This window comes from Synchiropus splendidus, chromosome 6 (assembly GCF_027744825.2).
Source record: "Synchiropus splendidus isolate RoL2022-P1 chromosome 6, RoL_Sspl_1.0, whole genome shotgun sequence".
Lineage (NCBI taxonomy): Eukaryota > Metazoa > Chordata > Actinopteri > Syngnathiformes > Callionymidae > Synchiropus > Synchiropus splendidus.
This window is the reverse complement of record NC_071339.1, coordinates 4,437,211-4,581,389: the sequence shown is the minus strand read 5'-3', so window position 1 is coordinate 4,581,389 and position 144,179 is coordinate 4,437,211. Positions and strand designations below refer to the sequence as shown.

The 144,179-nt window shown below is 42.7% G+C and overlaps 2 protein-coding genes and 1 long non-coding RNA gene across 7 annotated transcripts; 2 read left to right on the top strand and 1 right to left on the bottom strand.

Annotated features, from left to right (window-relative positions):
* The first annotated feature begins 26,256 nt into the window (after positions 1-26,256).
* Positions 26,257-79,945, top strand: sema3fb (sema domain, immunoglobulin domain (Ig), short basic domain, secreted, (semaphorin) 3Fb). 5 transcript variants are annotated; one of them, XM_053867301.1, is made up of 19 exons: positions 26,257-26,587; positions 28,479-28,632; positions 58,599-58,759; positions 58,871-58,933; positions 59,280-59,399; positions 60,656-60,745; positions 62,115-62,208; positions 63,674-63,793; positions 64,108-64,247; positions 65,700-65,814; positions 69,671-69,740; positions 70,205-70,349; positions 70,508-70,730; positions 71,888-71,976; positions 72,161-72,202; positions 73,357-73,514; positions 73,756-73,823; positions 74,777-74,910; positions 77,156-79,945. In XM_053867301.1, exons 2-19 carry the CDS (start codon positions 28,515-28,517, stop codon positions 77,606-77,608), a joined length of 2,403 nt encoding a protein of 800 aa, XP_053723276.1. In that variant the 5' UTR covers positions 26,257-26,587; positions 28,479-28,514; the 3' UTR covers positions 77,609-79,945. The 5 variants fall into 5 exon arrangements, with proteins under 5 accessions (XP_053723276.1, XP_053723278.1, XP_053723274.1 ...); XM_053867299.1 differs by having other exon boundaries at positions 26,264-26,587; positions 73,357-73,516; positions 73,743-73,823; XM_053867300.1 differs by having other exon boundaries at positions 26,264-26,598; positions 73,357-73,516; positions 73,743-73,823.
* Positions 79,946-84,502: 4,557 nt separating this feature from the next.
* On the bottom strand, positions 84,503-128,266 carry LOC128761153 (caM kinase-like vesicle-associated protein). Its single transcript, XM_053869126.1, has 11 exons — positions 127,968-128,266; positions 95,815-95,922; positions 94,782-94,913; positions 92,400-92,474; positions 90,415-90,553; positions 89,859-89,979; positions 89,692-89,767; positions 88,168-88,304; positions 87,946-88,024; positions 87,689-87,776; positions 84,503-87,625 (listed from the first exon to the last, which is right to left on the bottom strand). The coding sequence occupies exons 2-11, from the start codon at positions 95,907-95,909 to the stop codon at positions 87,320-87,322; spliced, it is 1,248 nt and encodes a 415-aa protein (XP_053725101.1). The 5' UTR covers positions 95,910-95,922; positions 127,968-128,266; the 3' UTR covers positions 84,503-87,319.
* Positions 109,771-114,603, top strand: LOC128761154 (uncharacterized). The gene is made up of 3 exons (XR_008414915.1): positions 109,771-109,901; positions 110,504-110,673; positions 113,768-114,603. It is a non-coding gene; the product is annotated as an uncharacterized LOC128761154 (long non-coding RNA).
* Positions 128,267-144,179: the final 15,913 nt, after the last annotated feature.

Here is a 144,179-nt window from a genome sequence, read left to right as displayed (position 1 = left end):
TGCCTTCCTCTGCCAAGTCTTTGCCTCTCGTGTTACAGAGGACAAATGCAGAGTTTGGTGTGAAGTTGTAAGATGGGGACTGTGAAGACTAAACAGGGCCCTAGTGTCCATTTTTTTTCAGATCTCACACATTAAGGGAGTAGCTCAAAGCAGAATTTTATATTCGTATAAGTTATAACTAGTTGAAGTTTGCAAAATAGCTCAAATCGCTCAAAATGCTCTGTTGAACTACAAAGAACTACAAACATGGGAACTGTGACCGTGAGTCACTTCTGGCTTTAAATGCAACACATCATCTAAAGCAGCTTGAACAGACCTGTTTGTTAATAAAACTGACTCGTGTGTCATCTTGGTGAGACATTATTGCTGCTTTTCAACACAAAAGTTACACACACTGAAGTTAGTGTAACAGCAAAACCATGCGATGCCACACAAACTCTGGGTAGGCAGTTGCGATTGAAACTTTGAAATTCACCTTTTCATATATTAAATCTTTTTCAGTTCATTTCCAGGAAGACCAGGGAGGCTTATGCACATGGAAACATTTTGAATTTGAAGCTAGCCGATTGTTGAATTTTTTCGTCTGTTCGGAAAACAGGATTGAGTTGTTTGTTGTTGAGTGTTTGTGCGGGCGTCTTTACTTTACTTTCAGTAATACTGTTACTTCCTGACTTGTCAAGTGGCTTGAGGTCACGATCCAAACGCAACATGTAAGGGCAAAGTTTCGTGCAGACATATTTTAAGGACTAAATTACTCAGAAGTGCATAAACATGATTCGAAAACACTGACACCATCAGTTAAGGTGACCTTTGACTGTTGTGACTGCACACTTATTGGTTTCCTACATTCCACTGACACAAGAGCGCATGATTTCAAAGACTTTTATTCTGTCAAATGTAACGCAACACAATGGCGTCGGGAGGAACGTAGGGTTGGGTTTCTGGGGTGGTCTCTTAATCAGACACCACACGGGACCAGGACAGGACTGACCTTTCCATTTACGTATACCTCATTACCATGCTGACATTGATAGGAAATTATCTGTGGCGTGTTTCTGAGCTGCTGTTGTTTGGCGAGGCGTGTCAGACGCTCCTGCTCTGCCTGATTAATGATGAGAAAGGTCAGTGGAGATCCCAGACTCTCCATTTCCAGACATCAACCAGAGGTGTGGGGTTCACTGTTTTCAATCAGGTTTATCAGCGTGGCTTTATCACCACTGCACGTAGTGCGCTGCGGAACATTGAAGCGCGGTGGACGAAGTTGATGTAATTGTACGATGAAATCTAATGGATAAATAAGGTGAGGTGTCCAGTTGCAGGATGAAAAAAAACAGTATTATACGGTATATTTTTTATGCTGTATTTATAGTGTATTATTTGCTTTATATTTTGAGCCAATATATTTTGAAATACAATGCTTGCCATAAAAGCTCTTTTGACTGAAAACAAAGCCAGAAAATATCATGTATTTATATTTACATAATATACATTTTAATATAAATTATATATTTAAATATTTAAATTAAATAAAATAAGTATTTATATTTACCACATACAATGATTCATGAAATATGTAGGATTTAACTGAAACGGGTGATAATAAAGTAGTCATAATAACAATGAAACGTGAGGCTAGTACCATTTACTCATGTTATGTGAATCAGACTAGGAAATAAAACACTTGTGCAATGACACACTGGGTTTAAATATTTGCTCTATTACCGATGCGCTTGGTTGCTAGCGGTGCTAGTAGCAAGAATGAGTCATTAAAATTAGTCAGAAGAGAAAAAAAGAGTGAGTAAATTCCGTTTAAGTTTCCCATCCCTTTGGTTTATGACCATGAAACAGTAAACTAATGACATTCCCCTCGACCTCTGTGGGGCTCTGTATTTAGTACTCGTGGCTGGAAGCCATTTTGGTCATATTCATCACTGTAAAACAAAAACAGAGGCTCTGCAGTGGTGTTAAATACACAGAGTGGGAAATTAAAGGGAGGAAAAAGAGAACGTGACGCAATGAAATAGTTAACTAGTCGTAGCTTCGTCAGTGATTTAGCAGGTCGGTGGATGGTGGATATCTGGTTTCTTACTTGAGGTGTAGCTGCCATGCAAAAGAATGGAGCTCATAATACCTTCAGCTAGCAAGAGACGTTCATCATCCCAACGTTTCTCCTCCTCAGTTACCTTATACCTGGCCTTCATATGAGGCCTACTGTTGGCAGATGATCAGTCGTGTGGACCTGAATGCCCTGGAATAAACATACCTCTAGCTGTAATGATGATGTACAACGTGGCCCAGACCCTGAGGCAGACTTCCGAGTCACATCATCTAACATGGAGAAGCAGGAGGCCTCACAGCTGTCAGGAAGACTGTTGATCAGACGACTGCATGCGTGGCTGACGGGAGTGTCGCACCATCCAAACAATGGCGGTATCTCAGCCAGACCCCAGCATTCCCCGCCGTGATAAGCACTGGCTTTCTCATGTCCTCCAACAGAAGTCGGGAGCAAAGTGAGCCTGGGGTCCCTGAACCCGTATCCATCAGTCTGTCATGAGGTCGGTGTGAAACTTTGGAGCTGACCAAGTAGGACATCTAGCTTTTATTGCTCAATAAACAAGTGTAGCTGACATGTTTGTATGAAGATGTTTAAAGGGCAAAATGGTTCTTTCTTGTCCTGTTGCTCTGTATTTGTTCAAGTTGAAGAATTCCAAATGCTGGTGCTGAAAGCAACGGTGGGTGAAGTATTCCTCTGCTGACTCGCCATAGAATAGCATACAGCCTTGAAGCAATCGCCACGATCTAAGGCAAATACCCCTATTCCATCTCATGGCATAACAAAAGTTTTCCCAGCAGCCACTTGATATTTCGTGCGGAGAGGTCGCGTGATGACGCCTCGACCCACAGCCAGGAAAACCCTGATATCAGCCATTGTCTTACACATGTCTGCCTTTTGTTTGTGAGTCCAGAGATTACAGCGCCGTCAGAGCGAGCGGCTTAGCCTCAAAGCAGCGCTGGCAATTTAAGCGAATAAAAGATAAATATGAAAGAGGGAATGTGGTTGTTTAATGTCAGTCCTCACCAGGGACGACGGAGGGCTCAGATGTGCAGGTAATTAACAGCGTGGTGGGTGTAAACACTTCCCGATCACTTGGGAGATTAGTCTGGCGGGAGTCTTCTTCTTTTACTTGAACCTGCTGACAGCAAGTGACAGACGTGCGGCGAGATAATATTAACAGTTATTTGTTCTGCTCTAGGAGGTGACATTTGATTGACATATTTATTCATATTTCATGTGCTATTTGATCATTCAGCCTATTGTCTCAGCACCTGCCAGGCTTTTCTAACCAACAAAAACCATCACATTCTCCCACTTGAACAAACAATTCAGAAAAGGTGCTTCGATGACTTTGGAGTCTTTTAGTCTCAAACTTTTTTTTTTTTCCGGAAAGGTGGCAACTTTGTTGGTAATGACTTTGTTCACGTGGCGACAGCGATTGCATTAGTTCGACTGAGACTTTGAAATGCATGTAAACGCCTGAGGAGGGAAACACAAATTTCTCTCCACTGGATTTAGATAGCGAAATAAAATTTGTGGGATTAAGCCTCCTGGAAACCATTGGCGGGTCTGCTTCTGCACCAACATCTGTTGTGCTGACTGACGTGTGGCCATTTAAAGTAGCAATTGACACATTTTATATGTGGAACCAAAGGAGCGCCATCCCATGGCTAACCCCTACCTCCACAACGTGCTGCCCTTGGCGTCAGGATACGTTACATGTGCTTCAATTTAGAGCCTAAGGTGTCAATAATGGACACTGAAGTCGACTTTCCCTATGATCAATATATTATGCCATGAGAATGAGAATGTACTGCAACATCTAGAGATAGGCAGTTTGGTGTATTCACCACCAGTCACCACAGAAAGACCTGTAGACCAATGGATCCTCTAGTAACACACGTAACGTCTCTGCTGTTAATAGAACGCCTTCACTTCTTCCTGAGGAGTCAACACTTCAATACGTGGAACTTTAAGAGCAGTGGCTCATGCACATGTTCTGACCATAAGCTTCAGTGACTTATTGCCTTATTTTGACTGTTCCTTGCATGTATCCACAGCCTAAAGTGCCGCACATCTGGCTGCTAATGATGAGTCCGCAGTTTTGTAGCGTGCGCACTGAATAGTTACTGGGGAATACTTTGTTCTTCACTTCATCCAGTTGGACAGTTGAAGTTTCTTCAACTCAAATGAGAGCCAATGGTGACAGACTGGAATGTCAGGTCTTACATAACCCATCAAGGGGTGTTTTCACAAAGGTTTTCCTGCCTCCACAAGTGATGGTGGACAAGAGATAACTGAACGTTTGACCCCAGCCTCTCAAAGGAACCAGGTTGTTGATCAACTTGGGTGTAATTCACCTCAGCTTGTCAGCCTCTCCAGCAGTGACCAGGCATCATCTCATTGGCTAATTTGAGGACGGGTAACTTGAAGTGAGCGCAGGGGAGCAGCTGTTTTGATGACAAATGTGATGGCTAATGGCGGTAAACCTCCTCTCGCGGCTATTTTGATTTCTGATCTTTTACATAGTTAGAAGAAGGACAGAACATTCCCAGAGCGAGTCACAGCCCCAGAGCCATAAGCCTTCTAAACAAAAACAGTGGTTTAAATAAAGATCAGAACAGAGCTGGACTTTCTTTAAACATGTGTTTAAAGAAACTCCTTAATTCGATGAGCCAGGGCTGTTTACTGTTAACATCTGCGGAGGAGAGTTTCAGGGTGAATCTCAGGCTTATTCTTTATGCATAAACACATGTTTTCTGATGGCGACACACCGACTCAATGGTTGACAATGCAACACAGCTGCATCTTTGCACAACAACTGCATTTGAGGGGCTGTGGGCATTTAACGTTCTTGGTTCTGGAACGCTGATCTGGCATGATTGAACTGTCTCTGTGAAAGAGGGTCGTGGGTTTGATTCAGCTGGAAGCCAATCTGGGTTCTCAGTGGAGTTAGGATGTTTGGGCATGGTCCCCCCGTCCCCCAGTCCAACAACATAAAGAGGGTGCACCTTGTGCAGTAGGTGTGAGTGGTTGTTTGTTGTCTGTGCCCTGAGAAAACCTTTGGCAGGACCTCTTGCCCCCTTCTCAAAGTTATCTTCAGAATGTCCTGGGACAGGTCCCCTCATCAGAGACCATGGTTCTCAAACAGAAAATGGTGGAACATATTTAGGTGTTTTTCAAGTGAGGTTTAAACACAAATCAGCCTGCAGAGGCTCAAGGAAGAACATCTCGAAAACTTGACATGGATGTCATCAGAATCTCTCCTGAATGCCCCACCTGTTCTGGGCATTTCTTGCCGGGAGGATATCCAGGGTCAGACCCAGGGGACGCCAGAGATAATGTCTAGATTGCTCAGCTCGGTGCTCCGCTGGAAAATCTGATGGTTTCTAGCAGGTGGTAAAGTCGGGCCTCTTTACTTCAGTGGCTGCCCCTGCTATCCAGTCTAAGCGGAAGAAAATGAATTCTTGAATGAGCAAACAGTATTCAGTACATTTTAGCATCATCCAGAAACATGTGATACGAGTACATAATGAATAATCTATTACTGAAAGCAGAATGTTTATTTTCTTATTTGTGGTTGTTCCATTGTGTCACCTCTGGTCAAACACTGAGGAAACTAAAGTGTACTTTAGGTGAGATTTCATACCTCCTGCGGTGTGCAGTCTTGCCTTTGCCTGTACTGTACATAAACAGTCCTTACAGTTGTGGTAGAAAATTTGATTATTGCTGCTCATACTGTAGATGTCATGCAAAAGAGAAACAAGTGGTTCCGAGACACTTTTCTGTCATTCATGATCACAACTGCATTTCAACACAAGTCCTGACAGACGAACAATATTAAGCGGTACCTGTCAGAGCTGCTGGTTCAGCCGGAGAATATTATTAAGGGTTGATATTTTAGAAGGAATCTCTTGAATTTTCGTCTGCCCACCGTGTTGAACTGCACAAAGAAAAGATGTCCTCGATGGTCAAGCTGTGTTCAAATTCAGCGATTACTCTGTGTGCCGTGGAACGGAGGCTCCACATAATCCAGACCTCTGAGCTTGACAAAGCTCCAGAGTGCGAGTGACCCAAGCCTGTCACGGTCCATTCCGCTGCCTTCTGTCCCCTCAAATGAACAACCTTCTGCTTCTCATCCACTCCACTTAAGTATTCACGGCACAGACAAGAGTTTTTTCCACACACATACATGAGCAGGGCAACATCATTTGACTTTACAGCAGTGGAATAGATCTGCTGGTTGGATGTTCTGTGAATGAGGCGGCTGATCTGAATGCTGGGTCAGGCCTCTCTCCAACCGTTACCATGACCTGGCACTTCCCCGGGGTTCACCTCATTAAAAGGCACCATTGATCCCCTGCTGGCTGAGAGCGGCTCCGGATCACACAGTGTGGCCTGTCTTCCATCTTTTTATTTCATTCATCTGCGACTCTGAATGTGCATTTGTGGGTTATGTGGTGGGGCCCCTCATCTTGTCATTCATGTCTCTTGCCCAAATGAGGCCGCGTCGTTGAGCCAGCGATGGTGTTTTTCTACATCTGTTTCTGATTCCTCTGCGTGGAAATGAAAGCATTGCTATCAGTAAAGATTTAGACAGGAAGGATAACTGAGATTTGGGGATTTAAGGATCTGGTTACGACAGTAAATAGAGAAACAGACGCTGTACGCGCAGCACAATGTGGCTTCTGTAGTTAATTTGGGGCCCCTTGATTGTAATTCAAATGTAGTTTGTTTTCAAAAGTGAGGGAAAACTAGTGTTTGTTAGAGATTTTACCTCAGAGACAGTGTGTTCATTACAACATGATAACATGATACAACATGATATTTTTAAGCTGCAGACATCCATGCAGCTCGTGTTGTGCAGTCAAAAGCAAAAGAAAACCCCCATTTCATTTGCTACTTTTTCATTGAAAGTTTCTGAGGGTCAGCAGTTGCAACAGCAAGTCATTTTCATTTTAACACCTTTGCTGCGATCATAAATTTTACTTTCCTGTTGGACCTAAATCTTTTAGTCGCCCTTTTCATGACAGTACTCTGTAGTAGTATTACACACTGAAGGGGTGTGTGAAGCATGCACGCGGGATGCAACCACAGGGGATAAACAATACGTACATGAGATGTAAGAAGAAAACACTACATGTGGACGATTTTTGTATTAATATTACAACAGTAAGAGATGTGTCCGAATGAGCTCTGTCCTCTATAGTACCCTATTATTATTGTAAAGCGACGACCTTTGAGGCAAAAGATTCGAGAGATGGTTTGTTTGCGACCCACTCTGGAACATGTTTTTGACAGGTTTGGTGCTCAGTGACTAAACATGCCGGTTGTGCATGGGCCAAAGGTCTAACACCTTATCCAGACACTATTTTATCAACACTGCAATACTGTTTCATGGTACCTCATCTGCCCATCACTACCATTGTGCAGTGATTTCACACCACTGTGCTGGTTTCTCTGACTCAAATCAGTGACTGAGTTTCTCCGGAAAAAAGGTTGGTATAGATTCTCATTTCTCACTTTGTGGAATGTGATATCACGGGGTGGGATGAGGAGGTTAATACAATGGAGGAGTATGTGCCTTGTTGGGTGCATGAGAAGGACACTCCGGAGCCAGGGTTCCTTTGTCTTGGTGAAGAAATGAATGAAATATAAATGGTTTGACTATTTACTTAGTGATGGGCAGATGAGGTTTCATGAAACAATATTGCAGAGCTGATGAAACAGTGTCCTAAATTCCAGAGACCACTAGATGGCGCTCTTGGTTTAGAAATGATGTGAAGTTTCTTTGAATTAGTCGGTCTGGTCCAAACATTTTACAGCAAACAGTGACATCTGGTGGAGTCTGAAAATCAGGATGCAGTTTCATGAAACCTCATCAACCCTTCAATACTGTTTCGTGATACCTCATCTACCACAGCAAGTCTGACTCTTGCACCTTTACTTATCTTGTGCATCTCCCCAAGTCACAACCCTCTACAACCCTACACAAAAAGTGCCTCAGTTTGGAGGCCGCAGAGCAACAAGCAAGTATTCTTCACTTTATATGTCGACTAAATGGGCAACTAACTGGAGTCGTGATATCATGTTAGAAGAACATAATTATGTTATATTTCATGTTTGCCCACTGAGCTATTGAGCTGGATGGTGCACACAGAAAATGGCGGATAATCTCCAACCTTTGAAAACCAATAAAGAAAACTCATGCCCAATTTATACAGAGCTTAAAGTTGTAAGATGAATAAAATGCGCACATGATGAAGTGACCTATCCAGCGGGACAAATTAAATAGACCATCTAATTCTAAATGGCAGCGGTGACGGTTGCGAATGCCTCTGTGTTGTATCGCCAAGTTAAAAAAACGGAGCTGGGAATAAAAAGTTCTTTCTCTTCCCGAACCTGCAGTCCATCAGCTAAAGTGACGGTGAAATGTTGTTACACACCAGAAACATGTCAGGCGAATGGCAGAATGCAACTTCCCTTTCCCCCGTTGTTTGATTTGACTCAGCTGACCTTTAAGTTGACACATAAAAGGCGTACAACCGTGACGGTATTTTTATTTATGTGTCACAGTGACAGAATTCTTTGGCTGTTGTAGACAGCCGGGGATTACAAACTAGGGTGGCATTTACTTTCACAGGCAAGCTCACTGCTAGTATTCGAGGCTTTGCTGGAAGTGAAGGTCACTTCATTTGTATTACAGATTCAGCTTTTTCCTGCTGTTTTTCGATGGCCTATTTGTCCAAACTCATACAACAAGTGCTAGCAAGTTTTATTGGGAGAATAAATTACCCTCTTTTAATTGGAGAATGCATTTTCCCAAAAATACTTCTTACTGCCCTTTGAGAAGGATAGTTTATAACTAACTAATATTCAATTAATATTTCATATTTTAAATCAGCGGTTTGTGTGGGCATCCACCACAGTTTTCTGTTGGCACAATAAGAATTTATGTTGTGGACATGGAGAGTTCCCTTGTATTGAATTAGGAGTTTGACCCCTAGTTGCAGGTATTGCAACATCTGCAATCTTCATCCCAGTACCTGTTCGGAATGTCAGCTTTTGAAGTGAGATGTTTTGAGCTGGTTGGTGTTTGTGAGTCAGTAATTACAGAGCAGCTTGAAGAGAGAAGTCAGCGGAGTCAAAGAAAATTGTCTGCTCTGACCTCAGCCAGCGACCTGTCACCGTTTGACCACCAGTAAAAGGTTACTGTTAATATTTGTGCGTTAGTAAAAGTGTTTTTCACGTCCGAAGGGATAAGCCTGACGCCGAAAAGAAGCTCGGAACGTTTTCATTTGTACATAAAGAGTTAAATGTCTTATGCTGCTGCACTGACTTCAACTGTTTCTTTGAGGTCTGCTTATTATAGAGTGAAAGAGTTTTGTACTTTAATATATAAATTATTCAGCTGAAGTTGGTAGAAACAATTCACTCCCAACAGGTATTTCAACAACTGTGATTCAGTGACTTGAGATATCAAACCTTCTGAGTTACACACTTGAAACTGCAGCCGAGGTCTGCAGCAACTGCTGAAGGCAAGTTCTGTCTTTGAATCTAAATTCCAGGTTCCCTCCTGTCTTACTGTGTCATGTTAAATAGCGGCTGCCGGCGTCCCGATGTTTCTGACCGCGAAGGGATCATCGTGTTGTGTGGCTTGGGAAAGTATGCGAGTCTTTGTGAGAATGGTCCGTCTCTAAAATAACATGAAAACATCAAATTAACCCCTGACAAGGTCTCATTTTAGCACCATCATCTATCATTGCTATATCAACACTATTACTCCTATTTAGCTGAGCTGTTGACAGGAAATTTTCTGCTCGACCTCCAACATGTTTGATATCGAAACGGCTCGCGTTTTCTTCGCTGTTATCGCATGACTTTGTGATAGAGATCTTCCTGCAGGATGGCCAGATGACACGCGATATGATGTAGCCTGCGTCTCCTTTTCTTCATCTCTCACCAGGAAGACTGCAACACATAAAAGAAGGCACAGGTCTGGGCCTGAGATGAAAGGAGACGTCCGTCAGCATCCGCAACATGGCGGCCCAGCTGCTCCGACTGCCATGCAGCCAGGTAGCTAATGAGATACCTGCATGGATTATCTGAGGGATGCAGGAATACAGTGTTTCATTAAGGTTGAATGTGGGCCATGATGTGCAGGTCTTGGCTTGGCAGGACCAGGACTTGGTGCAGGGCAATGAGATGATTATCAGTCACTTAATTAAGCTGCCAAATACCAGTGATGCCATGTTGACTGAGCCGCTATCAAAGGCCACCATCAGTAGTTATGAGGATGAGGTTTCTTGTTTGGACCCTCTGGGAACCTTCACTATTTGCCATGCACTCACTCATCTTCCATTTAAATAACCATGAAGTAACAGAGCAGCAAGGCTTTAAATGCTCCTCAGCATTTTGCATAAAGGAAGATGGCCTCCTTTCGCTGCAACTATCCATATGTCACTTGGTATGTACAGCACCGTAGGAGTAAGAATCTCTTGTTCATTCAGGCAAGCCCTCACATCGCAGTGTGGAGTAGTTGGGACGAGAAAACGAGTTTGTGCAAATCTGAGTCCATTGTTCTCATTTGTGAAAGGGTGCAGGTTGAAGAATCTCTGAGTCCATGTTGCAGCATCAGACTGTGGCTATCAGGAATGCTTTCATGTCTTAAGCCATGTTGATAATCAACTATTTTTCATGGTGAAAAAAGAGCTGAGCCAATTGTGGATAAACTAGTACAGCGGTACCTCGGATTTCAAACGTCCCAGAATTCGAACAAATCGGAGTTCGAACCAAAATTTTGAGATTTTTTTTGCTTCTGATTTCGAACGAAAATCCAGAACTCGAACGCCCCGAAAAAAGCCAAAAAACCATAACGTGCGCGGACCGATCAGCTGACCCACGATGCGCTTTGTTATTGTGTATAACGCAGCCTCTGTATGTAAAACCTTTCCTGTCTCTGCACTGGACCATGGTAGAGTGTCACAGGGGAGGTGCTCACTCTCCACACCTCCACTCCAGGGTTTGATGTCCTGTTGTGGGCTGGAGCTGGGACAGGGATGAGGCGAGTCTGGGACAGAGCGTGACTTGGTTTATGACTTTGTCACAGCCAAACTGCACAGAAGCGCACATTCAGAGCTGGACACGCACCGGGCACCTCTTCACTTCTGGAGAGACGTCACTCACTCGGCAACCCCTCCCACATGCAGCGGCCACACACATAGAGGAACAGCCACCTGCAGCAGACACTCGACATTCACTCCTACAAAAGCCTAGTTTAAGGCTTGGAACACATTATTTCTTTTTCCATTAATTGTAATGGGAAAAATCAATTCAGATTTCGAAGAACGACAACATCGACGCTTCTCGAATGGCCGTCTGGAACGGATTGTGGTCGACAACCGAGGTTCCAATGTACATGTATATTTTTATTCTTGCCAGTGGTCATCAAGTTTTGGGAGGACAACATTTGGTTTGCCAATCGTTGCTCACACCCAACAGCAATAGTGCTAAACATCTAGGTACGGTGGTTGAAAATATTTGAGAAAATCACATGAAAAATATGTGCAGCTAAGACTGGCAATCTTTTTCCTTGTGTTTTGTTTACGTTTTAGAGTTGCACATGGCTAACTTTAACACTGCCTTGCCTGACACATCTGAAACATTTGCATAAAAATGCTTGAGTCCACCGCCTTTGAAGATTCATTGGGTGATTAGAATGTCAAGCGCTGTGTCTTCACTGTCTTCAGGGAAAACAGTTGAATCATCAGAATGTCATGAATCATCAAGTTTCACCACAAACCTTTCGGCGACAGTCAGTGAAACTTTGATTATTGTGTTCTCTTATACTTAACTCACGGTTTTAAGTTGAATTGAAGCTGTTCCTTGCATTGTGCCAATCTGAGTCACAGTTAATCACCTGATCTTGCCAGTCAACTCAGCAACTCTCTGTCTTACAGACAGACTGGATGTTTGGCAGGTTACTCTGAGGACAGGCTGAGGAATAATAACAGTTTATGAGAGTGACAAATCAGCTCCCGAAGACTTAATGATTACTTTTAGCGCTTCTATGAATTGTTCATGTTGGAACAGAATACTGTAGATCGACAAACACATGCCCTTCAGGAGGAATGGGATGACGTTGAACCACTTACTCATTTTCTGTGGCTAATTCAAGGTCAGGTATTGGGGACAGGAGTCAAAACAACCTGGCTCTGTTGTCCCACTCTCAATGCAGGGCTGGTCCAAGGACAACAGAGAGACATGCCCTCTCCAGTGGATCCTAGGTGTGCTTCAGGACAGTGATTCCTAACCATAGTTGGGCCCTGAGCGCCTATATGTATGGTTTTATTATATGTATTTTTTTCAGAATTTTATTCTGTCTGCATCAAGTGTATTTTTTTCTTTTCTTTTCTTCTTTTTTCTATAATAAATTTGTAAATTACTTAATTTGATGAATATGAGTTGAACCTGGTTCTGCTGCTGGTTGGACTATTCAATGACAAATAAATATCTTTGCAACCATCACAGGGTTTCATGTCATTTCACAAGGTTTTGGTTTGTTTACGTGTAAGTAGATTAAGCATGGCTATTGATCACAAATGGGAAAGGTGGGGCCCCAAGATCAAAAAGGTTAAGAACCCCTGCTCTACGGGAAAGTCTCAAGTTGGTATGCCAATAACATCTCACCAGAAAAGCTCCCTAAATCAGACGTTGTGCCCTGTATTGAGAGAAAGGGTGCGTATACTGAGGTTCTCAGCAAGACTAGCCGCGGGTCTCTTTGGTATCATACAAGCAAATCTGTGGCGAACCTGGGCCTTTACCAAGGTTCTTGATACTTTTTTGTCCACTTCAGGCCGCAGTAAATCTGACTGCTACCTGCGTGAGTTGATCAAGGAATCTGTTCGTTTTTCACGCGACAGTCCGCGTGATCGCGTTCCTGCTTTCGCTGCTTCTCGTCTTCAAATTGACCCCTATTGCTGTTACCATTAACATTAAAAAATAATCACGGATTAAAACCGTATATTTGAATACAGTACAATTTCAATAGCACAAGGCTCAATAGACGATGTGAGGAAGATAGAGACTTATATACCAAGGTTTCTGGAACATGCAGATTTAAGATACTACACTTCATACACTATAATCTACAAAATAGAATTTGATGTATTATACTAGACAAATAGAATATTATCATTCGCAGCCGTGGTTGTTATGGAAACCTGACAACTAAAAGGATGGGGGAAGAGGGACCAGCACTCGGTGCTGGCAGACATTAGCATCGCTCTGATGTGTCACATGAAAGGGAGCTGTGCCACATTTCCTCCAGCTTCACCCAACTTGAGACGCCTTCGAAGGTCTAGACACAGCAGAGATTCCCTCCGTTAAACATTGCGCTGGTTGCCATGGAAACCCAATACTCAATACCAGTTTCTTTTGCTGCAGCATGTGAAGGCCGCCCTACCTTAGAAATCAAAGAATGAGAACTGAAGCGCTGTGGCTTTCTGCCTTCAGAAGCCTCGAGGCTGAGACTACTGTTGGCTCATCTTGAACGTGGCAATATTAATTCCTGTAAATCCTAGTGTTCATCCAGCAGATACAAATCGTGATATAATGCATGCAATAATCTTGGTGTTTTAGTTTAGTCTCAGTACTGCAACTATTATTCTCTTTGATTCCTCATTCCTTTTGTTAGCGCTGTTGTTGCTTTTGCAAGCTCACAAGGCTGCAGCAGATTTATTCTAACTAACTCAAGAGTCAAAAATCTGTGGCCATCGCCCTCAGACAAATCTGGTAGTCATTTCATGATTGATCTTCTTTCCAACAAAGTTGGTGTCTATTTTATGAAATCAATTTCATGTGCAACTCCAGAGGAAAACAAAAGACATCCACCCCCATTAGTCATGAGTCATCCATGATTTATTCTTTATCTATCTATCTATCTATCTATCTATCTATCTATCTATCTATCTATCTATCTATCTATCTATCTATCTATCTATCTATCTATCTATCTATCTATCTATCTATCTATCCATCCATCCATCTATCTATCTCAGACGCGAAAAATAAATCTTTGTTGTTTAATTTACTGATCAAGAGTGATGGATAGATGATTTAAAGGGCCCTTCACGCTTCTGCCCCAGAGTTCCACAAATCAGAGCAGGCATGGAGATAAGAGTACGCTTGGCACTGTCGTCTCCTCAAGCTAAAGACATAAATAATACCTAAAAAAGGAGTTAAACTAACATTCAATTTGCTTTATTGTTCCCTCATTTGTGCCTTGTAGCCCCGATGAAAGATTAAAATTGAGAAATGAGAGATGTAATCTGTATTTGTCTTTCCTGGAAATTTGTGGAACTCTTCTACGGAGTCGTAAATAAAGAAGTTATTCAGACATGTCAGGCACATTTCCGTCTCAATGGACCACCAGTGTCCTCCAGCTGCTGCTGACAGCAGGAAGCCTCTGGGGCAGGTAGTGGTTACATTAATGTGTATTAGCGGGGGATGTTTGTTTTATTAATGTAGGTACAAAAAGGAGGCATGGAGACAAAGAGGAGAAGTAGGTCAGAACAAGGCATTCGTCAAACGTCTTGTGGGAGGCCGTGACAGAGTTCAGGTCGAGGTTAAGTTCATGTGGACCTTTTTTGTTTGCTTGCTTGCTTATTACTCTTTAAATGCCTGGGTCTTCGTGAACAATTTTTCAACTTAATACAATCTGTATCTTGCAGTGGACCTGTACTGTAGGTGGACCACCTCACACCACCCTCAGGCTGAGCGATGGGTCATTTCTTTCATTAAAAGTACTTTTAACAACTGCCTGTCTTCTTAGACTCAGTGTTAAACATTGCATTTTTGAGCAGAAATGAATCTGCAACTTTTTAATGCCGTGATCTCTTTGTGGACGAACAGTTCTCCTCACTGAGCTGTATCCAGACCCCCGCCATCGAGGAGCTTGCTAATACTTGAGTCTGCTGCCAGGCTTCCCGCTGGGATAGGGGGATTATCTGATCACCTGTTCTACGCTACGTTTCCCTCTGTCAGGAGCAGCCGCAGGTTGCAGGTGCTGTTGTTTCACTCCTTCCTCTCACTCTTCCACCCTTCCTCTAAAGAGCCTATTTCCATAAGACATTTGCATCATTATTGTGAAGACAAAAAAGGTGGATGCAAAGGTAGGACCTTCCAGCTCAGTGTCTGCTCAAAGGCAACAAAGACTCTTTCATCCTTCCTCATTCCATGGGCGTGTGCCCCCGAGACATTTACTGACACGTTCCTGTGGAGGGCTATTTCCTTCTCCAGTACCTGCAATAAAGACGACTAGATCTTGATGGCAAAGGCTCGACACTTACATCAGAACAAACACAAGACACACATCTAAACTCGTGTTAAAGATGAAAGTTTCTTCCGGTAGATGTACTGCACTGTGAACTGAATCGCATTAAACGGCAAGTTCTGAAATCTTGATGTCCAGTGCCTGGACACCAGTGAGCCTGGGCTGACTGAGACCTGATGACCATATTTATTGTGACACTGAACAAACACCTTTCACCATTGGAGTTAGCGTTATGCTAGTGTTGAGAGTGCGTCAGTCCTCCAATCCAATCTATCTTTAGGCCAGTAGGTCCCGAACAGTTTTCCCACCCCAATGTTACCAGTACATTTGGTGCACAGACGCACAGTATATAACACAGTTTTTACTGTAATAATCATGTCATACAGTGGTAAACCAGAGACTGGAGCATGCTATGTACAGGACTCCACCGACCATAGTCTATAGTAGTTAACCTCTTTTGAATGAATTACTCAACTTTGATATCACTATTTCAAAAGCTTGCTGCTTGAAAATAGTTAGAGATAAAGTTGCCGTAAAATAGAAGAATGTTCATTGTGATGCAGCGTTTGGAATGGAAGTAAATTCACTCATCTACTTATATTATGACATCATAACATTTAGAGATGTTTATGTGATTCACGGGAGACAGTCTTCCTCATCTCTGAAGCCATATTGATGATGATGATGGATGGGCATTGTCATTGTCGTGTGCAGCCTCCACTTCCATGGACTGTGTGTTGTCTCTCCTATTTGTTCTTTCCCCACAAAGCATCCGCTCCAGTATGTGCTGCCCGTGGACTCATGGTGAATGGACGTGCTGTCACTATGCACAGAAGCAACGTCGCTCTCTGTCCGACTATGTGAGTGAAAATCTTCATCTGAGGATAAATGTTCTTCTTCAGAATCAAAGCCTCGTCTTCATGACACTTTGGCGCCCAAGTGGTTAATGACTGGACGCTTCATTTCTACATCTTTTCCCTCATAACAGTGCAACATGATTGCTCAGCACCCCCCTTAGGGGCAACACATGGCAATTCTAAAACCACAGCAATCCTGAGCTGGGTCCCTTTTGGGTGGTGGGTCTGCACTGGCTTGACATTCCTGTGGTCCCTCTGCTTCCCTCCCACAGTCAGTCACGTCAACCATGATCAGATTAAGTCGATAATTTCCCAGTTGAGGTTCCAAATCCCACAAACTCAAAGAAGTTGAATGAAAACCTACATGTAGTCCGCCTTACCTCCGGGTCCAGAGCGAGCTCACATCCCCCAAACCTATTGGAAGCTGAAGACTGGATTTAGTTTTCCCTTTTAGCACAGCATTTTTTATGAGCCACCATTGATATGGTTGTCATCTGCATTCAAACATGACTGTGTCCGCCCTGTGTAAATATGTGCTTTTTAATTCACTGCATGAGTGGTCAGAGTTAATGACCACAACAACAGATTTGTTGGTGATATAAACACGCTGTCCTCACATGTCCCCAACACCAAGCGTCATTAATAATGCACAAACCTTTTCACATCAAACCAAAGACAAGCCGGCAAGGAAACTATTTTCTCACTGTGGGTGAAGGGGTATTTTTCAAGAGTGACTCACGCTAACAAGCCTCGACTCCAAGTCACTTTCGTGCATGGGGCGAGTGTTTGATGCCAGGGAGCAGCTTTGCACTGGAAAACCCTGCTGGTGTGACACTGCCAATACGTCGTATTAAAAGAAAGCAGAGGAGTTCAAGGCAGGGCAGGAAACCACCAGAGTAATGAAACCATAACAGTTAGTGGTTCATGCAGAGTTCTGAGATGTTGTCAGTGTGGACTCAAAGGTTGTTTTACATTGTGCTTGCTAATTTGACGAAGAACGTGTTTGATATTTTTCAGTCAAATCTCTGAATAATGGTGCTCTATTGACACAGACGCAAGTATGAAATACTGGATTTGTTCCCAGAGGATGTACAAAGTCGAATAGCAGGTTTTATAGCAGAATCCAAACTTTGAAATGGAGATATGGAGCACTGTGAGGATGCTGTCAGTCTGTCCTGGTGGAGCTTCAGCTGAAAGGGAAAGATCACGCTACGGATCAAATGTCAGCTGTGGATTGTTGCTCCTTCTTATTGCCCAGTGAGGTGACAAGCATGCATTTTAAACTGACACAACAAAAACATTTAATCAAAAGTTGCTTGAAGGCATCCACAGCTTGATAGATGTAAATCAGATAAGACGAACTTTCGCTTCTTCTTGGAAGAGCCTGAATGTTCACGTGGTTTCGTTGTGCCTGCTGCATGATTTATGAATTTGGAACTGTTATGGCCTCACAGACATATTTATTACTTGTCGACTTTGGTGCTTTATAACCTGTTATATACGATATTTTTAACCAGCATTCTTTTTCACGTCAGATTGGCATCTCTCTTTTGCATGCTCTTCTTTCTTACAAAATACATTGGAATATTGTGTGTTCTGAGATATGCTTGTTATTATAGGTTCAGTTTCATCATGCGTTCTCAGTTTCTATTCTTAATCACTTTGCTCGTTCCGCGGCCCTTTAAACGTGACAGTGAGCGTAAAAGATGAGTGATGGCCTGTTGGATAAGGTTGGGGACCTGCTTTGACAGAGACCCTCATTTAACCGATCATATATCACTGAGTTGGAAGTCGGCCTTCTCAGACATTTAACACTGTGTGTAATTACAACTGCATAAAACCGAATGAGTGTCACTTGAAGCTCTGGCTAAAACATCTGGAGCAGGGCAGAGCGGAAACACATATGGAAGACACGACGGATGATCTCTTTTCCTTCTGTCCATCCCACCTCAACACATCTGAGCAAACTCACGTCTTGTTGTTGCTGACAGCTGAAATGAGGAGCGAGGAGAAGCTAGGAGAAACGTGCGTGAAAGAAACCTGCGGCAATAATGTGCTCTCCAGCAGTTTGAGAGCTCAGAAACGGGCCGACGCCTTGCGAGGCAGGGAAGGGGGGATGTGCAGCTACACGTGCCGCCCCTCTCTCGCCACACCCATTCACTCAACGCATCACCAAAATATTCTGGAAGATACTTTAGTGACGTGTTTGAAAGAACTTCCAAAATCCCTTTTGGTTCACCCAAACTTCCCACTATGACTCACGCTCTCCGACAAAACCTCTCTGTTATTATGTAAACTCTGGAACAATCAGCTTGTATTTTAGTTCTTTTTATGACAATTTAATGACTTCAAGCTATACCCCAATGAGATCTTCTAAAAAGGGGATGATTCATTGACACCACTCATCTTCTTGGTCTGTTTAGCATTACATTAAAGTCATTTTATGTTACATCCATCCATTTTCTGTTTGCTTCCTGTTAGCACACGTCCAATAACTTCAGCAGTATAATGAACAGCCCTTCTGTCCGGGGTCCTGGCTCTGACCCTGGACCTCCTCTTCATGAACACACTTCACTTATGGAGAGCTTCACCAAGCTTCACACCCAACCTAGAATCCTTCCTATTCTGTTGGTCAATACCCAAAGCTAGTGACCCTTGGTGAAAGTAGGGCCGTAGTTTACCCAGCCAATGATGACCTTTGTCTTTTAGCTGAGCTCTTTCTTCAGTATGGCTGGCCAATGAAGAGTCCTGTCTGTTGAACTCATGCACCATCAATCCCTCACTCCCGAGCAAGACCCTACAATCCTCCACCTAAAAAAACAGGAGTTGCCCTCCATGCCGAAAACTCAATGTATACAATGTTACACCAGAGGTGGTTCATCCATCAGCAAAAACGGCTCCTCCTTCTCCAATGATGCAGAGAATCACCAGTGTATCTTAAGTCATCTAGTGAGGCTTTTTTGGAAACAAAAATCCCATGCCCAACTGGAAGATATAAAGTACCATCAAAGCCAAGTTCAGGTCGTGTTGGACCTATTTGTTCTGAGAAGCCGTACGTACAGGACTTCCCCCAGCATCTGGCATTTTCTCCCCCGCTTCTGCTCATAGATGACGCTTGTGTTCCAGAGAACTGTCAAGAAAATGATGTTCTAAAAATCACCCTGTCCGTCTGCATTTGTCTACAAGTGGGTGTTTTTGTGATTTCCTCTTTCACACCTTCTTTTCCACAACTCCAGCAACATGAGTCAGCATATATTGCCTCCACACATGAGAACAATTGTGTTCAGAATACATTGTATTCACATGAAGTTTCCATTGGTTTTGGGCGGCGTACATGCAATAGACTGTCACTCTCCAGTGAGCCAGGCCACACCCTTGAGTTTGGAGCGGTTACTGGAGTGCAGGTCTCCTACGCGCCTGTAAAGGGGAAGACGTCAGCATGAAAGAGTTACTTTTTTGTCTCTGCTGAGACATTAAAACATCAGTTTTTAATCCTCAAACACCCACAGATGAAGATCTGATGTGCCATAAATATTGGGCTGCTCTCATGATGTAAGTGAACATGGTGTGGTAAAATTGGGAGGATGCAAATCCAGATTATTATTCTCTGCTTAAATGTCATGCTGTTATGTGTTTCTGCTCATATAAAACTTCTTCATTCATCATCTTAGGAGGTAAAATTCAACACACAAACAGACCCTTAAGCCACCTTAAATTTATGGTGACTTTTGAATAGAAATAAATAAAAGAAATCAAATCATGAGTAGTTAAAAGCGTGACCATCCTGACACCTAACATTTCTGTCTAAGAGAGCGCTGATCTTCAATTCTGCATGCCAATGTAGGTCATTTAAGAACTCCATGTCACGACTTGATTCGGCTTAACCTGCTTTTTCATTTCTTCTTCTGGGTCTGTTTGACACAACCGCTAGTTAGACACCCTGAATTACAGCAGTGAATGGAAAGATAATGCTGAGTCAGCTGGAATTGAGGGCCACAGCTTGGGGCAATAACCACTTACATTGTTGGGCGAAGACTCTGCCGCCTTATTTCCATGTTTATATGCCCTCATCGTCTGGAATCTTGTTGTTGTTTTAGTCTTTTGTCTTTTAATCATTTAAATTGATGGGAACATACACACTTGTAGACAGAACTACACACTTCTGTTCCACTGATCTGGTTGCTCCTGATAGTATAAACAAGTATTAAACCTACTCTGAATTGGTCAACCAGCACTTCACAACCTTATAAATCACCACATGCAAAGTGCATGTAAAAAACTGAATGAGCAAGCGATGATACAGAATCCTTGGTGTGTCGGGGTTATTCACTGGCGGACGGGGAGCCACTCAGGAGAGATAGGAAACATCCTGTCCCAGAAAAAACAATGGCAAACGAGTCCCACTGAATCAGTTCCCACAGAAAGTTCAAGATGACCACAACAGTGACAACCTTTCTGCCCCCTTAAAAATGGTGCTTACATTGTTGCTGAGGAGATACAAAGTATACCACTGTGGGAGTAGAAAAGTGAAAAAAGACTTTGCTTTCAACACTTTCATCGGGTGTTCTCAAATCGGTTCAGCCTCTGGATCTGGAAGGGTCTACGCACACTCTTGTCCTTCGGGTTGAACCGAGAAGCCGCTGTTACAAAGATCTCATATTCCATTTGTTTGGGCATTCCCCTCCTTTCAGATGATGAGAACCACAGTCTTCGATTTTGAAGAGCCTACAGTATTCTCATCCTGACCTTGGCTCCCATCTGTTCAAGTCACGTAACTCGCTCTGCAATATGTTTTCCTACTAATGATCACTGTGGTTAGAGTCATTACTTTTACACCCGTAACACGCGGATCACATTGTTCAATAGACAAGAAAATACCTTGAAAAAAGGGCCTTACTATCATATTGTTTCCCTGATCATTTCCAAGATACTCATCGCTTGAAAAGCTGTCCAGTATTTATGATTTATAGCAAGAATCTTTAAATAAAATATCTGTAATCAAATAACAGGATGCAACGTCATGGCGGGATTACACTTACCTATTTTGTAATACTCAAGTTGCACAGTTTAAGTTATGTTTAATATGCTTTTTTTCTTTCATATTAGATGCGAATTATGATTATTATGTGACATAAGCTCTCCAGCGCGTCCAGGGCCCCCTCCCTGTTTGACATTGCCAGAACACTTCACTAGAGGGAAGACATCCTGACAATACACCAGAGCCACTGGAGTCCTTCCTAAGTTATTTGGGCCAAAATTCTTTGACTTAAACAATCAATCCCAATTCAAAAACAACACTGACTGTGCAACATGAATTTTCCTCCACTGCTTTGCAATGACCAGGTTATGTTGCCGTCCGGTATGTGACCGTGGGGTGACATACAAGATCAAGGATTCAGGCGTCTTCCCTCAGAAAACAATAAAAACGTTTGACTTGATGAGCCAATAAGAAGGCTTTACTGCATGATAGAGGGACAAAATAAAACCGCAGGTTTTGTAAGAGGGCGGAATGTGAGTAAGAAGGGGAAATGATGGACTTGTATTATCAGGCTTTGATTGACATCATCCGGAGTCAAAGCCAAATCATCAGGCCAAACACACAGAGAGGAGATTGTGGAAAGATTTTCGCAAGACGGGTTGTTTGCCTGAACTCTTTTGCTGTGAGTCCTCACTTCATGAGATAAAGTTTATTTCAAGTTATGTGACACTGCAGTGTATTCTGAGCTGGACACAGCGACAATCATATACAAAATTATTGTCAAAATGACAAAAAAAAACAGTGTTTTTTTCCAGTCCTATTAGCTTATAAACGCAAACTCAACTTGCCGGACCTCCCAAAGTACAAACATAATTACAGATTCCAATGTGAAATCACTATAAATGGTCTCTGCTGCAAGCACTCAGTCTTTCACTGATGTAATCCCCTTTACAAGTCTCCCAAGAGTTTGAAGCAAAGTTACAACATCATCTCTGTCCTGCCCCAGTACCTCCCAGAAAGCTGGTGTGAAGAGGAAGTATGACGACAGCAATGTATGATTCATATTTGACCCAGCTCGTCCGGCTTTAAAAAAAAAAAATCCAACCATTCCAACTCCCCCTGGTTTATTTGTTCAGATTTTACCACTCAACTTCACACTGACAGCCAAAAGAATGAGCCAGGCTGCCAGCGATGGAGAACAGAGGTGTATTTAGAACGTGAAAGTGGGTCGGCTGTTCCTTCCAGAGCCGATGCCTTTGCCTGTGATTTTATTCAATTACCCAATATTTACCTTGCGCCTAAAGTCAACACTGATGCGGAGTAGAAATGAACTCACCTGTGTCTCAACATGAAGACTATACTGTGTGTTATAAGCTTGTAAAGCAACAGTTAAATTATGGTCTCACACACACCGTGGACCAGGAGAATGTTTATCCAGCTTGGTCAGCACTAGTGTACGTTTCCCTCAACCTTTCCCATTTGATGTGGGAAAAGTGGAAGGAAATCAAAGCCATTTCCTTCATTCAGGGCACTGTGGCTTGTGGTTCCCCAGAGCAGAAAGGGTTGGAGGGGGGCAGACGGGTAGTAAAGTGCCACGTTCCACAGCCAGGCTCTGGGAAGTGTAGAGCCGTCCCATGTCGCCAAAGTCAACATGGCTTGAGGGCACCAACCGCAGGTAGAGGCAAAGGTGGTCCAAGCATTGGAGTGTATTCCCACTGCACACATAGACGTTGTCCCAACTATAGTCATTGTCACTCTGAAAAGGGTGGTTTCAAGCACTCTTAACTCATAGACTCTCAAGGGAGGTTACTACATGACGCTTCTTCTTGCTTCTCATACTCTGAAATGTTTTCTAGAGAACAAACAGCCCTTCTGGTGAAGGATTTATTGCACCATCATAGTCCAAAGTGTTCACTCCTTGATCGTGGGAGTCATGACCCCTGGCTGAAGTTTCATCCGCCACAGGTCAATGGAACAGTCCACAATGCTCCATTTTCCACTGCATTGTTCTTCACCTCTGTGACAGCACTTTCCTGGCATGCCACTCTGATGAACAGTGTGATGCACAGTGCCAGGAGGTCTGTGGACGGATGTTACATTTGCTGTGTTGAAGAGTTGTGAGAATCACCAAGACTGTTGATGGTGCAAATGGCTTTGTACGACCTTGAGCTCAGGTGTCAAATTCAGTCATAGCAGGGACAAAAACGAAAACATTGCAAAAACATGAAAACAGTGTTATGGTTCCCAGAGCAAGGTTATGTTTCATAAAGAGTAGAATGTGAGTCGTACAATATGCAGCCCATTGACTTTGAGTTTGATGCGCATGTGGAGTGACTAATAGATGGTATGTGATGTGCATTACACAGATATGTGTAGTGAGTTTGTCCTCTTGATCATAAACACATTAGCGGCAGCTTCTTGTGCCTCCCTTCTGAGCATAAACTCTGACATGAGATTACCCCCCCTGCAAAGTGTTCAAGGGTCTCAGCTTAAACAGAACTATATAAACGTGTTTCTAAGTTGTTTTTTTCTGAGATTTAGACTTGATGTTTTCCCTTTCCTCATTTACATGCTAATAACTTTTTGAAGACCCAGAAATGCTGTGAGCGAAGCTTCAGTCCTATCTGTCCGGAACACAAGCATCAGCCCTTCTGTTCATTTGCTAAAGTCGTTGGCGCTTGTTGGTGGGGTTTAAGCTTTAAAAATATGCGGGTGAAGTCGTGCCAGAGTTGAAGTTCACTCATCTCAGGGGTCTTCAATGTAGCAGACCCTGACCCTGAACATCTTTTTTCCCCACTCGCGAATGGTGTTGTCTTTGACCAACGTGTGTACATATACAGTATGTCATATGGAAATATGTGTTTGATGGTAGCCATATCAGACTCACTGTCGAGGATGGACAGGGTGGTGGGGTTCAGGTGGAGGAGGCTGCCTTGCTGTGAAATTCCAGATGGTAAATAGTGAAACAAGTAGCAGACAAAGGGAGCCAAACGGACTGGTATTTAGTTCTGGATCATTCTATCCAACTGTCACAAATACTGATTTATCACCTGGCACCTTTTCATGCCCAAAAGGTTTGTTGAGATCAGGCCGCCACTGGAATGCCGCACAGCATGAAGGCAACTTCACCCAGCACTTAAGAAGATGTCGTGAGAGACATGTACTGGCACAATTTCCTCCCAAAATACACTGCAAAAGCCTACTCAGGGGAGGAAAGTTCCTCTGTGTAATGTACACAACTCACCTTGGATTGGTTTCAAGTGTAAAGTGCAGTCATTACATTGACTGTGCAGTCGTAGCTGGCTGCTGATCCGCTCTAAAATTCTTCTATACTTTTAGTGAAAAGATAACTTGGTCCGGTCCGATTGATCGCTTTTGTGAACTCAGCCAAGGCGCGTTTAAAAAGAACCCTTGTGTGTCATAGTGAGGAGTAAAAACTAGCCTTCCAGAATATAATGGGCTCCTCTTGTGAAAAGTTAGAGCCCAGTTCTTCTTGAATTCCAATTTACCACCAAGTTTTTCCTCCAACTCACGGAGGGACTAAATTGTAAATTGAGTGCAGGCAATTTAAAGATCCAGGTTGAATGGGGGCAGATAGCACAGGTGCGAAGGGAAGCGGAATGTAATGTGATTAAAAACAGGACGATGATTAATATTCTCAACGAGCTTTAGAAAATCTCCGCAACTCTGTGACTTTGAAAAGTCCAATCACGGTTTGAATAGAAGAGAAAATGAGGCATTTAAATGGCCACTTCCTCGGTACCATGACACTGGCAACTTTTCAAAGCAGCCGGTACAAGATAAGGCGCTTCATTTCTGATAGGCCAGAGCCAACAGTCATGACATTATGTCACTCAAATTGGCCCAGCAGCTCAAACACAGATTAGACCAAGGTGACGGTTTGATAAACAGACTGAGGTTTGAATAATAATACACTTTTAGAATGAACTAAACAAGGGTCAAGCACCTGTCAGATCATTTTTTAATTATTAAATATAAAGTAAAGAAAGCAGAACTTTGTGTTTGGTGGTAAGAGACAGAATGGCCTCGAGAGCTTTCAGTATGTTACCTCAGCAGTTCATTTCCATGTTGGCCCAGTGTGAACCATGAGACTGGTTTCTTCTACATCGCAATTACAGTTTTATGGTGCTGTATTTAAAAAAAAATGCTATCCTGACTTTGATATTAGACCTCTAATGACATGTCAACCTTGTAAGCCATGAGCCATGTGACCCAGAAAAATACATTTCATTGGTGTTTGTATGGAACCAGATGCAATATTTTCTCTGTCAAACCTCTGGCAGACTGGTTACATATGCCACAATTTTTTTTAATAAATAAATATCGACAGAAATGTTTGCAACAATATCTTGACCTTAATAAATCAATGTAAAAGTTCAAAAATAAATTATGTTAAAAAAATCAATGCAGAATATTTATTCTGCATTTTATTTTTGATTTTGAACTTTTGTTCTGTGAGAAGAGAAACGAAAAAAAAAAAAATCAAGAGCTTTTTCAAGGCAAAAATCTTAACTCTTCCCTCCCACCCCCAAAAAAATATGATGAAAAAAACAACAAACCACTGTAATAGGAAAATTTGAAAATATTAATAATATTTTTATATAATAAAAATTAGAAATGTTATCTTTAAAATCTTAAAACAAGTACAGTTCAAAAGAGAACGAACAGAAAACTTCATAGTCGGGAAAAAATCAGAAAGATGAAACACTAATAAAAGAATAAACAAATACAGGGGGAAAAAATCATAAAAAAGCATCCACCATGGGGCACAGAAATAATATATTAACCAAAGACAAAATACACTATCTGTTCTTTTTAAATGAAACAATGACTTTAACGTAAATGGAAAAAAAAAATCTTAGTGCAAAGCTTGATCCGTCTCCACTCCTTCGATAAGTCGATCAAGAGAAGGAGCGTGATTCCTCGGCGCAGCCAGCTCGGATCCTCTCGCGCGGGGAGGGCGGCTCGGCTCGCGCTGCCCGCCCCGTGGGTGTGTTCAAGACATCCACCTGCTCGAGTCCAGCCTCCTCCAGTCAGCCAGCCACAACTTTCCCGCTGAGCCGCGCGGCGCTGGACCTCCGAGCCACGCTGAATTTTCATTTCCCACTCGCGCGATGCGGACAGTGGCGGCGAGTCGACACCTCCTGCCCCCGCGCGCTCCCACGGGAGCCAACTGAAGACGGCGTTTTCTCTCTTTGTTTTATTCTCTGAGTGTTTGTGCAACAACTCAGCGCGCGCGCTGGTCAGCCTGTCCACGCAAGCGTCCACGGATTATTGACCTGGATATTTTTGGATGGTTTTATTCAATGTTGGGATCACTTCCACTTGGGTCGCGTTAAAAGGTGAGACCTGTGTAAGTCACCCTTTTATATCCATGTTTGTTGACTTATTTACAGTTAAAATCATTTTAAATTATTTTCTATATTAATATAATTTATGAATCAGCAAACGTGAATTGCCCTCCCAGTGGTTGTATTTAATTTGAGACAGCTCACTGTGGCTCCCAGCCATGTGGAGCCGAGACTGTCCGCCTGTCACTCCTCCCTCCCTGGAAGATACCAGCCACATTATAACACATTGATCGTTTTGTTTTGGTAAATCCACTCGCAAGTAAAACGATGCCTTTTAGTGTGGAGGAATGAAGCCGGAGGAATCGATGTTGAGTGGCTACTTTACTGACCCCTGAGGGTCCAGGAGGAAGTTGACATTGACTGACACGTTGTTTGTGCGTGAAAAGTGATTCGCGCACGTTAAGGATGGCGTGCGCGAGGTTCGATCCTCTCCGAGCAGACATCCGTCCTCTGGCTGAGCACTGTCTTCTCCGGAGAAGATCCTTGTTTGTTTTCATCTGCCTGTGCGAAGGACTTGACCTGTGTCTCCGAATAAACACGTCCATGATTAACAAATTGTCAGTCAACAGCTGAGGTTTAAACAGCTGGCTCGGGCCATTAAGTGACCGCTCCGGCTCCTGCTTGGGCCACATCTCTCCAACGTGGACATCTGGTCCACATCGAGATGTTGCCATCAGTTCTTTACAAAGAGAATGTTTTTTTACTGTTGGATGACAACACACCCGGCATTGTTTCAACACTGGCACAAGCACGTGTCGCAGAAAAGTGTCCTAAAATGCTGTGAAGATTCGGATAAAACAGTGTGAGGCTTGAATAATGTGGCTTTTATTAGAGCGCTGCACTTATTACAACGCGGGGTGTGTGTTCACAAGTCACAGAAAGAACTGTCGCTGAATATTTTTTGTTCAAAGGCTAAAAAAGAGGAGTGAGAAGTTCAGTGGTTTATCATCCACCAGCACACAGCAGACTTCGCAACCTTGACAGATGCGCCAATTAAAAACGCGACAATCACATTCCTCTGCTGTTGGTAAGCGTGAAGCTGATGTGGAACCTGGAATTATGTGGCTGAGTGCCTTGTCATGAAGTTAGAATGCGCTTCAGGTGAGCGAAGGAGAGGCTTTTAATTTTCGATCAGGGAGCTGTAGTCTGGAAATGTCTCTCTTCCAAACTACTTGGCTTATTGTATTGAATTTACGAGTTCATTTCAACGTGTTAGAGACATCTTCCTGAGCTACAAGCTAATATGGGTGGTTCAGGTGTGTTTAAGAAAGAAGATCCTACTGCAGGAAAGAAGTTCATCTACAGGAGCGTTTACCCACAAAAGAGGCTTTGTCACAACGGTGCGATCGAGAAGGGAATGCACCATGTGTGTTTTTAAGTCAGAGACAAGTGTAGGAATGACAGGGAGAAAGCAAAACCCCCGACTGGATGATGCATGAGGTTGCAAATGGATACATCATCCCCTGAAAAATGACCTCAGCCAAGGTTCTGCTTTTGTCTTTCTAAAGTTATGAACAAGCTAATGGGACGGGATAGAGTTTTGGTGGCCGTTCTGGTTATTCGTCTGCACTCACAACTCTGTTCTGAACACAAAACTTGGCGTTATAAAACACACCATACCAAGGTTCAAGTCCTGGAACACTTGAGTCATTGAAGCTGTCTTATTGGTTCTATCGTATGTTGCTTCGTAAGGTCATGTGAAAGCTGCTTGGCAGAGGTCTGCCCTGTCTCAGCGTTTAAAATTCAGAATGATATTTCTACCTCCATATCAGCTGATAAAAGGTCCAACAGTTGAGGAACGCCATATACCCAACACTAGCCTCGAGGTGTTTCAGCGTTTCAGTTTGAACCCGGAGCTTTAAACCCCTGTGTTTTCCCGCAGCTTTGTGTGTCATCAGCGTGACATTGGAGCTCCACCATGCATCTCAACTCTCTCTGGACACTGCTGGTCCTCCTGGCGCTGACCGGCTCGGCTCTGGGGAACCCGATGATCAACGACTCCATGTCTGCACCCCGAGTTTTCATCTCCTTCAAAGGTAATCCCGTCGCTCCGGATAAATATTAGCCTGGCTGTCAATCATCCTCCGCGATCTTGTTCCCACCTGCCCTCATTCCTGTGTTGTCCCCGTGTTGCTTGTTTCCTCCCCTTCTTCGTCTTAACACGCTGGATCCTTTGCTCGCCTGATGATGCTCACGCACTTTTGTAATTGGAGTCATTCCGGCTTCCATAAAGTGCTGATGTTTAATGCTGATGAAAAGCGGTGAGGTACGAGTGGCTCCCCCTGCTTATCGTAACAACCACCAGATGCGTCCACTCACCAGCTTTATTAAACACACAACATGGAGTGTCCCGTGCGTCTATAAGCTGAGATTACGTTCATGCAGTCCTTTTCTTTAATCATCTTCCTTCTGGAGTTGGAGCCTCAAAGGCAGAGAGAATAACATGAGTCCTCTGCCATTATCCCATTACTCCCACGGTGATGCAGACTTGCACTTCAGGGGCCTTGGTTCTGGGTTTTGCTGGTTGTTCAGATTAGTTGCGATGGCTTCCACTGGGGGGCTGGAAGAAAGTGGGTATTATCGAGAGCAAATTGCCACGATCAGCCAAGCAGAGCGACGTCCCCCAAGCCTGTCCTGCCCGGAGATCGAGCCTTTGATTAGCATCCAGAGAAAGCCCAGGCGGCGAGCGGCAGCGCCCCTGTTTGCTTTGCTTTCCATTTCCCAGCGCTCCCCCAGAACAAGTTGACTTAATTAAGTGGACTGGCACAGTTCATTGTTGAAGGCGTTTTCCTGCTTTAATCAAGTAGGATTTAACACATCAGTGAGCGCGCAGCCGCAGCTCAGCACTTTTTTTTTTTTCCATTTTTCCGAATATCGTTTGTGTTGGCTTCACAATGGCAGCGTTGTGTACGTTCCTGTGTGATTCTTCTCCTCGGTCTGAATGGGTGCATCTTTGGGGGCTGAACTCTGCAGTTTATTGGAAGGCAGCACACACTACCTGCACTATTCTGCTGCTTGACAGGCAGAGTGGAAAAGCTGCTGCTTACCTGTGTGTGTTTGGCTCTCCAGTCAATATGAATTTCACAGTCTGCTGCTGCTGCTTCTCTCGGAGGAACACCCCCCCACCCCCTTCCATTCGATATTATGACCCTCTCTCCCTTAATTGCTTTTTGAGAGGCCCTGTAGTTTTTACCTTGGCAAGCGGACTGCGCTTCCCCTGGTGTATCCCGATGTGTTAAGTTTGTTTTTTTGCCAGAATTGTTGGGAAGACAGTTTTGTCTGAACTTTTGAAGCAACCGCAGTGGATTTGTGCTTTCCTCAAAAGTGAGGGGAACGGCACATGTATGAGTAACATCTTCGTGTGATGGAGTGTGAAACATGGCGCTTACTAATGTAAAAAAAACCAAAAAAATAGTGATGTTTAGTAGTGTCATCATGGGGGCAGAAGAGGAAGCAACGGGACCCAGAATTCCCTGCCAACTACAGGGGAATACGGAGGTTTTTTTCTGATTTCCTGGGTCTGCCTAAGGAATTCGTGGCACGTACCTGGAACGCTTCTGCTAGGCGGCCTCCAGGACGCATCGGTTCTGATCTCTACTATCTTGTTGTGGGATGGAAGGACATCACAGTATCTTTAAGGGGGTGTTAACAATACAAACCCTGTTTCGGGTCAAAGTCTGTTTGACTCAAAAATACGAGATGTGACCACCAATGAACTTCAGTCCGCCTGAAGAGGTGGAGTTCAACCCAGATTTCTTTTGCATCCGCACAGCAGGAGTGTGATGTTTCACCTGAGGTGACGAGTGAAGTCTAGTACCAAAGGCGGGATCATTTGCTTGTTGAGCCAAACAGACTGTAAAGGCCTCCTCCAGGGAAACCCTGGTACCCTGCAGAGGTCTTTCGTCGGTCACTACTGCCTGCCTGATACACCAGTGAATTGGGTGATGGCCCATTTCGCCCATTCAAGATTGAGAGGCCAATGTCAGAAATTGGTTTCCTATCTGTGCCTTAGCAACGGGACTGGTACTTCTGCCTCCTAGCCTGTTAGGAGCTGGTCTCTTTCCATCTTAGGGATTTCCACTCACGTACACCTTCAGTCCAGCCTGTATATTGATTTACCAAAGGGCCATTTCTGCGTGTATGGTCACGGTTTTCGTTCTGGGGGTGATGTTCACAAGTGATTGCTCAATAGTACTATGGCAGAACACTCTCTTCAATGCTTTGCTGTGGTTCCGTATTTTGGCCAAGGAGATCACTAACAGAAGCCATGAACTTAGTATCACTCAAGTCTGAAACACTGCAAGCAGTTTATAATAAGTAATTTTGCGCAGAAATATGCGATTAAACTGATGCATTTATCTCAAATATGGATTGTTTTGTGGCATCTCCAAACACCAGGGATTCGCTGAATTGTCTTCATGTACTCGCGAATGAAAAACTGTCCTTAAAAGGAGCAGACGTTCAGATGATCTTCTCCTTCAGTTCTGCATGCTTGTCAGTATTATTGTAACCACATGCTGCCTGATACGATCTCGTCCCCAGTGGGGTGGAAATGGCAAAGAGGAAATCAACTTAAACGACAACTATAAAACTCTACTACTCCCTCTGAGCTCAATGAAATGTGCGCTTGAAGCTGATTAACTCTGTAGCAGCGTAGTGAGGTTAAGAACCCTGACCTCCATCTGAGAGGCCCTTGCTCTCCTGTTAAGTGAAGTGGAGTCATTTATTGGATCAAATTGGTGTGCTCATGAGCTGGCAAACAGCAATTTAAAAGTATATATACTTGGAGACACATTCTGGAAATATTTGTGGGACTTAAGGTTTAGTCTGAAATAGTGTCCAGTTAAAGGCTTTTTAGGAAGATTAGTGTTATGAAGTCCGAGGGATAAACCTTGGGTGTAGACTTTGTCCAGGCTTATCTCGTCTCCTGTACTAGTAAGCTGAGGAGAAAGGGCAGAGTTAGCGCTGCACATGGCCCTAATCGATGTCAGGTGAATGTTTTTAGAGGTTGTGGAAGATGGAGCGGAACAAATCTACCTTCTTCCCCTCACACGCTGCATGTGCTCGGCTGACAATGTCGCCGGGCGGCAGGTTTTCAGTTTGCTGCCGCACTGGAACATGGAAAAATTTACAATCCAGAAATTGCACTGATGAAATTATGATTTTATCCACCAAGAAGTAAATCCAGCTGATATTGGATCAGCTGGATTGGATGTATATATATATATATATATATATATATATATATATATATATATATATATATATATATATATATATATATATATATATATATATATATATATATATACACACACACACACACACACACACAATATTGCAAGCAATACATTTTTCTTTGTATTGAGTTTCACCCATCTAACTTAGATATTGGCTATAAGGTTATGGTCCATTCCTAGGGGTGTCAGTGGACTTACAGTATTGCAGTATCTTGCGATATATTGTATCGTATCACCAGCCGATACACTGCCCTATAAACCATTCCAGTCTGACTGGCCCTCCTGAGTAATGTTATTTATTAATACAGTTTTGGTCGTCTTATTTGCAGTGGTCTTTGTTGGTCTGTTTGAATAAAATGCTTTTATAGTAATGATGTATTATGAAAAAGGTTGTGTATGGCATATTTATTGTCTTGTTATTGTCATGCCAAACCCTTAACCTTATCTACACTGGTATGTAAAGCAAGTATTTTACTTTTAAGGCTGAAGAAAATAAAACAAATATACTGTTACATGTGGATGTTTTACTAGTGAGATTGAGTACATCTGACTGAGATCAAAGGTCAATAGATGTCCTGAAGCACAATCTCATTGTTTTAAGTAATAAAAAAAAAAGAATCTAAAATTTTCTGCAGGTGTTTGAAATGCTGAAACAGTGAAACACCGACTTAGCGTGTGAAGAAATCGAGTGTGAACGCTGCCACGGCGCGAGAGTCACCCTATTGTTCGTACCGTAAATCCATTCTGAGGTCAACCTATACAACTGTTTTGGGTCTCCTGTGTCATGCTGTGAGGCGGAGAATACAGCCAGTTTTCTGAATGGAAGTACCCCAGGAAGCTTCACTCTGTCATGTGTGGAGACGAAGAATGCAACATTGCGGCTGCATGTGCCCACATCTCCTTTGTGACATATTTCTCATGCAGATAAACATCTAAATCCAGGCAAGCCACTTCTTTTCAACTTTGAAAGTGCTTCAGCTCCTTGTCCTCACTTTTCAAGACACTAAGCAGGATTTTATGTATGAGATATGTAATTTCCAGCATAGTTATACGCTTTACTCTCCTTTCAAGGCTGGCATCCTCAATACATTTAGTCTTGTGGAGTAGTGAGGTCTTCCATAAACGGTCTGTAGGTCTGTGTACATGAATGGTTGTCTGTGTCCTTTGATGTTCAGGGTGAACTCCATTTATTTCACACAGGTGGCTCACAAAGGTGGATATCACAAAGTTTACATCCTTGAGTACAAGTTGGTTGTTGATGAAATGAGCTGGTAATAAAAGGTTTTAAGGAGTGGTACAAACAAAAAAGAGAAAAACACTATTCAGGTCAACGAATTAAACAACTTCCATGAAAATTGTTTTGGCTAATCGTCGAATGCATCAAGAGTAAATGTCGTACCAAGACCATGTCGAGAAGTAGTGTTGGATAAACATCAACTACGCATTTTGTCACCAGAGTCACATGTAACTTGGTATATTTCGGTCCATTGGTGGCATGTTGTTTTAAAAATATACATTTTTTTACTGTTCTTTTTCTGGATCTGGTCACGTGACCAGCAGTGCCGATGGGCCATTGTAATAAAGTGAATGAAACTTAAACGTGAATCCAAACACACAGGATTCCACCAAGATCAAATCGTGTCTAAGGTAGCTTAAGGTAGTCTAATGTAGTAAATCTTTTGACAAATGCAAATGCATGACTGCCACCAATCACAGTGTAGCAAGTCCTATCTTGAACTTGAACAGTTGATAGTCCTACTCTGTCCTTAGGTTAGTACAAAAAGGCTTGAACGTTGTTTTACCTTTATATTTTTATCCTGTTGCTGGAAAGAAAACTCACGTTAATACCCACGCATCACTAGGAATGTAGCACCCTGCTCAGCCCCTCCGGTGACGCACAATCAAAATCCTCCGTCATCAGAATGTGGGTCAGCATCACCACACCTCTGGCAGGGCAGGTGGCTCAAGCTCGCCATCATTTCAAATATTCCTCATCTGCGCGCCTCCCTCTGACGGCCAAAGAGCTAGCTTCTATTTTCACCCCTCAGCCAAGTCTATATCGGGTGTATGGGTGTGAGTGTGAAGGGTTAGAAACTCCCCTTAGAGCTTAAATACCCAACATTCTGATAGCTGGCATTCGAGTTGTCCGGACAGTGCATCAAAGATTCGTATAACGCACCAAAAAGGATTGGGAATGTCACACCTCCCTGTCAATGTTTAAGCGTTTTTTATTGTTTCACTCTATAGGTTACTGTGCTCACTTTCTTCTACAGGCTCCAGATGTGTTCAGTGGTGGCCACAAGGCGACGTTATCTCGGCCTCTTATCTCTGTTGGCCTCATTCTTTGGCCACTTTACAAATCAATTGTGTGCATGATACTTCGCATTTCTTTTCGACACTGTGATGAAAGTGCTCATTTTTCAATAAACCCAAGCTTTTCCGCTTTATCCCCTGGTGGTGTATCAGGCCTTTAATTACGCTAACCGCCTTAGCAAACCACCGTGTTTTTAACTTGCCACATGTAAACACCACAAAACCACACTTTGAGTGGACTGATGTTTGGCTGTGAACTTTAATTATGGTCTGCAGGAGCAAAGTGCGACTGTGTAATGACTGACAGGCATTTAAAACCACTATTGCACTGGCCGTGTCCCAGACCTCAGCTTCTCCACACAGGGGCTAAATCCAGGTTATATTTGGTGTAAAGCTGTCGCACACCACCATGGTCAACTGTAAAATGGTCAGGAGGCAGATCCATCTTTCTCACTGCTGTCAGATCCCAGTTGTTGAATGTCTAGGTCAGTCTGGATGCCTCATTATATGATGTAGTTGACATGAAGGGGGTGAGCTGGGTGGGTAGGTTATGGTGGCAAGCTTGCTGTGGTGACTCATAATGGAAAATGCTCACAGAAAGTTTGAATTAAAAATAATATTCATATGCATTTTGAATGGTCCTCTTTATTATTACTGTTTGTTCGGTAATACAATCTAAAGTTTATGTCTCGTATGAAAACTGAATCCACATCTTGACGCAGCTCTTCTCTCTTCGGGGCTTGTTGAAGCTGAATTTATTGTCTATAAATCCTCCGCTGTCAAGCGATCATGCAACTAATAAAGGCTTATCACTGTCCAGCCGGAGTAATCGTTGAAGCAGCGGTCAAGGATAACCTGTCAAACTCAACCGTTAAATGCTCTGTCGTTCCAACGGCTGGAGGGCGACAGGCCGGGAATCAAAACATCGATTGTCTGTCTGCGTCTGAGCTGCTGTTGCTCAAACCATGACCCAGTTGGCCCAGTGAATGATGGGACCTTGATTGCATTTTATTTCCTCAGCAGTTGTTGTCAAGTTACTGTGGTTGAAAAGCTTCAATGATGGATGTGGCGTTGCAGAATCTGCTGGGTTTTTATCACGAAGGAGGGTAATCGGGACCAAATGAATAAATGTCTCTGCCTGTTTCTGCCTAGTCATGTACAACTAGATCGCCTCCTGGTGCAGGTAAAAAAACAAACACTTGGAGTTAAGCTTTCTTTCTACACTAGACATGTCAAACTGAACACTTTATCCGCAATGAGTACTGAACAAAAGTGAGAGACTCATCGGTGCATACTCTTTGGATGAATACAGTGGGAACTGCATTCGATGTTAAAGACAGAATCATACAAAACCAAATCAGAATGTGTCTCTGTAAACATGTGTTATTCCATTCATCTCTCTGAAATGTTCAAGAAAACCAAAGTCCAGTGGCTGGCTTGGGCAAAGTGACTTATAAAGTCAATGGATTCAGGGATCCAACAGTCTGGTTCATCACAATAGTGCTCGCTGGCAACAGCTAGTAATTTTATTGTTATTATAAAAAAAAAAAAAAAAGATTTTATTTTCGTGTCAACCAACCCGTCCTCCACTCATCTCAAAGGTCCTTGACAAAGGGAAAACATTGTACACTTCTTATTTGATGACTGTCCCAATCCAATTCTGATACCGTTTCTGTCAACAGAAAACCAAAACAGGCGACTCAACATGGTCTTAAACCATGGACTTCCATGTAAAGTACTTCCACAGATGAGGCCAAAGTGCTAGTGCTTATAACAAAGAGTAACTGGTCTAATGCAATGAAAGTCAAAGCGGAGGAATGACAGACAGTAAATAAATGCCTGGTTAGGCGAATGTGTGAAACAGTCGTGAGATACTTCTTTAACAGACGTCGGTGCCTTTCATCACTTTGTCCTGTTACACAGCAATAATCTCATGTCCGTCTGTGACGGTGCCAGTTCCTGCTGCAAATAAATATGTGGTCACGGGGTCACTGGAAGGCATTATTAGAAAACCATTAGCTCCTGTCTGCACCTCCCACCCACAGCTGATGCCACAGCCCCTGCAATATCTGTTGTCGTCCTTTTTTCTGTCGTCGTTCAGTGCACACAGGCCTTGCTTTATACGTGCCGTGAATCCAGTCTTTGTTTGGAGGTGTTACAGAAAGTATAGATGCTTGTATCTTGCTGTGCCATATGGCTGTTTGGGTGGTCTCAAGGTTCGATGTGAGGCGTTTATCGGCCGATATCTAAAGATAGTTTTCTTAAACATCTGGCAGGTGGTTATTTGATATCATATGTCAGCAGGTGACGACAGATAAGCAGGCACGGCTGTGCTGTGTTCCTCCCCAGTTCAATTTGGTGTGCCCTCTCCGTCATTCCCATCCCCTTCTCTTGGCTCTGGATCTGACGTTAAAATAGCATGTGTGCTTGGGATTCCCTTCACAGCTCTCCTCTCCTTCACTGTCTGCTGCAACATGGATATGGTGTGTTCAGTGATCTTTGGTCAGGGGGTTTCACCTGTGTAATTGCCCTCTGTGAGTCAGGTTACAGGTCCTGTCGGGTCTGGAGAAAGCAAGACGGTCTCTCAAAAAGACAGAGTGGGCTGTTGTCTGACTGCTCTCCTGAACTTTTTCTCCTTCTTGGTTGTCTGGGAAAAAAAAACCACGAAGTCGTCCAAGCTATTCTTTACGCTAAGAAGCTTTGTATTTGTCGAATTTATTGAAGTGGTTTTTTTTTTTCAAACCTCTATATGTCAGAAGTGTCTCAGTATGGGGGCAGGAGACCGTGTCAGTCAAGCATGCAAGCTTGTCAGGTCCAATTAAACACAACATTTGTATTTGAGAAGAGAAACCGGATCAGATATTTAATGCTGGAGCCCCATTGAACAGGATTTGACCTACTACTCAAACACATGCGGCCCAGCCTTCAAGGAAGGTTGTCTTTCTAGGTGGCATAATTAAGACTTCCTCAGGGCTTTGGTGACTTTCCTCACCTGTTAAAACAGGGTATTAGTGGTGACTGGATAAACAGGTTAAGGACCCAGACGGGCTTTGTCCCGGGACTACCGCTGGGACTGAAGAGTATATTCTTAGCGCTTGTGTTTCTCCTGCAGAAGATTAAAGTGTCAGGTAGAATAACGGTCCAGACAGACTGGACCGGCTGTGATAGTCATTCAAAACTTCATCGTGCAGTTTTTTGAAAACCGTTCTAGTGAAATTCACAAACTGCCTGATGTGACTCTGGGTTTGAATTGGTTTGGATCGTCTACTTAATCTCAGATTTCACCCCCACCCGTACTCCCTCCAGCTTCCGAAGCAGCTCATATCAAATTCAAACCCCAGCGCGGGCATACCTGCCTTTGAAGGGATCTGCAGCACTCTCGCGTCCAGGCTGTGGGTTCAGCGCTGGGAGCGCATGCCAAGACGGCACATTCCATATCGATTCCTCTTCTACGACCTATCCACAGTTACCTCATTCTAATATCAGGCCTGTGTTGCGCTATATTCAATAACATTAGTGTGTCAAGAAATAATGTTATGACTGACAGCATCTCATGTAATAAGTGCATGAATCCTTTGTTTTGTATGAGTCAAGTTATGGGTGAGAAATGAACAGTGGAGACCAGTATCTTGCTGTAAGAAAAGCCCATCCTTTTTTACGTAAATATATTGTTGATAAATGTTGTTTCTCAATAATTCTGCCATATTTCATTCATTGACTGTACAGTTTAAATACAGCCAAATTACTACTTTATTTTTAAGACAGACTTTCTCTCAGAAGACTAAAATCAGTGTCGTCTAAAGGTCATGAGGGCTGGCCTCTTGGAGGTCAAGGCCACCACCTTTCCCTGATCTACAACCACAACATAATTTCTCACCTCCTGTCAGTGGCAGATTGTGTTACAGCTGTGTCTAGCTCCTGACTCTCCTTGGAGATAGATCCTCTAGCAACAAGATGGCTTCGGTTCCATCTATGTAAACAGTAACTGTCTTTAATCCCACAAAGGATTTTGTAAAAATAAATGTGATGATCAACGTTTGCAGAAACTTTGGGTGTACTTTTAGCTATTTTTTCTCTGGTTACCATTTTAAACAAGTTCAGTTGCAGGACTCAAAAATGGTGCTGATACGGCAGATTTCGGAGGTGTTACGGTGGCAAAAACTGACGCGTGACGTCCGTGGCGCCACTGCATGCGGGGCGCCTCATGTTGCGCCTCAGAATACAATCTGCACCTCACGCTGTGGTGCCATGGCACATGAGAAACCTCCAGATTTGGCTGCTGCTACAGTAGAGCAAAGGAGAAAAGGCCTTAAAAGAGTAACAACATGCGAGGGGTGAAAGTCACTGCTCAAATAGAGGAAAAGCATTTCCTTTCAAAAGAAGAATCCTGTTTCAACACCCAACATTCTGGACTTAAATGATCAGGATCTGAATTTTCTCGCACAGCAGCATCAGATTGTGATTGTTCTGTTACTTCTTGATCAAGGATGCAGGGTGTTGCAGTCATTGACGATTGGTCAAGGGAAGTTAGGCTGTTTGGAAGCATCTTTTAGGGGCGGGGCTCATAAAAGCCCTCCAGCTTCGTTTACTTTGAAGCCTTTGTGCTTTCGTGTTTTGAAATGCTGATTTGATGAATCCCTTACGACGGGCACAGCGTAGGTGTTAATTGCAATGTGTGGGGACGTTGCTTTAGATCCACTGGGCCCTAACTGGGGCCAGTCTTTTTTGTCAGTGACCCATCCTTTTTGACCACCTCCTGTTGTAGTTCCGTCTCTTGATCGGTAAAGGGGCGACTGAGGGGGTAAGCATTGGCATGCAGTCCCCCTCCTTGTTATTGATTGTTGTCTCCCACATATTCCAGCCCACGCAAAGTCCCCATAGCTTCGAGGGCGTTTGTGTAGGTTTGCCTGGTATTCACAGAAGTTCATTCACATTCTGGGAGACCTGGGGGTGCGCGTCAAACTGGCATCAAGCTTTATTTTTCATTGAATGTGCTGCACAGCATCCCGCTGCCTTTTCTCTGGCCTTCCTATAGATGTCCAGGTCCAAAGAGCACTACTGTGGTGCTGTAATAGGACGACAGAAGCAAAGAATTGAAGTGAAAAATGGGCTCTTAAACTACCAGAGTTGACAGAGGAAGTGGACGCTGTTATGGCTGCAAAAAGATCAAACCCAGCTGATCTTAAAAGTAGATGAGTGTTCACTTTCGCCTCATCTTTGTCCGCCTAAAATGCCCCACACTTTCCAAGTTAACCTGATTTGTTCCTCCAAAGACGAACGCTGTTGTGTGTGCTTTCTGAGTGTCCCTGTTTAACATCCCAACCCAATCTTTCGTTTCTCTTCTTGGTCCTTCAACTGTAGGTCAATGAATACTTCAATGCCATCATTACCGTGTGGCTCTCTGTGGTCGTATTTATTTCCCCCCCAGGGACGTCCCGTGGTGTTTCCCAGAGATTCAGAAGAACCTACTTTGCATTTCCTTTCTGTGAATAGACAAACAGGCTTCGAGTCCAAGATGCACTTTTCTGTCTGAGAGCGAGACAGAGGAAAGAGGACATAGTGTGATCTTAGATTTCAAGTCAGTCTCAAGGGTCTGGTTTGAATGTGGCCCTTGCTCTTCGCTTCTCACCTTTCTATTGCAGTAAGACAGTTTGGGTAGGAATACAGTCGGAAAGGATTTGTTTCAGGGGTTTGACTCGACTACCAAAGTTATCCACCAATTCAGAAACCTGTTGAGTTCCCCGCTCTTCCACAACCAGACCGAATCCACCTCAGGCATACACTGCTGACCATGGCTCACCTCCATCGTGCTTTCTCCTTCAATGCTCATAACTCTGTCAGGTGTGCTCTGCCGAGCTGCACAACGGTGACGAGTGTTTGCTTTTTTAAAGGGCATCATTAAGTCTGTACACCCTCCATTTTTCTCCTTCTCTGTGCACGAGTGGGTCCCGGTGCCCACCTCTGTCAGGAGCTGGACCCCTCGGTGAACGATGGCTTTTTAATAGAGGCCCCGCTTCAGGAAAAGAGACCCTCACCCGAGGGGAGGCTGAAGAGGCCGGCCAAATGAGAGCGCTAATGAATACGCAGCCCTCCTTGTTTTCCTACATGTGGGAGCCGCATTGAGGGAAGGTAATTGCTTGGAACTAATGAGGCAATGGAGGGAGAAATGATGCTTAGATGATCTGTGGTGCATCTAATGACATGCTGCGAGGATGCAATGCATGGAAGACTGAACTTTTCAGTGAAGCGTTGATGCATCCCACTTACAATACTGAGCCAAAACTTAGGTGTGACAGAGTCATCACCTGCTACTGAAATGTCTTCTTTCACTGAGGAACAGTGAGAGATCGAGCTCCTCTGCTCGATTATACTTAATACTTATGTACTTACATACACCAAAACTTGACTCTACCTGCACTGTCAGGAGTCCGCCTTGGTCAGTGGGATTCATTCTAGACAGTCATAGTTGCTCGGTAGCAAATGAAGATGCCAACGCCTGTTGGGAATGGTTTAAACTCGGATTAGTCGATATCTAAATCTGTGCGTCAATGTGTCGTGTCATTGTTTGTGGAAACGCGTATAGGCCGCAGGATGGGAATCGAGAACTAGCTGCTGGAAGTGCTAAGAAATTGCTCAATTCTCTAGAATGGTTAAGATGTTCATTTCTGTTCTTCTAATTGGCTCCTGAATGAGGTCCGACTCTCCCTTGCTGCCATCGCTACGAGGTCCTGGCACCAGCTGACAGCAACTTCTGTCAGCGAGGAGTTAAAATGGTGACGGATTGTAAAGTGTTCAAAAGTCTAGCTTTGTTTTGTTGGCTAAGATGATGCACCTTTAGGAAGACCAAACCCTTAAGACATCATTGTATCATCATGAAAGAGTGTTCTGCGTTTGTTTCCTTAATATATATCCTTAATATATCGTATCAATAAAGGAATCAGATTCCCATTCCCAACTCCCATTCCTCATAGAAGTACTGTATTGTGTTATTATTGTAATATATTTGGTGAAAAATGTGGGTATTTACATTTTTTCACAAGATTAGTGAAATTGCGCAGAAAGGAAATGCCACCTTCTTCGTTTCGTTTCGTTATTATTTTGCGCTCTTTGAGAGGAGAGTGCATGAGATGACGTTGTCAGAGAATGTCTTACTTCCACAAAACAAACGACACACTCGACTGATGTTCGTTGCTGTTTCCCATCCAGAATAGTGTTAGGCTATATCCACACACAGTCACACATTGTCATATCCAATCGGTTTCACAAAAGTGCTCCGTGAAAACGAAGCGTTTCTGCCATCCACACTTACAGATGATGCGGTACAGCTTTTATTGTGAGTCAGAGACATGGGAGTCATGAGACAGTGTCCAGCAACGCTTGTTTTTAGGTGGTCACCTGCTTCGTTCTGGCCTTAGCAAAAGTGAAATCACTTTCCAACAAATCTTCTAAGTTAATAAACACTTTGTCTTTGTCGTCGTCCCTTTCAGTGACGCTGCAGCTGTGTGCATGCATCTCATCTGTTTTTGTGTCACTGCTTATTATCTGAGTTGCATCTCATTCATGTTGATTGACAGCTGTCGCCGAGGCCTAGTGTTCAACCTGGCCTGGCATCATGTGCTGTTGCGGTTTGAAAATAGCTGTAGATCATTTTGATTTAACCACAGTAATTATATAAAAGTGTTTTGATAAAGATGCGGCGCAGGAACGTGCAAAGTGGCTTTGAATCTGAATTAAACGCTTCATTGCGTAACACTGGGCATCTGTTTCCACCATGTCAAAACATGGTAGGAGGGAAAAATGACGGATCAAGTTCTGTCCTGTTCCAAAATAATAACATACAGGATCGCTGATGGATGCCGCAATGAGCCTTTTCACAGTCCGGGCCAACCTCTGCCTCTTCATCATTCCCACTTCAACATGTCGCCAATTGTCTCTCACTTAGCAACAAGCGCCGGCTGCTTGGCAATGGCTGCCTCTTGAGACGTCAAGAAAATTCACTTCTGTTTGTTCACCAGAGTCGACTGTGAAAAGAGCTGTCATGGCGGCGGACCATCACCTGATAGGTCGCACCTCTCTTTAAAAAAAAAAAAAGCTCCTCTTTGCTTTGCGTTTATCTGTATTTTAGAGATTGTCTCTGACTGCTTCTTAAATACGCCGCTGAAGTCAAAACACACAAACTAAACCCTGTTTAATTGCCTCTCTTCAGGAGGAGCAATGGCACAAGATTACGCGAGTTTTTCATTGGTGCGAGGTGAGCATGAGTCTTTTCCAGTGGAATGTGAAACGGTTGCCGCGGTTGCTGCTTCATCCGTCACACACTTGTTAGCAAAAATAAAAAAGAAAAGCCTCGAGGCAGATTGTGATAAATATCATCTGAAAAGTGAGCTGCGCCAGCAATACATCACTGCTAACCTTCGTGGTCTCTGAGGAGGGAGGGATGTGACTTATCTCTGTCACGTCAAGGGACCTGTGAGAATCTACACTTACATTTTATCATCTTAAAAATGAGCAATACATCTTAATATAGGTGCGAATTTGTGTTTTGCCGTGTCGTCTTTTATGATCCAAATGAAGTGAAAGCTCTTGTTCTTCATCAGTATGCCTTCCATTTCTCTTGCTGTAGACCTGACCAAGGACTTCAGCATCACTGCCAATGTAACTGCAGGAATATTACTGCAGCAGTTGTCTCTTTAGAGTCTTTCAATACAGGAACAAAATACCAGAATGTTTTCATACTGAGGACTAGACATGGATGATATTGCACTAGCAAATATACCGGGTCATAAGCCTTGTGTATCCCACTGCACAATGTAGGACTTTGAAATGATGAGCACTGTTGTTAGGGAGCTTTGTGATGGGCGTCAAGTCTGGTAACATGAGTGGGACACACCCCCTATGCAGGAAATAATCCTGGTCAGAACCCAGGAGCCATAGGTTTATTTCATCAAATGAATTCGTAGTTATTTTATTATTCTTACTGTCTTTCAATTGATCTATGAATTGAAATATTTTTGAAAATTCAGATGAAAATACCAATGATGTGTACAAGCGCTTTTAAAATCAAAATGATTTCACTTACATATTAAAAAATAATATTGCATTAGTGTGACTGATGTATTTTGCTTGGCAAAGTTCACTTTATTTAATGTCTGTATCGCCTCTTCGACTGCTCTTCCACGACCGTCTCCTCACACACAGACACAGGCAATTTACTGAAGTCTCAAAAGCAATTTGTTTTTATTTATTTAGTGTTTTGCTCCTTAAATGCATTTCATTTGTGCAATTTCCTGCATTCCACAGCGCAATACGCAGCAATTACAGGTCATTATTCTCCAACTTTGTCTGTTAAACTCCCTGGCTGTTAAGCAAGACATACATTGATGATGGATGCTGAACATTCCCAAGATAAACTCGCCTGGGGAAGCGGAGTACTCCCTCTTCACATGGAGGAGATGTGCTTCGACTTGTCTCACTTAATTGCTGCATCAATTAAAATGTTTTCGGGGAAATCAAACGGGCGGGGTGACGCAGGGGGAGAGGCGGAGGAGTTTGAATCTGTGCTTTTTATAACTGAGAAAATGTTGTGATAGAAGTTGACTCAGAGTTTATATGCAGCTGTTGGGATCAGATTAATACTTCAGCTCCTAACAGGCGTTGGGGGGGGGGGAGCGGGAGGTGAGATGAAATGGAGCAGGTGGAAGTGAATAAATGAATAAATACAGAGAGATGAAGATGAATTGGTGACTCAGGTGTGTGTGAGTGGTTCTCAGTGAATATGTCTCTCTCCTGAGCCCCAAGTTGCTTAGACAATATTGATCCTCCTGGTCACCACTTTTGGGAGGTGACTGAAGGAGCGGGGTTGTGGTTGCAGTTGGTCCAAGATAATGTACTCCTCAGGCAGGGGTCCTTCTCTTCAAGACATAGAGTGAGAAGCTCAGCCACTCAAGAGAGGCTCAGTCAAAGTTTTGCTCCATTAGAAGCCAGTTGAGGTGGCAGAATGTTATCTGGGCACCTGTCGAATCAGGAGTTCTGGGTGTGTACAAAAGGGAAGGGGACCCAGGACTGACCCAGGACAGTCACTTTTGGAATACCTAAGCGTTCTTCTTAAAATCTGGAGACCATTTCCAGGACAAGGGAATACTGGGCTTCTGTTCCTCGGCTGCTGCCCATGCGATGCGAATGTACAAACATTTCAAACTTTCCAAAATAGGTCAAGCTTCTAATGTATATGACAACATAAGTCATGAACTATGGGTGTTTTGAGCTGAGGACTTCCAGCCTCTCAGATGCATTTGGACGCCGAACCTCCCATTTACCGGTACCACGTAATATCGAACAAGACTGATGTGCTGAGGAAAAGAAAAAGACTGCCTTTTGTGGCCAAACACGTCACTCGCTTGTTGACAGTCTGTTGAACTGATTGTTTCCCACAAGATTTCTGCATGGACTCCTATAACTCTGAACTGTTCTGCATTTCTTCCAACAGCACGTCACTACCAAGACTTGTTTTCTTTCCAAGCTACTTAGTCTGAACACCTCAATAGGCAGAAGCCCCCGAGGCCCCTCAGAGATCAGTGCCTAGAACTGGGATGAAGCGCAGATAACTGCAATTATCTCCGTCACTGGGGCCCCTGGAACTGCTTTCCCCTTCCTATACATGGTTTTGATTTTCCTCTTCCGACCATTTGTGTCTTAACGGATGAATAGATTTGAGATCTGTGACATTCCCAGGCTGGTTTAATCACCTGGACCAACCAGTCTGCCTGTAGCTGATGGTCCGTATTTCAGAGCTTGTTATACGGTGGCTCTCCAGAAAGTAAAAAAAAAAAAAAAAAGTATCCTGTCTGTCAGTCAACATAGGGGCTGTCAGGTTAAATGTTGCAATTTCACATTTGAAGTGAGCTCGGAAACACTGACTGGTCATTAAAATCTCTCAGGGAATCCATGTTCTGAGTTTTACAGTTCCTCAGTGTCTGAGCTGTCAAGACACTTGTGCATCTGCTGCGACGAGGACTTGTCACCTCGGGCAGAAACACATGGTTAATAACCAAGATTTGGCCATGTGATTAACATTGTGACCAGAGCGGAACAGACTCTCAACATTCCCTGAATGTTGAGCGTCTAGGAGCAAGTGCATCTCGACGGCATGGGCTTTGTATAAATAAATCATTATGTGATCTGTGCTGCATGTTTTAACTTTTGTCAGTTATTATCAACTGTTTGAACCTACTGTTGTGGTGCAGTGAGAAGAGTGAAGTCATTTGTGGAGTCGTTCTAAACACCCTGAAAAGTGGAAAAAAAAAACTTTGTTTGCTAAGGAGGGAAAGTACTCATGAGGAAAACAAAACTTTATTTTCCTGCCACCCGTGCTGGACTGGTACTGACCTCTGAGTGCACTCAGGGAGATCGCAGCTTGCGACAGACCATGATGCCGACCCATTATGAGAGATAAAGCAGGCGGGGATTGAGAGGCTCAGATCAATGAGTCATTACACAGAGTGCCCGGCACGAGCCGCGTTCGCTGCCATAGCTGTGACCGGCGATCCCTCAGCTGTTGTCCTGCAACAAGTCCGTCCTTGTAGCGGAAGGCTGCAGGATTATTTCTGGATTAATGTTTGATTTTGCAGTCAAATATGATGTCCAGGAATAGTTGAACTTTCAACCCGTCTCTTTGTTCTTGACTAAAACACGTCTAGGCTTTTCACTCAACCTGTGTGACACTCGAAACTCTGCTGTCCGTGACCTACATTTTAGCCAGTTGACACTCAGGACATCTGCCACTTTGTAATTGTCAAAACAAAGATGCTTGCTTAAATATTTGGGATTGTTTAATTCTGACCTAAGATAAGCCAATTTAAGAAGGAAATCATGAGTTGAGAATTTTTCTTCGGTTCAAGAAGACAACCGTCAACTGACATCATGTATTGTTAACATAGGCAGTATTGCAGGCAGTATTTTATGAACTCGGTGACACAACTCCTGTAATAAAGCCGTGAATTATGTTAGTTGAGATGGTTGGAAAAATAATATATAATGTTATTAAAATGCTATGTGTTGACTTAGCTTAGGTGCTTGGTCTGTCGTGATGCAGCTTTTGCTTTCATTCACACTGAACACGTGTCCGTTCGATGTGGGAATTTTTCTACAGCCAACACACTGTGAGTATGTGGAGAAACTAAATTTGCCCAAAAGAATATCAGCAATTTGGGGTTCAGGGGAAAATATAGCCATTCGATCGAATTAGTTTGGTGATGTTTTGTCTTTGCTTAATCACATAGACGTCTTCAGTTTAAAAATTCCACTTCACCCCTGAGGTTCCTGCCGTGGCCTCGCTCTCAGTGCTCTCCCATCGCTAGGTTTTGGATGATGTTCATCAAACCTGAAAGGCAAGTCTGTGAGTGAACATGTTTAATGTCCTGCGAATCAATGACCGACAGCTGGGTTTCCACTCCTCAGGGTCACTTTGCTATATTTAGTGGGCTTCCGAGCTGCAAGGCTCATTTTGGTCAGAAAGTGCTTTTGTTTTGACTCTGTGGATGTGGAGCTACCTCTGGGAGGTCAGGACTTAGCAGCCACTTTCCATCCCAGTGGCACGAGCTGGACAGAACTGAGCGGTCAGGGAAACTGGATGTCAGTCGGGACCATGTAGATGGACATTTTTGTCTGACAATTCAGGTCAGCCGGAGTTATTTGAGCTGATTATCGTTGTGTTGGAAAGTGATGAAACGTTCTGCCATATTTTACACGTGCAATCTAGAACTTGTGATCCAGCTTACACGATAATTGTCCATTTATGGCTGTTTTCCTTCAGCGTGCTGGAACACAAGCAGCCAGATGAGTCTGTGCCGTCAGTAAAACTTCAGTAAAAGTCCAAATTACTCAGGTGCAGTCCTTGCGGACCTCCAGAAAGCAGGCAAGTGTGTTTTGTTTAGAGAGATCCGGACTGGACTGTGAGAAAAATTGAAGAGCCTTTCATGATCCATTTTTTCTCAGGGTTAGAAAAGGTATTTATGGCGGGGCATTCTGGGACTGGGTCTCTAGGATGAGCTTTTGGGGTCCAGTGCCAACTCATTCTTGGTTCTATCTTGTAGTACCAGCAAGAGAACTTCACACCTGGATTTCCTGGATCTGGTGTGACTGCAGTCCGATTGTTCAATTTGAAAATTAAAATCTTTTGTGACACGGTTGAAGGAAGCACGAGCTGTAGCCGCTGCAGTTGCCACATGTCTAAACCGTCATGTGTGACAATCATTGTGTGCAAGCTACTTATCCTGGTCGAGCGTGTCGGAATTTGCATGCGATGCATGTCATCTGTACATGTGTGACAAGCAGAGGGATGAGGCCGACATGTCAATCTCTCCCTCTCACCCACTCTGTCTGACTGTCGCTCAGTTAGCAGACTGATATTATCAACGTTTGCTGCAGGAGATTACCAGTGTCACACTGGGATGGCTAAGTCGACTTGGTAAACTCAGTGACCTGCCAATCCCCCCACCCCCTCCTTCTATCCATCGCTTTCACAGCTCCTTTCATGGACATTGTGTTCTCTTCCAAAGTAACATTTTAAAGACTGATGAGTCTACAGATGTCAGAAAATGTGAGACGAAAGTGCCTCTGTACAGACTGAAAAACATATCTTCCATGTCTTGTGTTATGATTGGTCGTAAAAGTACATCTTTTGTGGAACAATGAGGAGTAGAATGGACTTGATAATCATAAAAAATGTAATAATTATAATAATACGGTCAACTGCATCAGGTACTATGGTGTTTCTATTTTCCTTTAACATTTGTGTTCCAGATGGAAAAGATTTTGATATTTCAAAACAAATGCAACCAAAAAAAAATCATACAAAGTACATGACACCTAATTGAATTTTACATAGAACATACTGGCATGAACATGAACAGGCATGAAAGACTGAATATTTTTGCTGTCACATTAATCACTACCTCCGTGAAGGAGGCCATGTGTTCCGCTGCGTCTGTTGGCAAATTGACTTGATAAGTCATGACTAGATTCCAATGACGACGGGAATTTTCAGGAATTATGATTCAGTTTGGACGGGTTTCTATGTTCTGGTTCCCAGGGGGCTTGGTAGGATCTATTGCGAGGGGATTGAAGGAAGTGCATTCGTGGTCTGGTGGTCTTTTTTGTCCTCTTGGGGTGCACACTCTGATTTTGCTTTTCTAGCTTGATCGAACCCAGTTTAAGAGTGTGGTTGCATTATGAAAAGTGAAAATTCTGTACTGAAAAGTGTAATTCAGAAGCAAGTCGAAACAAAAAATGCTGTTGTAGTTTGTTGAGAACCACTTTAGAGATGAAACTGCAGCGCTACCAGAAAACCCCTATACAACCCTGGCCAGTTGCGGATAAGATTACGGGTGTCTTTAAGTAACCCATTATCTCTCTCCGTCTCGGAAAGAGGATAAGGGCAAATACTCCGAGAGCCCTTAAAAAGAGTCGTTGGCTACAGGAACAGGCTTATGCTATCAGAGCTCAGGACGGAATCATTGGCTCTTGTTTGTCGTGTGACCTCAGCATAGGTGAGGTCTGTGGCACCATGCAGGCTGATTCCGTGGCCCCTCACGCATGGGAGCATGTGTCGCCGATACAGGGGAGGAAGCCGCAGCCCCCAAACACAAAGCTGTTTGTAAAAGGCTAATCGTGTTAAATTCAGATGAGTGCCCTTTGAACAGGCAAAGTAAGTGAAGAGGCAAAAAGCAATGACCGTGCTGACACACACGGAGAAAAATGGGATTTGTCCGCTAATCCTTCTTCCTGCCCTCAAAGCCTGGGAAACAGAGGCTCATCCGAACCTAACGGAGCGGCTGTCACGGTCAAAAGAAGGGATGAACAGGGGAGCTGACGTCAGTGCTTTCACCAGCATCTTCTGCCTTCAGGGAAATATGCCAGCCCTCCTACACAAACATCCTTCCAAATAAAACTTGGGCCAAACAAAACTTCTACTTAACCCCTCTTTAAATCAGGAAGTGCTGAGGTGGCAAATACCCACGGTGGTGGAGGAAGCAGCAGGAGTCTGGTGGGAAGAAGGAACCTGTTGGAGCGTCACAATAGATGCTGTCACATCTGTCCCGCTCCGAGGTCCGCCCCAAGGAGGTCAGGAGCAGCTGGACTCCCACAAAGTAGCCCCAAACAAATAAGCCATTCATAAGTGTGGAGGTGATGGTGGCCCACGGTGTGGCATACATCAGCTTGCCATATCCTGTGTCACTTCTTCTGGCTGGTCAGGATGCACCGGAGACATTGATGGGTTGCTCTCTTATAGGCTTTTTCCTGCCCTGCCTGCCATGGTTTCCCAGCAGTGGACGCACTCTGCCAAGGGAACTCTTTTCCTGAAGTCCTCGAGTATTTCATTCAATTACAGCTGTAGAACTCTTAAGCAAAGTCCCCACAGTGACTAGCGTGCCTCAAATTTGATTCATGCAATTGATTCGATTTTCATTTTGACTTATAGACGTCAGTCTTCAGTTGAATCTGCCAACAAAAGAAAAATAAATTTCCTTTGGACCATTTACCGTCTGCATTCCCTCCATCTTGTAGGTTCTCCACCTTGATGTACTTACGAAGTCCAAGATAATAGTCATGAATTGCCCTCTTCATTTGAGTTGAGACACGGAGCTCCGTCTTCATTTCTTCAAGGATGCGAACCATTTATAATATAGACAGCAGAACCAGCATGTCTTCTTTTAACTGAGTCCAGTAGGAGGGGATTATTCTATGACATGAGACATACCAGGTGAAGATAAAGGAGGGTTTCTGTGCACCAGGGATTTATAGCCAGCTCTTTATCTTTACTTATTGTCTTCGGTGCATCTGCTGCCTCTCCTGGAACAGAGTCAGCTTGAAAATGAATTTTGCATGCTAAGTTTTCTCCGGAAACCAGACGGCATGCACACAAGTGTGGCCAGACAGACTCCATATACCAGTGATTCATTGGCTCTTGCGGTGCTTTTATTTATCGTCTTCATGCATGAGACTTGCAGCAGAGTTGGGCAAGAGCCAGACACGTAATGAAACCAGTTTGGCATGTAACACTGGCCACTTTTGAAGAGCTGTCGAACGCAGACCTATCTGAACAGGCTTTACTGTAATGCCACTTTACCTCTGGCAATCCCTGTTTCCTGATTCCACTGAGACTGAGAAGAGATAAGGCTCACCCTGAACTAATCCCAGATTAAACCAGAGCGTAAAGCGGTGCCACTACTGCCTGCTGACTTCTGACCTCGTCGTGTGTCCTGCTGCCGAAGACATGCTGTCCAGTCCTGGCGAGAGGCCTGTTCAGGGTAGATAATTCATAATCAATCACCCAGCCAAGATTATTGCAGAAAGTTCCCAACTGAAGAGACAGGAATTGATTAACAACAGTTGCAGCGCAGAGATAGGAGGACGTCAGGAATTGACGTGTGTGTCACTGTTGACCTGGGGATGGGTAATAAAAAACATGTCAGTTAAAGCAGTCCAGTGTTTGTCCAGATGTATTCAATCATGAGTCTACAGGGAGGATCTGCTGCCTTACCGCTTCTTCTCAGTTTCTCCCTGCGAAGAACAACATATGTGTGACATCAGTTCAGAAATAATCCACTGGCAATAAAAAGTTCTCATGACGATGTGTCCCATTGAAGAAATGCTATACTTTAATAAGAGCTTGTGTTATACTGCAGATCTTTGCATGACGTGCTCCGTCAAAAACTTCCTAGATTCTCATCAGCGTATGTGTCACGGGGGATGTTGTGTTCAGTAAATCATAAAAACAGTGTTTCTCTTTTTCATTGCAGCGGTTTCAATGCAGGAGCTTTCATTTTTAATAGTTAGAAATATTTTTTCTTTTCATTTGAAAAGTAAAATGACACCAAGAATTGAATTGATCTAGCTAATTACTTTTTTTTCTATATTTGATGAATAATGCTGATTCTATATCAGGGCTTTTGGATTTGTGTAAATATTCATTCTAACAATGCACCAGTTTAGCATTGTTTTCTGCCGGCAGAAATCTTTTTAAAGCTACCTAATTCTTACAATGTAATAATACATAGTTTCAAATAGTGATTGGCCGACACACAAGAGACCACTAAACTGACTTTTGGTGTCAAGTTAGTTTAAGTGACACTGCTATCTGCTATCATTTTGGTGCAGATGTAATAATGCGCTGCCGGATGTGCCAACACATCCTCACTCTTATGGTGTAATACTGCATATAGGGGACTATGCTGACGGCATAGGCAGCCGTCAGAGTTGCGTTGATGCATTCCACGGCACATCCTGATGCTGTAGGCAGCGTCTTGTAAATGAATGACAGAGGTCGAGGTGAGGTAAGACCTTAAAAGACCCTCAAAACGGACATGTGTTTCGGTCATGTCAGTTAAGGAGGACAGCCACATGAGGGGTTTTATATATAGTGACACGCCAACCACTCCCTTTGCCTTCACTACATTAAAACACAGATGCGTCAACATGCAACGTGGAAGGCTGCCTGTGGCGTCAGTAGATGACGCAAAAGTCCACCTCCCAACACTTACACATCACGTCAGATCAGTGCAGTATAATCGGTGATAGTTCATGTTATTCTGCAGGTCATAGTTTGTTAATTCTTTCCCATTTCTCGTGTATCAGGTTTTGGGTAGGTGTATGCTCTTAAAGATAACACAAGGAGCCTTGTCTGTGTCCTCTCCCCTCCTGTCTATCAGCATGCCGGCGTCGGGAGAAGGTTTAGGTGATGGGAGCCAGAGGCCCAGCGATAAGACGGTCTCCACATGAAAGCACATCAGAGCTGACAGAGAATACAAATTGATGCCATTAGCAAAATAGGGGGTGGAAGAGTGCGGCGAGGGTGGGGCGCAATACTGACAACTAATTATAGAGCGGGTGAGCCCTCCAGGTCAGCGGGGTGCGGCGGGGCTCAGGGGGTGTGCTGGTAATGAGGTGGTGACGGTGGCCAGCCGTCAGGTGTCGCATCTCTAATGGACAAAGATCATCAGAGTACGAGCTCTGGATACTGTGAGGTTGCACGCGGGGCGGGGTGCAGGGGGGTAATGATGTGTGATGAGCAGCACTTACGCTAAATGCATCGTGAAGGATCACATAGAACATGGAGACAGACAAGTGAGGGTCACGTCTCTCTGGCCACAGTTTGCTCGGCAACGGAACAGCAACAGCTCAAAACACAGATATTCATTGAGCTAACTGTATTGCTATTTACTTGCTCCTCGATCAAGGTTCACCAGTTTGTTCTTCCTCCTGACAAAGTTGATGTGAATAAAATGTGTCCGCATGCTTCAATAAGTGAGTAGACAAAAATCAGAACGCTTTTTATTAAGCGATACCACATACGCGCAGTTCGACCAATGGCTCTCCTTCACCTAGCATTGAAATGTGTTTTAAGTTAAACTGTGAAACTCATCCGCTGTGAACTCACGGAAACCGTTCTTTGGCAGAGTTACGGAGCTCTTGAGCAGCTCCAGCTACTCAAGTGACCAAAGACGTAGAAGTAGCTTTAGAAAAAACAGACAGAGGCACACGGCCACTTTCAAGAGAAGACTGGAAACTGAGCACATCTAACGTTGTTAGAGGCCGCTGGATATGATGTTATGGCCTGTTAAGTGTAGTGTTTGGAGAAGTATACAATAGGTGCTCGAGCTGAGCTTGTTATCTGATGATGTATTTTCAGAGGACCCACCTCAGTAGTATTTTTAGTAGGTACTACAATGTTACCACGGAGCCACCTCCATTATTTTTTAGTTGCTGTACAACAAGCCAAGAAGGCATTTTCTGAAAATGAAGCAAGTTTGGTGTTAGTATTCAGTTAGCATTTATTTTTCAGAATAAGGGCTTTTTAGTCGTAACACTATATTGTTTGACAACACCAGTGTTCCATTAAATCATGGCAAAACATGACTGTGAATGATGTTTATCATGACTAGATAATCTGCTGCTCTCTCACAGTGTGTATTTTCTGCTGAATGATGCCTCACATCTGATGTGACACAGTGGCCCACGATCTTTATCCCCTGTCCCGCAGAGTCACTAAGCTCGAGCCACCAGCTGCTGTGCTCTCATGCTGCATGGCTTTCATTTTCAGAAACCTCTCTAGCATCATGAAGCCTGAGACGGAAATCACAGGCGCAGTTTGAAGCTTTTCACTTTTTCTTTTTTTTTCATTCTTGTTCAATGTCAGCAGACAATGTTTCCAAAGGTGATCACACACATCTGCAACGGAGCAAGGGAATCATTTGTCTTCATGTAGACACCAGAGTGAGCTCTTTTTCTACCTTCATCTTCTCAGATTCCCTGCCAAAAATCTGCAGCCGTTTTGTCTAGAAGACCACTTCTGTTCTTCTCGCTTTGATTTCATTGGTCCTGGACCCCTGACCAGGATTCCCTTTGATGTGTGAGAACATCCTAGCGCCACCACTCCCTTTAAACACCATAATTATCACTTTTCTCCTGTGAATTTAGTGCAGCCTCAGGACTTTTAAAGGGGTTAAAGCAGCTTCTTGTAATAGGGTTGGGATGAAGGCTATTTGTGCCACTTCATTACACACAAGCTACATTTGTGGCGATTTCAATCCTTTTATCGCCGCCTTGCTATTGTACAAGTCTTTGGAGACAAAAGTTTCGGATTGAAAATCGGCTTTTTAGAAGCATCTCTGAAAGAGTCTCAGTTGGCTGCTTTTGCGTTTAAATGTCAGTGTGGCTGAAAAATGGCTGCTAGGTGCAGTGCAATATAACAATAGCAAGCCTTTGTGCTTCGCTCTCACTGGACACTTCAGCCTCTGTAACTTGAACATTTGAGGTACATTATACAGGCTCTTCCTCAGGTGAGCCCTTAGTTAGAATGAGGGTGCTTTCACACTGCGGGTTCTGTCTCATGTACAGCAAGACTCCACACAAACATGATAAATAAGAGGCATTAGACTCCTATTAAAGTCACTGAAAACCACTGCAATCTTTAAAGGAGAATTCCTGTGACCCTTCAACTCTCTGACCTGCCAGAGTTCCCAGTGAAGGAAAGGGAGCAATTTATTATGGTTGGTTAAACTGGGATTCGCCCTCCGGTTTGTTGAGAAGAACTGGACTTGGTATAGAAATGACTCTATTGGATTGAATGAGATTTATACAAGCCGGAGCAGGTTCATCAGTAGCCGGGAGTTTCTCCAAGGTCTTTTAAAAATGACATTTGTAGTTGTAGTTGGGGATCTCTGAGATTTTATGGCCTGTTGGGGAAGTCAAAAGAGAGCCTCACCTAATGAGAGTTTCTTTTTCATTCGGAGCGTGGAGCTCAAAACCGATCGATTCTTGTCCCGACACATTTCCCCCGTAAACTTGCCCTGTCAGCTATTAATTTAAAATGGAAAGATATGCTATAACTTGCCAGCCTGCAGCTGGAGCGATGGTCGTCAGCAGCCAAATATTCTCTCTGGAGAAGAGGGTTTGGCTCAACGTGGTGCTTCGTTGAACTCATTTTATATATATATATATATATATATATATATATATATATATATATATATATATGCGTAATGTGAGTGGCAACAAGATATATCTTATAAATAATAAAATAATAAACTTCTACGTCTACAACTACATCAGGCTTGTATTGTGCAGATTTCAAATAAATGTACCACATGCCCTATGTATCTGTTGAAGCAACAGAAAATGAATCACATTTGATTGTCACCTGCTTTGAGTTGTTCACAGAGAAAACTGGAGAGGATTGCTTGCATGCAGCAGACTGACAGTCCCGGTGGACTGAGTAGCTGCTTTTGCCTTTTGGTCTACATGTCTAGTGCACATGCATCACACTCCACTTGGGCAAGAATGGACAAGAAACGTACAAATGAGGAGAAAAGCGCTGGCATGTCCGAGGAAGAAAGTATGAGAGGAGGAGGACATTAGTGAGGCTGTGGTTCCCTTCTCGGGTTTAAGTTCTCACTAATAGAGCAGTAACTATTCCGCAGAGAGGATGTACTGTGTTCCCGATACAAAGCCCCTGCTGTGTGAGCACAGACCCCCCGGAGTGACCTTAAACCGTACACACTGTAATAGCTGCTTTAAGAGTTTATCTGGCTCTAATAGGCACACTTGTCCGCAGCTTCCAGACTCTAAATCTCTTAAGAGTGTGGAGAAGCATGCCATGCCTTAATGTGACCAGAATGAACTGTGCAAGGGGCAAGGTTTGACTGAGTAAATGCTGGTTTCATGGATTGTTCAAAATAGTGATCCATTTCAAAAACGTTTTTCCCCAGTATTGTACAGAGCAGATCAGATTCCAGCATCTATTATTTATAGATCAACCACACTTTTCAACACTTCTAATGCTGTTGTGGCACAAGTCACATTGGCGAGTGCTTCTGAAGCTTATTGCGACTTGCTTGGCCCGTGGTCTCAGTCCTGCTGGGTCTCTCACAGCAAGCAGTGTGACCTTCGAACCGTTGTCATACAGTCTGTGATTTGGAACACAGTCCTTCGTGTCAAAGCCTGAGGCGAAGTTTGGTTTGGGGATTCAGCTGAATGAATCGTTTCTCTCAAGGAGCAGCACACTTTCCTCCTGATACTTCAACGTGCAGTGAGATACTTTCACTTTAGTTTTGTGAATAATTTAAGAGCATCATCACCTTCATACATGTAGTCAGAGCACAAGAAGACCCTAAGAATTCTCTTTCAGTGAAATCAAACAAACTCTACCGGAACCTCCAGAAATAGGGAAACTATACTCCGGTGACTCCAGAAGGGACCAGAATCTTAAACCAACAGATTCTTAGTGTAACTGCATCATATATTGACTGTTGTCAAGTGGACTGTTTCATCCAATGTTGACTTTGAAGTGCGCCTTCTTCATTGTATGCTGATTTATTTATCCTATCAACTGGTTCCACTGGATTTCCTGATGTTCAAAATGTCTGCCAATGTTGGAGGAAAAAGCCACCTTTGTTTTGAGAGTGGGCTGTTTAAACACAGTGCAAGTTCCTGTCAGTGTTACCCCCAGCCTGCTGCCGTCAGTGTATGATGTGCGTGTGAATGCGTGACTTGGTGTCAAGAGCTTTGGTTGATGGATCGGCAGGCTAAGCGCTGTTCGAGTCAGAGCCATTAACCGTGTTAAAACCAACCAAAATCTTCTTTCTCTCTTGGGTTTTATTTATTTATATATACTTTCAGCAAATTCCTCCCGATTGATTTCAATTTCGAGCCAACTATTGGTGTTTAAAACTCTGAAGTGACTTTGCAGGATTTGGAGTCTGAACCATGAGTTTCGGCTCTGTATTTGCATCCTCTTGTGACGTCTGTGGGGTATATCATTGCTACTGCAGCATCACACACCAGAGAACGTCACAAACATTCAAAAGTGTTTCGTAACATGTGGGTCTCCGCAGGGTCGGTTGTTGCTATGTAGCGCCCCCCTGTTCAGCTGACAGATGGTCCCATCCAGCCACTCTCCGACAACAAACACGCAGCGAGGAGTTGCTGACAACCTGCTTTAGACATGGGTCTGACGTCCACGGAATGTGTGTACGTGTACAATATGTGTGCGTGCACCAAGTTCTAATCCGCATACACAAACACGGCGGAGTGTAGTGGGACTCATCATTCAACTTAAGACTCCAACACAAATAATCAGAGGGTCCCGCCACATGTTGTTACTCCTGACCACAGGATTTCGACAGCTGTCAATCACTACGATGACCTGTAAATATCCTTCTCGTGGACACCGTTATTAAATACTTCTGTGTAAATATAGCAAAGCCAATGCTACTAATATCTGCTTATTGACTCAAGCGCCGATTAAAATGACATCTGGCTGGATAGACGGCGGGTGTCGTGTTACCTTGTGTGTCCATTTGAAAAGGTCTTTAGATGGTGTTTATTTTAAGACCCATTGGTGGACATGTTGATGGCTGTGCATGCTTTAGTGTCCAGACTGTTTCCTCAGAAGCGACTCAGCAACCTCCCAGGAATGTTTCCCGGTATATTGGGAGTGGGTGAGCATGACTGCACATACCCAGCCTACAAAATTAATCAACCTTCCATGTTAGGTCCATGTGTGAAGACGCTTTAGGTTCACCCCCATGCAAACTTAAGTCAACTCAGTTGTGATGGAGCATATGTAAGTACAACAGTTTTCCACTGGTCTCGCTCATGGAAATGTAAAGACCAATGTATTTTTCTTTTTTAACCACAAGGAGGGTTTCAGCTTGCTGTTGCTTTGTCAACAGTGAGACTGGACTTTCCTGCTGCTGAAGTGGAACCTCTGTGTTTGTCCAGCAGTATATGAATGCCACCCTCCCGAGATAATGAAGGAGTGTGTTTGCTTACGGTGTGGCATGTGGCCTCTGCTGTCTTAGCTGTGGCCCCGCCGCCCTGCTCGTTCAAAGTTGATGAACCTAGGAGAACGAATCAAGCAAACACTCCAAGACGGTGCGGGCGGGAAGATCGGGTCACTCAAGACATGAGTGGACTTGTTCAAGAAACAATGTCACTGAGTTTAACGCTCGGCCCCTGAAAGTCAAAAGGAAGAGGTGTAATACACTCACACTTTATCAAGGATTTGCTGCTGGGTGTTTCAATCTAGACCTGCCTAAACTAGTTTGTATTGCTGTGACTAAAGAAATCGCCAGATAAGAGTCCTAAGTTACTTGTGTCGCCTTTTCGCAAGTACTCAACAGACACAAGAGACCTGAGTCTCACGGAGGTAAACAACACAAGTAAATGTGTCGCAAAGTACAGTTGCCACCTTTCATACTGTAAAGTAAGCGGCCTACTTAAGGAACATGCATTTTCAAGATGAGATTCAGAGTCTGTTAAAAATGATTCCACACTGTCATTTACTGACTTCTTACCTGAACAGATCTACTTAAGGAGACCATGTTGTTTTGCACCATGATTGCACAAACACAGCCTGCCTGGTGAGAGTCATCTCCACAATGCTTCCTTCATGGTTTGTTCAGTAGCTTCACATGGTTTATGAACCCTGGATTACGTCTATTACACAGATGTACTTCAGGGTATCATTATTTGCTGATGTAGCATCATCAAACAGCCCATCGCTGGTCGAGTAGCAGCAGGTCGGCTTTTGAGTTCTGTCTTGTTCATGACAAAAACAAGCTTCCAGGTGCTTCCTGTTACTGAGAAATTACTGGCACAGTTGTCAGAAAAGCTGCCAAAAGTCCCAAAACACCCCTCGGCCATCGTGTCATTCAGAGCATTGATCTCCTATCAACTTCACATCACGTCATGATGAAAGACTTGCTTGATCTTCAGGTCCGCTTGGGTGGTTAGAAGCCATCAGCTCGCTCTCCATTGCACTTGTCACTAATGCGCGACGTCGAATTCCAACAGTGTTGGTTGGAAACCACTTGATATGACCTGAACGCAGGAGTGGCTGATGGAATGGGGTGCAGCAGCCAATGACTGATATGTCTGTCTCTTTACAGAACTGAGATCTACTGGTACCGCTCATCACTTCGCCTACCTTCTCAACACATCTGATTTCCGGATCCTGCGCATGGATGAGGACCATGACCGCATGTACATTGGCAGCAAAGACCACATCCTGTCTCTGGACCTTCATGACATTAACAAAGACCCACATATTGTAAGAAAACGTCACCTGCGGCCTCATCGAATGCATTTAGTTAGGCCTTTCAAAACTTTTGTGGACAACAAAACACATTAGGCTTTTATCGACTAATATTTCTGCCTGCAGATCCACTGGCCGGTCTCTGAACGAAGGAGGATGGAGTGCCTAGTTAGTGGGAAGGACGCCAATGTAAGTAAGCCTGCTGACAGCACACACCGGGTCTGCCTTCACAGGGTCATTCGGTCCACCTGATGACCTTCGTTTGACCGTATGAAACTAAATAAAAGTCCTGCCAGGTTCTTGTTTTTTTTAGTGTGAAATATAAAACTTTTTGTGAAAGTGCTACTTTCAATTTGTCTTTTACTTGATGTAATTTCTTCTGCTTGGAACGGCGGCGGCGCGTGTCATGTCATCTGTATATTTTGCTAATCTGCAGCGGCACAGCATGACGGCCGTTGTGCTTCTGACACCACTCAGCCCCTGAGTGGCTTCTCTTGGCCTCGTCGCCTCCTCTGAATCTGCACTCTGTCTCCAGGAGGAGTGTGCAAACTTCATCCGCTTGATTGAACCGTGGAACAGGACTCAGCTGTACGTCTGCGGGACCGGCGCTTACAACCCAGTCTGCACCTTCGTCAACCGGGGACGCAAGCCTCAGGTCGGACAATAATTCTTTATACGTTTGCTGAGGCCAGGTTTTCTTTATTTTCCTCAATGTCGGTGAAGTGGGACCTTTCCGTTTCTGCCTCTCGAGCAAGCCTCCCTCTGTCTCCACCTTGTGCTATGACTTGCCTCCATTATGAGCGAGACGTGGTACCTCGAACCAGAGAAGCCAACACGGCCTTACAAGCACACAGCTGCTGTCCCCCGTGAGCTGTTAAAGCGCCCCTGTTTAGTCTCAACCTTTAATGGGACCTGTTGGATTTCCTCAACCAAGCCAGGCATCATAACCTCACCACGCTCCCATTTAACACCTTAGTCTTCTCTAAATATCACACTTGTTCCCTAATTATGACCAGGGGGCTTTTCAAGAGCGTAAATAAGAACCAAATGACCTCCTCAGTGCTCCCTCTGGATTGAAAAAGATCTCTTGAATTCAGAAGACTGTGAATGAAGGTTCCACTCACCCATGCTGCTGCTCATCGGCCCATTACGGCCACACATTCTATACAGGAAGCTGTGTGGCATTTTCTGTCCAGATCCATTGATGCAGATTTATTTTCTCATTGGCTTTGCTGAAGATGGAAATGGTTTTATTTTCAGTGGCGCTGTAAACATTCTGCCGTCAGACTTGTGTCACAGCTTCACGTCCTGATGTTGGAACCGTTGGAACCTCCAGTACTGATATGGAGACACAAAGAAAAATAAATCTTGTGAAAACTGCTATAACCAAAGTGAAAATTAACAGTTTCAAAACTGAGTTCTTTTATTAGATTAGGTTTCAGTATTGATCACAAAACAATGACGTATTTACAAACACAAGATGATGAATGACGCTGGCATAATTCTGTTACATATCTGTTACATATAATATAATGTAGACATTCAGTCTAGCAATTCGGTGAAAAAAACAATTAAGCTATGCAAAAAAAAATGATTTATTTCTAGATAATGAAGGTATATTCAGTGCAATACTCCTTTGTAAACCAACAGCTAGCTCAACCAGCAACATATTTTTAGAAGTTGCTAAATAAAAATACACAAATGTTTGCCTAATATCTGATTATATGCCGTAGATATGTCGTACGTGAGAGTGCGATAAGTGGTGGTGGACAAAAGGTTTTTCCATGAGCAGGGAATACATTAGCATAGGCATCACAACTAAAGAGCCCTCACATTCTGTGGGGCCGTGGATCCCGCTCCTTCCTGCGCGGTGGCGTAACATCCAGACTGTGTTGCTGTCTCCTGTTTTAGACGTCCATGTATCTGCAGATGGCCCAGGCCAGAGGAAGGGCCAGCCGCGCCGCTGAACCCAGCGCGGTGCACGAGACGCTGGGACTTAAGGTGCGATGTGGGCACGGTCTGCATCACGGCCCCTGCGTTAATACCTTCATGAGCTTGTTTGTGCTGCACACATCTTCATCATTGTCTTCGTCAGTTGTCCAATCCTCATCATTTGTCCAGCGTGAATGTCATTTTTGTTTAAACTGTCTTTGTGTTACCGCCGTTGTCCGAGCATGCTGACTCATCAATCATTGTCTTTTTGCCTCCATTTGTTGCAAATTCACAATTTACCCGGATGCATTGTGATGAAACCCATCCTCAATCACTGACACAAAATACATGTTTGTTTCTGGAATTTTGGTGCAATCGTGAAGACTTGAAGAGAGCAATGCTCAAACAATTGAACCCAGAGCTACTTATACATGAAATAAAAGCCTTTAGGCTCACACTTCACTGTCAGAAAATGCTGAAGTGCCTTGCTGTCCATGAGTGACTCGGGTTATAGCCTTACTGTCCCAGTTCCAGACACGCCCTGGTTCCCTCCGATGGAAGCTTGAGAAACTGAGCTCGGTGAAACCACAGTGAAACTTAGAAAAGGAAGTGGAGGGAGAATCACTGGAGCTTTTTGAAAACCCTTGAGCTCAAGATCATCATCAACTTCTACTCTTATTATATCCCTAAGTATTTATTGAAAAAAAAAGACAGTTAAAAAAATTAGACAAAACATGTCAACATCCTGGTTACAATATATTACAGACAACACTCCTGTTTCATTAATAGTGCGAGTGCAAGAGCGCTCTCAGGGCTTATTTCCCTCTGGCACATTTAACTTGTTTTGACCTTTTTGCGTGCTGTACCATCTGCTATGTTGGCAGTGAACTGCCAGCACCTTCTTATTTGCACGGACGGTGATTTTAATCAAAGATGAGTGGGCCAGGACAGAGGGGAGGTGAATGGTCCTGCGACATGAATTTGGCTCAGCACCAGTGACCTCAACTTGTTTCAGCACTCACGGTCATCGACTTTAAATCTTGTGTACACAGCGAAATTGATATTAAATGAATTCTGACTCACGAATCGTGCGTGGAAGGGTTTGCTCACGCGTGCAGGTTGTGGTGTGGAGAATTTCCACCGCAGGTTCGACAGTTACCCACCATCTGCAAAGAGCTGCTGTCGTGAGAGAGGCAGCGCGCTCAGCTTTCCGCCGCTTTGAGAAGGACTCCAAATTCCAGCCTTTCCCTGCATGTATTTTTCTGTATGAACGCACGCTCATTATTCAAATACTTCATCCCCCGTCAGGCCGCGCTGGTCCCAGCGGAGCCAGTGGGAGTGCACATGCTTCCTAATTTTCCCGCTCTCCTGGGAATCACCATGACAAGATGAAGAGCAGTGAATTTATTGCCATCTCTGTGTGATTTTTCCATTTCAGGAAGAAATATTCCATTTGGAGCCTGGAAAAGTGGAGTCTGGCAAAGGGAAGTGCTCCTACGACCCGAAGCTCAACAGCGTGTCGGCTTTGATCAGTGAGTATCCGCCTTCTTTCCACACCAGGGTTGTGGCCAGGTCCACATAATACTGGGGGAAGATGCATGACCACTTACAGGTCCGGCAACTGCTGTGTACAAAAATTTGTTATAAGCAAGTACTATTCAAAAACAGTCACCATAACCAGTCAGTAATGACATATTTGGTGAGATGCTTACTGTTTGTGGTGAGGAGGCGGAGACAAGTGCCATCCAATAGTCTCACAGTGAAGCAAAGCAAAGCAAACCTCTATAGTTTGACTTAGAGCGTTTCCTCCTGTTGTGTTGTTTCTAATTTCATATTGATTTGTTTTGGAGCGAGTCAGCCTCGGGGTGTGATCCGACATGTCATCCTCAGCGCTGTCGATGAAGTGTCCTTTGGGCCAATGTCATCCCCGGGCCACACAGTTGCCACCAGTGAAAGTCGATCTCCCTGTGGAGTTAGACACTGGGTGTAAATCACCGTCACTGTTTTCCCACATTAGCACCAGCTGACCAGTGAGGAACAGGCCTTCGTCATCCGAGATGGATTTAGCTCCCAGCGCTCTGTTTACATCCTATAAGAGCGGCCGTCGGCGCTGATGGAGATTAACGTCTTGGCGCGGCGGCGATAGATTTGAGCTCCGATTGCTCCGCTCTTCACCACATTACACATCAAATAAGCTGTGCGTGTTTAATGATACGTCGTCAAATTCCTTGGAGCCTCAGTGACACTGAATAATGGGAGTTTGATCGCGTCGCTTAACTTACAGTGCAAACTTTATCCCCCTCCCCTCAAACAATGGTGGCTTTACACCGTCTCAACAGTTCATTTAGAAACTGCATCAGGCCAAACTAGAATGGGGATTCAGGAACTGCTGTTAGTTTTGGTCCTGTCCACGAGAAACAGTTCAAGAGTGTCACTGGGTGCAATCTTTGCATTCATACCTGCACATCTCAGCCAGTCAGCGTCTGTCTTCTTCAGTTAGTCTGTGACAGTTGCAGCAGAATGCCACACTGTGATGGAGGAGTTGGTGATTTCCCAGAACTTGGGCTTTGTTCTCCTGCAAAGTTCAATTGTGCTGATAAGAGGACTCTGTCCTTCTGCATTTATCTTTCTCCACTTTCTATTGAAATCATCACTGGAGTTCCAAAGGATTTGTCTCAGACTTAACCTCTTTTTTAGAAGCAATATTCAATATTTTGGTGAGAGGCGGACGTCACCCTGAATGGTCTGCAGTTGGACGCTAAAACACAACAAAATATGAAGCCACGCTGTGGGAGTCAAACACCGGTTCTTTGTAAGAATGTGTGAAATTCAAGTGAAAGTTTCAGGGCTTCAGAACAGCTCAGTGTCACCTTCATTCTGGAGAGGTCAACAGTTTAGTTAGCAAGTAGGGGTCATAATTTCAGGACAGGTGTGCAGGTTGGTTTCCTTGGTAGCAGAAGTCTGCCCAACATATTGAGTATTTATTCTCTTTCTCAGACGGTGAGCTGTATGCTGGAGTCTACGTGGACTTCATGGGAACTGACTCGGCTATTTTCCGTACTCTGGGTACAAAGACTGCCATGAGGACGGATCAGTACAACTCCAGGTGGCTGAACGGTACGTTCCTTTTGTTTTGTAGTTATGAAATGATCATGAAGAGAATAGAACTACCGCTTGAAGTCAGGAAAATAATTCATGCAATGACCTGCACATGGCTGAAAACCTACGAAAAAGTCTGACAGAATAACGCGATTTCTCTGGTGTCTCTCTTCAACTGTGAAAGCGCAAGATTAAGTCACACAAGATTTGTGAAATCATCACTTGTCTATGATTTTTTTCTTCATCTGTAGGTTTTAATATTGTATATCAACAGTACTTACAAGTACTTACAATTTCCTGTCCTTCATCTAAACATCTGCCTCTCCCCACAGACCCCACTTTCGTCCATGTGAAACTCATCCCCGACAGCGCGGAAAGAAACGACGACAAGCTCTACTTCTTCTTCCGGGAGAAATCCTCAGAGATGGGCCAGACTCCTGTGACCCAGTCCCGCATCGGACGCATCTGCCTGGTGTGTACACAGCGTGGCGTGTGTTTGTTTTGGGATGTAAACACAATGAAAAGAAGACCTGCATCTGGATGAAAACATGCTGCGGCGTCCTCAGGGAACCCACCCGTGGTGCTCCGATGTTTATGGGTGCTGGACTTGTATTTGGTCAACGTTGATGTGCTGGAATCCACATGTGTCTTTAACCTCCCCGTCTACAATGCTTCGCTCTGTCTATGAGGTTGACCTCCGACCTCCAGATCCATGATCTTCTGACCTCTAGTCCCTGGTAGTCTTAAAACTTTAAAAGGATTTCAGGAGCGGATAAACCGAGAACTGTCTTTCTTAGTTACAGTGTTTGCCTCTTAAAGCTGACTCTTCAGCATACAAGGCCGTCTCAGGTTTCCGTGGAGCCAGAGTGGAGCTTTGCGTGCGGAGCACGTATGAGATGGAGTGAGAATATGTCACATACGTGTGCTCGTCCTCTCAGCTGTTCCAGGTTGTATTTATTTGAAGAGGTCAGACGCTGACCCGGCACACAAACAGTGTTTCCCCTCTCGGTATTGGCCCGGCCACGGGGGATCCGGTCCTGCCATTCTTACTCCGTCACACATCTGTATGCTCTTACTGTTTCCTCCCGAAGAAATAATTAAGGATCCCACTTCAATGGAACAACGTGAATCACACTGCACCTTAAAAAAAAAGTAACATTTAGAGAATTTCCAAGCAGCTTGAATAGCGCCCTGCTGACCCTGGAGTGGGAAATGAATACATTTGATACTTCACTAACTCAGGGGAGGGCAATTATATTTTCCAAGGGTCCACACTAGTGATAGGCAGATGAGGTTTCATGAAACAGTGTCCTAATTCTCAGAGGCCACTAGATGGTGCTCTTGGTTTAGAAATGATGTACAGTTTCATTGAATTATTTGTTCAAGTCCACTTTTACAGCAGACAGCGCCATCTTGTGGCCTCTGAATATCAGGACACTGTTTCATGATACCTCAACAACCCTGCAATACTGTTTCATGATGCCTCATCTGCCTATTACTAGTCCACACATTATATCCTGTGACATATGTGAGGGTCAGTGAAGTGAAACAATCTCATACTTATGGCTGAAATTCCATTTCTTAAATATTCTGAAAAAGAAACAGTCCGTGTAACATATAATTTTCAATATACACTACACAAGGTTCTGATAAAATGAGCATAGCTATTTTAAAGAATTTGAATTTTAAAAGCATAAATACATGGGAAGAAGAAAATCAAGGCATATAAACAAAGTTATATTTAGTATTTAATGAATAATGAAAAAGGAGCAATTCCTGTCATTGTTTTGACCTCATTAGGGCCATGTGGCCCCGGGGCCGCACTTCGATTTCACTTTCATGTGGCACGTCCTCACACAATTTAATCATATTACCTTCATAAATCAATGCATCTGACTCTTTACAACTGTATCTCTTCACTCAGAATGACGACGGGGGTCACTGCTGTCTGGTGAACAAGTGGAGCACCTTTCTAAAGGCCCGGCTCATCTGCTCGGTGCCGGGGGCCGACGGCATGGAAACACACTTCGACGAGCTCCGTGAGTACAAAACCTAAAGCGCGATGGAATGGAATGACTCTTTTGTTGTTTTAGGAAAGTGTTAAGTAGGTTATCTCTGTAGCTGCGGGGCGTGTCACTCACCTGCGTGAATCCAACCTGCTCACAGTAGGTGTTTTACCGAGTCTTTAAGACCTAAGAATGCTCATCAGGAGAAGAATTTCACAATGCCAAACAGTTTAACAGGTTTCCAAGTCATGCATCATAGTACATTACTTCATTTTTGGCCCGCATAAAACTGCTGAAATCTAAAGTTAAAGTGAGCATCGATGGTACTGGGATGTTTCTTCTGTCCGTCAAAGACTTTTCAGGGATGGTTTCACGTGTTCTCATACTTAAAACTAGCAGTGCATGATCTGTCACAATACTGGTAAGAGATCCTCTCCCAGAGCATTTCAGCAGCCGTGAAATTCTTTTACTGTCTATTACTTAAATCCATTTCATTTAGCACTACATCATTGTGACAGTAACGTATTGAATAGCTGACAGGAAAAAAGAAAAGAAAATGACAGGATTGGATTTATTGCTGACATATTCACTTTCAGGTTCCTGTCATGTATGATCTAATTTGATATATTAAGAAAAGAATTTCATGGTCTGTCTCTGCGGCAGCACCTGCCAAAAGTCTCCTATACGCGGTGAGAAAGCAAGACTCTTGGCTCCAGCTTTCTTTGTTCGACTCTGTTTCTGGCCAAAGGAGGAAAATGTAATTGGAGCGGGTCGGCGGATTTCTTTCGCTGTCATTTCCCTCAAAGACCTGTTTCTCAAAAGAGCTGATGGTGAGAGGATCAAATCGCTGAGTGTGACTGTGAGACTTTTCACCTTCCACACAAGAGGCCGCGACAGCCGCCGGCTAAGGTGTGAGGATATGCAGGCTTACGAGGCCCGTCTTGTTTTATAAAAACCGCTTCACAAAAGGAGCTGTCGGCTGTTTTATTTGAATGCAGAGTGGAGCGCACAAAGGTTTGGAGGACTTGCAGAGGATCCGTTTCAGATCAGATGTGGGGAACACATATTGCCTATGGATGAACTAATGACATGCTTATTTACGGTCGGTTATCAGTTATTATAATGGTGTTGTGAGTGAATTTTTGGTCACCATTCCTGGACAAAATGTAGTCATTAACAAAAGTAATTAAAAATAATTCATTACGGCCTACTATGCTGCTAATACACATACAAACAAGTAGTGTATTTGTGGTAATACATGTTCCATAATGTTATATGTAATGTTCCATTAATGTGATTAATTGAGATTAGTAATCTATTAACAGCCCTCAAAATAAATTAATTCTATTGAAAGAATACCTCAAACTAAAGTGCCAATATTTCTATCTCTCTTTTTCTCATTTTATTATACTTGTCTCAGTACAACCCCATCAGTATCTGAAATCCCAACACCTGCCACAGTATGGACTGAATGTAACATAAAATCATTTCACTTTGTGGATAACTTACTCAAATGTGTAAATATGTTGTACAACAACATGCGTCAACATTTGACTTTGGCTCGTGTTGGCGCAGCAGAACCTGTGACTAGTGGAAAAAGGAGACACTTGAAAACTTTGCCTGTTATTTTGTGTCACAAGAAAGTTTGTACAGGCTCATGGGTTTGTTTTGCTGACTCGGGGCTTCGGTGAAAAGTGTCTCTGTGGAAGAGCTGGAGAGGGGTCGGTCTGGCTGAAGTTTGGGATGTTGTTTTGAAGCAGATTGTGTCATGGAAAAGGTGAGGAAGTTGAGTGAGGACACTGAGGGCGGCGAGTTGTTTTGTTGGATAACAAGTGAAATGAGAAAGTTTCCCTTGTTATTTATGGAGCTCATTATTGTTATCACATCTTGTTGAGGTGTCACAATATTAGCATTTATTCTCAGCAGATTATTTAGCTTCGATGATAGATGGTCTTCCCTCCAGCCTTGCAGTCTAAGTATAATGAATGAAATACATTTCCATAGAAAACAATTCATTCACTTGTCCATAGAAGCACTCAGTGAGCTCAGACCTCCACCCAGCTCCTCCTCCATGTACCCAGTGTTATTGCCCTTTTAACTTCCTTTATTTACATACGGGGCAAGATTTAGGTGGGAATTCAAAACACCACCACTACCACATTTCACCTGATGAAAAGACAGTTACAGCACAAGTATTTAATAGTGAAAATGTTGATGTAAGTTCAGTGGTCTGAGCCTGCTTAACAGCAAAGCTGAATACAAATCCACTTTGAATATTTTGACTGGAAAATCCATCTAACCGAAGACTGACATTGAAATTTATGGCAGATTTGAAATGGATACTCGTCTTTTCCTGGCCATTAACCTTTTGAACACAATGACTCCACATTCATTCGTTGAGGTTTGCACAAAGGTCCAGACCAGCTGTATTTTCGGAGGGACCTTGTAGGTGCGTCTGGACTCTCTGGAGTCTCTGCATTTGCAGGGTTTTAATTTGTTTTGCTGTGCTTGGCAATTTGGTGTGTAATGACTAATGGTCGGTTTAAAAGTTCAAGGTTTTTTTCACCACACTAAAGTGACTGAGACAGATTCTCCTTTAGATTAGAATGAAATTATTATCGATGAAAGCACAATCGATTCACAGTGAGGAAGAGAAATCGTCAGGAAGGAGGCGGGGCTGGAGAGAAACGGTGTCCGCACATGCTCGGGGAAGGTTGTGCAAGTCCAGTTGTTACCCCGCTGTTATTAATACACCAGTTTCCCTGGAGCACGGAAGCCGAGCCATCACTGGGCTGTCAAGCCAACTACAAAGCAACGGGACCTTTTTTTTTCCCTCGACTGAATCTTAAACCTCCCTCTGTTCAAACATCTGATCTTCATCCTCCATAAATCCACCTCACTGGAGTGGTGGATGCAGATGCATGTTCTTGCGTGCAAGTCATTCATTTCCTTTCAGAGCAACATATGTCCTGACAGGGATCAGCTGTTGGGGGACATTGCCCTGGCTGCGTGCTAACTCCAGACCGGAGCATCGGACTTGCTGTGGCAGCTGGACAGACTGCTTTGTAGTGCATGTGTTTTTACTTGAAGGGTTTTATGAGCACAAGTACCAGGACCCTACTTTTGATTCAAAACTGTTAGAGTCGCATTCAATCCGTTCGATTCCACAGAGGGGTCATTACTTCAGCAACGATAATAGCACTTTTCCTGGACTATATTTACCCTGCCATCTTTTCTGGGTTGAGAACAAGTTCTCTCTCACTGCTAGAAAGACTTTCTGTCTCTCACTGGCATCTGATGTCCCTCTTGGGACTCCAATCCAGGTCAGGTTCTGAAAAGCTCACGCGCACCTATTATTTTTTTTTTTCTGTCGTTGCTTTCCAGAGAATTCAAGACAGCATAATCTCAGTCAGTTATTCAGCGTGAGACAATACGAGCATGATTTAGTTGCCTTGAAATGGGAAGATGATGCAGCTGTCGTATGGGAGAACAGATATATTGCCTTTAAGGTTGGTCAGCCTTTGACTGCTCTGGAGAACCCATCAGTCTTGACAGTGCATCTGATCACGGTAGTGCCATGAATGACAAATTTATTTGTACCTTGACACCCCATTTAATTCCCAATCACCAAACAGCAAGATAAATTGAACCTGTGCATCTCAAAGTGGGGCAATAGGGGTGGGAGCATCACCCAGATTCTACCAATAATCTAGTGGTCGTGTAAGATGGATAAAAGTGAAGCATTCTCCAAAGTAGGCACAGCCAAAGTAGTGTCTGGTGAGGAGAAAGCTGTGCAAATATTAGTTAAGAGCGGCGCTTGTGCTGCGGAGCGTGTTTCCTTCATCTGCTTTTCTTTGCGCTGACGTGATTTCTCTCTCCTCTCTTACAGGCGATGTTTACATACAGCCAACACAGGACACCAAAAATCCTGTTATTTATGGCGTCTTCTCTGTCTCTGGGTAAGTGTTCCGGGAGGGAAAGTCTGTGCAAATAACTTGGCCTGAATTATGTCTGAAGAATATCAGGAACGCTTGCTTGATGCGCCAGCCCTCCAGATGAGTCAGTGATCAACTATTGCTTTACTTGTGGTATTTACTGAGGAGGAGAGAAGCCTTTAGTCACATTATAGTGAGATCATCTTACAGTACACAAGTAGTATAATCCAGTAATCGTTGCGCAAGCTGTGAACTGTGGGTGGTGACTGAGTTATGAACAAAATACATAGCGATGACCGCAAAATGAAGAGTTTATTTACATTATTTTATTTCAACTTTACTCATAAACAATGTCCTCATAGGGTGGGAGCTGGAGACTGATCTGCTTTAGTTATTATCAATAACATCATCTTGAAACTGATAATAGGCGGATACCTAATTTATTTTTTAATATTCAGTTCAAGATGAGTACTCTTCCCTCCCTACAGCTCTGTCTTCAAGGGCTCAGCAGTCTGTGTCTACTCCATGGCTGACATCCGCATGGTCTTCAATGGACCGTTTGCCCACAAAGAGGGTCCGAACTACCAGTGGGTGGCCTACACTGGGAAGATCCCCTACCCACGACCAGGCACGGTAAGTCCCGCGCCTCAAGAATGATTACTCTCCAAACAGCCTCCCGTGAGAATCCTGTCATTGCTCTTTCAACTCAAATGAAAACCATCTGACCAAGATACAGGTGTCAGCAACTTGAAATCTCAAATGTGTTTTTGTGAAAATCTGTTTCCCTTCAGTGTCCGGGTGGGACCTTCACGCCGAACATGAAGTCCACCAAAGACTACCCGGATGAGGTGATAAACTTCATGAGGAACCATCCTGCCATGTATAATGCTGTGTACCCAGTGCACAAGCGCCCCCTGGTGGTCAGGACCAACGTGGACTATGAGTTCACCACCATCACAGTGGACCAGGTGACAGCGGCGGACGGCAACTATGAAGTCCTCTTCTTGGGAACTGGTGAGAGTTTATCAGTTGTTTTTAGTGTTGGCTAACATGGAAGATGAGCCACAGATAAATGAGATGTTGATGGCCGGCTAAACGTGTTTCAACCATCGTGGCAATTAAGTTGGCAAAAGCTCAAACGCTTTCATGTCACGTCCCACTACGATTATCTCGCGGTCCCATTGTGATTCATCCATTTCAGTAAGGATGTTGTGAACATGGGGGGGCGACTTTGTTGTGTTAATATTGGATCAACAGCGTGTTTGCAAACAGCCGGCGTGAACCCGTGAACCCTCCGAGCCGTCAGAATTGTGAGCGCCAGTGTCACACAAAGCGGAGAGAAAGAACCCCTGTGGCAGTAAATCCTGCAAAAGTGGAGGGGCTGTCTCGCCTGTAATCATTTATCATTAGGAGAAAGGCATTCTTGCTTTTGTGCTCGGGTGGAAATGGAACAAATCAAAAGGTTTGTACCTTGCTCTCTCCACATGATGTACACAACAGGAGATTTGTACCTGGAGGGCTCGGGGGGGCGGGTGCGGATTAACAGCAGGAGGGGGAAAGAGGGGGGAAAAAAAAGAATGGGAGGGTTGTTTGGTCTCTGGATATCTATCACCTTAATCCTGCCCACTGGCGCAGGGAACATTATCTGTTTCATTTGCCTTGAAGCCTGAATGATGACGCGCGATTGGAGCCCTCACGTGTCGCTCCTGATGCCCCTCCCTTTCAATTTGGGATGTACGGCGAGTGTTTGTGCACGGAGGCAGCCGCTGTGGAGGAATGTACGTCCTTTCTGCTGTTGGCAGATGCAGCCATTCAGCCTCGCACTGAGGCGCGAGTCATAATAAATCTCAGGTATCCCGCTGACAGGAATTCACAGGACGTCCAGGGAATGTCTGAGGGCCAGCAAATGAATAGGGCTGCAGAAAGAAGGAAGCTGAGGATGACAGGGGAGGTTTGTCATTTTAAGCTCTGAATAAGTGCAGCGCAAGCTGGCGTCATTGTAAAAGTCAAGAGAACCACGTGGGAGAGGTGAAGAGGACAGTGGAGTTTGTTGGTGTGAGGATTAACTGTGGCTGCAGAATAAACTGGAAACTCAAGGGGGTGATGACAGGAATGAGTTTGAGTGAGGCTGTTTGTGCGGAACTGACAGGCGTGTGTGTTGTGATCCACAGACAAGGGAACAGTTCAGAAAGTAATTGTTCTGCCCAGCGACAACCTGCAGACAGAGGAGCTGGTCCTGGAGGAGGTGGAGGTGTTCAAGGTGAGTGTAGCACTTGAGCTTGTGTTATCTCACTGCTCTCTTCAAGTGGCGGTTAAACGGTTAGGATGAAAATTTAGACACATAAAGAACAATGATTAAAAAATGTTTCCTTAGTCAATTTAATTAATAGTAATTCTGTTTTAAAAAAAAGATTTTTGCAATACATTTTTCCTCTGATGTTCAGGTTCCAACTCCCATCACAACAATGAAGATCTCATCAAAACGGGTAAGTCTGCATTCAGTCTTGTCAACTGAGAAGAATTAAATGCAAACAGTATTGCCACAGTAAATGTGCTGCTAAGAGTTTCAAAGTGAGAGATCAGTATCAGTACAGAGTCAGTGACCTTTGTATTTATGGAACACCAGGAGTGCCAAAAGGAAAAAAAGTGGAAACACAGGACAAATACCTGGAACAAAAATTGGAAATACTAACAGAGATACTTTTCAATTGAAATGTTTCCACACATATTTACAAAGTTTGGCGCGATATGTCATGTACAAATCACGTCATAGTCCACAGTGAAAAAAAGACATTGGCAGGGATGACAATTTATCACATAAAAATGAATACTTTCTTGTAGCATTTGTTTTTACTGCGGCGAAAGCTTCATCCTTTGTTCATTTTATGTCAATAGGAGCCTTATCTTGGCTCTTCCACCATTTCTGTCAAATGACTGTGTCAGATTAAGTGATGGTTCACTCCCACGCTTGTGCTCTTGCTCATTCTTCCCTGTGTCTTACAGTCTACACTCAAGTTTACGTACATTAACAAAATATAAATCATCAAAATGGGGCAAAAGTTTTAATAGCTGTTCTTCACGCTGCTCATTTTCGAGATGAAAGAATTGTTGTGTTTGATGTGGGGTTGAAATAAACTTCTTGAATCAAGACAGACTGCTTCACCAGAGCAACTGAAAAGTAGCTTGAGCCCAGATGTTTGCTCTGGTGCACCGTTAACTTGGTTGCCAGGTTGAAAAGTAAATGAGAGATGTGTCACACAAGGGAGTGACGCTTGTGGTCTGCTTCTGCTTTTCTTACCATCACAACTCGACCAATATCTTTGAGTTAACATTGAAGTGGTTTTTGTTGTTGCTGTTGCTGAGCTGGTGGAAGTTCCTCATGGACTCACAGAACGTGACATCATCACTAACAGCCGACCAGACCGGTGAATGCCAAACAGATGATCATAAAAGGGTGCGCCTTGACGGCGGACAGAGTTCAGCTCAATATTCCTTTAGGAGAGTCTCACGTTTGACTCATCCATATGGACCCTGGAAGCTGGTCTTCATCTGTCTGCAGTTTTCCAGACTCTTCTATCAATGGATCAAAATGTCATCAAAGTTGCTGAACACTTTCCCTCCTCTATGTTTCTCACGACAGCAACAGTTGTACGTCTCGTCTGCCATCGGTTTGACCCAGTTGGCGCTTCACCGCTGCGACGTATACGGGGAGGCTTGTGCCGACTGCTGCCTTGCCAGAGACCCTTATTGTGCCTGGGATGGGAAGTCATGCTCCCGTTACTCAGCTTCACAGAAGAGGTGAGCACCCACAGCAGTGTTGGCATGAGCCCAAGTAACCACTAACTGTTAACTTCTGACCTCCTGGATGGCTAAAGGGCGGCTTTAGTCAGTGTGGACATTGTGCTCTGATACTCATACATGTGAATAACACTGCAGTGGCATAATAACTGGGTTCTTGAATGGCTTTGGATGGCTTGCAGTTGCTTTATGTGTTTTTTTTTTCTCTCCTTATTCGGCAATACTGGTCTGACCCCTTTAGACGAAGCCGGAGGCAGGACGTCAAGTACGGGAACCCCATCCGCCAGTGCAGGGGCTTCAACTCCAACGGTGAGACATAGTGCCATAATGTTTCTGCGTCTCACACACACCTTCCTGTCTGTTGAGTTCAAATCCTTCATTTATTACATTTCACTGCAGCAGCTCTCACATCTTGGTCTTCAGCAAAATACACTTTTGACTCTCCCACGTCACACGTCCAGAAAGACTCACACAGTTGGAAAAAAATAGTCAAAAACAATGTATTGAATCGCGTTAATAATAGTAAGATAATAACTACGTAAAAAAGTATTTTTCATTTTTATCCAAGGCGTTGGCAGGTGCGCTAATTCCTTAGACCTGGTGTTAATTTAAAAACTCACCTTTTGTTTATTTATCTATATTTTCCAGTCCAACTCACTCAGGAGTTATTTGTCTTGACCCTAATACATTAATAATTATTCAGATGTTCTTACGCTTTGATTTTAGCCTGAGAATTTCACTTGGCACTTTTGAGTTTCATACATTGGATTAAAATGAAAATACCATTAGTCATTGAAAAATGATATTGTAATGACAAGTTCTATATTTAAATATTTCATCAACATATGAGTAAAGGTTGGAATTAACACCAAACAACATAGAATGCATTTTATTCACTTTTTACTCACAATGGCGCTCTATATAGGCGACTATATATATATATATATATTTTTTTTTTTTTTTTTTTTTTTATTTTATTTATTTTTTTTTAATACAGTAACACTGTATGTTAGCGCTCATATATTACCATAAATAAACTACCTATTTATATGTGTGTTTGTAGCTGTGTTAGCCAGTAATTTCCACTGTTAAGCATATAGTTTACCCAGGAATGACCTGCCCCCCAAATTCACTCTAAACACCACCATAATTCTTGATTATAAATTGTAACAAAGCAAGGAAGTAGTTTATAGTGGTTGAATCGATGTGCGTTTGCTTTGCTGATGACACGCTTGAGTGACTTGTCCGTCTCTGCCCGACAGCGAACAAGAACACTCTGGAGATGGTGCAGTATGGCGTGGAGGGCAGCAGCACCTTCCTGGAGTGCCAAGCCCGCTCGCCACACGCTGTCATCAAGTGGCATCTGCAGAGAGACAACAGCGACCGCAGGAAAGAGGTGAACAGCCACGACGAGTATTCATCAAACTGTTGCTGTTTCATTATAAACAAGGTCGTGCCCACATGTCTCCTGGGGAAACATTGAACCTGCAAAGCCTTAAGAATGACTGAATGTCAGTGAATACATCAGGCTGTGAATGCTGCAGAAGCCTCTCACAGAAACCTCTCTATTATATAGGATATTAGAGTTTCATGCTGAATGACTTTAAGTCCCTGAAGAGTGTGATGCTTCAGTATATGTGCGCACTGAGAGGATAAATTAAAAGCTGATGTTTGTCCCTGATTGGTGGAGTTGAAGCAGAAAACAACTCCAACTCTTTCCATTTGATCAACAGCCTTTTACATTTCTATATGGTCTTCAAAGTCTGGAGCCCACATGCTTACTAAATGCGACCGAGACACCCCCACACATTTCAAAATTGGATTCCACCTCGGATCCATGTTGCCGTTGAGACTTATATCAAGAGTGACACTTAGGAAATTGACTCCAATTGAATCTTCTGCAGCTTATCTCTTATCATCATGAAGTGAATCAGTCTCTGACTGTACGATTGCGGAGTCACACCTCTGAGAGTCCACCGTTCCCCGGGGAAGGACATGTAGAGGGGAGCAGAGAAGAAATCCTTGAGTTCTATTTCAGAGCAGTGTGATGTGAAACTGAAACTCTTTTTGCCCCTTACTGGGATTGAGTCATTTCAAAACAAACAGTTATGACTCACTATTGTAATATAGTAAGACAAGCTGTTGAAGAACAAAACCAAGTAAAACCAGGTTTTCCACATAGAGAAGCTCAAACGGTCCTCACCTACTGCATAGTTTCGGAGCAAAAGAGCCCATTTTAAAGCCAAATATGAGTGTTTACACCAGTCCATCACTTTCACACAGCATTTCCTGAAACAACTACTTCAAAATGCACTTGACGTTTTGACATCAGATGTTTTTCCAAGCAAAACTTTCAAATCAAATTTGTATTCTGCAGAACCAGGTCTGTTTCAGTCATTGAAATGAGTTAGGTCGACACTTTTGATGCCCACATATTGTGATCATACAATACATATCAGCTCCTTGCACTGTAGTACGTAGCGCTCCATGTTGCGTAGGGCTGTGCATTGGCTGGTATCTTGCGATTTGATACAGTGAGTGGTGATATACATTGCGATACTGCAAATTCAGCCCAAAAAATAAATTATGCAGCACAAAAATAATGGAATGAAAACAAGTTTATTGTTATGATGTAAGTCTAGCTACAGTTTGAGTTCAATTTTGCCATCCAACACTGGAATCATATCAATCAATAACAAAAAAAAAAAAAAAAAAACTCACATCACAAAATATTAGAATTAAACACGTCACAAATGCAACAGCAAGTACCTGTGTACTAAATGTTGATGTACACAACTTACTGTAACTTAACTTCAAGGCAATATCACACAATCAAGTATTGCAATTTTTCTGCAAAAATACCAATACAGTATCGGCTAATGTGATATTTGAGCATCTCGATTATTATTTTCTCTCTCTTGCTCCTGCTTATTGTTCACTTCTAGTTCACGTGAGTCCGTGGGAAACAAAATATTAAATGTGTCTCAGGCTCCTGATTTGTTTTTTTATTTTTTGTTATTCAGTTACACGCGCGAACACAACTGCTCAACTGGAAAATGACGTGCTTTGAATGAAAAATGACGAATAAATGACCCCTGTGGCCGCATGCTAACTGCACTTACACTGCCCCCATGAGGTCTCACTCTGTGTATACTGATGTTTACCTGTCTTGGTTACTTCAACTTAACGTTTAACATGTGGAATTCATTTTTTTACTTCCCTTTTCCCTTCTTTTCTTTTGAGTACTTTTATCCCAAATTAATGTGGTAAATGTAAAAATAAAAAAAAAAGATGAAAATCATATTTTTTTGCAAAAAATACTTTATGCAAAATTATTTGTACATCATGGGGAGGAATATATATATATATATATATATATATATATATATATATATATATATATATATATATATATATATATATATATATATATATATATATATATATATATATATATATTCCTCTCCATTTTATTTGATACTTCAATATATTTTGTTAACTTAAGATGCTTGTGCTGTGTTGTGCTTAGTTGTCAAGCTGCCATGGGCCTCATACACCACATACAAATGTTAATGTTCTAATCTATTCAAAATTTCAATCCATTTTGCAAATGAACATTCATAATCGCTCATCCCTTTCAGATCCGTTGTGATGGTCGGGTGCTAAAGACTGAGCAGGGTCTCCTCCTGCGCTCCCTTCAGCCCTCCGACTCTGGAATGTATCAGTGCACGGCCACGGAGAAGAACTTCAAACACACACTGGTCAAGCTGCAGCTGGTGGTTCTGTCGGGCCGAGCCGTCAACAACGTGCTGGTGGAAGGAGGGGGCGGCCCGGTGCCGTCCTCCCTCCATTCCAGCAGCACCCAGTGGACCCCCAGCGCCGTCCAGTACAAGGATTTGTTGACCATCCTGAGCCAGCCGGAGATGAGCCTCATCAACCAGTACTGCCAGGACTACTGGCAGTTCGGAGACCCGCTCATGGGCGCCATGAAGGGCAAAGACCTGAAGGAGCTCAAGGAGCAGAAGAAGCCTCGCAATCGCCGACATCACGGCGAGCGGGAGGAGACGGACGAGCAGGAGGACGCAGAGACATGAGGAGAACAACTGACACACGCCCTTGGTCGCCCTTCCCCCACCCTGTCAGAACTGGGAGAGACTCATTGAGAGTGAAAAAAATGCACAAACCGAGAAAAAAAGAAAACTGATAGAGGCACGCGACTCCACCCCCACTTGTGTCCTTTCACACAGTAAGATATATGATACACAGTATTTATTGTAGGTTGTATATAGTCTCATTCTGTGGATTTCTTTGTACTTATAGATACACGCTCTTCATGCAAAGGTACTTTTGGGGGCAACTATTGTTATTATTGATGTTAATTTTATTGTTGCTGTTACTGTCAAGCTCTTCAGTCAGTTTGGACCCAGAGTTTGAGTCACGGGGCGTGTAAAGAGGCGGAGCTCGGGATGGCTGTTGTTTCTCTGCATCTTTATTGGTGGACTCTTCAGGAAGCCTCTCTTGGATGTGCATGTGGACAGTGACTTGATACTGCGAGGGGACCATGCCGTGGTCCCAGAGTGAGGAGGGTGGTCCCCACTCAGTAGACTGCCCCTGGGCCAGTCTCAGAAAATGGATTCCTGACCAGTTTGTTTTTATATTTCCTGCTTGTAGGGGGATCGATTGTAAAATAATGCTGCATCTTGGCTTGGTCTCGGAGAGCAGGGATGATGCCTGAGGATTTGTTCAGGAACGTGGACCGACAACACTCCAAGATTCAAGTTGAGGGTTCATTCTGCCACCTTCCATTTGTGAATGCCAGTTTTCTTCTTCCACATGCTTCGAATTGGTCCTGAATATTACAGCCAAACAGAGACAAAGCATTAACCATGTTGAGTCGTATGCAAAACCAAGTGTGTTGCAATGATGAGTTTCCTCTTCATCAAGGGCATTATTTTTATTTTGTTCTGCACCACATGACATAAAGAAACCTCTAAAGATTCCGTGACTGAAATGATGCCTCCTTTGATTTGAAAAAAAAACCTTGACAACATTCCCTGAGGTGGATTTCAGCGTGGAGGCCAAAATATGGAGAATGATATCTACACAAAAGTTGGGGACATCAAACTCATGGCCCGGGGGCCAAATCTGGCACGCCAAGTGAGTTTATTTGGCATGCAACAGTTCATAAAAATGGAAACTTGGGGAGAGGAAAATACAGATTCCAGGGAATTCTATGACATATCGAAAGTGACTGACGTTATGAGGCAAAGTTGGTCATAAGGAAGTGGGTGCTTATGTGTTCAGACAAGACGCTGCACCAAAATTGTGAAATATATAATTGATGTCCCAAAGAATTTTACATTTTCGTTTTGCAACTTCAACAATCTGATTGGACTGTCGCACCATAACAAATCATCCCTGTAGGTAACTTGCCATGTGGTTTCTAACTTCTACTTAAAGACACCAAAAACTAGTCCCTCACTCAAAGTCCTTCTGTGCTACCAAAACTAAAGCTGAAATGCTCCTCGGGTCACTGGCTATATGAGTCTCGCGAGGAAACTCTTGCCTGGAGACAGGTGCCTCTCTGAGTCACGGTTTAACATTTCAGACACAATACAGCAGAGCAGACTGTAACAATGCTGAGGAACTCACCAAAATAGTGGGAAGCTGGCTTTCACTGTGTGCATGAATCTGTATTTGTACTGTAATTATAACAAATACTGCGTGGTTTTTCTGCATCTGTTGGGGCGTACGATGTGGTCTGGAATTCCTCCACAGTCCAGCTAGTTGTGCTTGACCTTTTAATGCTCCACAGTGACCCCTGTGTACAGCATGATGTAGCTTTCCAGTGACACGTCATGTTAAGGGACAGTCATTTATTTATATGGTTTTGTGTAAATAAATTCTACATGAGATTAGAAAAAAAAAATTATTGATCAGCAAAACAACACTGAGCATAAATGAGGAGCGCAAATTTGAAACAAAGAAGGCTGTTTGAAAGGAGACGATTCTAGCAGTGGGAGCTGTTAACACACCCTGTCTCTCGCCTGTACTCAGGCTCTATAAACGTCATCTCCAACGCCTCTGGGAAGATGCATCAATTATTCATACTGGAGTAGCTGTATCTGCTCCACAGTTTGGGATCTGTCTGCAGTCTCAGAATCAATCACGGCTCCGCAGCGTCTCCTCCAAATGAGACTGCCGGCATAAAAACGGCACAGAAAGAATGGTTGTGCAATTTGTTATTTTTATAAAGTGTCTTTTGTTAACTGGTGTCTTCTTGTTTTGTACTTCTATTCTCCGTAGTCATCCGTCGCTATGGAAAAAAGAGACGCAAAGAGGTGATGTTAATGTAATGATGTGTAAATTACTCTCATCTTTCCTTTACATTGTTGTCGCTGACTAATAAATTAAAGCTCTATATTTTCTAAGATGGAATGCTCCCCCTTCATTGTGATTGTCCTGATAGTGAATGTTTTTCACCGACTGAAACCTTGGAATAAAGTTGTATCTGTAAACGTGATACGTATGAACTTCTCTATCAAGTAGTCTCTCAGTGTTTGCTTTTCAAAACACAAGATGAGATCCTGTTTTTTCTTCATACTAAATATTCAGGTTGCACCTGGATGAGTCCAAAGAGGGCTAAATGAACATGTTTAATAGCATTTACTTCAGTGTGAGATGACACACTTTGCTTTGGAGCGTTGTTCTTCAGGGTCACTAACCACTGTGTACATTAGTAAGAGGGAGGAGTGGATGGAGAACTTGGGAACTGCTTCAGACTACTTTTTTTATTCTACTGATGGGTAGATAAGGTTTCATGACTCAGTATTGAAGGGTTGATGAGGGTTCTTGATTCCGTGTCCTGATTTTCAGAGGCCTCTCGCTTGTGGTTTGGAAATGATGTGAGGTTTCTGAACAAGTAATTGTTCAAAGCCGAACATTAAACCACAGACAGCGCCATCTGGTGGCCTCACCAGCCCTTCAATACTGTTTCGTGAAGCCTCATCTGCCCATAACCAATAAAACTAGTGTCTTAGACCAATGTCTAATAAACTTTGACCAGAAGAAAAATGATTCATTTCCGTGATTTGATGGTACAGTATTGTATATTCAGATTTTGCTCAGGTTTCTGGTTACTGCCTGTTTTAATTGGGAGTTGGTAACATGACAGTCGGTGGTCTGTGTCGGTTGCCAGTTGAAGTAGTTTAAGGGAACATTTTAGGGAGTTATGTCGCTGCCAAACCTGTCAGAATAACAACGCCACTGCCTGTCAATCCCAACACACATCTATGCATGGATTCAACATTCGTCACCTTTTCCGAGTTCACGTCAAGTTTTTATTTATTTATTTATTTTTGCAATGATTAGAATGTATTTATCGCAAAGTTTATCTTAAATTGCGTTATGGCGTTGTTCTGTTGACCAACGAAATAATGATCAGAAACTTGATAGAAAATGTTGAGAGATCGTAAACAGGAAGTCGATAATTTTCCGCTCATTTAAGGAATATCTAGTGAAATGTGAAAACATGTATTGAGTATTGCCACTGAGAAAACAAATGTTCAGTCCTGTGCCTGGTAGAACTTGGAAAAAAAACCATCTGAAGACCGACTCTAAAACCTCGAGTCCCACCTGAGCTGGTACGAAACATTGTATCGTTGACCAGCAACTTCACGGAGGTTAGTACATTATAACTTTTGTGTCTTTGTCTCAGGAATATTCGGGGTCTGTGTATTGTGTTTTGACTGAACTTTAGTCTTCACTGCAGAATCTCAACTTTTCTTCAGGCTTCCCACTGAAACTTAGAAGTGACTTCAATTCGCTTAGATCTTTCATGTTACTGACAATATATTAATGCTAATTTGATGTATAGCTGCAACAAGGCATTTGTTTTAAACCACGCTGTGATTGTGACACACCTCCCTGCATGTACTGCCTGTTGTTTTATTCATGAAGTCAGGTCACTCATGGCACCTTACAGTATAAATATTTGGGCGCTGCAAAATGTGATGTAAATAATGAATCAGCAGACTGTGTTTGCCCAAATGTCAGGGCAGCTCAGATGCTTCATTATTCATGGGAAGTGGTAACTGGAAGAAGCAGATATGAGGCAGAAATATTTTCTTGAACGAACCCGACGTTTCCCAACCGCTTCATTTTGGTTAAGGACGAATACATATCTAAGGAACAGAATCTTCTTCTGTTACCATGACATGCAGTGTTAGATGATTCATTTTAATACAGGTAATGCTTTTCTGAAAACTATTACGTTGACCTTTTGTTTATTTATGGCACCATTGAGAGGAATAGACAGGGATGAAGAGGAGAGTGCATGCTGTTTGGAACAAAAGAACTATGACTGAAAAGTTGTAGATGAAGCCGATGTGATATTTTCATGACAAGAAGAATAAAGGCAGCTTTAGAAATGAGTATATCAAAGGGACAGCTTGCGGAAGTGATGGCACATTACGTATCGTGAAACGGTGTTGCACTGTTGAAACAGTGTCCTGATTTTCAGAGGCCACTAGATGGCGCTCTTGGTTTAGAAATGATGTGAGGTTTCATCGACTTAGTTGTTCAAGTCCAAACTTTGCAGCAGCAGACGGCGCCATCTGGTTTCATGAAACCTCATCAACACATCAGCAGCTTGCGGTGGAGTTTGGAGACAAAGTTATGGCAGTCAGATGGTTTGAAGACATGGAGAAGCGAGACAGATCACATGGACTGTTTGGAGCTGGAGATTCTGGGTCAGAAGAGAAGAGGAAGACCATCTATGAGGTGCAGGTTTGCCTTGAATGAGGGGATTAGGAGGATCGGTGAGTGTACAGAGGATGATCGAGATGTGCTGTACTTTTTGGTGGCAGCTATGGATGGGACAAAACTGTAAACAAACTATACAAATCCATGACATTAAGATTGCATCTAAATCTAACACCACAGCAGAATTCTATATAAAAACTCAATTCACTTCTATCCGATACATCTGAAAAACATTTCTCAGAGCAACAGCTGCAGAAGTAGTCGAAGTCAGGTCTATTGATTTCAATTCAAAACAGTTCAATTGGACGTGAACTGAAACTGGTAGTAGCTCAGTAGTTCTGGGGTTTGTGCAATGGTCTGGCGAACAGGTGGGAGGTTTGCATAGTCTGATGTGAATCTGACCCTGCCAACTTACATGAAGAGTTTAATCGGTTCAATCTAACCTCGGTGAGATGACAGCATGTCTGGTGCCCACCTTATCAGCCTGTGCTTTGGTTTCTCCAGCACATGCAGACAACAGTTCACAGGGTTCAGAATGAAGGGCACTCCAGTCATCAGATGACATCTGAGCTCCGGAGAATGTTTCATTCTCCATGAACAGAGCTCTGTTCTCCTTGATGATCTGATTCCTATCAGTGGGCAACCAAGCCGACGACAAGCGTTGTAGCAGGGGTTTGACAGTCCCGAACCAAGAGGGCCAACATCAGAGGTCAGGAACTATCTCGCTCCCTCGCCCGTCTCAATGACAGCTGTGTTACCGTCCACAGTCCTCACGTTGGACTGGGAGGTCTGGGTCAGGATCTGTGTCTGACCACAGCAGATACTTGCTCCCGCGGGTTTAATGATCCCCAGTATCAAATGACGTGGCTTCATAAGAACTATTCATTTGGTTTTTGAGATGCAGTTTATCGCTGCGACCGATCTGGTGTCCAGTGAAGTCCTCTCATTCTGTTTTCAACTGACCAGGCACTCATCATTATCATGTTGGGCATCACTCTGAGACACTGCCACTGTGACTGAAACTGAAATCTGGGAGTGATTTATGTGAATCATGTTGCTTGTTTAGCTTTGTCTGTGTCAGGAACTCAAGAGAGGGAACGCTGTCATCCGATGACAAAAGGGGCGCAACAGTGCCCCCTGCTGCCTATGTGGAGGGACAATGTTTGATCTTACTGCGCTGCACAATATCTTCCAGCAGATGGCAGAATTGTAACGTGTTGCGAAGCCCAGCTGTCATTTATGTAGCTATACCCATGTACGTATATAAAATGATAACCTATTAGTTTCATTTTCATGTACAGACACATAGGTATATTGTACATATACGTATTGATATTTTACTATACATAGATTTATTTTTATTTTATTCTTTCACTGTAAATAGAGCGGGAAACGTAATTTCAATTATATAGTATTGAAATTGAAATAAAAATCTTAAATCTTGAATCTATTATGTTGTGTAGTTTTAAGGCAGCCTTTAACCGAGACGTGAATGCAAACACGTTGTAACATAAATAAATAATATATAATAATTCAGATGTGACACAATTTTTTTCCGTGTCCTCCATCTTTTTAATGACATTAAAATAAAAACTTAAATGAGTGTGTTCATCACATTCCAGATTCCAAAACAAGTGCCACTCAAATCCCATTACATGTTTAACCTTTAACCAAAGCCCCGTTGATGTCCATCACAGTGGATGATGTTTCATTTATTTCAAGTCAGTCAGATGGTGCTGGATTGTTCCCGTCCTCTCCTCACAGGGGACAGAACAATGACTCACTCTACTCCACGACTCAAATGAAATCCCATGAGTCCTGACTACATGAGTTAATGCAACTATTCCAAAGCAGGGTGGATATGAGAAAACCTCCCGAGAGAGAGCCAGAGGAACCCAGAGGACCCAGAAAAGTGTGTGCTGCATGACTATTCTGAGGCGATGTGATTCAAGTATCCGTGAGAGTGCCAACAAATGACACTGCTGGGATTTCTCGAACTCAAGTTCACACCCCACCGGGAGAGGCTTGAAGCTTTTGCGAAGAGAGTGTAACACAGATGCTCTCTCCGGGTTAGAAGGGGGAAGCGGAGTGTGAAAGAGCAGCAAGCTGCTTCACAATAGCTCCAATAAAAGCCATTAATTATCCAAAACATTTCGCCACAGATGGGGAAACAAGAGGCGACGGCAGTTGAACAGACAGATGAATTAAGTTTTTATTTCCATCAAAGTCATCAACTCATCAAAGAGAACGGGTACAGAGCTCACAAATGCAAGAAAGGACCTACAGGTGACCACTGGTCCTGGCGAATATCACATTTACAACTACACCTGTAAGTGCCTGGCAAAATGGTCAAACATGGCGGACTAAATACAGTGAGAGAGGGAAAAGCATTGCTTTAGTGTGACAGTAACTGAACAGTATTCATTTCCCACCTGCAGAGACAGGATGGACAACACCTTCTGATCTGTATACATAAAAAGTATATAAAGTAAATGACTGGTCTGTTGACCAATCCATATATCAATAAAATACCGATAATAAAAGTAAGAAATATGATCCTTCGTAGCAAAGGTCCCTTTTGATCCAAAATCTATACAGGTATTGTGCAACTCATCTTCAAACAATATCACAGAAAATTCGAGTGATACAATGTTGATGGACTGAACATTGACTGAACAGATTTCACCGCATCATGGTGTCAATTCAGGTTTGTTGTCTGTTTAAATTAATCACAACTTTCTTTACAATGTTTTTTATTCAGTTTCAAACCTGCCCCAAAAAACATGATTGTGAAAAGTGTATAATGCTTCCACATATGCCTCCACTCAACTGCAATTGTATTCATAATACAGATCTAAGAAAATAAATAATGTATCTCTATAAACTCATTGTTAAATTATGTTGTGTGTCATGACGTCTTATTGTCAGTTTTAAATGTATCCATTGAATTAATCGCTGAGTAATTGTTTGCAATAGCTGATGACTAGAATGATCATGTGACGTTACTAACAAACGGTCCAAGGATCAGTTGGACTCTTCACTTCTCTCCAACCAGCTGAGAGACAGTACACTACTCTTACACAGACCATATTTAGGACATCAATGTTCACAGTTTCTGAAGCCAGTCAAATATTGCTCCTTTAAAGGTCTAGTGAAAACACCTCCTGTCTGTTATTACTGTTATTACTGATATCTATGGGACCCACTGACATCGAATTATTACAACTGAAATAACGCTAAAAAGGTAAAGTGACACTCGAACGAAATTGTAAAGACGACATGTCAAATATTATCAGTGTGGCAAAGGAAAGATGGCTCTGATATAGCCAACAAATGGATGCATGTCCCCAATGAAAGCCACGCATGGTTAGTTAATGCACATTTTGTTTTTACAGTTCAAATAATATTAAGACATTTGTGGCGTTAGAGTCAGTATCTGACCACAGAAAGAGTACTTACAAGTGCCTTTCTAAAAAATAAAAAAAAAAGAAAAAGAAAAAGCTACAAATAATGAAGATGCATAGAACTGCTATCAACCGATTTGATTCTAGCCGGGATCTACGTGTTGGACGCAGACGACGCAATGTTTAAACGTAAAAGAACAGCGTTAGCATGGCTTGTGGCGTTGTTAGCAGTAGCGCATCTCTATCCACGGAGTGGCTTCCAATGTAAACGGTGAGAAAGCATGCGGTTTTGGCTACTTCTACAGAGGTCTCTATGTACAGAATCTTTACACATACAGCCGTGAGGTTCTTTCCTGAGCAGGAAGTGACAACAAACAATGTCTGTGCTTATGTGTCAAGCTGCCTTGATTTAAAAATAAATAAATGACAATAAAACACAATGGACATTGGAAAATCATACCGGGATGTTTGACCCAATGAGTCTGATTTGTTCAGGCTTTTTAAATGTCTCCCCAAACCTACCTGATCGACAACAGAGGCACAGTTTCATTGCGTATTTTCTAATAAAGTTTAAGCATTTTGTGGTTAATAATTCCAAGCTTTCATTACACATTTAAAGAGGACAAATCAGAGGTAATGTGCAGGTAAGGGCTGTTTTCTTTGTGGTCCTTATGTAAGTTTGAGGCATCAGTTATTTTGAGTTTGGTCCTTGGTTTTGTTTAAACCTCTGTTGCAGATGTGGACGACGTGTGGCCCTTGGCCTGTGTTTATGTGGCCCTAACACGAAGAAAAACTTTTTTTTCACCCAACGTTCATCACTATTTCTAAGTAAAACTTTAAGCCTTTTAAGGCCTTTATTTTGTTTGTGTCTTCTTTTGAATTTTTTAAAATTAAAAATATTTTGTGAGGAAAACTTAATAGTGTTACCGAGCGCACTGTTCCCAAGATACATATCAATTCCAATATTCATGATTTATTTTGAGAATCTTTAAAGAAAATGCATAAAAATCACAATATATTATGGATAAAAAAACATATTTTAAGGATATAATTTCATATTGTAATTACACGATTTCTGACTTAAAAAAAACCCTAGTGTTTAGGAAGTAGTTTTCAGTTACTTTTTTTTTTCTTCTGTCCCACGGTTTGACTGCCCCTCACATGTGACCCCTTTAGAAATTGAATTGGCCATCTCTGCTCTCTTGTCATGCCTCAAAAATGTGGGCAAGTAGAACACCACGTAGTTTTTTTTTCTTTTTGCAGTTGTGTAGCGTTCAGCAGTGTTAGTCTGTGTTTACTGCTGTAGCAGCAGTACAATATTTCTTACATGATCGTCAACAAAGGAGGCCGGGTTTTAAGAAACATCATGAGCCACTGTTTGAATTCTTCCTCTAATATGAAATAATAAATCCAAAACAGGTCCCACAAAGCCCCAAATACAAGTGTGTTTTCAGCTGTGGATAAAAAATGTGTAAAAGAAAGCAACGCATCACGCAGGAAAGGTAGCGCACAGCCTCCGTGGAGTAATACTAAAGCTGCGAGTTAGAGAGAAGCAGAGTCAGTGTCACCATGCTAGCAGCTAATGTACAGTGTGCAGGAATATGCGGGGGACTGATGTCGTCACAGCAGTGTTGGGATCTAACCCTGTTCATTCCCGGCATTCGGGTCCGCATGAAGGGCGGAGGTGTCACCGTTGCAGCGTGATGGCGGCTCGGCTTCCTGCTGTGCCGGGCTGGGCTGCTGCGGCTCCGCCACTGAAGCTGGTGCAGCCTCCGGTGTGGGCTGGTGTGGTGTTTCTCCGGCAGGGGTAGGCACACAGGGGTCCGCTGCAGCCTGGGGAGCAGCAGGGTCTCCAGGGGCGCCGGCTGCTGGACTGGCTGCTCTCGACTCGCTTTGCTCAGGGGCTCGGAGTCTCTTCATGATGGTGGTGACACGAACGGCTTTCTGTGGATGCGGAAAACGAAACTCATGTCTAGCACAAACAACAGTGAGGAGGCGGACGCTCACCTTCCATTTAGCTCTGGCAAAGTTCTTCTCGATTTGTGCGCACACATTTTCCTTGATGTTCTTGTCTGAAGCCGCACCACCAGAGATCCTGGTTGATGAAACACGAAGAACAGGGGGCAATCAAACCACAGTGTAAGCTGTATCTATGATGATATTAGAGTCATTTCCCTGAATGTTATGATGTTGACTACCAATACAATACAAATGCCAAATGAAGGGGTATGTACTAAGGCTTAGAAATGTCGGAAGCTGCCTACCACTCGTGGTTTATAGCCTCCTGCGCTGTCAGTCTCTGGTCCTGATCCACCTCCATCAAACGCGTCACCAGACTCTTTGCTGTCAGGAACAAAGTTGGCAAAGAGAAACAATGACAAGCGTGTGTATTCCGCTTATCCACGTGATCTGGAGCGCAGCACTTTTCAAGTACTCCGACATGAAGACCTCACTTGGCACTCTCAGCCGTTCGCTGTTAGAAATACCTGAGTCTGAGATGTCGTCCCAGTATGGGGAATCAAACTCATAGTCGCCAGCCAGGATCTTGCGGAAGAGATTTTTGTCATGGTTTTCGTAATCGTCATCATCCGTCTCATCGTAAAAGGGGGGATTGCCAGACAGCCTGAATCGAAAAGAAAAAAATCAGCACGAGGTAAACGAAACAAAAAAAGTCAACACTGGCCTTTTGTTTTCCACAGTAACAAACTTTAAAATAAAAAAAAGATTGGCTTGTTATGTAGGGATAAAACTAGTCCCATATTTAAGTCAAGTCAATTTCATACAAGCAGAGCAACTGTACGGCTAAAGCAATGCTATGCTAAGCCACTGACTGCTAGCTCCTGAAATCTACTGGTAGCGTTTGTTTATATTCCTGAAAATCCTGCTTTTATCCCAATTCAATTTCATTCTGCTACTCAGGTGCCGACTTGTTTGCTTTGAGTAAATCATTGGGGCTGAACTGTTTCAGCGATTGAGAGTCTGCGTCATGACTGACCTCTGCTCAGACACAACAGAGGAAAACGCAGCTGGTGCTGGACTAATGACCAGCTTATGGCGCCGTGCTCTTCACCCCAGCGCGACCCTCGATCACATGCATGCTCAGGGACGTGCACCTATAGACCACAAGTAGGTTTTCCCTGCAGGAGCACAATGGCCCATTTGGAGCCCTTTTTTCTGCTTCATTCTTAAATTCTTAAGGGAAAAAATGACTTTCACCCAAATGTGTTTTGATATCAGACAAGGAATTTATTTAAACTTGGGTGAGAATCATTTCTTAACTAGCATCGCTGCCCCTCCCACTCCTCATCATGCCACACAATGCAGCGTCACGTAGCTCTTTACACCCCAGCATCTGGCAGGTTTCCCTTCAGTATAGTATAGAATAGATTCATTTTGTTAGGTTCTTTTTGGATTGTTGGTTGTTAAAAAAACTCTCTGAATGTTATTTATTATTATTTATTGTGATTTAGTTTATATTTTGAACTGGCTCATGGAAAAGTCATTGCATTTAAAACTCCCAGCAACCTTATTTTCCACAAGGCTATGCTCTCACCGCTATTCCACCACGAACAAACCGACCCAGCAACAACCCAGTAACAACAACAAAAACTTTTTTTTTTGTGGAAATAAAATCTGTTGTCATCTGGTGTCTACATCTACATGGATCCATCAATGAGTGCCTGGTATACTGTACACTTGAGTCAAGTTCTTGATTGATTCAGGTTTGAAAATGAAAGTTTGCCTCAGATACTAAGGTGTGTTTTTGATTGACTGCTGCTCACGCTTGTTTCTGTGAGACCTTCATAAGACACACTTGACCCTGGCAAGCACTCACAGAGGATATGATGAAGAGCTTGTGTTGGAGTCACTGAAGCCTCGAGGTTGCTTCCCTCTTGGTTCATATAAGACTTACGTGATCAGGAAAGTCTTCATCTGCCTTTGTGTTGCTAAAAAATGTTTCTTTTCTTTTCAAACAAAATGAATATGCTTCGAACCGTGTCAGGACTCACAGTATGTACATGATGACTCCTGTCGCCCAGCAGTCCACCGGCCGTCCATATCGCTGTCTGCCAACCACTTCTGGAGCTGTTGAGGGACAAAGTCACTAGTTAAAGACTCCATCTCCACATTTGATTTTTACTCTTCGTTCTTCATCTCCGACACACTCTTCTCTCACCCAGATACTCCGGCGTCCCGCAGGGGTCTTTGATGAGTCCGTTCTCCAGCTTGGCAAGATGGAAGTCGCTGATGACTATTTTGGAGTGCTTCAGGCGATTGTAATACACCAGGTTCTCCAGCTATAGAGGGGATGACATGTGACATCACGACTTTAAAACTCCTCATTCATGTTGTAAGATCTCGTGTCAAGATGAAGTGAAGTCCCTTCACAAAATGAATTAAATAAAGGAAGACACAGCCAGTTTGCATGTGTCAGAACGGGCCGCTGCTTTGTGTGAAGCCAAAGCTTCACATCTTTTACATGGAAGAGTTTGGGATTTATCTGAAATTGGCAGACAAACGTTGGAAATACTTTTTTTGAAGCCTCAGTATTGGAACCATGAAATAAAAGTACTGCACTCTAAAGTCACTCAGCAAGAAATGAACAGAAAACTAATAAGTCTCTCAAACATTTTCTTCCTTATTCAGAGTTATGACTCATTTTCAACATTTTAACTTCATGTTGAGCTAAGGATAACCGTGCAAATCACATGCCAAACATCCAACCTCTTCACCTTGAGGTTTCTGTGAACAATGTTCAGGGAGTGAAGATAGGCCACTGCCTCCAACACCTGGCGAACCACATTGCTGGTGTCTCGCTCTGAGTAGTAGCCCTGATCCAGAATCCAGTCAAACACCTCTCGGCCCGTGGCACTATGGGAGAACACACAGAGATACTTGTGTCACGTCTGAAAGCATTGAGCCGCGCTGAGATGTCACACCACTTGACTGTGTGATGTTAACTTGATATTTTATGTCAATGTTTTATACATAGATATTTGGATATGCTGCTGCATTTGTGATGTGTTAACTTGTTCAATACATGTTTATGTGCACTGGACATAATTTGTTGATAAGCGATTCACTCCTCTATTGGACAGTAAAATTTAAACAAAACTCTAACTGGACTGAGTTCATAACAATACATTCATTTTCATGCACACAATATTGTATTGCATTATCTGATACATTGTTGAACTTACAGTATCGCAATATATCGCAGTGTATGGTATCGCCACCGCTGTATTGGGATACGTGTCGTATCTACCTGCTGGTACACAGCTCTAGCCACCACCGTACGTTACGGGTAGGTTAGCTATGGTTAGTGTTGTAGCGGGCGCCTTTTTCACAGGCCCTTCTTGCGTCCCCCCACTAAGTTACTAGTACCGTTTTTTCAACAGCGTCTGCAGCAGAGTTACTGTATCGCCATTCCTGTTTATAGTCTGAAGAAGTGACGTGCCGTTGTCTGTGTTTTAAGAAGCAAAAATGTTGTCCCTCTTCCTCCCGCATGTAATGGCAGCATCGCACTGCGTGGATATATTTCATTTACATTTATTAAAAGTATATTTATCCCAAACTAATTCAATGAAAACGTTCCACTGTGCTTAGCACCTGCATGAGAGCTCTGCATGTAAGTGAAGCCCTCTGTTGAAACACTTAGTTTACACGTTTTTTGGTTCTCCTCATTTCCTCATTCGTCCATGGAAACACGTCCTCTCTCCGAGGGCATATGTGGAAGGTCAGTTGAAGCACATGTCCTGCCTTCCACAGCATACCCTGATGCCGTGGGCAGCGCGTCATGTAAAAGAAATGTATGCCGAATGGGATGGCGCTTCTCTGGAGTACGCCGCACATCACTCAAGCATAGGGTCCATTTCAAAAGACCTTGAGAGTTTGGGCAGAGAAGTGACAAAGAATGTTCTGTATTTTGGCCAAAACATGAGCCAGAGGAGTAAAAAGAAATCGTCTACCAGACTGCTACAGCTCGGAGACAGTGACAGGACGCTGTTGGGAGTTCCAAAGATATAATGGAATACTGGATGAGTACATATGCTAATTAAGCCTGAAGGACCTGTCACTTGCTCTTGGAAAGTTTTGGCTGCCTTTTTCTTGGCTCATGTTTTTCACAATTCTACAAGGCCTGGAGAAGTGAACAGAGCCTTTGCATTAATAAAATGACACTGCTAATAGCTGGCCCTTATCAGGAAGAGGCCTGGATCCTACCAAGTTCCGAGGACATGTATTGAAACCAATGGAATTCCCACAGCTCATGCAAAGGAAGCAGGAAAACCAGTTCATTCTTTGCCCCATTCCTCCTCAGATCTCAGAAGAGCAGAACAGCGTGAGTTTCCATGGTGCAAATACATTGCGAAGATATTTAACCAGCCACCCGCGAAGACTCCGGCACACCTGTTTGTGAATTCTCATGGTGGGTTAGTGTTTCATGCTTTTCCCTGTAACTCCATTTTCCGACCGAACAAGAAGTGTCCTCCAAGGAGGAGAGGATGATTATGCATATCATCGGAGATGCACGCCTTTTTCCCCAACAACACATGCCCGGCGAGAACAGCTTGCACACAGTCAAGACTGAATAGCAAATAAGGGGAGCGAAGAACCCTTCTCACATGCAGGGCCCTGGGGCTACTGCCTCGCTTTCCCCTCCAGTGGATCATTAACATCTTTAGATTAGCAGAAGGTGAAGACAAGCGTCTGAACTCACAGCTCCAGGAAGAGGAAGTACTCTTTCTTGGTCTCAAAGACATCCACCAGTTGGAGAATATTGGGGTGCTTCACCCTGGTGAGAAGAACGTCAAAACACAAGTTTTGGAATTTGCATGAACAGAATTCAGATCACTGGAACAAGAAAATCATGCAGTGGGTATGACAGAATCTCATCTGGAATTTCGGTGGAGTAAGGTGGTTTGCGCTTCACGGCAAGCAGGTCCCCATTGAGGCGCAGGCTTGCTGGGAATTGCACTCAATGGATAACATCTTGCTTCCTGCTTTTATTAAACCTGCTGCAACACATTGTTTCACAATGCCTCTTGTGAAATTCGGCATTGAAACACAGTTGGTCAAACATCAAGACATGTCCATTGGATCAGCTCTGTGTAACGGCAGTGAACCACTCATTTCATGCAGCTGCAGCTGAATGCAACACACTTACAGTAAAGCAGACGTTTGCTTGCTCTACGTTCCTCCTGACAGCTGCTGCTGCTTTACACTTCATTGTCATTCCGCGTCAGTCGTGGAAGGTGTTGTTTTGTGACTGCGATCTACATGTTTGTTCATTCAGAAGCAAATTCCATGTTGCGCATCCTGAGGAAAATACTTTGCTCCCGCTGGGAGTTTACTGCAGAGCATGTTCATTTCGCATGTCGAGGTGGAACATGAATATTACATTTCATATTTCTATTTTGAATGCAGGATGAACACTTTATCTACGGTATATATCCTGCACATCAAGTGCATAATTTTGCTCCTAAAAAGACATAAGAAGCCCTTATCAGTTGGTTGTGTCACAGCACATACATCTCCACAACAGTCATCCTGCGCACGCTCAAGCCAGCGTGTTGATAATGGCTTCGACTGTCTGAATATTGAAAGCGAGCACGTTTAGCTTGGCCAGGCATGTACTTTACGAGATCAGCCTGTACTATGACTGCAATAAACACACTGCTAGTTGTTAATACCTGCAGAGTTTAAACACGGAACCTTTGATCACAGTGATGCACAGCAGCTTGGATGATAACAACAACAACATACATGGAGGAATCCCTAAACAAAAGCAAACAAAAGCATCTGTTTGCTTTATATATATATATATATATATATATATATATATATATACACAGTGGTACCGCGGTTCTCGACCACAATCCGTTCCAGGCAGCCGTTCGAGAAGCGATTTGTTTGAAATCTGAATGGATTTTTCCCATTACAATGAATGGAAAAAGAAATACTGCATTCCAAGCCTTAAAATAGTCTTTTGTAGCAGTGAATGTAGAGTGTCTGCTGCAGGTGCGCTGTTCCTCTATGTGTGTGGCCGCTGCATGTGGGAGGGGTTGCCGAGTGAGTGACGTCTCTCCAGAAGTGAAGAGGTGCCCGGTGCGTGTCCAGCTCTGAATGTGCGCTTCTGTGCAGTTTGGCTGTGACAAAGTCATAAACCAAGTCACTTAGCTCTGTCCCAGACTGGCCTCATCCCTGTCCCAGCTCCAGCCCACAACAGGACATCAAACCCTGGAGTGCGCGCTCCAGCCTCGGAGGTGTGGAGAGCGAGCACCTGCCCTGTGACACTCTACCACATACAGTATATTGACATTGGGAAAGTGGACTGACGCAAAAGGCATCCTTCAGCGTTGCATGCTAGGTTTTCAATTGAAGCACTCCTTGCCCTCTGCGGTAAACTTTGACGCTGTGGGCAGCGAGAGCTGGAGGTTGGCACTAGGTAAGCCAGTTGCTATTCAAAGCTCCTCAAACGGCTGTGCGTTTCAGTCACGGTGACTTTCTCAATACACTTGAAATATGAGCTTAGTCAGCTTTGAAGTGAGTTCAGAGGATGAAAATAATGAAGAAAAAAATCCCAGTGAAGGTCACACAAGTGAGATGATGCGAGCCATATGGAACGTATCAGGCCGCAGAATAGGCAAATGAAACACTTAGGCAATATCCAGTTAATGAAAGCTCAGACGTTGCTCTCATGACTGTGTCATTGCATTTGTATTCAAAATAGTGCTTCATAGCAATTATCTCGACCCTTTGACAATGACACCATTCAGTGTTTGATTATTTGCCGAAATCCCCCGCTGATGATTGAACGGCGGAGATGGGAGCGGCTTCCACTTATTCAGTTTCTAAAGAATAAATTTCACCACAATGTGAGTCAATTTGTTGAAATGCCTTGTGAAAGACATCGCACCTTCCTTCATCTTGCCGCGTTGCTTTGCCCGCTGTCAGCTGCAAATTCTTGGAGGAGGTTGTGATTATGCTAATGCGGGTTTAACTGAGAACTTTCAGAGACACAGAGGAGCTACGGAATCAGACAAACCAAAGCTCTGTGATCATGGCAAAGTTTGGGACTGGAGCAACGAAATGTACTCACATCTTCAAGATGAGGATTTCATTTTTGGCCGCCTTGCGGACTTTCCTTCCGTCCTTCTTCAGGAACTTTTTACACGTGTACATTTTCATGGTGGTTTTGTCCTTGGCCCTGAATATCTCGCAGAATTCTTCCCTGGGGAAAAAGGATTCGGTTGTAGTGTTGCTTCACAGATTAAAAAAAAAAAAAAATATATATATATATATATATATATGAATATATATATATATATTGGGATTGTGTGAAATCACAGCTGTCTGCAGTACTGCCTGAAATACTTGGATTTACTGTACTCTACTGTTGATAGTCATTTTTCATTTAAAATAAATAAATAAAATTATAGCTACCAACCAGGTCAAGTCCTCTGTGATGCACCGATGGCTTGTTTGCACTGCAAGTTTCACCTCTCGGGGCCACTATGCTCATTTTAAGTTAATTAATTTTACAGAAACAGAGGAATAGCAGTGCATTACTTATTAATAACAGTATTGAAAAATAATTAAGAGCAATTTTCTGGGAGCAGAGGAAGAGCTCTGTCTGTATTTGTTGGCGTTTCCGTCATAAAACATGGGGCACGGCAAAAAAAGTGGCCCTCAGGAAACACAGCATGGTGCTGCTTAGATGTTGTTCTACTGTCATGTGACCATTCGATGCTTGTGATTGGCTGGGCTGCCGTGCTGAATGGGCACTTTCTCCTGTGCCACACAAGCAGCATGCAACAAACCGGGGGCAATTTCCGCCATAATCCGCCAAAGATTTTTGTCGTAGAGTTGTAATGGAGTCTCAATCGATTCATGAATAATCCATAAAATGTTCCTTATTTTATTTATTTTTTGTTTTGTTTCATGCAGTTCATGAGTTGGAGGCGGGGCGGAGGTCTTGCCGGAGCGCCCCCTACTGACCATCCCTCACTGTCATGATAATTACCTGTCGCATGAATTCAGTGGTAATGATCAATTTATATCATAAATCAGATTGAGATGTTGATGTTTAATGTTTAAGTAAATGGTCGACTTATGTTTATCATCATACTTACGATTTAACCAGCTGACCCATGTCATATTTGTCCGTCACGTCCGAAGGATTATGATAATCCTTCTTCTCTCCGATTGTTAAACAGCCAAACGGCATGTTTGCTCCTGACCTGTGGGAACACAATGACAGAAAACACAGGGGGATTATTTGAAGGTCCAGGCTCCACCAGGAAGTACTCATCGGCCCAGTTCTTACTGCCACCAGTCACGCAGGAAAAATGTGACTTCATGTGATGCAACTATGCTTTTTGTTATGTTTTTGTAATATACATTATTATTCATATGTTATGCATCTATTTTTATCTCTTTTCATTCAAAGCCATTTGAAATATTGTTGATAGCAATGAGATCAGTGGGACAGTTGGTGGCAGTAGTGTTCTGAAACTTGAGGGCACAAACACAAGTATGGGGTTCTTATTCCTAAAGTCGGTCTTTAATAAAAAATAAATAAATAAATAAATAAAAACTTGCTGACTGAATCTGAAGCCTCACTGTGTTAGCCTGCAAGAATTAGAACTTGAATTGAATCTGGAACTTTTAGTTGAAATCCATTCAATCCTTTTCAGTAATTTGCTAACAGAAAGAAAAGGCAGACAAAAACTTGGCCTCCTTGGTGAAGGTGAAATGAGAGAAGGGCCGTGAGGCCAGCGTTTCTCAGCCTCATTGTTCTCACTGCGAGTAGAAAATTATTTCTCTCACTTTCAACTTCACACTGCACCACCAGATAGGACTAGATACACAATGCATATTTTTTCTTCACGTGTTTCCAATGTATTTTATTTATTTTTATTAATACACTGATGGATGTGTTACGATTTTGATGTTTGTAGTTCTTAGTTTAGTTTTTTTGTGCAAAAGGATGATACAAAACAATGCAAAAAAACGTCTTCAAATGCCGTAAAAAACATATTTTTTAGTACAAAAGGCTTAGTAACATCAGGAAATATAATCGAGGTACATAATTGAATTCCATTTGTACACTGTAAGTAATTCTAAAAACAAATCTATAATAAAAAGCACTTGCAAAATGGAGCCGTCATTTCAGTCCAAAGACCATATGAGCTCCACTTTTTGCAGTATTCTGTGACATCTGTGCTGCATGGTGGGAAGTGTTTCCAGCGGAGGGTGAGGCAGCGGTTCACAGCACTGCAGGTTTCAGAGAGGAGTTGCAGCGCAGAGATCTGCATCAACGCTTCAACATCTAATCGCACAGCTGCCTCTTTCTGCCAATTTCAAACAGCGAGCAGTCAAATTAGTGCTGCACTTTTTTTTTTATTTTAAATAGTCGATGTGCGGTTCTTATTCCGTCCGTAATGGGGGGAGAATAATTTTCGGCGTTCACTCGCTGCACTCCAAATTGAGCTACAGAGGAGCAATAAAACTCTTGTGTGCCTGCAGTTATGAGCAAATACCAACATCATTCTCGCTACACAAAGCTGTTACCAGAGGTGCACATGGGACGCCAATTCAATATAACCAAATGCAATACATCTTCTATGAAATTGCTCCTTGAGTTATCATTTTTTTTATTAGTATGGAAAGCTATTTGTGTTGATTTATGTTTTTCTCTCTGTTATTATTTTATTGTTAAATAATCATCTGCCCCTCAGCTTAACAAGAACTGGCAGCTTTAACCTTTAAAAATCCCACAATTTTCACAGTGATGTTAATAAATAAATAAAATCAGATGACAGCTTGTGTGTTTGTCCCTTCGGCTGGACAACTGGGACATCTTGTCAAAAAGACAAAAAGCTGGTTAATAAAAATAATGAACTGGATGAAATAACAACAACAACAATAATAAAAATAATAATAATAATAATGATAATGAGTGCAATGTAATAAGCATCTTATTATGTTTGTTTTTGTGATTCCTTTTTTTTGTTCCAGCATTATTTTTTGTTAAAACTCTGTAATAAAAGTATTTGAGAGGAATATCATTGATCGTGTATTGTGTGTCGTGATTTCAGAATTGTGTACTGAACTGATGGTCGGCCTTCGGGTCACGCAGTTGCTAAAAGGTTGGTGACCCCTGATCTGGTAACATGGTCAAATAAGTAAGTCGCCTCGGCCGCCCAGTAGAGGGCAGCGTTTCATTCACTTTTAAAGACGCTTAAATCCCGTCTATAAATGACCCGCATTTTGTTGGAAATCGCTGCAATATTTGTTCCAATGAGGTTGTGATTTGTACAGTTTTCATTTGAAGGGCAAGTGTTCCGGTTCTGCATAAAATTACTTTTTTTTTTTCTTTTTTTTCATTCCACAGAACATGCATTTTTCCTCAGGGAAAGCAAATTTCCATGCTCTTTTTGCAGACAAACCAAGAAAGAGCACTTGTTCGCTGACAGTTAATATGGAATTTTACGGAATTTAGCGAAATTTTACAGCACCCTGCGAGGTCTACTCACTACACTGAATTGTTCATGGAAGTTCGTAGAAAGAGGGCTCCATCGCTTGCTTTGTATGATTCATTTTCCCTGATCCAGCTTCAAAAACAGACACATTTTGAGTCGCATGGTAAACATCTCCGGTGATTTTAGTCATCAACCCACGCAGAAACACAATCTGAAGCTCAGTCTGCCGCTTTTCAAAAAATACTCGTCCTTAAAATGTGATCAGCGAAGGCGATGTTTAATATTCCGCAGGTTCAAATCCCTGGATACGTTAATGAGATCCTGTGGGGGAACTGTTGTTTCCTCCATACGTGTCCTTGACAAGTGCTACTCTTTCCTGCAGGAGCGCGTCTCGGCTCCAACATCAGGGCCGTGCTGATTAGTCCTGAGCCCCTCTGAATTCTCCGCCGCCTCCAGCACAGCGCGGCTGCTGATGTCTGTGCCGGAGAATTTAAGAGATGAGTTCAAGTGGTAGGATATGTATGACCTATGCAAACAAATTTCATCTGAGCTGCCACTGTTTGTGATGGATGTCGGCATGGAAATGAGCCGGAGCAGGAAAGCGTTAAGTGTAAGAGAAGCAATCTGTTCGCTGTGACTCCACAAACTGCCAGCTAATCCAATGGAAACCAGGGTGTCTCGCCATGGAAATCTTCGAAGTTGCAAAGAGATAACTGCGAGCCCTTTGAAGTTCTTTTAATTTCAGTCGAGAGTCTGTGTAGTTCAGTCATGATGATGACGTGACCTCCCCTTGCTCACCCCTTTTCTATCCTTCTCAATATACTTGTGTGTAATAAATGCTTCGACTCGCGGTGGAGGAGAAAGAAAAGTTTCTGCATGCTTTAAATGGAGCAGGTCTGACAGATGGCACAGCGATTCAGAAATCATGTCAAATAACATCCACTCGATAGAAGACTTGTTGATATTCACCCGGCTGTGTAACGCAAACTGGGAGGACAAGATAAAAGGAGAGCTTTGATGGAATGAAATCCAATAAATCTAGAAACCATCAAGCGAACTGAGGCCCCTTGGCGCCGGAGATTTGTGCTCCAGATGATTTCATAGAATCATGGTGAACCAATGACTGAAGTCATTGCCTGCAGTTTCATCTCTCAAACCTCCGCAGTCGGTCCACTTAACTGTCCACCTGCCACATGAGTGTCTTCACGCCGTGTGCTGACTGAAACCCACCGTCGTGTCACATTCTGCTGCTGAACAATCGCTTTACTGAAGAGACTTCCACTGTTTGCGAGGACGGGCTGTTCTGAGGACTTGAAACAAACCATTAGCCAGAGAGCATCTGAGCCATTTCACTAAGGCCAAAGATGAGCGACATCCGCATCGATGGCACGGATTTGGTAGACTTGCTGCAAAATGGCAGTCACAAGTTTTCTCACTAATGAACCAAGTCTAACGCTGGGACGGAGGAGGGTGTCGTAATTTGGAAAATAAAAAATATTTCTCTTTATATTTCAGTTTCGCAATTCAAATTCAAATAAATGTACCGTGAATTCTGCTACGAAGCCGCTACTTCTTCTCGTGGTTTGAACCCTGTGACTTACACAACGACTCAGTGTCACACCGCCAAAATATTGCACTTTGTCAGACGAAATAAATGAAATTAAAGCCGTTTTATTGACCTTAATGCACTCAAAATGCGCTGTTATGGCCTGCGTGTCCGCAGAGCCGATCTCCTGGAGGACTGGAGACAAGAATCAGAGGCTGTGGTGGCGGCGAAAACCACACATTTTGAGCGATTTAATGTAAAATGTGAGGAGTTCAAGCTTCCTGGTCAGGACATTGCTAACTTCAGTCTCCATAATGGACCCCGTTTTCAAGACTGGTCAAGATGTGATCCTCATGCATTCGTTTAGCCAGGCACCTTCCGTTGCATTTTATGTATGAATACAATCGATTTTCCTTCTTAAATTCCGTGGGTGCGGTTTATATTCCGGTGTGCTCAAACCTCTCTATAGAGATGAAATATGTCATGTGACTGACATATCTGTGGTAAGGTCCAGTGTCCAAAAACAGAAACACACATTCTCCCAGGCAATAAGACATGATTCACCAAGACTCTTGTCATGGTTGGCCAGGGAGCTCAGAGTCATGCCATCCTTCGTGGTGACATTCAGCCAACCACAGGTTTTATAGGGAAAGGTACGCACAGTATTGAGCAGTCTATTTGTGTGTGCTCGAAGTCGGACGTGAAGACAGTGTGTAATGCGTCATGTGGATAGAAAGACACGTTGAGTCCCATGTAGCAGGACTGAATCTGGAGTAAATTCATGCATGCTGTTTCCTCCCGTTATGTCTTTGCTGGGGTGGCAGGGAGCTGGAGCCTGTCCTGGGGACGGGTCCTTGCTGTGAGACTACAGCACCAGACCTTTCACCCTACGCTCCCCTTGAATTAACTAAATTATCCACATTGGAACCAGTCCTCACTGCTTCCACGAGCAGTCAACAAGTGCACAATAATCTTTCTACCTTTTGTGTGCATTTATAGCCGATTCCTTCTTGGCAGGAGAAACTGTGGGTTGAAACACTTATGTCTAGGCACAGATTAAGATGAAGCAAAATTAGAATTTGCTTTTTCACTAGAGGGATCATTCCAAAAGCAGGAACTTCCCCTCACCACCTCACCCCATTCTTGAAAAGGAGTGCTGACCACGGGCTGTTGTTGATTTACTAATGTCTGGCGCAACACGCTGAGCCCGAGAAATACAGCCCATATTTTACACAAACTTTACCCCGGAGTACAGACAAGAAAAGTGTGAGTTGGTGCCAAGATCAGTGTGAATTATCTGTTGGGCCAAATAGGTAATGGAATTTGGGTTGCTCTGCTGAAGTCGAGTGTTTTTGGAGGGGGAATATCAGCGACTTTCCTAGCAGCATAAAACCATAAATAACTAAACCCTGGCACACTCATAATCCATCATGGGGGTGGCTTCATTTGCCAAAGCACACTTGTTTTCAGTGGTTCGGGGAATGAATGTTGGAAATATTCTTCCAGTGATGGAAGACGTGACTGCGGTTGGAAACTAATGTCCTGTTTACCTGTGTACTGCAATGTTTTGCCTTCTGCAGTGTAATTGTTTAGATATCAATATTGAAATGTCTTCATCTGAGCATATTTCCAGTGACTCTGTTTACATCCAAAACTATTGTTCTGTCCATCAGTTTCGATTGGTGATGCCTGTGAGGCAAAAGTCGAGTTAAAAGTATATATGTGCTGTGAAATGGTAACACTTAGTCAGTACTTCACTGGAGACCAGAGGGGGAATTGAACAGTGACCACTATCATGTGAATGAAGCATCAAATTGACGGGTAGACACTGTAGCAGCGGAGCCGCTAATAACGCTGATCAAAATTCTGATCAGGAATCTTTAGTTTAGAATACTGGCGACATGATTTCAAAAATAGTGATCTGAAAATGAAAATAAAAAGGTTACTAGCATACAAGGAAACTCAACTTTGTTTTAAAGAAGAGTACCACGGGTTAATGTGTCTCATTCTCTGTAAGATTAGAAAAAAAAAATACAAACATTAGTAAGCAAACTGACTATATGTGACGACCAAAGTAAAAGAGATTACATTTTCAAAAGAATTGATTCATATTTGGTCTGCAGTTCACTGATTTTGGCATCAGCAACCAAGGGAGTGAAGCTTCGCTGTGGTTGTTTTGATAATAGCACTCAATGAAACGCTGAGAAAAAGAAGTATTAAGAAGGCTGAAAGAGAAATTTGGATTTGAATAATGGCAAAAATAGCACAAAATAATAGTACAAAGTAATCACAGCATAACAGACGTATAAAGATGATAATATTTAAAAATGTTAATTAAAACACATAAAAGATAAAGTGATGATGAAAAAAGTCACTTTTATTTTTTCTATTTAGGATCACAAGACTCCACACCACACAGTCTACACGCGTATAACATATAGACATGTGCAAACTATAACTGTGGATTATTAAATGATGAACAGTGATGAATCAAAAGCTGAAAAACATAAAGTTGACGGCTCAATTTAGAAATTGAATATGGATAGTACTCCGTTTTCCTCCCACGGTCCAAAAACCATGTGGTTTAAGTTCATTCATAAATGGTGATTGTTCATTGTACACACGTGTATGCTAGTAAAACATATTAAAAATATTAAATAATTATTAAAACATGGTTAAAATGAATCAGTGTGAGATGTGATGCAACAAGTGAAAACATGTTTATGGCTGTCACTGTTTTACTGGTCTTTTAGTTGAATCTTCCGGAGAGAAGACGCCAATGAAAACGCTTCTCACCACAAACCTAACAATATCTTCTAATAACGGTGTTGTTTGTTTTCTATTTGCCTTCGAGGCACGGCAGCCGTGCTCCACACTAATTGGCCATTCACACAAAATCTGTCTTTTGTGGGCAAAGTGCTCAACCAAGAGGTCACGAGAGCCCATTAGTGAGGAGGTTTATTCATCCTGCCACGGTGCACTTGCCATGAACTATTCATACTGTTCAATAAGTGTCTTTGTTTCCTGGGTGTCAAGAGCGCGGCGTCCTTATTTACGCCGCGGCAGAGAGAGAAAAGCGCGTCCCCAACAGACTCCAAATCACTTTATATGTTTATTATTTCACAGAACAGACCACATTCATTCTGAGGCCGTTGGATGTGTGCGTGGAAGCACTCTTCGGAAAGTCACTAGGGATGAGGCGAAACACTCCGCAACATCATCACACTCCTCCTTACTGCGCCTCATACGAATTATGTCCTTTTACATTTGGCTTTAAGGGGGAGGCAACACTGATGCTGAAGTTTGCCTTCACCGTCTCGGGGGTTTTTACCGCAGTAATTAAAGTAGCGATATTGCATATTAGACTTGGCATTTCAGCCTTTCGCAGGACCACTCCAGGATAACAAGCACAGATGAGTGGAATGAGCTGACAGGAAGTTTTGTTTCTTTAATGTTTCGCCCCCTGCCCCCTGCTGCTGTGAGCACTGCTTGTTTTATCTCATTGTCCAAATGTAGAATCCTGGAAACTTGTGTTTCGACTCACATGTGGTGATACAACACCTGTACTGAAGAATGTTTTCAAACTGTGAACATACAGTAGCTGTGAATAAATAATGAGAGAAGCCTTGCTCTGCCATAAATGCCTTACGCTCTATTCCAGACCTGGGAAAAGTGCGGCCCGGGGGCCATATGCGGCCCTTTGGCTGTGTTTTTGCGGTCGTCGCGAGGTCAGACTAAAACTCTCATTGTTGTCATTTTTCTGTCATTTTTAAAACCCTGTTTCCATTTTAGTCAGTCATGGTTCAACAGTAAACACAAAATTCATTGAAAAAAAATGCAAAATATATTTTGAAATAAATTGCCTTTTCATTTTTGATGTTTTGTCCATAATATTGTTGTGCGTGCTATTCAAATAAATTGCATGTAAAATGATTTTTTACAGGGTTCATGCCATATTTACACTTCTTAATATTCTTGCTTCCATTGAACCCAGTTCATTTCGTCCTCATTAATTCCGTTTTTTTCCATCATCTTTCGTGGTCACTGTTGCCTTTCTTTTGGCATGATGGCCCCTTAAAACAGTCACAGTTTATAATGTGTCCCTTTAGGAAATTCAACTGTCCACCTCCTGCTGTAATCAGATATGTTTTGCATTATATCGTAGTACATGCACGAGAAGTTGTGAAACAAGTGTTGTATTGTAGTTTAAAGATCCTCGATACGCAGTATGATTCATGTCATCACCTGGACTAGCTTCAGATCAACCTCCTCCAGACTCTGCAGACACAAATCACAGATGCAACATAATCCAGCTCTTTTTGTTTTCTAATCTCTTCCTTTATTTATATAGTCAAGCGCGTGAGTCTCTGCGTAGTTCAGCCAGTCAAGAAGTGAGTGAGAAACAGTGAGGCAACGGAGAAAGTTTTGACGTTCAGTGAATTGGTGACGATAAAACGTAAATCTCTCTCCGATCGAAGTCTTCATACGTCCGGCCACAATGTGCGACTTGAGTTCCGCAAGCAACGGACTTCAGACATAGTGGTGTTTCTTTTGGGATTTTTCTGTGAAAACCACCATGTTCATGTCCGCCTTCACCACGCCTTATGTCTTATGTCTTGTTTTGATGTTTCCACTTCACTTTAATACAATCACATGAGATTTCATCTTTAAAAAGAAGGTGTAGCGGTGTGGAGGTGCACCACGCTAGTCTACATGTAGCAGAAACCCTGGGATGGGCGATAAATTCTGCCATTCTGGCGGTACAAAAATTATGCAAAATACGTTTTCATTCTATCACTTTCACTTCTACTTACTTAATATAGGCGTTTGACACACCATATTCAGTCACTTCTGTTCTCTGCATTACCGGAGTCTGTCTCCAACATCCACAAAGAATGTGTTTATGTTTAAATATAAAAGTTAATTCTCAATGTCTCAGGTCTCTTATAGAACCCTTCGAGATGCTGTTTTATTAGATGCTGATCAGAACTAAACTCCTGTCAATGTCAGCGCGTGTTATTCATCAGTGATCCATGAAGCCATTTTAAATCAGAGGAGCTGTGACTCAACTTGTCCAGTCCAGTCCACATCAGGTCCCAACACACACACACACACGATGCTGCTGGTGCTCTGACACTGGCTGCTATTGGATGCTAATGAACTTGTTTTGAGTCTGTTGTAATTCAGAATACAGAGTTTAGAGTATAGAGTTTATTCCAGAGTGAACCGCCATTAGTTCAGCTAGCTAGTTCCCTAGTTAGCTTGTTTTGTACACCAGTATTAAACAGAAAATCACTCTTTATTGACTGGAGACAGACTCCTGTGATCAAGAAAAAGCAAACCCTGCTGCTTAAAAGATCACTGTGGAGATTGTTTTCAGAGGTTAATTGTGAACAAATATTTGAAAACGTTTTTGCCCAGTCATATTGTCCACCATCTTTACCCTTTAGCAAGGGAAAAAAATGAGAATATTGACCGACCTTTTGTCACCAACAATGACCAAACTACTGTCCTCAATGACTGCGGAATTTTGAACATATTTTGAAGTGCCTGCACACAGCTCACTGAAGCTTCTGTAAGAACTTTGGTTGGTGCCAAAGACATGGAGCTTCAGTGGTGGATAAAATTGTCCCAATAAAAAGGTAGCCAACATTCCTGTGTCCTCGGGGGAACACTGCGCTTCACATGCCATATTGTGTTTAATTTAGACCGACATCAGTGTGTGGATTGTAGTGTCGTGTCATCGAGATTCTTTCATGCAAATTTAAAGCGGCACTTTAAGAAAGGATTTTTAAACAGTCGACATATATCAGTGCATTATTGATGACTCCAAGTCTGCGGTGAGTCTGACTGCTCCCGTGGTTTTGTGTCTCTCTTGTATCGGGGAATTGTGGCATCCTGGAGTGTTCGCTCAACATGTGCTGTCTGACAGAAGCACGGTGGCTTGTGCTGTTATAATTACCAGCCCTCCTATAATCCCAGCTCGGAGCGCTGACACACACACAGACACGCGACATTGTTGCATCTATCGTTTGATTGTCAGCCTTCATGGAGACCGCTCTGGATTTGTCTCAAAACATACTGTGGAAAGGATTGCTATCCAGCCGAGCATGCAGTGTCTGAAGTTTATTTTTTGACACAATTCTGCAGCTGCTACTTTAAAGTAAAAAAACGGCAGCACTGAGCAGCCGCTCACAAGCAGCAACAGATCTCACTGCTAACCTCAACAAGCGGTTCTTTGCTTAGAAATGCATTTCCTGGTAGGTCTCACAGCACAGTTTAAAAGTGATGATACGTACCGATTTATTATTTTAACAGAACATAGAGCATTCTGTTTGGGTTGGTCGGAAATGAGCAGGTTAAGATGAGATTTTATTTTTGTGGTGTTCTGGAACTCTGTTTCTGGTCCGGTGGTCGACCACAGCACCACTGTTGACCTATGTAGTTTTGAATTTTATTTAGTTTGGAATTTTTGCCTTTCAAATTCAGTCAGTCTTCGTCTAGTTTTTGTGACTTGGTTTGGTTTTGAAAAATGTTTCAGTTAAATGTTTGTTTTTTTTCCTTCAATATGGGGTATTTTTTCCTTCAATATGGGGTATTGGAACAAGAGTGGAGACTGAAATATGTCACCAAAAAAAACTTTCAAGAAGACACCAATTAAAGTATAAAAGCGTCAAGTTGTCATGCCGCACCTGTCCAACTGCTATTATAAAACCAGCCCAAATAAAATAAATAGATTAATAAATTATCTCAAAAAGCTTCTCCATTAAATAAATTAACAACAAAGAAAACTTTTTTGCAGAATCTTTGCAGTTATTTTAGTTCATTTTGATTAGTTTTGTGAACAGACCATGTAGTTTCAGTTAGGTTTTTCATTATTTTGTAAAAACAAAAACGTTTTTAATTGTATTTCTGTTAACAAAAATTATCTACACTTCTACATATATACATTTCCTATTCTACTTTGTTCTGCGGACGACGATCACGGGGGAAGTTGTTGTAGTCTTCATTTTTTCGTTGGTTTTTCGTTGACTATAATAACGTGACTCCCTGTAACAAACAAATGAATTCCCTATTGTTTCAGTGACTTCATTTGCATGCAGCCCTCTGCACCACTGCAAGGGACTCCATTCCTGACACCTAAATTTGAGTCAGAATTATTCAGCTACCAAACCAGTGCATTCACAAGCAAATGTATTTCTACTTTTCTTTCCTCCCCAAAACACAGTCATAACACTTGTAATTACGGTTCCGTGGCCCAGTCATCTCTCATATGATTGTGCTCGCTTCTCTATTTTCATTTTTGCAGGAGTGACATTTAAATCCAATGACAATGAGTCGCCAAGTGATGAGGAGACACTTCCAATGCGATAACTCAAGTATCATGTTAATTATGGCGAGCAGAAAAAGTAAAGTGGGTCATGATGAAAAGCACATTCTTGGAATATTAAGTCAACAAATGTGCGCTTCTAAATGGCATCGGTTACTGAGTTGTCTTTGACATATGCAGCAAATTGCATGAGTAAACAAACAGTAAACCCTGACCGCGGGCTCCTCCAAAATAAGAACATTTATTCATTTGTTAAGATGGAATTCTTGCTCAGGGAGAGTTTGCACACTTAACCTGCAGTGTTTATCTTCCTCTGCTGAGCTTGTTGGCCCATTTAACTCTAACTAAGAAAACCCAAAACATATTATGACCTACTTCTTCCCGCTAATTCACGAGACAGTGGCAGTTATGTAGCAAAGCTAAACTGATTCAATATCTCATTTCCCTGGCACATAAGTTAGTCAGCAGAAGTGAATCGGAAAAAACAAAACAACCCTCAGTGACAACTCATCCTGCTGAAATGGCCAAATTTGTCAGCCTGGGAATGCATTCCGCCTACGGCTGCACTCAAGACAATGCAGCGATGCTGAAATGCTGCCAGAGCTGACCTGGACAGACTCTATAGAAGTAGCCTGTCGCAGCGGAAGTAGGCTGTGGGCATCCGCCAAATTTCATGATGCGTCATGTGCCCCACTCAGCCGCTCAACAACCTGCCTTGACGTCATCAGTGAGGGAGTTATACAATTGATTCTGTGGACTTCATTTTATTCCTTGATGGAAGATCTGAAGGGAAGAAGTTTGGGACTAATAGGCCTGATGACTCAGCTTCTGATAAATGCCGTCGTTTTCAGACTATAAGTTGCACCAGTTAAAAACGCATCATGAAGTAGAAAAAGGAATTGCATTTTTGGGATACATTTATTTTACAGAATCTGCTCTGATGATGAAAAAAAATACTAGCTTTGGTCTGTTTCTTCTGGTGTTCGGTGGTAGTTTTTTTTTCCCATTTAAAGACAAGGAAAAACACCACAATCGTGTCCATTTCTATGATTCATCTTCTATTTTCCTTGTGACACTTAGCCACCCGAGATCTGAAACAATGCCGGGAAAATAAGGTAGCCGTTCCTATATATCTTCGAAGGCTAGAATGAAATGGACAAGATCAAATGTACTTGCTCTTTTGAGAGGAGTGGATCAACTGATTCTCCACAATGCCTAAAGCTTTGTGGATCTTCTTGCTCAGAACCCAATAGAACTGGTGAGACTAAGGCTGCACTCGGTTTGGAGTACCCTCCATGATGAAGTGCCCTCCGACGACGAAGTGAAGTGACTGACAACACTTCATGACATCATGCGTAAAGACAACGTGTCATTGGCTGCCGTGTTTCGTTTTGTTTCAGCAAATCGAGTGTTGGAGACATTTTGGAAGAGCCAGCTCCAACAGTTTTGCGACCTCGGCGCTGATACTTGGTTTGGTGAACCAACAGAGAAGAAATGGGCGGAGCCAGCTACAGCTCCGCCGCTATGTTGCAGTGATAGATCTGTATGAGGATGTTAGCGTTAGCTTGGATGCTAGCTACTGCTGTTTGTTAAGAAGAAATAAAAACATACTGTTGTACATACATGTTGTATTGTTCATGGGAAGGTAAACAAACAGAAGAGCAGTCCTCGTTACTAAAACGTCCCTGCTGTCCTATCTAACATTGTTTTTAAATAAAGTACTATGGTGTCCTGGAAATCTATCCACACTTCATGTTCCCACTTTGTCTCAAGTCGGCTCTGGAGCCCCCTCGGTTTGAAGGGATCATTTCAAGTGGTGAACAGCGAGTGCCCTCAGACTTTGGAGTATTGGGACACACTACACTGACACGTGAACGTGCAAAACCCAGTGTTCAAGTGGTCAAAAACGAGTGTTAGGGTGAGAAATGGGACACAGCCTACATCCTCTCACTGCAGTGGGGCTCCGTGTCCTCTTTGGAATCACATTTAACATTTTATTAAGGCTCTTCCCCCTGTGTACACTGTAGAGATGCTAACCCCTTATCAACCAGCCACAACCCTGAGATCCTCAGGTGGGTCCTTGTCTGTTTGTCAAGACTTAAATCTATGGGACACACAACTTGGCTTGCCAGAAGAGATTTGAAGAACACTACCTTTGAAATACTCTTAAAAACTCATTTTCATTGGTGTGGATTTATGTAATGTCGTCCGAAATTTTCTGCGTATTTTACTTTCACACATGTCCATGACTTTTCTTTGCACCTTCTTGTTTAAGTGCTGCTTTGTCTGAAAAGCACTTTGTAAACAGAAGTGAGGGAAGATGACATAGCATGAAACAGTATTGCCAGGTTGATGAAACAGTGTCCTAATTTTCAGAGGCCACTACATGGTGCTTTTGGTTTAGAAATGATGTGAGGTTTTATGGGATTTTCCAAGCAGAATATGATGGTGGCCTCTGAAAATCAGGACGCTGCTTCATGAAACCTCATCAGTCTGTCAATACTGTGTCATGAAGCCTCATCTACACGTCACTAGTAAATAGCGTATGAAAGTAATTATTATTGTTGTTGTTGTCTGCGGTTGCATGGAAAAGCTTCTCCTTTCCCCCAAGAAATCAAGAAGAAGATCTCGAGACTGGAGCAGGGATGGACAATGGTTGGAATGCCAGCTTGAAACTGGAAAGGTAGAGACAGTTAGCGACCGCAGCGCCTCACTGACACAGAGCTGCAGAAGTAGGTCATGGAGGATGGCGCAATAATGCTTCAAGTATGTGAGAGCCAAACAGCTAGAGACATGACATCCCAAGGGGATAATCGTAATTGTGAGGGAACACCTCACATTTCACCGCACATTCACATTGTAAGTACACACTTCACCCTGTAAGACGGCTGCGCACTTATGCTTTGAGGCAAACTATGTTGTAAATGTCTTTCCTTATTTGCTCAAGAAACTGCCAAAACTATTCACGTATACTGACACTTGCGCTGCCCTTACTCAGATTTAGTAGATATTTGCTGTGACGTGTGGAATGCTGTTGGTCGTCGTGATGTACAGTAGTTGTTTCTATTCACCTGTTAAGTGAAGTGGTTGTAGGAAAGCTGACCTGTTTTAGATTGGTCCTTGGTCACATTAAATCTTGTTATGGACTATTATGCAACGGTTGTAAAGGTCATGAAGCTAATGTTGGCTTCAGAAGTGGGCTAAATTAGCATAATGGTTAGATAAATTGGGCCATTGTAAAAGACTCCAGAGAAGGGTACAGTACAAGTGGGAGGCACAAGTTCACTGGCAGCAGAGTAGTCAGGTAGATGAGGTTTCATGACACAGTATTGAGGGGTAGATGAGGTTTCATGAAACAGTGTCCTGATTTTCAAAGGTCACCAAATGGTGCTGTCTGCTGTCAAATGTTTGGACTTGAACAACAGGTTTAATGAAACCTCACACCATTTCTAAACCTTAAGCGCCATCTAGTGCCATCTGAAAATGCCGACTGTGTTTCCTGTGATCGACTGCCGACCTGCCCAGAGTGTGTTCCTGCCTCTCGCCCAATGGCCACTGGGATAGGCTCCAGCTCTCCCCCTGCAGCCCTGAACAGGACTGGCTATCGTTGGTTAACTGAAGATGTATGTATGTAAGTATGTTTCATTAACCCTGCAATGCTGTTTCATGATGCCTCATCTACCTATCAGTAGGAAGTATTTTCAATGCAGATTAGTGCGAACACGAATCCCTGTTTTAAAGACCTAAAAAAGTATTGTCCTGGTGATTCAGGATGCAGTGGTCACTGACTGATATGGATGCCTGGCCTGCATAGTAGTATGTCAAGAGTAGTATGTTGCCTCAGTGGACTGAAACACAATTGAAGATTTTGGCTTTGGTTTGTCATGAGCCCTATAGTACATTGCAAAGTAAACAAGAGTTTATCCGTAGAGCGTCGAGGGTTGATAACTGACAGGTGGCAGCGTCTCAATATATTTGAATTCAAATTGCATATCATGCTCTCCCAAACATTCCTATTCATTCATCCTTCGATGTTCGAGTGTTGATGACTCATGTACAGTATTAGCACATTGTTTAGGTAGCCAGTCCAGTCAGCCAAAGCTCTGGTTGTCAAGCTCAATATCACCTGCAGCTACAGCCCATCCAAAAATAATGATTGCATAAAAGAAATGACAAACACTGTGTTGACTTGCTCCTCTACAGGATGGTGTTACATTCTTTATATATTTTGCATGCGAGCCAGTGACTCAGCTTCCCATCAACACCAGATGCAAACCTCATTAAATCCCACTTCCTCTGTGCTGCTGGGGTGGACAGAAACTTTTACTACTGCACATTAAACTGACATTACATGAAATATGATCATCCACGGGCCGTGATAAATAAAGCAGGCTCAGTTTTAATGCACGGCTGGCACTAATTGAAAGTCGTCCCAGAGTGCTGACTGTGTAATTTGACGGTGCAAAAGAGAATTCAATTATTGAGCCATAAATCCAGGCAAAGCCATTAATGAACATGGCCAGGGATGACAGCAAATTGATAACATTTGATGGCTAACAATACGGCACTGTGTCAATAATTCCCTAATGTCTGGTAATTATTTTCTCTGGAATTTCAGCCAGGCTGAAGCTAAGACCCGGGAGGATTCTCTTTATTCTCGCGTAGCAGCACATGCACTTCATAAAACACAGTCAGTTAGACTGTAATGACTTGTACCGCGACAGACTTGCAGGTGACAGACTGGACCCCTTCAGTGGGAGGGTGGAGTTTGGCGGTTTCTTTCACAGACTAAAACGTCCGACAGTCACATTTTCAATGGGTGACCTTCATTTGTTTAATGTAAAGGCTTGTGGCAGAGAAAGAACTAGGTTAGCTCATGCTAGTGGTGCTGTCGATAGATGTGTTGAATTCATAAACAGGGGATCCATGAAGCCTCTTTGGAATTTAACAAGTCAGAAGATTCATAACAAACAAGGTTTGAGTAATCCAATTGGAATTGAATGGAAATTGGCCATACTGAATTACATAACTTTGATAGATGTTTATGTTTATGAGATCCACTGTTGATTCTCTTCCTCTTTCTGAAACAACAATGATGATGGCAGGGCATCTTTGATGTCCCTCTTTTATCTTTACTGTATTTAAATCAGACCACACAACTGGAAATAATTTAAATACAATTGTATTTAAATTATTAAATACAGTTGTGCTTTAATTTAAATACACAACATTTCTACTGAGCCTTGCCAAAGAAGACACTGTTTCTTGAAGCTTCACTGTTTCATGAAGCTTCCATTACCACTATCTAGTAGTATATGAGTATAGATCGCACTACAGAGGGTTTATCCTTTAAAACACATCCATTCCCACAGACTCTGAACACCATCGAATCAAAGAGGAAAGCATGTCAAGCTGTCATCCTCTTCAAGTACAGGCACCAAAGGAGGATCAAATGTTTTGTCCTTAAATGTAGCATCTTCCCTCCCCTCAGCTGTTGTCATGTCCTCCCTCTGTGTGTGAGTGGAGACGGTCGATAGTGTCTAATGCTCTTATTAGTCGCTGCCGTGCAGCTTTGGCTCCATCCTCTTTTCTCTTGCCTCATTCAGTTTGAATGAGTATGGTGTGAGGAAGCGTCTTATATCATCCTTTCACTGAACTGAAAATAGGAAGTTGAGAGCATGAAAATGCCTTTGACAAGAAGAGGGGGGCACCGTCCCGCTGCACCCCCGCCTGATGTTTAAAACAAAGCGGATGGTTTTGTCTGAAGTCCAGTGGAACTCCAGCTCAGTGTGCTATAATGAATACATGGCTCAAAGGCAGCGCGTTTGTGATGAAGATGCGGTTGGTTTCTTTACATAATGTTTGTTTGCGACTGAAATAGACTCCATCTGATTTTACAGAGCCAGGCGAAAATGGGCATGTGCTGCGGCGTTTTTGAAAGGCCATTGAGCAAGAACCCCAATTTGAATTGAGCCAAACTCTCCTACTTCTTCACAGAAAAGAAGACTGCTTGAAATAAAAATGAAAAATAATCAACATAAATTTACTATGTTTCAAAGACAAAAAACTGTATTATATTTGTCCAAATAATTTGACGTTAATTGTGCTTAGTGCAACTAATAATTGTTTTAGCCAGTTCTAAGAATCATTTTCACACCGCTGAAAATCTTTATTCCCTGATGGGAAATGTCAAAAGACAAAGAAAAAAGTAATGTTATTCTAAGTTGACCTTTGAACAGAGGGAAGGGCAGCAAACCTCAATAGCTTAGCATTGGTTTGACTTTAGGGGTGAAAGTAGTGTGGCTAAAAAACCTTTTGTCCAGGTATGTCACTGAGTACTAGCTGATGCAAGTACTAATACGAGTCATGAATAATACCATGACTACCATTTAAAATTATGATTTTTTTTAAGCACAAGACCCTGGTTTGGGCAATCTGGAACAGAAGTCATATATAATATCCACAATCCTGCTACTGCCTACAGGTTTAGCGATACAGTTTTCCTTTTTATCGCCAGCGTTATGTTCGGGAACCGCACGCGATAGTTGAAGCACCATAAAGGAAGGAAGTGGCAGCACCATAATGTAACCCTGGGTTAGCACAACTCATCAGATTACATCAGTCACTATAACTGCTATTTTGATTATTGAGCATTTTCTTGAATTAAACATGTTTGAAACAACAATCTTGGGGGCAAAAATCATAGAGTATCTGTTTTTTCGCAGAGCCACTGGAGCTGTACCTGATCGAAGACATCTGCATTCTCATCTGGCAGTCGCACGCCTGGATCTCTTTTACTGTCAAATGCAAATAACGTTTGATTCATGTCCCTTTTCACAAGATGATTTACTGTCTGAACGATCCTCGGTGGCTCGGATGTTCGTAAAAAATAGAACCGTCGCCAATTTGAAGTGGAGCGAGTCGGACATACAGCATACATACAGTTGCCTACCATACCGACCTTTGCGTGAGAGTTGACAGCCATGTCAAAATCCTGTGATGCATTGAATCCGCGGAATGTTATGCGGGAACATGAGCAAGTATTTGACGACTACAGCAAAACAGGCCAGTACTGTATGTGTACCGATGCTTGTTTTGACATGGGGACGAACTTGATATCAAGCTGTAGTTCTTGAATTATTTTGTGATGGAGGACGAAGACTGAAACCTGCTCAAACAACAGCCTGAATGCTGGAGCAGAGATGATCAGGAGGTGATGCTTCACTGTGTTTTAAACACACCATGGAAGTGAAGAAAGGATTATGCTGTCAGGAATCAACGGGAGGTTTCACACACAACGCGTACTGTCTTTGGATGGAGGCCTGGAAGGAGAAACAATGACATTGTATCTGGTGGTGTTACTTTCTCTGGTGGTTGTCAAAAAGCCTCTCCTGCTTTGTCTCGCTCTGCGGCGTGAAATTTACCACACAGTTGCTGCAATGAGAGACGAGGACACGACGGTTTGTTGAAATTATTAATCCCTCAATGAATAGATGCCGTTGTTTCATCCGGAGTGTGAGCATGTTCCAATGAGGATTTGGAGGTGGACGTACGTGCATATGGGAACAGCCACGCTTCACGGTTTTCAGCCCACATCAGAGTTTGCTGGAGTCATTTACCCAAGTCAAAATAAGCAGATTTAAAGTAGCCAAACCGCTGTCCATTCATTTATATGACAGCAGCCAGAGGAAGTCCTGCAGCGCGAACACCCGAGATGGCAGTTGAAGAAGATGCTTTTTGACTGAAGAATAACAACTGTCCTGTACGGCTGAATACTTCATTAAGTTGGAAATAATTCATTTTCAAAGCTGCTGTAGAAAGGAGGAACTCCATTGTTGTGCTGTTTGTTCAACTCTTGATAGTGTTTTAGTTATAAATTGATATATTATTTGAGTTACATCCTCTATAATGCTTTTTTAAATCCACTCTTCCTGTTTTACATGCTACTGTTAAACAATACATTGAACTCAGAGATTGGAAATGCATTTTTCTATCCCACCACATGGAAACAAAAGTCTTGTTTGGTGCAATACACGTCGCCTCTTTGCGAAATTTTACTTTCTACAATGTAAATTATAACACAATGTGTATTAATGTCTCAACGTGCTGCGTAGTTAATAAATAAATAAGAGTTGGCACTGTCAATAGACTGTTTTTAATCTCAAATAATCCCACGAGAAGAATCATTGAGAGTCGTATTTCAGTCTATTGACAGCCTTAATGAAGGTGCTTCATGTGATGGTAGTAAAATACACTAACAAGAAGTGATCATCTTAAATACTGGCGCCACTCTGGCATTATCAGCAGGTTTTCAGATTTTTACCTACAGCAGACCTGGGCCAAGTGCGACCCAGGGGCCACATGTGGCCAGATGCCTGTATTTTCATGGCCTTTTATGTTCTGATTTTTCTTCCTTTTTTTTGTTCTTTCTCTTTTAATCACCACCATATCAGCAGTAAGTATAGCATGCTCTTGTTTTAAGACGAAAGTGTTCTTCTTTTTATTTGCCATTTTTGTGTTTTTCTTGTTCCTCAAAATACATTGAACGAATACTGAAAATATATTTTGATTGTTCATCTTGAACGTCGAGTTCCATAGTTGATTTATATTCAAATCAAGTGCATATAAAATGACATATTTGAGTAGTTTTCATGGCATATTTACACTTCTTGTCCTTACTTACATTTCATCTTCTTAGGTTCATTTTGTCCTTGTTACTGAAGTATATATTTTGGATATTTTTCCTGTCATCTTTTGTCGTCATCGCTGTCTTTCTTTTGGCATGATGGACCCTCACAACCCTTATAGTTTCTAATGTGGCCCTTTAGGAAATGGAATTTCCCACCTCTGGTCTACAGCGACACAACAAAAATTTACATTTCAATCAGATAATAATTCCATTATGAGCAATAAACAAAGAAGTTCATTTCAGTGGACTTCAATATCTCTGTCAGTAATTTCATCCAGAGAGGAAGAGCTGTGTATTTCAGCCATTGATCAGATGCACACAGATGCTCAGCAAATGAAAGCCAAGGGCATATGCTGGAAGGCTTCTTCAATATATCTATAACTGAACTATAACTGAAAAAAATTTTTTTTTTTTTCATTCTTGAGTTGACTTTGTCCAGAGTCTCTGGTCCAGCTCATGATTTCATGCTGCTTCCAGAGTGAAGGCTGCGCATCTGCCTCCCAAACCATGGACCACGGATGTTTGGCCTGGCCTCATTTGTACCACTTCCTCCCAAATGACACGGCCATTGCTCATATTTCAGGCTGATGATAGAATGAAGTTTTGTATCAGGAGCCAATATTGTGTGTAGAACTCCCACCGCTGGCAGTCTGCCCATCCCAAGGTAGGAATCCCAGAGGAGAATAGTAACCTAATCTTTGCTGGAAGTCTGCTGATGAAAGTTGGAACTGAGTCACTGCTGTTTGCCTTTGGACTCATGGAGAATCCTGCAAGCTGCCAAGCTCAGAGCCGCTGCTCAAACAACAACAGCTGCCTTTTTTTGCTCATCTGCGTGTAGGTAAACTGATTGTTGCATCGAGATTTGGAGGGACACATCTGTGACTTCATATCTGTCTGTTCTATCAGGGTACGCAGGAGAGAGAACAGTCCTGTCTCCATGGTAACGCTGTAGTGACATTTGTGGAACAGAGCAAGATCATGTTGCACATAATCTGTCCCCTCAACACATCAGGACTAATGAAACAAACTGCATTGATGCATCTAAACATATCTGCAGACGTTTCAGTGAGATCTTGCTTCACACGGCGCTCCTTTGAACAGCCAAGATGGCGTTGTTTTGCAGCCATCGACTTCAGGTTATGACGATAACGCTTGAGGTAAGTGAAGCTAGATTTAAACAGTCTGCAAAAGTGAACCTTGAAACTTCACTATGATGCCTTCTAAGGCTATTTGAATCAGGAAAAGATTTTTTCGACACAGAAATTATACACAGCAGGAATGAGCTACAGCGTATCTGGCAAGAAGACTTGGGGCCCACTAGTTCTGAGAAAGGTGGGCCCCAAGATAAAAAAAAACCCTGGTATATATTGTATTCATCATGATTTTTTTTATTGTTACAGGATGCTTTTCGCCTGTGTTTATTTGATGCTGCTGTCCTCATATTTCTGACCAGATGCATGACTTTTGTTCAGCGATCAACAGATTCAAGTTATTTCTTTCAGGATGAAAAACACCATAATCATGTCCACCTCCATACAGCCCTATATAAGAAGCTAAAGACCATGTAACAGACTCAAGGCCATGTAATGACCACGCAAGACCAAGTAATTCGCCCATTCAAGTTTAGGAAAAAGTAGCTCATTTTCATTTCATCATGTGGTGTTTAAAATGCCTGGGGCTATTGATGTTTAGAAAGTGAAAATGGAAGGAATTTGTTGAAAGCAGATGTTAGAGCTCCATAGAGGTGACGTAGGAGAATTGTGTTTTGACTCGAACCTCTAATGTTCAAAATCTATAGTGGAGCACATACTTCCCTGGTGAAGACTCTTATGTATATATTGTTTGAGCCATGACTTCAGCTGTGTGGCCCCTTGCTTGATCGAGGTGGACAAGCATTAAATATACGTCACCCGCGTAAAAATCTAACGTAAATACTGTCAATCAAAAGCAGTCCAGTAACAAGTCAGCTTTTTTTATTTTAAATAAAGCATCACTGACCATAAGAATTAAACACTTCATCACAGTAACTGTGTAAAATGTAGTGTGAAAGCTGTGGCCCTCTGACCCCAGCTTGGCCTTTCCTGTGTAAGTTCATGTAGCTGAAAGAGGAGACTACAAAACCCTTCAATCGCGCTCAAAGCTGGACTCCTGCTTCTTCTCCTCCCACGTCAATGAAAGAAGCATCATCGCCGAGGCCTTTCTCCAGTCAATAGTGGCAGTCTGTGCACAAATGTACAATGCTTTGCTTTCCTGTACTGTCTAGGCGGGTTTTCAGTTCAACTGCCTTCCATGTGTTCCCCGTGAGAGGGTTTTTTTTACTGGGTTTGTGATGGAGAAGGCAGGAGCGGTGTGCAGCCAGGTGACTCAGAGCATGTGACAGGGGGTCATGATGATGGGAGGTGATGAGATGGTGAGATGGATGAGGGGTCAGTTCTTGTCATTAACTGAAGGAACAGTCTCAGACTGACTTTCTTCTGTTTCTCCAGCTCTAACTGGTTCAACTTAAAATACTCATGTGTGGATATTGTATGCGTGATAACATGGGATGTTTTGGCAATAAAGTTCGCTCTTTGGATGGATGTAGAATTCAGAACTGCATCCTCTTCACACTCCAATGACTAATCTCTGAGTCTGCTGTTAGTTACCGTGGTTACAAAAGTCCTTCAGTGTGGCTTCGTAGTACCGTGCTGTTCAACGTAGAGACGAAGAGGAGGAGGGTCGGCCATGTGTGCTGCATGCTGCTAAATTTAGGAGACTTGTCTTCCTCATTCCTCCACATTTAGCCTTTTCGGTTCGCTAGGTTTGTTTACGTCTTCAAGCAGCAGGAGTGTATAAATCATTCACGTGGATTACTGAACAGATCCTTGCCTGCATTCTGTTTATACCCGGGAGACTCTTGTTGTGACACGATTTTGTAGAGAAAACCTTCATCGTTGTCGAACTACACTTTTTCTCTGACTTCTGGGATACAACAGCACATGATTTTGGAAGATGGCGTGTTCCACAGTTTGTTCTATCTAGCTATAGACTGATATATTGATGGGTTATTAAGTAGGGGGGCAATACGCTCAAATAACACGATACTTGATTCTGCGATCTTGGACAGATTTTTCTACATTAATATTTAATACATAGAGACCTGTGCTGCTGCAACAGTTTCTTTTTTTTCAGTTTTTTGTTGACTCAAGGAGCGATTTGTTCTGTTTTTTACTGAAAGTCTAAGGAGTTTTGACGTCTTGTTTTCATGCACATCATTGCACTTCATTATCTGATTCCAATATATTGCTGAACTTACAGTATTGCAATATATTTTGCAATGTATCATATCACCACTATTGTATTGGGATCATATCGCCAATAAACAGCCCCAGGTCATGTATGCAAGGTCCTGCTTGAAATCCTCAGGTTTGCAGTATATTTCTGTCCTGACATTTCAATGAACTTCTTTTTAAACCTGCACATAATGACATGATTATTGGATTTCAATATGATAGCCAGGGAACATTTAGCCTGTATCTCAGGCCAAACCCCTCCTTTTACTGTAGTATTCTCTGATCACATAACACACAACCACTAATGTTGATCGACTTTTAACTTGGCATAATTCAGTTCCAAACAAGGTTTCAGAGAGCCAGATATAAAATATATATCTGTCAATCATAGAGTCCCTTTAACCTTTAAAAGTTGACTGGACTTACATTTATAAGTCCAATATGAAGCTGTCTATCATCTTTTCCTGTTTATGCGCTGAGATCCGTCATTTGGAGGCAGTTTCAGGGGGGAAAGATGTTTGACACAACGGAAGAATTTCGTCTGCAGTCCAGAGCAAACCAAGTTACTGAATCACAGTGAGGACCGTGGTCTTTCAGTACAGCAAAATCTACAATCTATTTTAAAGCCCTCCGGCTGAGGCCCAGCTCAAGACTGAAAAAGAAAAATCATTCCAACACCTTTTCCCTTCCCGTGAAAGCGGCTGCTAATAGCTCAGCAGTCTATTCACCAAGTGACACTGTTGCTTCATTAAGTCCCGATTCAGGGGCAAAGACACGCTGCCGACGTCACCACAGTGACAAACGGCATGAGCACGACGGCCCATCGATTGTAGTCCTCGTGTTTGGACTTAGCCATGCAAGTTTAATGAAAATGGATTTCCCCTGTCCTTCACCTGTGTGCCAGCGGTCGACATGAAGAGAGCACAAAATTGACAGAAGCGTCAGATCTCATAAACCACTTCATCGGCAGACTGCGGAAGAAGTCATGACATTTCTCACACCTTTCCCCAGATTTATTAGATTGCACAAACTTTGCATCAAGTGTTGAGTGACTGAAGTACAGTAGGTTCCAAATCAAGGGTGTGACTCAAAGGTACTCAAAATTCAAATTCAACTTCAGACTGAGTCGAGCTTCTAAATCAATAACCACTTTTTAAAATAGCTTTGTTTTCAGTCATCTTTTTAGGGTAATTTGTTGTCTGGACTGGCTGTTCATTGTTGGGAATTTGTTGTGTTTTATTTTATTATATTTTTTTGTTATGATATTCGTTTTTATGTTTCCACTGTGTTTACCTTGTTGCCACAGTGTTAATCTAATCTAATCTAATCTAATCTTTGACTTTGTTGGAGCTCTAGCATGTCATCAAATCATACTGAAGTTGAAATATTGGTGTAAATTCATGTACTATTCAGTATTTTACAATAAAGATGAGTGAGCCAGAGGTGTCTTTTACTCTGTGTACATATTCATTCAGTCGGGGAAATTCTGGGAGCAATACGAGCAAAGAGAGAACATATAAACCCTTACATTATATGAAGGACAGGAACTGATAGGTTGCCATGGCAACACCTGCATTCAACGCTTGGCGCAGCTAACTAGATTAGCTGGAGTTATTCCCAGATTTGATGGGCCAGAGGCTGGAACTCTTGGGGCAAGTGCTACAAGTTAGCTCGAACGAAGAGACAAACGTGGAGAACGAGATATCAAGACAAGGTCGAGGTTTGCCACTGTGGTGATCATTCCCATCTTTCTTCTGCGGTCATCCTGGAAGTCGCCGCTGTGTGTTTCAATTCCACCACCAAACCTCCATTTGACTGTGCTGCACCACAGAGCTTCACCTGAGCTGGGAACGAGGTGATGACATCCAGGGAGGAGAACCATCACAGGAGGAGACTTGCCAGATCAAGACTGGAGCTCCGGAAACATCACCACACGCCTACAATTTCACAGTCCGAGAAAAACTTCCTATAGTGAGGGCATGAATCAATTCGGAGGTGAAATATTAATCTATGTCCATTTAAAATTCCCTTTCAGCTTTCTATTAGTGGATACTGGCCAGGGTTGCTCTTTGAAGCTGCGTGGTGCCATACATCAGCCTTCCACTAAACACGAGGTTTGAGGGGCTCAAAACACAGCTACTGTTTTGAACTTGCCTTCACTGGACAGTTGACAGTCGTGTTGAGGGATTACAATGTAGATGTCTTTCATGACATTTCCATGAAGATATCTGCCACCCTACTTGTCTCCATGAATGCTTGCCTGCAGAGGTAGTGGGGTAAGGTCAGGAGACGGCAATGCTTGAGGGGTCTGCAAAGGTAGGGGCTACCAGACCTTTTTGGGTGAATGTCTGGATTCATAAAGCCATCATAAATCTTCATCATGACAAGGTCATACTTCTTCAACATTGTCATCAAATTCTTCACTGGAGAAAGCAGCACACCGCCTTGGATTCCCTTCCACCTTGGCCAGCAGCAACTGTTCACAACCGATGGAATGAGAGCTCTGGTTTCGCCCTGAAGCGTAGCGTGCTTCATAACCAGACTAGTTTTGACCTTTATGTTGAACCTTTAGTGCATGGTGGGGGGGTCTGTCAGGAGTTAAACCTGTTGTTTGGAAAGGTGGAGACGGCCATCAAGACATCGTGTTTAATCCTCTAAGGCTAGGCAAGGTCTCTTATCCATCTCCATTCCAGTTCATTTTGCCACTCACGCTACTCATGACACTATAGTGGCTCACATAAAAACACAATCCTCCCAGTCATCCACCCTCCAGATGAGAACACAAGTCTTATAATGGTCACCACCAGGAACTCTGTCTGAGATGAGACTTGTCTAGACTGCTTCCCCTCCACATGTCTTTGTTGAATCTTTGGCTCCATCTTGTTACCAGGAGGCATCTGAGACACTCCGAAGATGTGTAGGTTTGAAGTCTGGATACGTTCTATTTGTAGAATTCAGGATTATTTGTCTTTTTCTTTATCGCCATGAATGACTACATTTGAATTGACATCTCATTTAGATGTCTGATTCAAATTCCAGACCTTGAATGTGTGCATTCGGCTTCACTGAGCGCATGACGGCATTATAGTCACTACATCTCTGCCATTTCTGAACGCCATCATTGACTCAAATCTATTTGTGTAACAAAGCCAAACCACACAAGTCTCACAAAGTCGATGCAAAAGGGAATCAAGTGAAGTTCCATTTCTCGCTTTTGCTTACAGGGCAAACTAATCTGTGAATTTTCGCGACACAATTTATGGAAATAATTTTCTGTCATTTTCAGATCCTCAAATTTCAGTTACTTGAACTCTTTGTCACCTGCTTTATGAGCATTTTGTTTTCATTTCTGTCATCAACTGCTTCAAAGTAGCACTTCAAGACAGGGGTTCTTAAATGTTTTGATTTTGGGGCCCACATTTTCCAGAACAAATGGACCCGGGGCCCATTCAAGTAACAGAACTGATTCATTCTATTGATTTAATTTGTGTTTCATAACCATATTTAACCAACTTACACGTAAACAAACCAACACCCTGGGACCTAGGAATGCTGCAGGATCTTGGGCGACAACACGATGGAGACATTTGTTTCCAGGTGAGCATGCTATGTATTATGAGGTACTTCAGGGGTCTGAGAAGGACTCCAGACAACAAGAACCATTTGCAGCATTTAAGTAAGCTAAGTTCTAAATATGAAGCCTGACGTAGTACCTGCTTCACACCAGTAGATGGTGAGACCTGTAACTTCAATGAGAGCAACATTTGTTTCTGTCACCTTTTTCGAAGTAGGAGCATCACAGCGAGCAAGATAGTGAATTTGACAGACTCCAATTCTGAAGAGGAATATTCACGCTGATGAAGCTCATACAATGTGACAGAAAGTGACGCTTAGTGACCAGTCCACAGGCCACATATAATGGTGCTGACAACGGATGGTGTTCACAGAATGTGTAGCCATCATCATTGTTGCTTGAGAGATGAGTAAGAGTATCTCCAGTCGGTCAGATCTGTAAAAGCTATCATATTCATCATGGCCGCCGCCTGGCCATAATATACCAATTAGATGAGTGACTTTACTTCCATCCCATGAATTGTATACCGTCTCATCTCTAACCATTTTGAAGCTTCCGCTTCAGAATTAGTGACATCAAAGTGGAATGTCTCATTGAAAAAGTTCATTTAAGGTATGCATATGTACGATAGAAATAAAAATATGAGTGCAAAAATAAAATACATTTAATTTGAATTCTACTCACTCTGGGTTTAAACCCATTTTCCCCGAGCCTATGAGCTATAAAATATAAATGCCTTATTACGTATCCGATTCATTCATTTGCTTCTCGATCTGGAAGGATTTCACACAGGTAGAACCTGAAAGCCCTGAGATGTTTCGGCCAGACAATGTTGAGCAAACATGAATAAACACTCAAGGAATAAAGCAAAGTATGCTCAAGGCTCGGGTAGTGAATTATGCAACAGGTAACATGCAAGCAGTGTTCATGTCTCATCTCCCCCATTATGCACCTCTGAAGTGTCTCTTCTGTTCACTTTGACTGGAGAGCAGCTCATTCTCAATGTTCCAATTAAAACTTCTTTTTGGAAACAACTTGGGAAATCATTTCTTTTTCATGTTCGTGAAAAGAAGTTTCCCACAAACGTGTCTGCTTTTCAAGCGAGCTGTCAAAATCTTTGAACAAAGGTTTGGTCTGTTATTGCGCCAATGTGACAGGTTTGGATGGAACAAACCGGCTGAAGCTGTCGGGTTGATTTTGTGCAGTAAATTGCATTCACCTCACAACAAACAAATCATTACCATCCAAACATGTTGCGGACCATGTGGGACTGAGGCGACTTCTGTGCTCGAATGACATCATCGTCCTTCTGTTCATCAGAACAACGTCGCCACCCACCAGTCACTGTTTTTTTTCTGTTTGAAATAATTGTTCTATTGAAGCCTGGCGAATATAAGTGAATGATCTTTACATAGATGATCAATGATAAAGCAGTGAGATGAGCACCAGGAATACAGGTCGGCGAATGTTCACATTCCAGGGATCCATCAACAATCTACGCCACGAACGTGAGCCTTCCCTCTTTCATGTGGAGATTAGCAGCTTAATGTCAGATCATTCACAAACGCTGAGGAACTGCTGAAGGTATCTCACCACTGGATTAATACACTTGAGCTTCCGCCTCAGCCTCCACGTACTCGTTTCTCACAGTGGGATATTGATCCAGGATAAATGAAGAGAGCACAGGCGCAATAAACAGCCCCCTCCCCCCCAAAAAAATGCTTACATGTGGATGTTTATTCTTGCTCGGCTGCGTGTGTCATGCGAGGACCGCGTCGGTCTAGTCTGATGGAGACAGATCTGCAGTTTAATCTGGCGGAGCATGAACATTTCTAAAATATTTAGGTCTCCTGCGAGCTAATGACGGAGTGCTCTCACGTTACGTTGCTTATTTTGACCGTTCATAATTGGATAACAAGTGACTTTTTACTTGGATGAGTGAGCGCGTCTGACGTCTGAACCCACACCCAAGCCCACATCAACGCTGCAAGATGGAGCATCCACTCGAGCACTTGAAGCAAAAAGCCAAGACCCAGACTAGTTGGCATACTGTATCACCGTCGCACTACATTTCAAACAGTTGAAGAAGGCCTTCTGCAAGTCAGCAAAACTTACCGAGCAAACCACCCTGAAACCTCATGAGTGGAATTAGTCATGCAAGGTTTTGTGAAACAGTATTGAAGGGTAGATGAGGTTCCATGAAACAGTGTCCTGATTTACAGTGGCCACCAGATGGCGCTGCCTGTTGTAAAATATTTGGACTTGAGCAAGTCATTAAATGAAAGCTTCTAAACCAAGAGCGCCATCTAGTGGCCTCTGAAAACTAGGGCACTGTTTCATCAACCCTACAATACTACTACATAATACAGCAACTACTCCAGTCCCATTACACACAGCCTCAATTCCAACAAGTGATGGGTGGATGAGGTATCATGAAACAGTATTGCAGGGTTGATGAAACAGTGTCCAAGTTTTCAGAGGCCACTAGATGATGTTCTTGGTTTAGAAATGATGTGAGGTTTCACTCAATAAGTTGTTCAACTCCTTACATTTTACAGCAGACAGTGTCAGGACACTGTTTCATGAAACCTCATCAACCTTTCAATACTGTGTCATGAAACCTCATCTGCCCAATAGGATTAAAAAATAGCTAATCATATTCATGGAAAGAATGTTGGGCATTAACATTGGGAAATCACAACATGGATTTAGATGAGCCGCTTGGCAGAGGTCTGATCTCAGGATGCTTTTCCAGTCAACAACATAATCCCTGGTGGGTGTAGCGTCAACGCACTGGAGTAAAAAGCTCATCCTCCCGTATTCAAGTTTGCAAGTCTCTTGATGAATTAAACGTCCTGCTGCAGTAACCCTCGAATGCTAAACCACATTCATGCTGATCTATTAAAAGACAAGCAAGCAACATCTGCGCAAGAACGGTAATGTTGTTTATCACATATTTTTAATTTGTATGTATTGGTTATTGATATGAAAGTGGTTTTAGATTTTAAGTCTCAGGCACAGAGCATCTTCAGCACCTCAGTAATTTCAACAGAAGAATGTCTCCATCACATCACATTTGCCCTGGTGATTTTGTCCTCAACTGACTGCTTGATGGCTTGTTTCCAGTAACACAACATCACCATCATCATCATCATCATCATCATCACCCTTCATATTTCACCAGTTCTGACAGATTTCTTCATCTGCTGTCACATTTTCTCGCGCATTTGCTCGGTCCTCGTCATGCCAGCTGCTCACACAGAATCAAGAGCGGATGCAACACAGAGTTCCAAGCAGTGGCTCCCCTGCAACCTAATTGTGGACAAATAGGAGAGGAAGTGCGGTCATCTGTGGCGCTCTGCCGCTGCTTCTGTCAGCCACCTGTGGTCAACCACTGAACGTCTGGAGCTCTCATGAGAGTTGAAGCAGCTATATGCACGGCTCATTGGCTTGGACTCGGTGCGGCATTTCACTCCCTTGGAAAGCCTTAAGAAGGTTTTGCGTGTGTTTGTGAAGTGATAATCAATACATGACTCTTTTATCTCAGTGCTGAAGGAGAGAGTCTCTGCCCAAAATGACAAAGTGGCTCTTCAAACAAGAGTCGAGTTATAGATTCTCTTGGGATCCGTTTGATGTACTATGCATTTACATAAGAGGTTGTCTGGTTCTAGGTATCCAGCAGTACGGATTACCATCAGGGTCCAAACACTCGACTCTATATCGACTTGAGCTCAAGCGCAGCTTGTTCTTCTTCGTGAATCGTGTTGCTCGTGCATGCTCCTGATCGCTGCTGCCACCTGCTGTCTAAAAGGGCTCATCCGAATTTGACTCTTGGTAATGTTACTGTGCTTCTTTTATATCGATGACAACCAGGTATCATTCTTAAACAAAAGCTAGTGAATACTCCACTCTGGCTAGGGAACGTCTGGCAGTTAGCTGAAGCAGTGAACGGTTGTGTGGCCATCCAACAGGCAACTGATGAGATGAAGATAACTGACAATCGTTCAGAAATATTTTGAGGTTGTAAGTTATGATTATTTTTATATATATCAAACTCAACTTGTTAGTATATATATATATATATATATATATATATATATATATATTCGCACATTTGGGAGGAGACAGAGGCGTCATCCCAGGATCATATATATATATATATATATATATATATATATATATATATATATATATATATATATATATATAGGCACTGAGATAACAATAGCTAAAAGAGAAGAACAGAATAAAACGTGGTTCAACAAAAGAAGAACCAACAATGGTGAGTCTGTTTTTCATTTATCACGTCGACTGCAAACAAGTGGTTTTGTTTACCAAAGACAACCACTGTATAACATAGATCCGAGTGTGACAGTTATGAACGCTCATGCTTCCATTGTTGACTGAACTTAAGGGAAGTGGGTTTCATTCATTTTACATTGGTTTCATATTTAGACTCCGTGGCGCTCTTGTTTGAGAGGAGGAACACTCCGTCTACAGCGGCTTTGGAGGTGACATGAGTGACCAGCACCCCATGATGAAGCTGGTCCCCAAATGTTTATGAATATCACCCAAGCTTTGTCTATCAGGTTAGATGTGTTGTTTACAAGAGTCAAGGGGCTTCAAGGAATTATATCAGGAATCATTTCCCTCCGACATCCAGCTTCAATATTAAGGAGTGGATGTTGAAACATCATTACATTTTCATCAATAATATTGCAGTTTAAATGCACAACACTGTAGATATGTCATTTTTACATATCCCCACTCTTCAATCTCTTTTTATGGCACTAATTTAAACTGGCACAATATCTGAATTTATTCCCCTCACATCATATGAGTCTAGTCTAAAATAAACATGTCACTGCTGCATCATGTATTCAGAATTAACAAAAAATGCCTCCCACTTATATTGAATCAGGTTGTGCTCACGAACTGGGGGGTTCTGTTTTCCAGGGGTGGAACTTATTGAAACACACAAGAAGCATCTCCACTGTTTGAGCAGAAAGGGTTTAAATAAATACAGCAACATTAAAGGGGGTGATTTATACCCTGGTGGGAGTTGTAAATTCCTTCCTACCCTGACCGCAGGTCAGTGGACGTCACTGACCTTCGACTCACTGCAGTCGATTTTACAATTGAAAAAGTTTGAGTGATGGACAGGTTTTTAACTGACAGAATGACGGTGAAGACATGAGACTCAACTGCAGCCTCAGCACCAGAGCAGAAGCTCCAGGAGGATTTAATTGTGAAAGAAGAAGTGCTGCAGTTTTATGATTTCCTTTTTTTCCTTCATAAATGTGAAACTACTTTTCGTTTCTGAACATGAGTCAAGAAGTGAGTCGCTCACCCCCCGAAATTCCTCGCGCAATTTAAGAAGCGTCTCTTACCTTGAAACCAAATTGCGCCTCCGAACGTAGATCCAAGTCAGTGGGATGTGGTGGTCTCGGTGCCCCCCGCTCCAATTCTGCGGTGCGTTCCGGTGAAGTTCTGTTGGAGAACTTCAGAGTGGAATTGTCGCGCGCCTGCGGTCGCTCCTACTGGACCATCTGTTGTGCGCGGAGAAGATCGGGAGCAGCGCGGATGAGGAGGAGGAGGAGGGGAGGAGGAGGGTGATGATGAGGGTGTGTTAGTGCCCAGGACGCAGCGCTCTGTGACGGATCAGTCTGACACTCGTTAATGCTCGCAAACACAGCGTGTGTGGAGTTCACTGGCTGCGGACGGATGCGCGCAAAGACGCACGCTGGAATCCGTCGCCTGCCATCATCTGCATCGGAACGCGCATCGCACCACAAAATAATCCGGCAAAATAGTCAATAATAAAAAGGTGAAACGATTTCAAACCATACGTTTGCTATATGGATAATTAAAACCATGTATATTTATCGTCAAGTATGAATTGAAGTCGATTGTTTCAAATCACTTTTAGGATTTCACTTGTGACTATGCATACTATACATTATTTTGCCTTCCACGAGGAAACGCTTGAACTGTTATGAAGACAGAGATAAAGGTGAAATGTTTTCCATTCCAAAGACGTTCTGGGTTCTTTTATTCTTCCATGTTACCAACAGCATGTGTTGGTTTCTGAGAGCAAGTCCAGCCCCCTGGAGCCAGCGAGGTGGACTTGTATTTTGTTGACGGCATGATGAGGCCTGCATTTGAGTTTATGCTGGAGAAAGTTGATAAGCTTGTGCTCAAAGTGACCAACAGGACTGACCTCAAGTGTACAGAGAGCAATGGAAGAAACAGACAGAAAAGAGGGGCACTCCGGAGGCATGAGCACATGGATTTGTTGGTGATCAATGCTACGGTTCCTGTCCAGAAAGAAAATGTGTATACAGTATATTAACCCTGTGCTGTCAACACCAAATTACATCAAGCAGATAAGACAGAAAAGCAGTGAGGCTCTGGAACCACAGCCCACTGTTTGCATGTTTATTTATTTATTTCTAATTGCTATTATTATTATTATTATTATTATTATTATTATTATTATTATTATTATTATTATTATTATTATTATTATTATTATTATATTATTAGTCATAGTAGTTGTAGGAGTAGCAGTAGTAAAAACGTGTATTTATATGCATGTCAATTTATTTACTAAATTTATTTAGATATGTGTATATATCTATTTTTTTCCCTTATTTCCTGTCCTATCCTGTCATAAATAAATGTTTATGGCACATCAAATTATTGTTTCAGAATATCATGCATTCCCCATTGTCATCATTTTTTTTGCAAAAGTACATTGACATTTTTCTTTTTTTGTTTTGTTTTAGTTATTGTCACGTGATGAAATAAGTGATAAATGATCACGAGTTTGAATAGGTCGACAGCCCTTCACGACAGTAGCCATATGTCAATGGAAATTCTTGACAGAGATGTATAATTATCGTACATCCACACTCCATATCTGCGTAATAATCCCTCGTTTCTATATATTGCGACAGTTTCTTTAAACCAGAAAGTTCTAATAGCACAATTATGGTGACTGTATGACTCGTACGTCTCTCCTTTTCACATTTGCATTTCATTTAGCACATGAATACGTCCTATTAAGCCTGACATTAATGAGTGATTTGAGCGAGCCGAACTAAATGCAACGGTGCCACCAGGTCAAACATGAGCGGCGAAAGATGACAGAAGTTAATCGAGGAAGCCGGTTTAAAGGCAGAGAGCTGGCATTCACTGTTTATCAGGATTGAATGGTGCTTGTCAGAACTGATGTGAATAAGCAGCGTGGCAAACTGATATTTGGAGGGTATCATTGCAAAATAAGAGCAGAGGCAGATGAACACCCTAGGGGAGTTTTTTTTGATGTCATGTGGTCAGAACATCGACCCACCCTGGGTGCCATCTGCACCCACACAGAGCCTGGTCTGCCATACTGGACAAGCTGCCAACTGGGATCCAAAGCTGTTTGTCATTTTCTTGCCAGACCGGGTTACTTGTCACCAAGAGGGCTGCGTTCGGTTGCCGACTTTGTGAATTCTTATTGTTGATTTACATGCGGGGAAATGATACAGTGACTGAGCAAACTTGCTTAGAATAAAAAAAATCATCCTGTAATAAGCAGATAATAGAAGTGTATAGGGAAGTTGTTCCTGTCCGTAACAATTTATCATCAGCTGAGAAGGCTTTAATCACAACATCCATCAAAGGAGCCAAATGAAACACTAATAGTTCATATAGAAAGATGTTGGGGGCGAACAAGTCTCTTCTCCTGATGAGGGAGAAGGGGATCACAAGGGTGAATGGTTTATTGTCCCCGGTATCAGAGAGGGATGATTTCCCTGGAGGGGTTTTGGATCTGGAGACGCGTTTCAACGCAGTGGCAGCTAATTTGGGCTGAGATTACCTGTTTTAATTACAATTAGAAGACGAGAAGGAAGACATCTTGGTATTTATATGAACAACAGGACCAAACAGAAACATCTGTGCCATGGGAAGAAACCTCAAGAGAACCATCCTCACTCTGACACAGGCAAAGACACCTTAACGGATAATGGAACGAACTCATGTTCCCAAACTTGGATTTTGTTGATCTCAGGGTTTGATGGTCGGATATCGTGATGGATATTTTTATTTTAATGATTTATATTTGATGATCAAGCACCAGGCATCACAACAAAAGATGTACACCATGACTAAAAAGTCATGTTAGCATGTAGCTGAGCAATTTTATTAGCACTTAGCTTAGCATTCTGCATAAGAAGTTTCTCCATTGGGAACTGGGAGGTTTCTGAGAAGAGGGGCAACTGAGCCTCTTTGCTCTTTGTGTTTTTTCAACAGCATAGTTGAAAGTCACATCATTATGTATCATTAAAATTGAGGTGCAGCATATGTGGGATCCAGGGCATGAGAATAGGTGGACCAGAAAATAACTCTCCTCATTGACATTTTTTTTTTCAATCTTGGGCAGCATGGACCGACCGCAAGGGGCAGAGACTCAGGTTCCCTATCGAAGACTTACAGGCTTATTGCATGCTTTAAGTAAGTTTACTTATTTCTGTAAATATTTATTCTTTGTCATGAATCACTCTTTAGTGAGACTAACTTTTGGCCCACTTCAGGCCACCGTAGGTCAAGCTACCTGCTTGCTCACTGATTAGGCTGAAATAAATGAGGATTCTGTTTCTTTTAGACGAGACGGTCTACAGGAACGTGTAAGTTAGATCCCAGGTTTTGCTGCTTTTCTTCATTTCCGAAGTGCTGACCAACGCCTCTTGGTTGTGGGTGGATGGTGTGATTAGGTTTGTCAGGGTTACGATGCCTCCGAAAATGACAACTGGATACCTATGCTTGTCTGGATCTGAGCAATCTCTTGCTAAATATGCTTTTCGTTTGCAACTTGATAACCTGCAGGATGAAGAGGAAACCAATGTGTTTGTTTCTTTTGGCGTATTTCGTTGACTCAAAACGTTCTGTTTGCATTTGGGGAAGCCATCTTGAATTGCTCTCTTGGGGAGGTGAGGATTCTCCCGGGTGTATCGCCCAGGTTTCTCCCCTCTGCTCGCTCTGTCTTTATTCAAATAAATGCCACAAAAGTATGTTTCCTGGAATGGAGTAGTGGCTGCAACTGGGATCCTATGGCGAGCCTGACTTACCTGAAGTGTTCAAATGTTCCAGCATCTCTATTCCACTTAACACATCAGCAGCGATGTGACTCTTGACTCGCCGTGCTATTATCTGATTCTGCTGTAATCCCTCGAATCCCATTCATCTGAGATTTAGATCAGATTGTTCTCGGCTCCCTGCAGTCTCCACTCCTGCTTCTTTTTACAGCCTGCTGAGGACTTTTGGTGGCACGCAGACTGTGCTGTCTCACTGCCTGATATCACAACAGCATCCATGGCCTTGTACCGTCGCGCTGTACAATTTGGAGTTGCTATGGCAACGGCTGATCAGAATGGGCTATATCCCTCTGTTTGTTCATGAGAAAATGATGATTTTATAATCTCGATTATGCTGGTTCCAGTAACAAGTGAATGTCTCTTTAGAGCCGTCAATGTCGCTCTTCATATCCATGACTGAACCGTGCCACAGCACACGAGTGATGACATATCCTTTCTACTTACAGGGAGGCATTTCAAAGGAGCCATCTAAGACGGCAGTGGAAACGATCTGAAACTGCAGCATCAGTGGGGAGCGGCTGACGCTGCACTGCCATTTTTAAAGGTCAGTTCACGACAGTTTAATATATGGTGCAAAAGCATGTGGCGAGGAATGTCGAAAGATCAGAGAACAAGCTTCATAAATGAATCGCTGCAGGACAAACAAACAACTTTCACCTTCAGTATTCTGGCCATTATGAATTGATTTGTGTCTTTGATTTTGGAGCTCCTCAGCTTGATCAATTAAAGGTTTTCTTTCTTCACTATATATATATATATTTGTATTTCATCCAAGATTGAGAGGACTGAATAACTGACAAAATTTGGAAATTTTGAAATTCATTTCACAATATGACTATGACACAGTAATTACCACAGAAGTCTTACAACTGCAGTGAAACCATATTAAATCATATTACTATTATAAAACATTATTATTTTATGGAGGTCATTTTAGACTACGGATAAAAAAGGCCCAATGGAAATGAAAATCATTGATAAAAATCTTCCGTCAATCACTGTTCCATTTCCTGGTTTTCATCGGTGAAAAGCAGATGAAAATCCCAACGCTCTCTGTGCTGTGGTCAGGGGGATTTAATTGTTGGATGTAAACCAGCTTTCTTATTAACCCTCCCTGGAAATTTTCCTTCAAAAAAAACGTGTTTCAGCTATTGAGGTGGATAAATTCCAAGTCATACTGACCATTTTCCTCAACGCCATGGTAGATGTACGAGTCCACTGCAACACTCAAGCGGCTCTCCAAAGCCTGTGGTTCCATCCACTCACAGACTCTTGAGCCAGGCTTTTTTTAGCACCCGGCATCACAGTGAATAAGGGACGTTGGCATTCAAAGGAGAATTGTTCGAGCCGGCACCTGCTGCAGAACAGATCCTTATGTTAGTCTTTGTGCAAGACTACAGAGGCACTGGTCACTCACTGCGTAGTTGACGTTGAAATAATCTGTCCATCAAGTACTGTGGAAATATATGTTTATTAGTTAGTTCAGTTCGGTGAGGCCAGAAAGGCCGAAGACATTTTTCCCTCCCCGTCTGTCTCTGTCAGCGCTCCTGTCTAAATGAGGTAACGTTTTCAGTCTCGTCGAAAAAGCAGTTACATTCCTGAGTGGATCCATCATGTTTAGTTTGTTTCATTGTCTGTCCTTATCACTGGGAAAGTGATGTCTGTGATGTCAATAATTCAAATCTGCTGCTCAAGTAAATGCAGTGTTATGGTCAATGTCTTATGAGCATCAAACATTCACTCAGTTTCAGTTGTAGTTGTTGACTACTTGAATCTAGTTTGCACTATGTATAAAGCAACAGTTTGCAGAAACAAACTTCAATAGTCGCATAAAAGCGACGTCTTTATGGAGCAGAACTTCCCATTGATGGATCCCCACAGTGGCCATAGCTACTCATTAATATCTTTCAAATAAAGTATATATATATATATATATATATATATATATATATATATATATATATATATATATATATATATATATATATATATATATATATATATATATATATATATATATATATATATATATATAATAACTCTCAATGAACGTCAACCTTCCTTCCAATAAACTATGAGTTTTAGGAAGTACACTAACAAATTATATATATTTATTTCTTCCATTCCAAAGGAGTATTGACACAAACCAAAACTTGAATGTCATGATTGCAGTGAATTTGAGATGGTGAATAATGTGTCTGGCTTTTGGTCCAAAACACTATCGAAGAGACCATCAACAAGCGTTTCTTTCCTTTGAAAGCAGATTGTGATCCAGCAGGCGATCGACGCGAGTCTTAGGAGCCAGAGCTTAGAGGCTTTTTCAGCGCCGGCGAGGAGCCAAGAAGAAGGGCTGTTTGCCATTGCACTTTGATTGTCTGTGTGTATTTATGACAGGTAGCCTCTCTCAGGATGTGCCAAGATTCTCGGCTATTTCTGACACCGCAGAAATAACACCGTGAGCCCATTTTTGTCAAAGGCTTTGAGACTTTATTTGAAAGATATTAATGAGTAGCTGTGGCCACTGTGGGGATCCATCAATGGGAAGTTCTGCTCCATAAAGACGTCGCTTTTATGCGACTATTGAAGTTTGTTTCTGCAAACTGTTGCTTTATACATAAAAAGTAATCTATGAAATGACCTGATTTTTTCTATTTTTTGCTATTTAAGTTTCACCAAATATTCAATTCAGGTTGAGTCTGCAACATGTCACACATATTTTTTGGTCATGAGCTCCACAGTGCAGCACTCTTTTGTCTCCTCCTGTATCTGTGAGACTGGTACTTGTAGTAAACATTGTGTTGACTGAGTATGTTTCGATGTTTTTGGACAGCAAGGCACTGCAACCCTCCAACTTCTTTCTCTCATCCGAGAAATTCACTTTCAAATCCAGGTGTCCAGCCAACCATTACAGGTTGGAGTCCAACTCTGGGTTTGGCCCAAACTAGGCTTGAGTTGGCACCTTGTGCAGCTTTTCTCCCAAAAAAAGGGTCCATCTCTGAGTTACATGTATCTCTGTTCTCTAATGGACTTGTGACCCAGACAGGGAGTCCCCAACCTCTCACCCTGTGTAGCCGGGATGGGCTGGAACCTCCTGACCCAGTCAAGACAAACAGTAGAAAATGAATGAATGCAAGTGTATAGCCGAGTGGAAGGGACCTGGAGACTGACTCTGCAGTGGTCAGTTCCCATCGCAATGCAATGAACCAGAGGAGTTAGCTGTTGCCCCACAGCAAAGGTGCCAGCCCTATGTTTCCTGACTGCGGAGTGAACAACTGAAAGATTTATTCTGTTTATTCTGTCCGCCTGCCATCACAGCATGAAAGTGGAAATTATTCATTGTGGAATTTGTTGCATTTCTGTAGCTCAGCGGTGCCTCATCGTCTCACATCATTTGTCTTTATTATCCCATAACTCATCTTCTCTGTCTCGGTTGGTAATAGAATATTTTTTTTAGATCACATTCAGAATTCTTCATCCTCAGTGAGCGTCTGTGATCTCCTCCCACAGATTTGCTGGAAAACAGAGCTATTTTTCGGTATTTTTAAATTGGTCTCCGATGTCTACAAATGGTGGGTTTGTGATTTCATTCAGGGCCAAATTTGCCCCTGATTCACTTTTATAGCTCTATTTATAACCTCTTATTTGGTTCCTGTGTGATACAGTCAGTTTCGGGTGGGTGGATGAGCTCAATACACTTTGTATTGTTGCCATTTCACTTTTTTTTTTCGTGGTGATAAGACGATCATTCTCAGATAAAAATAATATGTGCTGTTTTTTGAGCAGACTGTCAGGCTTGTGCCTTATACCAAACTCAATTTGTTTATTTCCTGCTCTGTTGCGCTGAATCCCAAAGCCTTAGGCGAGATTCCAAATGAGACTATTCATTTTTATTTGTTATTTGAACAGTTGGCTCATAAATGAAGTCTCTTATGCAAAGTCAGCGGTCGCATCCACCGTGGCCTTTTATGGAAGGTGATGCCTTGTGTGGAGTAGAAGGTCAAATGTACACTTTGATATCTGTGATTGAAGAATTGAAGATTGTCCCTGCGAAGGCTTCTCCATAAAAAAAAAAAAAACATTTTGGGCTGGTCACTGTTGTTATACAGCTTGCTTGGTGGAGTTTCCCAAACCCTTTAGCCAAGTCAGCCTTTTGTGTCACAGTTTGACACGTGTTGATCTTCCCTCTGCTTCACCAAAGGGTCCAACATGGGGTTTAGATATATTTCAATTAATTTGCTCTTTCTCCTTCATGGCCGGTTCCATGATGGTGCTTTTGGCATGGAAAGACAAAGCAATATGGTGAAGCTTTTCTTTCATACAGTGTTTACACTGCACTCACGTTTTCTCTCAATCTTGATATTGAAATATGTGAGTTACCCAGTGCGTTGCCACATGCACTAGATAAATGAATTGCTATGTATCGTGATTGTATTGTGTCGCAAAAGGGGTCTCCTCAATATGTCAGTTGCAACAACTTGCATGTCTTTCCATCCTTATCCCAAAGAAGATCCACCCGAGGGTGTACAACAGTGTACGAGGTGCGCATCAATGTGACTGGTTTCTCTGCTTAATACGATTGTTTTGATTTTAACTTACTTTTTAAACTGACGAATCATCTACTTTTATTTTGAAAAGCATACTTTTATTTTGAAAAGCACGTTTTCCATGTGAAACCATATATAAATTAAGTATAATTCTTTCAACCATATGTATAATCCTCAACAAAGTCATGCGTAGCCTGGAAGAAAGATGATCATAAACATCTGTTATCTGTGATATCCTTAGTATTTTTATTTTTATTATTGTTATTATTAGTAGTAGTACACTTCTTCTTGTTATTTAGATATACTATTATTAATTGTAGTATTTTAAACACAATAATATTGCATTGCATTTGGTGAACCCTCTTTCCTCCCTTTACAATCATGAAAATATATACACATAAAAAAAGATATTGAAATTAATTGGACTGGACCTGCACAATAAGATAAAGCTTTAGAGAATGAATGAATAAATAAATGCAAAATTATGATAAACATCAACTGATTTGAAGGTGTTACTTTAATTAGAAAAACATGTAAAAGTGTTTGATCATAGAATGGAACGTGAATTTTAACAGAGAACTCGACATGGTGCCTGCCAAGTGTGACCCAGGTCCGTATGTGTGAAGTTTCTACATGAAGTGAAGAGTACTTCATGGAGAACATCTGCAGACCCCAGAGTAGGTCAGCCATGTGCTAATGGCTGCCTCTCACTGCTGCGACGCTAAAGTAGCACTAAGCACGGGGAAGAAATAAATGACACCATGGAGAAGCCACCCAATGCTAGCATCTAGATCCATCACACATTTCTGCGTGACTGCTGGATAGCACTTCCGCCCACCTCTCAGGTTGGATGCTTGGCAGCGGTTCTTACATCACAGCGATGTTCCTGCAAATGGCAGTGTTTGTCGTGGTGAAGCCAGTGAACACGGTGACTGTCAGACTGCATTACTAACTCCTACTCATGGGTCCTGAGGGATCGTGAGCGGGGGGCTGGGATCGGAAGTGGACAGCACAACGTTCCAAATGTTCCCCAGCCAAGGTTAGCGTTCAGGAGAGGATGTTCAAATCAGGAATATTTTTACCACTGCAGTCCTGTTTATCATCTAAATCTTCACCGTGTCCCATAAATATTTGCACACCTACCTGTACAGTGGATAATAATACACATTGATTTGTAATTTCAAATGTCGGTGGGGAACATAATTTCCTATTATTACTTGAAAGGAACAACTCATGCCCAGTCAATGGGTCAGAAGACAGTAAGATTTAAGATGGAGTGGATGTTTTTTCAGGAGAAACACTGAAGAAAAAAGGTTTAAGTATTTAATAAACCTTTCTTTTAGAGATTCATCAGGATGTCTCCTTTACATTAATATCATACACACTGGTGGTTTATTTTATTTTACGTTCATGACAGCACATGATTCCACAGCACTTTCCTGGTTGGTGGGATCTGATTCTGAGAGTTTGGGCAGCTTGAAGAGGGGTGGCAGTAACATTTAGATGTTCGCCTCCGGAGGGTTGAGTTTGATGCAGCAATAATGGCAGTTGGGGAGGATTGATCCTTCAACAGCAAACCAATGCTCCCGGTCTCAGTGAGGACAGGGAAAGACTCAACTAGGGTGAGTTTAAGACGTTGTCAGTCCAAGTTTTTTTATCTGGCACATTCATGCTCGACAGTGGAAACAAGAAGATGCAGTGGCGAAATGAGCCACAGATTGAAGAGAGAAGACCGTTGACAGACGCTTGTGGGTCCACATATACGCAATGATAAATTTATTTGGTTCGGCTATAGACCTTTTTCACTCTTTAAATGCAATTTTAGAGGTCGACCCTGAGTCTCCAGGGTGAGGGACAGTGGCACCTGGTCAATTGAGGGCGCCGTCACACACTTCATTGTCCCTGCATAATGCCATACGGCGCCCTTTAAAACAAGTAGCTGTTTATCATTTCACTTCATCATCATTACGACTGTTTTAGGTAAAAGAATATATTGACCAATAATGTATGTATTTTGGAGGCTTGTGGGGAATTGGGAAAAGTGCCCCTTCAGCACAGCACCTCCAGATCAACACTGATCATAATCTCAGCGCTTACATTTGTGGCTGTTCACTTATCTGAGCATCAAGGATACAATACTCCCACAGAGCAAAGCGCTGTCCGAAAGGCATTCATCATCTCCTGTGAGTTGAAGAGGAACATTTTAGGATGCGTCACAGCACAGTTGGAGTTTTGTTCCTGATGAAACACTCTGTCCGCGAGCGATGATTCCTGCTGTTCACCTAACATTTCACACACCATTCTTCCATCCTCGCCTTCGTCGTCCACAGGTTATCCACCGGGAATAAGTTCATTTAGTCGCCCCCTGCTGCGCGGAGCCTTATCACTGGTGAGGTCACTAAGTGCGGCGCATTAATGAGAAGGACAAGCTTGTTCTTTTGAGCCTTCTGATGTTAGGAATATGACTTGCTCGTATTACAGCAACTGACTTTTGTACTAGACAGATGATCAACTTTTTGTAGTAGTTATATGAAGCAATGGTTTATCAAGCACCTTTCCTTGCATTGCTGCTTCTCGACTGCGAAAACGGAATGGTGTTCCAGATGGTTGTGTATTCCCTCAGCCAGCAGATGGGTACTGGAACAACAATGAAATAAAAACACACACCAGCACGTTCAGGTCAGAGAGCGGCCAAGGTGGATTCCAGTCTACAATCCTGTGGAAAATTTATGGAGGGTGCAGAAGCTTCAAGTTGCCAAGCGACAGCTCTAGAACCCACAAGGATTGGAAGAGGATCTGCAGTTAAATCCCCCTGAACAGGCTGACCATCCTCACCGAAGCCCGAATCGGAGTTTAAATCACTGTCTAAGGTGCGAGCCGTAGAAAGGGATATTTATTTAATATTTATGGTACAGTCTACAGCCGGGATTTGCTTTCTGAGATGCAAAATGAGTCTTACTTTCCATGTTTACAGATCAGCATTGACCCATTACTGCTTTTCATTCAATTCACTTTCTCTGATTGGATAATTCATAATTAAATTGTCATTACTCTTAAGGTCTTTGTACACAGAATAAACGGCATGAAATTGCGGAAAATTCAGACATAAATATTAACACGGCTGTCTTTGCACATTGGGTGCGACGCGATTAAAAAACATGATATTTGCAGCGTGCAGGTTTTTAAGAGTTTAGTTGTAAAGAACCGGGCGCTGTGATATGAACACGATCAAGTGCTTTGCTGTGTTGAAAGTTTTGGTATGTGAGGTGTCAACAACAAGTGCTACGATTGGTCTGATATGATCTTGTCGCAAGCAAAACTTTGAAAAAATAAACACCATTTGCATTGAAGTAAACAGTAGGTTCGAAAAAAAATTGGGCGGAATATTCTCACAGAAAATACGCGTCTGGACCTTTAATCTGTCCATTGTGTACGACATTCTCATAGTTCTATATATTCTTCATAGTTATGCTGTAGCACTGCTATGACCAATGCAGTTCATAAATATGCCATGAATGTTGAGGCCATTTATTGAATTGCTGACAATGAAATCGCTTCATTTTAAACAAGAGAAGTACATCTCTCTCCGACCTACAGACATCCTCACCCAGTCTGTCTCTTACTCTCTGGTTGGATTTGCAACTTTCGTTCCGTGCGCAGTGATCCCAAACCTTTCATTTATTATGATGCATCTCTTGGGATTTTTCAGTTAAAAAAAACACTGCAAACCCGAGGCATCTTCACTTCCATGGCGTCATTTACTGACGTTGGGAAAGTGGACTTTAGCGTCGTATAGTGACGCCAAAAGCAGCCTTCAGCGTTGCATGTTGACACATTAGGCTTTCAATTGAAGCTCATGTTCCCCCTTCCACGGCAGAGCTCATGATTCTGGAGTCATGACAGCTGAAACCGAAACTTTCTGTATGTGAGAGTTGTGATGTCTTCCCTCCCTCACCAACACAGGTGCATCACAGATTCATGGTTTCCATGGCAACCTCTTTTGACTGCTATATGACTAACTGCTTTTCGGACGTAATAATGTGAAACATTTTCATGGACACTTTTACAAACTCTGCATGTTTGCAACAGCTGTGGGCCATAACCCAGCGTTGGGCTGCGAGAAGGCTGTTGGTTGTTGTTACCCATCATCTCCTAGCTTTTAAATTTTAAAGAGGACCTTGTCTCCAACTCTGCAGGATAACAATTCTTTTGTGAAAGATCCTCACATCAGCTACACAACTCGCTGTAAACCCTATTTTTGAAAATAATCATGAAATATAAATCACTTTCTGTAGTTTGTACGCTTCAGAGCGTGGATTGCAACAAGGCAAAAAAAATGAAGCAAGACAAGGTAGAAGAGCTGGAGCTGCGTCTCAGCCCACCCCCTCCTGCAATGTCTCTCAATGACAAGCACCATTAATCACACACCTGACATAGGTGGAGCTTCATGCATTATTGAAAAAGAAAAGCAGATATTGTGCGGAACGATGGTGTATTGCATGGCTTCATTTAGACCCATTTTTTATTAGCTCTCGACAACACTCATATTAAATCTTCAGCAGCTGCAACACGAGTGTTTAGAGCCACACCGTCTTCAATTATTCAAGTGATTTAAAAATAAAATACAGTTCAAGCTAAATGAAATTCAAATGAAAAACCAATTGTGAGTGTAAATTATCTCACAGCCACAATTTTTACTTTATGATAAATCGCTAGTTGTCAGGATGAATATTATAGTGATGTGCAATGTAATGAGAGAATAAATCCAATGATTATTTTGCTGCCATGGCAACCAGAAGAGCAACATGCAGCGTCACGGCTTTGCAAGGTTGCTTTGCTTTAACTTGCAGTGGAAAACTTTGAGTTGGGCCAGCATGGCGGAGGAGGAAGCAGTCGGTGGCATTGCTAGCACACTACTGATAAAGCGTTCCTGTGGGAACCAACTGCTGCTCCGCCTCCCGTAGCCGCTCCTGTTGAAGGCCCAGGTTCCATGTCGATCATCACTGTACATCATAGCAGGACCCTTTCACGCTGTATATTTCATACTGGTTCAATGTGTGAATCATGCGAACGGTGTCGAGCCAGTGGCTCTGCAAATCTAAACGTGTTAGTGTCACGTTGTCAGAGGACCAGCAGCAGGATCAGATCCATCTCTTTCATGCTTCGTTTCACCTCTTCTTTTCATTTATTTATGAATATTTTTAGACATTGTTTATAGACCCTATGGGTTAGTCAATGGCGGCTTGTGTCAGTGGTTGACAACAGTTCAGAAATCATTAGATTCATGGTGCAAGTACTTTATTTTGAATGCAAAATATGCTCATCAGAATTTGTTAGCTTCCAAAACAAAAGGTTTTAGGCCCAACATGATGTTTTAAGGAAGTTTCATGTGGAATCATTAGTGATGCATCGCGAAACAGTGTCCTACTTTTCAGGGGCCACTAGGTGGCGCTCATGGATTAGAAATGATATGAGGTTTCATTGAATTAGTTGTTCAAGTTCAAACATTTGGTGGCCTCTGAAAACCAGGACAAAGGTTCATGAAGCCTCATGAAGCGTTTAATACTACATTCTCTATCGACACCGACAAACTAGCATTCAGCATGAATCGCAACTCTTCATGAATCATCTTCTTGCTTCATTGTGGTTTAAGGAAATAAACCTTTGATCTTTGTGAACGGCTTCTCTGTAGAGCGTGGGCTTCTCACCTGACTCCAGCACATCGATGGTTTGCTGCTCATTATAATTAAAGAATGCTGAAAACACGGGACCCACGTGGACAAATGGCCTGTCCGACACTGAACACAAATCAGAATTACTTTATTTATCCAGGGGGAAATTGCTTTTCATTACAAAAACTCCTCCTTCTAAGATGAAGGGGGAATAAAGAAATAAAGGCAATACACACCAAGTGTTAAGATCACAGTACAATAGAATAGAATATAAGAAACATCTGAATATATCTACAGCGCATACACATTAAAAAGAACATATGACCGTCTCTGTGCGGACAGGGGTCTTTACAGTACCATTTCCTTGCTACCTGTCTCTCCAAACCTGCATTGCTGTAAACCAGGAAACACGTTTTTTTAAGTCCTTGGCTTTGGTGGAGGGTGTTACCTGAGGCCTCGCGGCCCAAAACTGCTTGTCGTACCGCAAGATTCCAATGTAACCAAATGAGTGTATGTTGCATATCTGCCTAGAAACTTTGCAAATGACATCTAGCACTTCGGCAGCCTGAGAATCCGTCTCCTGTGAGAGCCATCTGCTGGCTCCTTAAATAAAACGTGTTTGAACACTGTCACATCTTCAAACCGCCGCCGTGACGCACGTAGTGGAAAAGAGAGAATAGAGAGTAGTAGGAAAGAAAGAGAAGCCAGCTTGTTTGAGTGCAAAGAAGAGAGCGTGTGGGTGGGTGCTGGGGGTCGGGAGGGAGGGCAGCAGAGTGTATAAATGCCACTTCCACCACCAGCGCTAACTCATGACCGTCACTTCACCCACTTCAAATCTGATAATCACTGCTGTTCATTAAAAGAACCCCTGATTGAATTTTCTAATTCAAGCCAGTGGAACAACAATGTTTTGATTCATTATCCGTCGGAATTATTCATTCGAAGAGATTTATTATGAGAAGTCTTCACACTCTTTTCTGTCTTTCCCACAATCTCCCCGTCACGGACTTCAACACCCGGAATCTGCGCAGCGAGAAGCTAAAGTTGCGCTGATTAAAAAGTGTGTTCGTGCATATGTGCTGTGTTTCCAATATGAGGGGGATTTATTGGGGAGCAGGGAGCAGCGGGGCCAACCTCAGAGCAGGACACTTTCTTTGCTCTTAATTGCCGGCAATTCCTCCGAGAGAAATGTTCCTCATCTGCGCCGCGAGCTGCTGGAATGCATCCTCAGCCTTTTGTCAGACAGAGGAAAGTACAGCATTTTTTTTTTTTTTTTTAACATACTTCCAGGAAAAATCATGAATATTTTAGTGTTTCTCGTCCGACTCACAATGGGAGCAGTGGTGTTTGTGTCTTTTCTGGTATTAATTTCTGTATTTCATTCACTGATTTTACATATGGTAGTGCAGCAACACTGGCAAAAAAAAGAATCAGTCCTATGTATGTAAGTGATGCTGAAACAGAGAAATACATTTGAAGAAAATATTTTCAATTGTTCCTAAAAATAGGTTGCATATGCCCCCAAAAAAGTGTGTGACCACGGGTGATGAATGGATTCAGACTGAGTTTGATTGAGCCCTCATGATTAACAATGCTGCATTGATCCAACTTTCAATGCCACGCTCCATCGGTCCCGAGGTACTTCAGGGGGGCAGACCATAAACCGGCGCTTTGTGACTGAGAACTACGGTCCTTGACAGAGGGGAGCTGCTACAAGCATCATGTGTGAGCAGATATTTGCAACTAAGTAATGCAGTTGGAAAGTTGCTTGTCATGGCAGGTGTACATAAATAAATAAATAAATGCAGCACTTGTGGACGCTCATGATCTTGGTATTGAACATTTAAGTGCTCGCAGCCTTTACCAGCTCTTGACTCAGAGGGAAGGACCCATCAGTTCATTGAACAGAGGAGCAGAGGTGTGGAACTATTCCCAGTTGGTGGTGATTAATTGTCTCCCCCAAGATGACTGGATGTAAAACCTGCCTCATAACACAACAATCGATAAGTGACTCATTGTGAAACCGCCCACCCGGCCATGGCAGAAGAGTCTCATGTTCACTTGCAATCATTTGCTTCTTCTCATTCACTTCGCACTTCTCGTCATTTGTCCGAATACGTTTGCCTTTTTTTTGGTTTTGGCAGAAATATTCCCTGATACGTGAAGAATGATTCTTAAATGTTTGATTGTCTGGCTGTAAAAAGGATGAACTGACTGAATCTTCAGGACATGTGGGTGATGGG

Bases quoted from the DNA above. Each gene is read 5' to 3' on its own strand.
- sema3fb (XM_053867299.1), top strand. From the start codon at position 28,515: ATGCATCTCAACTCTCTCTGGACACTGCTGGTCCTCCTGGCGCTGACC. The intron at 69,741-70,204 runs GTAAGTGTTCCG...CCCTCCCTACAG, and splicing joins GGCGTCTTCTCTGTCTCTGG to CTCTGTCTTCAAGGGCTCAG. The intron at 73,824-74,776 runs GTGAGACATAGT...TCTGCCCGACAG, and splicing joins CAGGGGCTTCAACTCCAACG to CGAACAAGAACACTCTGGAG.
- LOC128761153 (XM_053869126.1), bottom strand. From the start codon at position 95,909: ATGCCGTTTGGCTGTTTAACAATCGGAGAGAAGAAGGATTATCATAAT. The intron at 89,768-89,858 runs GTGAGAGAAGAG...GTCCCTCAACAG, and splicing joins CGGGACGCCGGAGTATCTGG to CTCCAGAAGTGGTTGGCAGA. The intron at 87,777-87,945 runs GTAGGCAGCTTC...TTCATCAACCAG, and splicing joins GAGGCTATAAACCACGAGTG to GATCTCTGGTGGTGCGGCTT.